Source organism: Mytilus californianus, unplaced genomic scaffold, assembly GCF_021869535.1.
Source record: "Mytilus californianus isolate M0D057914Y unplaced genomic scaffold, xbMytCali1.0.p SCAF_8, whole genome shotgun sequence".
NCBI lineage: Eukaryota > Metazoa > Mollusca > Bivalvia > Mytilida > Mytilidae > Mytilus > Mytilus californianus.
The window spans coordinates 14462235-14606413 of record NW_026262734.1 but is presented as its reverse complement, the minus strand read 5'-3'; the positions used below and the strand labels follow the sequence as shown (position 1 = coordinate 14606413).

Genomic DNA, 144179 nt, shown 5'->3' with positions numbered 1-144179 from the left:
ATCGTAATTGCTTAGAAGATGCACACACGAAAGTTAAAATGAAATACTGTGAACTAATACTGTTTAATACATCAAGTTTTACTTGTTTACATTGTCATTTTGGTAGTTGACCATACACACTGGCACATTCTTTAGGAGCAAAGGTGGTGCTATTGCAGTACTGGTCCAAGAGTGCAACTTGAAAAGTCGGCCATGGGTCTGCCTACTGCGTGATGTCAAATCCATATTTGATGCTATATCAATCCTAAACCAATATAATTTTCGGAAGGATACTTCAATTTTAAAAAAACTAAAGTACTCTGTTTAAATATATGATAAAGTGTTTAATACATGACAAAAGCCGTATCACATGCTGTATCACCCTCGACCATTCTCAGTTCTCGGGCCTTTGATACTGATTTTATCATGTATTATTCTCTATTTATAAGATATACAAAATTGCTGTATTTAGTACTAAATATATCTGATAAAGATTGATATACTATCTTTTTCTTTCAAGGAAAACATGAACGAGTACTGATCCTTTCAATACCGCATTACAAACAAGAGTTCGCCCATGAAATGTGTTAAAGAGAACATGCAAACATTCTACACATACAAAATTCAACGTTTCATGTTAAATATCAACTAATACATGTATATATGTTATATTAAAATTTTGTACGGGCCTCCGCTCCATTATTTCCCAGGAATGGACAGTTATTTGGACTTTCTCTATAACGGATATTTGCATGGAAAACGGCAGTATGTCTATATTTAATATTTGCACATTTTATGGTAATATAAAAGAAAACATTTGTTTTTTTTCTCAGGTTCCAGGAACAGAAAAGCAAGAAGGATAACTAGTACAACATGTGGTAATTTTCTTTATAAGGATGATGATGTAACATTTGAGCAGATGATTTACCTGTTCACTAGTGGAGGTTATTCATACAGAGAGAATTGCAGTTGTAAAGTTAGTACAACACTTGGTAGAGATTTTTATTTTTGCATATTATATAAATAGCTATTTAGAAAGATCTCATTTGATAATTGTCACGGTTCTCATATTATGATTTGATGAATTGGTGCTCACTTGGCCTAGTAGACATATAACGGTCCTCTATTAATTGCGTTAATGACCTATTAAATATATATCATATGTAGCTCACTGACCCACGGGAACTGATTTCTACTGCTGGTACAGTGGTAAAATTTACAGTAAACTCATGATCTACTTTGATGCTGCTCTTTTACTGTGGAAACAATTTACAGACATGTTAACCTATGGAATGCATTTTCCGTAGTCACTTGAAATTACATTCAAAATTACAATATTACGGATTTAAATTCTTCATTTGGATTAAATCCGATTGGATAACCAGAAAGACCTTCATTTAATAATGAATATGCGCGTCTGGCGTATTAAATTTTAATCCGTGTATCTATTATTGTCTATGTCATTGCTGGTGGAGGTTTCTTCCCCGAGGGTAACACCCGCCTAGTAGTCAGCACTTCTGTGGTGACATTAATTATCATTAATATGGTCATAATGTTACATTTACTGTTTACAAAACTTTGACTTTTTCGAAATACTTAGAATTTTCTACCCCAGATATAGATTAAGTTAGCTGTATTTGGCAAAACCTTTTGGAATTTTGGGTCCTCAATGCTCTTCAACTTCTTAACTTATTTGGCCTTTTTAGCTTTAATTTTATACTCTGGTCGTCACCGATGAGTTTTGTTTTGGAGACAAAACGCGCATCTGGCGTTTTGAATTTTAATCCTGGTACCTATGATGCGTTTATCAATAAAATGTATTTCATAGCAAGGGTTTCACAACGCTTGTTTGCTTCAAATTACAATAGTATGTTTCTGCTAAAAATAAACATAATTCTCACTACAGAAGGTATTTAGTAACACCGTGAGGAAATAAAATAAATCTTGTCGTTATTCTTTATAAAAATGATTCAAAGAGCAATGATTAAGTTTGTCATTAATTCTTACAGTCTACTCTAATGCTTGGAATACAGTTTAAGTGTAATACAGAAACCATGCCTTTATGAATGTTATATTCGAGATAATGCTTTTTTCTTCACTTTTTTTTATCTTTTAGGAAATAATAAATCCTAGGCACGAACCTGGAGTATTTGACGAAAGTGAAGGATGCAAGCTTCCTGAAAAATTGAACGCTGACCTTGGCTGTTATGACAAAACAGGCTTGTGTAAGAGAGAAGGAGGGGTGTGTAAATGGAAAAATGTCGATTGTTAATAGGCATTGTTGGAAATAAATTAAATAATAAAAACGTGTGGATCCTCAATGCTAAAGCTACAGATTTTATGTTTAGTTGATGTGAATGTGTGACTGCACGTTTGGTTAATTGTTCTGGACAACATTTATTTGTCACCTGTTAAACTAAATGTGTCAGAACGACACGAATGGCCCCGCTCGCAAAAAAATCTTGAATCCATTTTTAGGAGTTGAATTTGAGAATGAAAGTCTTTATACTGTTATTTTCCAAAGCCCGTGATTTCGGCACAAATCAGCGGAGCGAAACAAAACGTAAACTAGATCTGTAACTCATCATATAAGTATCACATACTAAATATAAGCTCAATATCTGAAGGCGTTTAGAAAAAAAAATCCCATTAATTATTTGTTGCGGAATGACGGAATGACAGAATGACGAAATGACAGAATGACGGAATGACGGTATGACGAATAAGGGTAAAACTATATGGCCCCAATCATTTTGTGGCGGGGCCATAAAAAGTCCTCAGTCAACTTTGTTATTTTTGTATCCATTTATATGTTGTTTGTGTGCATGTTGTTATGGTGCTTAATATTTAGTCTCAATAACTTAGGTGTATCGGTTGAATTGTGAATAACAGATTAATGAAAGAGAGGCGGAAGATACCAAGTTGAAAGGGATATTCAATAATACTGTCCATAGTTTACGTGCTTGGTTCTTATTGAGGGACAACACCAAAGAAACTTAGTGTATCTGAAGAAAAAACATTTACTGCAGTAGGGATAGACCACGTTTCCTATAAAAATGTTGGACTTTTTCGTGGTAACTTTTCACTTCTTGCAACGTTACTGTTCATAAAAATGAATATCAACATTAATATTTTGACTGCAAAAAAATAAGCAGTTTGGACTAATGCTTGCAATAGTTTCATAGTCAATATTAATTTCACAGATGATTTTTATAAAGGTTTTCCCGAATGTGACCTACAGAATTAGACTTATTACCTGGATTGAACTTACAAGCGCAACACTTCGGGTGCTACATGCAGAGCAGAATTTGCTTACCCTTCTGGAGCACTTGAGATGACTCTCAGTTTTTGGTGGGATTCGTTTTGCTCAGGCTTTAGTTTTCTACGTTATGTTTTGTAAACTGTTGTTTGTCCTTTATTATGTTTTTTGCCATGGCGTTGTCCATTTATTTTCGACTTATGATTATGAGTTTGAATGTTCCTTACTATAGGTATATTTTATGGGTTTTTTTTCAAATTTATTTTTCAGCAAAAATTGAATTCTGAATATTTTTTTTATTTAAAGTTGAAAATCTTTAAAAGAAATTAAAAAAAACTTATTTCGATACTTAGAGACTTTGTTGCCGAGAATTAAATGTTCCCAAATTAATATTTCTATGCTGAAGTTAAATTAACACTATGGCACAATGGTTGACACGACTTCTGTAAGTCTCTACTGGCTCAATCTAAAAGCAAACACTAAAATTTTTTTTACATTTAATATATATATATAAACTGACGAGGAAAGGTAACATCAGGCCACAGAAAGCTTTATTATTATAGAGCCTAGGTGGTCGAGTGGTCTTGCGCGTCGGGCATAGTGCAAGGCGATTTGGTGCCACGATATCTCAGTAGCATGAGTTCGAATCCCGGCCATGGAAGAACAAAAAAAAAATTGCTAACGTAAATTTACATATCTAACATTGTTGGGCTGTTGTTTAGACGAATTATATATACAGAATGTATTTTCAGCCTTGTATCACCATCACTGATGGTGATCTGATGGATAAAATATGTGGTAGAGTCGTCACTGGTTCAGACGTACTTATATATATATGAACAAAAAATACAGATCTAACATTGTTGGGCTGTTATTTAGACGAATTATATATAGAGAATGTGTTTTCAGCCTTGTATCACCATCACTGGTGATTCGTTTGATAAAATCTGTTGTAGAGTCGTTACTGGTTCAGACGTACTTATATATATATATATGATTTCGATTGAAGTAATTTGATACTGGCAATTTTGCTTTTGTACCCATATTTGAATGCAACGTGCACGACCTTGCTCTACTGGCTAGTGGACTTAAGAAACAAATGTGATCTGATAGAAAAAAAATGTGTTCGAACAACTTGCATTTGTTTAATCTCCAATACCCCTTCCCTTCGATCTATGTAGAATCTTTAACAGACAACCGGATATTGAATCTGGTTTATATTGATTTGGTCTTATTTTGAATAAAATTTTAGAATTTTTCGAATTAATTAAGATTTTCTACCCCAGGATAAAGCTTATTACCTTATTTGTATTGGATAAAATCTTTCAGAATTCAAGGCCCTCAATGCTCTTCGACTTTGAATTGTATTCAGCCTTTTGTAAAAGTTTTGATAATAGCGTCAATTATGAGTCTTTTGGAGACGAAACGCGCGTCTGACGTTCAACTTTTTGATCCTGGTACTTATGATGAGTTTATGTATTTAGATCGACCTTTGTGTCCTACGACAAAGTGACCAAGAAAATATTTCCGAGTCCTATTACGTTAATCGAAACTATTCATTGACAGCTGTACTGTATATGATCTCATCGAACAATAAATATACAATGGTAAACCAATAAAAAAAACTATATCTTATCTATAATTCCTTTTAAATACTTTTAATAAACAAATAAAACATAGCATCAGCTGTGATTGGTGCATAATAATAAGCTTATAAAAATAATCCAACAATAGAACAAAAATTAATAAAGTATAACAACCATTAACGATTGACGAATCTCACTGTATAAACTCATCATAGATACTAGGATTAAGCATTTTGTACTCCAGACGCGTACTACAGACTCAATCAGTGACGCTCGAATAAAAAAAGTGAAAAAATGCAAAATAAAGTATATTGAGTTGAAGAGCTATTGAAAGTTTTAAATTATCTCAAGGTAAGACCAGTTCTGCATAAAATTATCAAAGACGACCAATGGCCAAGCACAAATACAAGCTTTTTCAATTGGTTACAGATTTCTAACCATTGGACTGGCACAAAATTAAGATGCGCATTAACTTTTAAAAAAAAATTACAAGTACTACAAATAACGACAAACACAAGTATTAATTTAAGGAGATGTGGTATGGTTTTCAATGAAACATCTTTTCCTAAATACCAAGCCTTTCGATTATCATACTCAGACTCAGAATTTAACAAATCAAAATACAGGATTTGGTGTTTCGAGCACAAATTTAGTACTCCGAGTACAGAGTAGGTTTTATGACCGGGTGTCATATCTGCAACAAAATTTCAGCGACGGCATTCAACAATTAACTAAAAATAATAGCGTATAGTTAGATATACAAGACCATGAAGGATAAAATGGGAGAAAACTAATGATTTCAATTATACTACAGCAATGCACGAAAAACAAATTTGGCAGACAGCAAACAACGACAACTATTGGGTTACTGTTCCTCTCTTCGGAAAGGCACATGAATAATATGGTGGGGTTTAACTTCTTTCTGGGAGCTCAATATTCTTAACTATGAATAATAGTTTTGTAACGACACAACATAACAATAAACTGTAAAAACCAATTGCAAAGCGCTTATCTTGTCATACCGGAACTTACTACCCACAAAAACAAATAGCAAAAAGACAAAGGACACATAATACCTTTTAAAGCATGATAGTGTGCCATGCCACAATATATGTAACTACTGGATATAGGACCCAGGATAGCAATACATATTCAGTCAGTTTTAATACTATTAAAAATAAAATCAATGTTTGAACAAAAAAAGACAAAATTCAAAGACGGTCCTCAATACAATGATGAATTGATAGCTTTATTCACAGGAACAACAATTTTCAAGAATCATATTTATTTTTGCCGGTTGTATAAACTGTATCGCCGTTAAAAGTAGGATTTGAAATCAAATTTGCTATAAGGTTTTAACCGGTACAACGCCCAATCCAAATTTGTGTATATGAAATAGATGCAATGCAAGATAGAAAAATCACATAATGCTTTCCATACACTCGGCATCTTCAAATATCCAGTATTTTAGTTGAAACCATTTTTAATATATATTTCTGTATATATGAAATGAAAACATTTCGATATACACGTAGTGGTTATCTCTTTTTTAATTTGAACAAGTATTTTCGTAAAAATCCTACGTGGACTATTTTGTACGGCATGCATCATTACCAATTCATCGACTTCAAACTGAAATTTTCCTTGGTATGGAAAATACGTTAAGGGGTAACTTTGAACCTCTGTGGTGGCCAGACGGGCCTGGATCCCAAAATAATATTCAAGTGGCGAATAGCCTCGGTCAACACCTTTAAAATGAGCTAAGTCTGGTTCGGAACTTTGCAGTAGGGAGTTGCCGAGGAGTACCGAAAGCATGTATGGTTAATATGAAAAGTACGTTTAAGGACAACTTTGAACCCCTGTGGTGGCCAGACGGGCCCGGATCCCAGAAAATATTTAAGCGGCGAATAGCCTAGGTCAATACCTTTGAAATGAGCTAGGTCCGGTTCGGAACTTTGCCGTAGGGATATGCCGAGGAGTACCGAATGTGTGTTTAATTTGAAAAATTCGCTAAGGGCCAACTTTGAACCTTTGTGGTTACCAGACGGTCCCAGATTTCAGAAAAATATTTAATCGTGATATAGCCTGGGTCAATACCTTTGAACTGAGCTAGGTCTGGTTAGGAACTTTGCCGTAGGGATATACCGAAGAGTACCGAATGTGTGGTTGGTATGGAAAATACGTTAAGGGGCAACTTTGAACCTCTGTGGTGGCCAGAGGGGCCCGGATCCCCAAAAAAATATTTAAGTGGCGAATAGCCTCGGTCAACACCTTTAAAGTGAGCTAGGTCTGGTTCGGAACTTTGCCGTAGGGAGTTGCCGAGGAGTACCGAAAGCATGGGTGGTTAATATGAAAAGTACGTTAAAGGACAACTTTGAACCCATGTGGTGGCCAGACGGGCCCGGATCCCAGAAAAATATTTAAGCGGGGAATAGCCTAGGTCAATACCTTTGAAATGAGCAAGGTCCGGCTCGGAATTTTGCCGTAGGGATATGCCGATGAGTACCGAATGTGTGGTTAATTTGGAAAATTCGGTAAGGGGCAACTTTGAACCTTTGTTGTGGCCAGACGGGCCCGGATCCGAGAAAAAAATTTAAGCGAGGAATAGCTTGGGTCAATACCTTTGAAATGAGCTAGGTCTGGTTCGGAACTTTGCCGTAGGGATATACCAAAGAGTACCGAATGTGTGGTTGGTATTGAAAATACGTTAAGGGCAACTTTGAACCTCTGTGGTGGCCAGACGGGCCCGGTTCCCAGAAAAAAATATTTAAGTGGCGAATAGCCTCAGTCAACACCTTTGAAATGAGCTAGGTCTGGTAAGGTTAGGGCTTGTAGTTGGTTAAATAAAGAAAAGAGAACGTTGGAAGGGTCGTTCATTAGAAATAATGGTTTAAAACGAAGTGATAAAACAAAACAAGAGTCTTTTTCCTACACACTAGTTATACAGTAAACTGAGTAGTAGTACGTGTCCTTGATTTTTTTTACATCTAATAAACACTAGATTTAAAAACAAGTACAAGTGGTAGTTAGGGGTGTAAAATTAAAAAAAAAAACAACCAAATAGACATGTGCGTGTAGGGTATTAAATGAACAATGGCATCAACAAACAAAAACACACCGTGTCCATCTGTATTGTCATTTACTACACGTATACCTCATGAAAGTGGTGGTGCTAGGTTTATAAAGGCAACACCAATGGATCAAGTAAAAACAACGGTAAAGCAATTACCTCAAATGGCAAAGGAATCAGGGTTAAAAGGGTATAGTAAAAAACCAAAAGACGTGTTGGTAAAGTTATTGAACTCAAAACGAATCAAGTGTTACCCCGTACAGAAGTGTTTACTAAGAAAGTATTAATGAACGTGGTATACCTTATACTTCTGGGTTAAGGAAAAACGACTTGTTACACCTAATACAACAAGACATAGTGGAGGAACCTGTTATTAAGCTGAAAGATGGTTGAAAAGTACTTAATGGTGTATTCGATTCAATGACCATTGAACCGTTAAAACCACAGGATGTTACTCCATTTTTTAAGGCAAGTCGAAGTGCTTTGATTAGTAAAATGTTAGAAGCACAAAAAGTGAAGAAGGCATTGAAGGTTCAATTAGTGCTTCGAGTGTAGCTGGTATAAACAAACCCTGCAACAGCTGACAGTACTTATGTGATTCCATTGTTTAGGTCAACTCAAGTTATTGTTACTCAATCAACCAACTTAGACACTGAACTAACAGTACTGATAGAAAAGGTAAAAGAAAGCATAGCAACTTACATGCGTGATGGAAGTGGGTGAACGTTTAGCCACATTGTAGAATTACATCTTTATACGGACAAATTTGTACCCATTAAGGGTAAGTCTTACATACGACTTGCAGTAAGACTTGCACAAAAGAAGGTCATTATTAACGTGAAAAACAAAGACATCCATTGTTTTCAATGGGCTGTGTTATCGAAATTACACATGAAGAGGTATATCAGAAAAGTAAACACCGAGTGAGTCAATACAAAAAATTAGAAAACGAGTTGAACATGGAGGGGTTAGTTTTTCCAGTGTCGTTGAAACACATTGACAAACTTGAAAGGCTAAATACTACTGAAATAAACAACAACGATGAAGAAAAAATAGAAGTGTACCCGTTAAGAATTTCAAAGAACATAGAAACGGTCAATATCCCACATAGACTTGTTGTATTTAACCAATGCTTCTAAACAACATTACTGTTGGAATAAAAGTTTATCACATTTGTTAAGTGCCCAAGTGTCATCCCACAATGGTAAAGTGTGTTTTTGTCGAAGGTGTATGAATCACTTTTCAAGAGAAGACATTTTAGATGAACATTTAGAATATTGTAATCAGAAGGATGCAGTGAAATTCAAGATGCCAGAAGAAGATACCTTTATTAGTTTTTACAACTACAAACGTAAAATGCGAATTCCTTATGTTATTTATGCTGACTTTGAATGTTACTTAAAACAGATAGGCACATGCTAACCTGACGAGTCAAAAGCTTACACGAATGCTTACCAACGACATACACCTTCAGGATTTTACTACCGTGTCAAGTATGCTCATGGGAGTACACAGAATCAAAAGTGTACTCAGGGGAAGACGTGGTTAAAACATTTGTGGCTTATATGGAAGAGGAGGTGAATGACATTCATACATGTACATGGATAAGAAAGACATGGTGATGACTGAAGAAGACCAGCAATGTTTTAAAGCTAGTTCACGTTGTCACATTTGCGATGATCAATTAGGGGAAGATTAAGTGCGTGATCACGACAGGTAAGTATCGTGGTGCAGCACACAAAAAAATGTAACTTAGACTTTAAACTTTCCATCTTTGTTCCCATTGTGTTTCGTAAATTAACGGGATATGACGCCCACTTGTTTGTAAAGGCATTGAGGTTTACCGAGGGTGAACTATATGTGCCGTTGCCACTAACGATATGACGTCGCGTATCTATGTAGAATAATGTAACTGTGTTTATGCTAATGTTTGAATAGAATATTGAACAGTTCAGTAGTATTTTCTTGAATCAATCTAACCTTATCACAACGCGAAGTACACAACTCGAAACCTAACAACGACTATCCCTTTTTACAAAAAAACATATGCTGCGTTCACACGTAATTCGAATTCAATTCGCATTAACTAATTCGAATTAGTTTAATTCGCATTCGAAACGTTTTACGTCCGAATGTAAATTTTAATACGAATTGCAATGCGCGTCAAATTCGCTTTACTGTCCGAACGACGTTAACTTTTAATTCGCTTTATCAATTAAATAATTATAATCTAATTCAAATTACAATTTAGAAAGTGTCCACACCACCGTTTAATTCGAATTAAAGCGAAGTAACTAATTTGCATTAACGAAAACGCATTTCTAATGCGAATTAGGCAATGCGAATTAGCCAATTCGAATTCGATTCGAATTAAAAAAAGAAGAGTGTGTTAACGCGATTAGCGAATTCGATTCGCATTCGATTCGAATTCAATTCGAATTAAATGTACATGTGAACGAGGCACAAAAAGTGAACAAGGTTCATAAGTTTGTACGGCATTTAAACAAACGTGTAAAGTACGTTCTTTATCATAGAAAATTGAAACAGTGTTGTTCCCATGGCTTGGTATTAACCAAAGTGCATAGTGTGTTAAACAATCACGTTGGCTTAAAACTTACATTGACCTGAACACTAACCTTAGAACGATAATCACCACCGAGTCTGAAAAGAATTTGTTTTTGAATTGATGAAAAAGAGAGGGGCGAAAGATACCAGAGGGCATTCAAACTCATAATTCGAAAAAAACTACTGACAACGCCATGGCTAACAAAGAAAAAGACATGTTAGTACAAACCCGGTAACAAGTCTAATTCGGTAGGTCACATTCGTGAAAAAGGAACGTGATTGTAGTTACGACATTAAGAACATATCCGCTATCATCTTTGAAACCGATATTCCATAACGGTCAACCAACTCGTGATTGCGTCCGTAAAATGTACGAAGGGATGATTTCAAATTCACCATTTCGAGCTCTTGGTTTAATAGCTTCTTTGTGAGCATTAACCCTCTATCAAGGAAATCATGATAGGACATACAAGCTCGGGAATATCGTATCAACTGGGAGATAATTATATACTAGTTATATACTAGATGTAAGTCAAGATATGAAGCAGACTTAACTGTATCTGTTGTATCCTTTATCTCATGTTCGATGGGATAGATGCGTTCAACATAGTCACCAAATTTTGAATTATTTAGAGAGAGAACATCATCTATATAGCGGAAAGTAAAGTTAAAGGATACTGCTAACTTCTTTTCTTTCTTCCTAAGAAGTACCTGTATGAAGTCAGCCTCATAAGAATAAAGGAACAAGTCAACAAGAAGAGGGGCACAGTTGGTCCCAACTCAGTGTTTGGAAAGACCATGGAAAACATACGTAAACGTGTGAATGTAAAATTAGTGACTACAGAGACGCAATCGTTGAAACTGATAGCTAAACCCAACTTTGACCGACGTGTGGTGTTTAACGAGTCCATGGTAGCAGTACACATGAAGAAAACCAAACTCAAGTTTGACAAGCCTGTATACTTGGGAGCATGCATGTTAGACATTTCAAAGATTTAATGTACGACTTTCACTATGACTTCGTGCGTAAAACCTATGGGACTAGGCTCGACTACTGTTTACCGACTCTGACAGTAAAGCCTATGAAATTCAAACCGATGACTTTTACAAGGACATGATACCTCACATTCAAAGCAAGTTTGACACATCAAACTACTGTAAGGACAACCCGTTTGGAATTCCAACCAACGCCAACAAAAAAGTGATTGGTATGTTTAAGGATGAATGTGGTAGTGAAATGATGGCTGAGTTTGTAGGGCTTTGTGCAAATATGTACTCATATCGAATGGATGGTGGTCAACACACCAAGAAAGCCAAAGGAATGAAGAAACAAGTCATTCGACAGAACATTACGTTTAACGCTCATTAGACGTGTTTGATAACCCAGCAAAGTTGTCATAGAAAAATGAATGTCATTCGCAGTTACCTTCACAACGTGGTGACTGAAGAAATTAACAAAGTTGCCCTGTCAGCACAAGCTGACAAACGTTACATTTTACCAGATGGAATCAGTACTCTGGCCATTACAAAATTGAAAAATTACCTTAAAGACGTGTGGTGGTAGAAGTAACAATGCCTGGATTAATCAAACCTTGTAAAAATTTATTATATAAAGAACAACAACAATTTATCATATGTAAACAGACGATGGATGATATTGAAAGACGATTGCAACTTCGCGCCCGTTTGGAGGCTAGAAAACTTAAAATAAATCATACGAGTACACAACATTCTACTTCCCAACAAGCCCCTATCAAACGGAGAGTTGGAGAAAGCAGTTAAAACTTTTAAGATACCTCATTTTAGAGGTGTATTCATGCGGGATACCGTACCTTCCCTACCACATCATGAAGAGTGTGGTATTTTAAACCATGATACCGTTATGAGACCTGGATCCAATTGGACGTAATGGTATGAGACGACAACTAGCAACATGTATTTTGATTCTTACGGACTTCCACCCCCGACGAAATGGTAAATTAAAACCTAAGATCTACTACAACACCGAGGAACAGTCGTCTGTTGACACTTTTGTTCGTATGTGTTGAAATTGTTGTCGGAAGGTCAACCTTTTGATGAAGTTGTATTTTCCATTCGATGCTACAAATAAATGACAGACACATTTGGATTTTATCGAAAGAGAGAATGAACTACAATCGTATCACTAACCTAAAATCTCCGAGTCATGGTACGGACGCTGCAACAAAGCGATGGGTCATGCGGCAAACGAAAGACAATACGAAACGATTAGAATTACAATTACAATCCGAGTGTAACCAGATGATAACGGATATAAAACGACTAGAGAAAGGATATGATACAACAATTAAAGAACTCGATAAAAAAGTAGACGAGTCTAAAACTTCTCTGCAACAAGAACTCGAGGTAAAAGTAAATAAGATTAAAAACTCCACACAACAAAAAATCGATGCACTCGTGAAACGTTTGTTGTCAATGGAAGAGCAAAATAAGGAAGATCTGGAGAGTCTAAGGATGTTTGTTCAATTGAAACATGCTGATGGGAGATCAAAAATAGTTAGTGGTTCAGTATCTGGTAAAGACAGAGCTCAGATGTTTAAGCCTTTACTCCCATAATTCACATAAGGAAAGTAACCTTTATACTCTTGGGCAAATTGGCAAAGACTATAAAGCTTGCTAAAAGGTTGTTACTGCATGTCTGATTGTTTGATCCAAGAATTAAAGGTACCCATTCCAAAAACAAAGAACTCTTTCACACCACCCTTGGATCGTTTTCGCAAGACCTTTACAATGCGGTACACATCTTGATCCGTCTTTTGAAGTTCAGGCTCATAAAAGGAACCTTGTACTTCCTCGTCATTAAAATCCTTTATACGATACGTTTGGGGTTGAGTGTTTTACCCATGGGACACCGCAAAGGCTTCTACCTAGGGTGTATCCCTTTTCAAACACGCCTTTTTTAATAATTCGAACTATAAACCCTACCTTAAATTTACCCTGTTTTAATGGAAGAAGGTAACCATACAAGTTCCAGTACACTTTATTTTCGTATTCTTTTGAACTAGCAGCTACAGCAGTCATCTTAATGGATCTATGTTTGGACGTGTTGTTCTGATGAACGAAATCATTCAACACATCGATGTAAGTGCGCGTAGAATTATCTGAAAAGTGCTTAAACATTTTTTCTGTCATGGTACGGTTCCAACGTTCAACGACACTTAATTTTTCTTCATTCTTGACAGAGTACAGTTCATTGTTGTGCTTTCGAAGTAACTTTTTAACCTCTTTGTTGTAAAATTCAGTACCTTATCTGTCCATAACTTTTAAGAAAGTCGTGATGATGATGTGAAGACTGCTTGGAAGGCATATTTGACCGTGTAACCTTTCTTGTTTTTGAGAGGTTAAAAATTGCTACGAAACGTACTTTCCTTACCAATCAGACATTAGGTACTCCTCGGCAACTCCCTAGGGTAAAGATCCGAACCAGACCTAGCTCATTTCAAAAGTGTTGATCGAAGCTATTTGCCACTTAAATATTTTTCTGGAATCCGGGCCCGTCTGGCCACCACATGGGTTCAAAGTTGTCCTTTAACGTACTTTTCATATTAACCACCCATGCTTTGGGTACTCCTCGGCAACTCCCTACGGCAAAGTTCCGAACCAGACCTAACTCATTTTAAAGGTGTAGACTGAGGCTATTTGCCACTTAAATATTTTTCTAGGATCCGGGCCCGTCTGGCCACCACAGAGGTTCAAAGTTGCCCTTTAACGTATTTTTTCCATACCAAGGAACATTTCAGTTTTAAATCGATGAATTGGTAATGATGCATGCCGTACAAAATAGTCCACTTAGGATTTTTTATGAAAATACTTGTTCACATTAGAAAAGAGATAGCCATTACATGTATATGGAAATGTTTTAATTTCATATATACAGAAATAGATATTAAAAATTGTTTCAACTAAAATACTGGATATTTGAGGATGCCGAGTGTATGGAAAGCATGTATATGATTTTTCTATCTTGCATTGCATCTATTTAATTCAGTCCAAATTGGTTGGAATTATATATATAACACGATTCCTCAGAAGTAACTTAAATCTATTATTAACAATGGTAATTGTACTTTGATTTTTTCTATTCCTATATTTTTATGTACCTTCTTATCATAACCAGAAACGATAAAAAAAAAACACGAAAAAAACTATTATCAATTGTACATTGTACAATTTTTTATTAAACAAACGGTGTCCTCCGAAAAAGGTGGCTGCTATCATTATTGGTATTTAAAATGGACTGAAATCCTTTGAGAATCACAACAAGCAGTGAAATTGTCGAATTCCGCTGTTAACTTATATTTAACTAAGATTTTGAGATTTTTGGAATGTTTGAGTCTTATACAGTTTTTTTGGTTTTGAGGCATATCATGAAAATTGGCTGCTGGAAAAAAGTGGCTGCTATCTTGATTGGCTACTAAAAGTGGCTGCCAGCTTGAGTCTGGTAAGAACTGAGTAAAGATCTTGCGTTATTTATGTTGAACCGAGACCATTTATCTAATATTTTTTTATTTTAATGATTGACCCGTACTACATAAACTATGGTTATTGAAATGTAAAACGTTACTACAGACACGAACACAGGAAACTAGTTTTTTTTTAATCAAGCTCTAAGAACTTAACCTGTTTAGAATAATATCATTATGTCAAATGCATTTTGATATCAGTCGCTAGAATCCTAGCTATAGGTAGATTGATAGTAAAGTTTTGCCTGGATACTTTGTGTACGGATCAGACTGTTCATATTCTTACATTCATTTTACGTCCGTGTACATTCACGCCAACCATTTTTCATTTTAAGATGAAAAATAGATTTTGCAAATTGTTCTGCAACTTTTAAAGGTAGTTGGTTTGAAAAATGTAACAAAAATCTATGGAAGTCACTTTCGAAAAACCATTTTCTCTATGAGATTTGAAAATTGTTTTTTCATGAAATTATATTTTTGATTTCACGAAGATATTGAAACAAATATCAATAAGTTTGTGTTAAAAATAATTTTATTTTGTCAAAAGTTTAAATATATTAAAACATTTGTATTTGCTTGTTTTAGAAAACAAAACATATTTCAATCTCATTCTTAAAAGCAAATATTAAAAATGCTGACATTTAGCATTTTTCAATTTCACTTACAATATTGAAAAATGAAAAATGCTCTAACGTGGACCATTTTTTCAATTCAATTTACAATATTGAAAAATGAAAAATGCTCTAGTGTGGAGCATTTTTCAATTTGACTTCAAATATTGAAAAATGAAAAATGCTCCAACGTGGAGCATTTTTTCAATTTGAAGTTTGATATTGAAAAATGAAAAATGCTCCAATTTTTCATTTTTCATTTTGCTGTGCAATATTCAAATTTGAAAAAATTTCATTATTTAAATGTCTAATAATGAGAACGAAATGTAATTTGTTTCAATATAGGCGTTTTAAATGTTTAAATTGTTGACACTTTTTATTAAATGTTTTGCTATTTCCGTTTTCTTTTTTCTTGTTTTAAGCGCAATATCTTGAAGATCTTTTTAAGGTGTGTGTGTGTGTGTGTGAACTATGTGTGGTATCAACAAATTCCGAACAAGAATGGTACACTGACAAGTACGATAATGACCACAAAAAATCATTCTTTCTTTTTATCAATATATCTAGCTGTCTTTGTAGCTACATGTTTATATCTATCTTTCGATCTATCAATCTGTCATTCATTGTTTCTATCTATCTGTCTATCTATCTGACTTTTGCTTATCTTTGTCTTTTCTTTCTTTGAATTGTCGGGGTTGAAATCTTTTATTTAGTTCTCTCTTAGTGAAGAAGTCACTTGTTTACATACATGTACATGTTGTAAGAATGGAAGAACTTTAAGACCATCGATGTTTGATTCAACAAATGATACTTGACGGAAGAACACACCAAGACATTTCTCAACACTTGACTTCTTTAGGAATCAAGCATGTATCAGCGCGAACAATAAGCCGTTTTTGTTCTGAAAATGAAATTACTAGGCGATGCGGAGTAGACGAAGGAGCATTAAACCATATCGTGGCTGAATGTGCAAAACATGTTAGAAAAGAAGGGAAAATATTAGAATATAAGATATTGTCAATGTCAGTTTCTGTACATGTTCAAGGAGGAGGGTTCGCGGGTGGAGTGTGGTGGGGAGGGATGGGTGTACTGTTTAAATGTTATATTATTCTGATCACTGCGCTAGTATTTGTTTTCAAATTTGTATTTTTCTGCATTGTACAGCATATCCTAATTTTGAATCTGTTTAATGCAAACTTGTTTTCCAAAGCTTATAATATTCACAATTCTCTGTCGCAGAATATCAAATAAGCATCATCTTATAAAAGAAAATATGAAAGTAACTTGCATGCATGTATGTGTGGTTAATGTATATTTCGAAGGATGAATGACTTCTTATTTTTGTTTTTACCGAAAAAAAAATGTAGCAAAGAATATATCGTAATTATGTGAATAGTATTTCAACAAACATAAAACAGTTCCCATGAAGTTCTGTTTTATGTACATTCTATTACCTTTTATTCAATATGATTTTACATCTTTAATATGTGAAAGCAAAACGAGTATTATAGGACAAATATGTCGACACAAAAAATGGGTCTCAGTCAGTGACAATTTTCTTTTGAAATAATAAAAAAAGTGAAAAAAAAAAAAAACAGATCGACACAGATCGATACAAACGTATTCCGAACCATATACATCATGTACATGGAACATATACTAGTAGTTACATTTAAAATATGATGTGCGCATAGTGTGTGTTATTTTTCAGTTTGACTTAAGTTTGTGATGATTCAAACCTCTGATGTGCGCATAGTGTGTGTTATTTTTCAGTTTGACTTAAGTTTGTGATGATTCAAACCTCTTGTTCCTTCTTCTCTGATGGTTAAGTGATGAAACTCTGGCGTTCGTAACACTCTCCAAATCACACAATATTTTTTAGATGTAACATGTAAACCAATACAATACAATACAATACAATACAATACGATGCAATACAGTACAATACAAAGTTTTTTTATTGCTAATTATGACGCCCAATAATTTGAGCAGTACAATTAAGTGATTACATATTGATTACATTGATTATTTAAAAATTAAACAAAATCAAGTCTTTTTTCACCAGAATAATTTCTACAGGAATAATATACATGATATATATTGTTTTACAATATAATATACTAGTAGATGGACAAACTACCGGTGACTAAACTGTATCTAGAATTACATTTCTCTCTTTGAATAAAGTACACAATAATATACTTACTTTTTTAATTATAACATTATCCTCAGATGACATTAACCATATTAATAATGATTTATTTGGGGGCTTTAAAAGTTATTTATATATTCAGATCTTTTATTTTCTAAAACTGGACACTGAAGAAGAAAATGAATTTTATCTTCAACTTCAGTGCTGCATAATTTACATAATCTATCCTCTACTCGAAGCCCCTGATTTCAGATTTATTGATTTGTTTTATTTTACTTCCTCATTTATTCCTTTTAAATTGAAATATGAATACTACCTTTTATAGTTTTATTAGGACATTCATCTACATGTAGGTCACCAACGGAAATACATAGTGTTTCAACTTCTGCAATGATGACAGCGTATTATGCACATCATCGAAGTTTTCACAAAGCCAAGAAGTAAGGGACGACATCAAAAGTTCAATGTAGGATAAAAAACTTAATTCACATAGTTTTTTCACTGACACCCCACCCCCTTTTCTTAACTTAATTTATGAAAAAAATGATTGTAAAATATGGATATATGTAAAATCGATTTTGGATAAACAAACCTCGCAGCAATTTTACACCCCCTCCCCCTCTCCCACCCCAAACTATTTGATTGAAGTTTTTCATCCTGCATTCCTTCTGCTTTCGTGACTGTTACCATGATCGGTCATGGATTTTGCGTTTTATTAGGGACATAAAACATCTCTTTTGAATAGCCTTAATTTTTGTTTGCTAGTCAAAAGAAAGGTAAATAAAAAGTTGATATTTTAAAAATAGATAAATCTTTTGTCATTGTACAAGTTTCGTGTGTGTGTGTGTGTGTGTGTGTGTGTGTGTAAAAATCGTCTTCTAGTGAGTCATGTCGCTTTTTTCTTATATATCATTATCTTGGTATCGTTCTTTACTACTCCCAAATGGCATGACAGAGACTTGAACCCTACAAACATTCTAAAACAGTAACTTTCTTTTTCTGTACCTGTCTACTAGTATCCCAAGCTATTAATTTGTATGAATGTATTACAGTTGTGGTTCTTATTCAATTTGCTGTCAGTCATAACTTATTTTTTCATCGTTTTATTAAAATCTTGACCGTGTTTTTTCCCGTTTCTTTTATTGTTTCGATTTTTGGGTTTCCTATAATAATGATGATAACAAACTAAAAGTTATAATTAGTTTATTTCGCTTCCTCTACCTAGTATTTTTTTAGCAACCAACAATCAATCAATCCAGCTCTTAATTATTTGTAACAAACGTATATACACGGCCGTCACTCGGCTAACCGAGAGATTGGTCGGTTAATCTATATTGAGTATGCGGCTATATCGGCGGTTGGTCTGTTAATTGGGTTGGCTAAAGTCTGTTAATCAGGTGTTATCGAGAAAATACTTGCAAGTTCAGTATGTTTCATTGTATAACTTTTTAAATATAGTTTTTATCATAAAAATTATTCATGTCTGACAAAACAATTCAATGTACTGAATGCAGTGGTATAATTATTTTTTTTCTAGTTCGATAAACAATCAATAAAATGAAAAGGCGGGTTACTCATCAATAAATTTAAGCACATTTTACACACAAAATGTACACAAAATGACAACTTGGCTGAAGTTTCTTGCATGCAATATTTTGAACATCGAAAAAAGACAGGCATTAGGTTTGTTAACCATATTTATATCATTGTGTGAAAAATCTACACGAAAAACTGTATTTTGGCGATATTAATCAATTTTTATTAAAAACCTGGTCTGTTAATGGGTCGGATGTATAAAACCCGGTCTGTTATTTGGTCTGTTAAGAGTTATGAATGGCAATGAACATATAATTTTATTGCTTTATGGGGAGTTCTCGGATCAAATGGGTAGGCTCAAGACGAGTGGCTAAAATATACGGAAACAACACATGAACAATGAAACATAAATTTAGACAATGGAAATTGGAAATTGATAAAAATGGTTTCAAAAATTGTAATATTAAAGTAATATTAATTTCATTCAAGAATGGTCGCATATATCATGTGAATTCTGTTTCGTTGTTATGAATGACACCAATTTGTCATCTACATTGGTCAGTATATACATCATTTTTATAGTTCGTTCTTATGTTGTACTGTTATACCACTGTGCCAGGTTAGGGGAGGGTTGGGATCCCGCTAACATGTTTAACCCCGCCACATTATGTATGTATGTGCCTGTCCCAAGTCAGGAGCCTGTAAATCAGTGGTTGTCGTTTGTTTATGTGTTACATATTTGTTTTTCGTTCATTTTTTTGTATATATAAATAAGTCCGTTAGTTTTCTCGTTTTAATTGTTTTCCATTGTCATTTCGGGGCCTTTTATTGCTGACTATGCGGTATGGGCTTTGCTCATTGTTGAAGGCCGTACGGTGACCTATAGTTGTTAATTTCTGTGTCATTTTGGTCTCTTGTGGAGAGTTGTCTCATTGGCAATCATACCACATCTGCTTTTTTATATAAGAGATAAACGTCGTAATGTAACTAAACATCAGTAAGTAAAATATATTGGGATGCTAAAATATAAAGAATAGAGAAAGAATAATGAGAAAAATAAATAAAATGTAGAGAAAAGTGACATAACAATTTAAAGAATACAGAAATAAACAACACCCCCAATCCGGACCCTCATGGTATACACGAGAATCTGGATGGAGACGCAGAATATAGAAGAATAGATAAGGACAGTATAGAGAGTGATGCATTGCTAAAAAAAAGAGAAAAATAACAATTGTTTAAGAATACAGACATGAAACACCCCTTTTTACTATTTAGACCCTCCAAGATGATTGTTAAAACAATTTTGGCATTTATTCCACATCTCCTTATTTTTAAATTAATAGTATAGACAACGATATCTATATAGATGCTTTGCAATTTTTTTACTGTATATCACTTTATGTTATTTGAGACTGGAGTCCGATAAACATCGGCCTCCTGTCAACCGCTGAATCTGATAGCTCAGTAAATATTGTAAAGTGCAAACAAAACAAAATTTCAGGGGGAGGGGGTGGTTGAAACAGTAACGGATTGCGATGTACTCAAATTGGTGACAAATGCTAGAATTTTACAAGCGCACAACTGCAGTTCTCCTCTGCACTTATGTAGAAAGGAACTAAACGGAATAAAATGAATTAAAACTTAAGATAATCAAATGTAGCTGCATTCGCTTCTTTCCATTTACTTCTTTAGAATGTTTTGTAAACAACATATGATTAAGTAATAGAACAAAAGAACCAATTGGATGATGCTGACGAATTAGGGTTTAACGTCCAGTGGCAAATATCATGTCCATATGAGAACGACAACACGTTATATGTACCCGGTGTTGTATAAGACAGACACTTTCAGTCGGAATTTTGAACGTGCTTCTTTGAACAGACACAAAAATCAAGGCTGATTGAAAACGTTAATAATAAATTCATGCATATTCCAGCGGCCAATCCATATCACGCTATATTGCAGTGACACACCTTTCAATAAAATGCAAAGAAAGTCAAAATAAAAATGCTCTTACTACAAGGATACTGTAGCACCTTATTGTCATTTTTTTTTTACTCAAGTACATCTCATTCTTAACTTTTTTAATGGGAAATTATAAAGGTAGCAAAACTATTGTCGTGGCTAAATAACTCTTAACTGACACAATTTTAATTGTCCAACCCATTAACAGATTTCATTCCCCTAATAGTCACTAAAACGTGGTATTACTCACGTTATATTACAATTATGAAATATTTACTAATGTCAATTTATTTTTTACAACCAAAGTACTATTTTGTGTCCTTTAAATGATATCTAAAATTGTTTGTTTCGCCTTTTATTAAAAAAATTGCTATGCGTATAAGCATAAATACCACATACTTGCGCGACGCCTTTTAGTTTTACTGAAGTTTGCGCAGACTATGAAATGTTTTTACAGGTGGAAAATGTTCTATGATAGATATCATTTTGTCAGACACTTTTCTTTTTTTTATTTGGTTCTTATAATATGCCAAAAATCTGTATATTTAACAGATTTGAACATTTAAAGTGTGCATTTTACCCTTAACAGACGTATAACCGACCCGATTAACAGACCAACCGCCCATATAGCATACTCAATATAGATTAACCGACCAATCTCTCGGTTAGCCGAGTGTCGGCCGTGATATACTGGTCCTTTTTTTATAATTACTATTTCTCTGCAGGGAACGATGTTTTGGAATATTGTTTCATATCATTTTGTAATACGCTTACGGAAATATAATTGTGCAAGGTTTAACTTAATGTAAATGGCAGAAAGTTCATATACTTGGTAGCATAGCAGTCATTAGTCTCCTTTTTATGTGACAATATTTAAGAGTTATGGAACTTTAACCACTGTAGGGTAAAATCAACTGTTTCATACTAATTACTTTCCCCCTGAATTATAAATAAAAATCAAACTTTCCTTTCTGTTGTCAGAATAGGAACGAGAATTGGACAAAGAGACAACAACCCGACCAAAAAGCAAAAACAGCCCAAGGCCACTAGTGGGTCTTCAATACAGCGAGAAAATCCGGAAGTCGTGCTCCAGTTGGACCCTTTACACAAATGTGTACTAGTTCATCGAAAATGGACGTCACATTAAATTCCGAAACATATTAATAAACGTAAATAAAAAAAAATATATACAAAACGAACTAAGGCTACCAGCTTCTTCTTGTTTATTCTCTTATAGTACGTAACTTATTTATAAGTAGTTTGTGCAAGCGAATGTACTTCCAGTGTGACTTTCAAAAATAACTTGATAGTTGCTTAAGGTATATATTACTTTTCAAACGATTCGGAAGTTGACATAATATATGTATAGAGACACCTGTCTTCTGTTGAATACAATATAAGTGCTTCGCAAGAGACTTTTGGTTATGTGTTTAGTTGGGTTGTTATTTCGCTGCCGTGTAAGCGACATCTTTTTCTGTTCATATCAGTATATATCAAATCGTCGTGTTGCGATGTAATAGATAAAAGGTATGAAGAGAATTATAAAGCCATAGTTTTAATAGAGATTCTGCTGATAATACTAACTTACAGAAAAAAATTGATAAAAAAATTAACTGTCGATATATTTGATACATAATTGATTTATAATCGTAACAGGTGTCGATGATAAAATTACAGTAATTTTTTTTGTCAAAATCCATTGCAATTGTACTGACTGATTTTGTAGTCACAGACACATGATGGTTTATAGGTTGTTATTCGCTTTGAACTAACTATCACAAACTTCGAGCACGCTTGTATCTGTACTATGTGTTTAGCCTTTTTTATAACTTGTTTCTTGGTTTTTAGACGCCAGTCTAAGACGGGAAATATTATGGTATACCGTTGTCCGTCCGTCCGTCCGTCGTCCACCCTTCGGACAATTAATAAAAAACGCTTCCACTAACTTTTATGAAACTTTGTTGAATTGTTTATATCTATTGACGTAATCTCCTTTTCGATTTTTATAAATTTCAAATTTTTCGTTTCCATGTTACGAAATTCTATCCTTAAAAAAGGGGGGATTTTCCAGTTTTAGGACAATAATTCAAAAATGCTTCCATCAACTTTAATGAAACTTTGGTGAATTGTCTATATCTATTGACGTATGCTCCCTTTCGATTTTTATAAATTTCAGATTTTACGTTTCCGTGTCATGAATTTTTATGCTTAAAAAAGGGGGATTTTCCAGTTTTCGGACAATCACTCATAAACACTTCCACAAAATTTTATGAAACTTTGGTGAATTGTTTATATCTGTTGACTTAAGCTACCTTTCAATTTTTATAAATTTCAGATTTTCAGTTATGCATTTTTATATTGAAAAAAGGGGAATTTTTCCAGTTTTTGGACAATAACTCAAAAACACTTTTACTAACTTTTATGAAACATTTATATTTTGGGAGTTATGCAGTCTTATTCATAAAAAAATGAGGCTTTTTTCAGTTTTTCGGATAATAAATCAAAAATGATTTCAGCAGTTTATGATGAAACTATGGTGACTAGTTTATATCTATTAAACTAAGTACCCTTTTGTTTTTTATATAATTTCTTATTTGATGTTGTACAGTTGTGGAATTTTTTCTTCTTACGCTAATCACGTTTTCATAACGACAATACATGCACGATTTATCCGATTGCAACACGATCTTAAAACGCTTCTTCTGCGATTATAGAACGCTCTTACATCGATCAGTCTACGACCTTTCCACTTTCATACCGTGATCTAACTACGCTCTCATCAATAACGTCAACATCATGTTCCATATAAATACTGTTCCATTCCTTCTAATTGTCATTAATACGTAGAATTCTCGAAAACAACACAGGCATACCACCAAAATATACCAGAACTAATGGCCATGATAGTAGGAATAGAGGTAGAATCAGAGGAGACTCTGATACGAATACTGATCCAGTAGACATGTCGGATCAACCAATCTAAACTGAGTCACAACGCGTTGGCTGATCCATCGAGATCAAATGACGATATTTTATTGAACAATAGAGGAAATGGTATAGATGTGTCAAGCATGGTTGTGCTCATCAGACTTTGACCAAATTTCATGGTTCCGTGGTCAAAGTTAAGTTTTTGATATTTGGTCTTTTTTTCTAACACTATATGCAATATGTCATCTTTATTTGGTGTATGGAAATATTTAATAATGTGCATGTCAGTCTGGAAGGTTTTATTTGGCCTTGACCTCATTTTCACTGTTCATTGCTCAGTGTTCTTAGTTTTGGTCTGATTTTCTTAAACTATAAGCAATAGGTTACCTATATTTGCTGTATGGAAGAATTGTTAGCTGTACACTTCTGCCTGCCATTGTTCAGATCCTTGACCTTAATTTTATGGTTCATTAGTCAGTGTTTAGTTTTCTCGGTTAAGTCTGTTTCTTAGAAACTATTAGCAATAGGTCAACTATACTTAGTGATTTATTGTAAGGTGTACATGTATTTCTTTTTTTTATATGACCTTGACCTCATTTTCTTGGACCATGTTAAGTTTATGTGATAGTTGTAGTAAAACTTTATATTTAGGACTATCAACATAGAGGGTGGGCAGGACCTTTTTCGGGACGTCGGGATCGGGTGTTTTTAAGCTCGGGATTTCGGGATTGACCCTTTCGGGATCCGGGATTTCTTTTTTCAAATTCCAGGATGTCGGGATTTAATTTTTATACGCCCGTCAAAATTTTAACGGGACGTATTATGGTATACAAATGTCCGGCGTCCGTCCGTCCGTCCGTTCGTCTGTCCGTCCGTCCGTCCGTTCGTCTGTCCGTCCGTCCGTCCGTTCGTCTGTCCGTCCGTCCGTCTGTCCGTCTGTCCGGCGTAAACATGTCGCACCGTAACTTGAGAACGACTCATCCAAATTTCATGAAACTTAATACATTTGTTCCTTATCAAACGATCTGTATACTTTTTGGTGAAAATAAGATTAAAACTTTTTGAGTTACAGGACTTTGTAACTAAAACAGGGGTGTGTTTTTTTCACATGTCGCGCCGTATCTCAAAAACGATTTATGATACTTGCTTAAAACTTCACACATTTCTTAGTTATATTAATCTTAAGATCTATATAATTTTTGGTGACGATTCAAACATTTTATTTTTGAGTTATTGAGTATTTTGTAAAAAATGGGGATGGGGTTTTTAACATGTCTCGCCATATCTCAAAATCGATTTATGATTATTGCTTAAAACTTTACACACTTATTAGTTATATTAATCTTAATATCTGTATACTTTTTGGTTTTTATTCAAAATTTTATTTTAGGAATATTGAGTTTTTTGTAAAAAAAAAAAAGGGGGGGGGGGGCTTTCACATGTCACGCTGTTCATTGCTCAGTGTTCAGTTTTTTAGTTTTGGTCTGATTTTCTTAAACTATAAGCAATAGGTTAACTATATTTGCTGTATGGAAGAATTGTTAGCTGTACACCTCTGCCTGCCATGGTTCAGATCCTTGACCTTAATTTTATGGTTCATTAGTCAGTGTTTAGTTTTCTCGGTTAAGTCTGTTTCTTAGAAACTATTAGCAATAGGTCAACTATACTTAGTGATTTATTGTAAGGTGTACATGTATTTCTTTTTTTTTATATGGCCTTGACCTCATTTTCTTGGACCATGTTAAGTTTATGTGATAGTTGTAGTAAAACTTTATATTTAGGACTATCAACATAGAGGGTGGGCAGGACCTTTTTCGGGACGTCGGGATCGGGTGTTTTTAAGCTCGGGATTTCGGGATTGACCCTTTCGGGATCCGGGATTTCTTTTTTCAAATTCCAGGATGTCGGGATTTAATTTTTATACGCCCGTCAAAATTTTAACGGGACGTATTATGGTATACAAATGTCCGGCGTCCGTCCGTCCGTCCGTTCGTCTGTCCGTCCGTCCGTCCGTTCGTCTGTCCGTCCGTCCGTCTGTCCGTCTGTCCGGCGTAAACATGTCGCACCGTAACTTGAGAACGACTCATCCAAATTTCATGAAACTTAATACATTTGTTCCTTATCAAACGATCTGTATACTTTTTGGTGAAAATAAGATTAAAACTTTTTGAGTTACAGGACTTTGTAACTAAAACAGGGGTGTGTTTTTTTCACATGTCGCGCCGTATCTCAAAAACGATTTATGATACTTGCTTAAAACTTCACACATTTCTTAGTTATATTAATCTTAAGATCTATATAATTTTTGGTGACGATTCAAACATTTTATTTTTGAGTTATTGAGTATTTTGTAAAAAATGGGGATGGGGTTTTTAACATGTCTGGCCATATCTCAAAATCGATTTATGATTATTGCTTAAAACTTTACACACTTATTAGTTATATTAATCTTAATATCTGTATACTTTTTGGTTTTTATTCAAAATTTTATTTTAGGAATATTGAGTTTTTTGTAAAAAAAAAAAAAGGGGGGGGGGGGGGCTTTCACATGTCACGCTGTTCATTGCTCAGTGTTCAGTTTTTTAGTTTTGGTCTGATTTTCTTAAACTATAAGCAATAGGTTAACTATATTTGCTGTATGGAAGAATTGTTAGCTGTACACCTCTGCCTGCCATGGTTCAGATCCTTGACCTTAATTTTATGGTTCATTAGTCAGTGTTTAGTTTTCTCGGTTAAGTCTGTTTCTTAGAAACTATTAGCAATAGGTCAACTATACTTAGTGATTTATTGTAAGGTGTACATGTATTTCTTTTTTTTTATATGGCCTTGACCTCATTTTCTTGGACCATGTTAAGTTTATGTGATAGTTGTAGTAAAACTTTATATTTAGGACTATCAACATAGAGGGTGGGCAGGACCTTTTTCGGGACGTCGGGATCGGGTGTTTTTAAGCTCGGGATTTCGGGATTGACCCTTTCGGGATCCGGGATTTCTTTTTTCAAATTCCAGGATGTCGGGATTTAATTTTTATACGCCCGTCAAAATTTTAACGGGACGTATTATGGTATACAAATGTCCGGCGTCCGTCCGTCCGTCCGTCCGTCCGTTCGTCTGTCCGTCCGTCCGTCTGTCCGTCTGTCCGGCGTAAACATGTCGCACCGTAACTTGAGAACGACTCATCCAAATTTCATGAAACTTAATACATTTGTTCCTTATCAAACGATCTGTATACTTTTTGGTGAAAATAAGATTAAAACTTTTTGAGTTACAGGACTTTGTAACTAAAACAGGGGTGTGTTTTTTTCACATGTCGCGCCGTATCTCAAAAACGATTTATGATACTTGCTTAAAACTTCACACATTTCTTAGTTATATTAATCTTAAGATCTATATAATTTTTGGTGACGATTCAAACATTTTATTTTTGAGTTATTGAGTATTTTGTAAAAAATAGGGATGGGGTTTTTAACATGTCTCGCCATATCTCAAAATCGATTTATGATTATTGCTTAAAACTTTACACACTTATTAGTTATATTAATCTTAATATCTGTATACTTTTTGGTTTTTATTCAAAATTTTATTTTAGGAATATTGAGTTTTTTGTAAAAAAAAAAAAAGGGGGGGGGGGGGGGCTTTCACATGTCACGCTGTTCATTGCTCAGTGTTCAGTTTTTTAGTTTTGGTCTGATTTTCTTAAACTATAAGCAATAGGTTAACTATATTTGCTGTTTCATACTAATTACTTTCCCCCTGAATTATAAATAAAAATCAAACTTTCCTTTCTGTTGTCAGAATAGGAACGAGAATTGGACAAAGAGACAACAACCCGACCAAAAAGCAAAAACAGCCCAAGGCCACTAGTGGGTCTTCAATACAGCGAGAAAATCCGGAAGTCGTGCTCCAGTTGGACCCTTTACACAAATGTGTACTAGTTCATCGAAAATGGACGTCACATTAAATTCCGAAACATATTAATAAACGTAAATAAAAAAAAATATATACAAAACGAACTAAGGCTACCAGCTTCTTCTTGTTTATTCTCTTATAGTACGTAACTTATTTATAAGTAGTTTGTGCAAGCGAATGTACTTCCAGTGTGACTTTCAAAAATAACTTGATAGTTGCTTAAGGTATATATTACTTTTCAAACGATTCGGAAGTTGACATAATATATGTATAGAGACACCTGTCTTCTGTTGAATACAATATAAGTGCTTCGCAAGAGACTTTTGGTTATGTGTTTAGTTGGGTTGTTATTTCGCTGCCGTGTAAGCGACATCTTTTTCTGTTCATATCAGTATATATCAAATCGTCGTGTTGCGATGTAATAGATAAAAGGTATGAAGAGAATTATAAAGCCATAGTTTTAATAGAGATTCTGCTGATAATACTAACTTACAGAAAAAAATTGATAAAAAAATTAACTGTCGATATATTTGATACATAATTGATTTATAATCGTAACAGGTGTCGATGATAAAATTACAGTAATTTTTTTTGTCAAAATCCATTGCAATTGTACTGACTGATTTTGTAGTCACAGACACATGATGGTTTATAGGTTGTTATTCGCTTTGAACTAACTATCACAAACTTCGAGCACGCTTGTATCTGTACTATGTGTTTAGCCTTTTTTATAACTTGTTTCTTGGTTTTTAGACGCCAGTCTAAGACGGGAAATATTATGGTATACCGTTGTCCGTCCGTCCGTCCGTCGTCCACCCTTCGGACAATTAATAAAAAACGCTTCCACTAACTTTTATGAAACTTTGTTGAATTGTTTATATCTATTGACGTAATCTCCTTTTCGATTTTTATAAATTTCAAATTTTTCGTTTCCATGTTACGAAATTCTATCCTTAAAAAAGGGGGGATTTTCCAGTTTTAGGACAATAATTCAAAAATGCTTCCATCAACTTTAATGAAACTTTGGTGAATTGTCTATATCTATTGACGTATGCTCCCTTTCGATTTTTATAAATTTCAGATTTTACGTTTCCGTGTCATGAATTTTTATGCTTAAAAAAGGGGGATTTTCCAGTTTTCGGACAATCACTCATAAACACTTCCACAAAATTTTATGAAACTTTGGTGAATTGTTTATATCTGTTGACTTAAGCTACCTTTCAATTTTTATAAATTTCAGATTTTCAGTTATGCATTTTTATATTGAAAAAAGGGGAATTTTTCCAGTTTTTGGACAATAACTCAAAAACACTTTTACCAACTTTTATGAAACATTTATATTTTGGGAGTTATGCAGTCTTATTCATAAAAAAATGAGGCTTTTTTCAGTTTTTCGGATAATAAATCAAAAATGATTTCAGCAGTTTATGATGAAACTATGGTGACTAGTTTATATCTATTAAACTAAGTACCCTTTTGTTTTTTATATAATTTCTTATTTGATGTTGTACAGTTGTGGAATTTTTTCTTCTTACGCTAATCACGTTTTCATAACGACAATACATGCACGATTTATCCGATTGCAACACGATCTTAAAACGCTTCTTCTGCGATTATAGAACGCTCTTACATCGATCAGTCTACGACCTTTCCACTTTCATACCGTGATCTAACTACGCTCTCATCAATAACGTCAACATCATGTTCCATATAAATACTGTTCCATTCCTTCTAATTGTCATTAATACGTAGAATTCTCGAAAACAACACAGGCATACCACCAAAATATACCAGAACTAATGGCCATGATAGTAGGAATAGAGGTAGAATCAGAGGAGACTCTGATACGAATACTGATCCAGTAGACATGTCGGATCAACCAATCTAAACTGAGTCACAACGCGTTGGCTGATCCATCGAGATCAAATGACGATATTTTATTGAACAATAGAGGAAATGGTATAGATGTGTCAAGCATGGTTGTGCTCATCAGACTTTGACCAAATTTCATGGTTCCGTGGTCAAAGTTAAGTTTTTGATATTTGGTCTTTTTTTCTAACACTATATGCAATATGTCATCTTTATTTGGTGTATGGAAATATTTAATAATGTGCATGTCAGTCTGGAAGGTTTTATTTGGCCTTGACCTCATTTTCACTGTTCATTGCTCAGTGTTCTTAGTTTTGGTCTGATTTTCTTAAACTATAAGCAATAGGTTACCTATATTTGCTGTATGGAAGAATTGTTAGCTGTACACTTCTGCCTGCCATTGTTCAGATCCTTGACCTTAATTTTATGGTTCATTAGTCAGTGTTTAGTTTTCTCGGTTAAGTCTGTTTCTTAGAAACTATTAGCAATAGGTCAACTATACTTAGTGATTTATTGTAAGGTGTACATGTATTTCTTTTTTTTATATGACCTTGACCTCATTTTCTTGGACCATGTTAAGTTTATGTGATAGTTGTAGTAAAACTTTATATTTAGGACTATCAACATAGAGGGTGGGCAGGACCTTTTTCGGGACGTCGGGATCGGGTGTTTTTAAGCTCGGGATTTCGGGATTGACCCTTTCGGGATCCGGGATTTCTTTTTTCAAATTCCAGGATGTCGGGATTTAATTTTTATACGCCCGTCAAAATTTTAACGGGACGTATTATGGTATACAAATGTCCGGCGTCCGTCCATCCGTCCGTTCGTCTGTCCGTCCGTCCGTCTGTCCGTCTGTCCGTCGTAAACATGTCGCACCGTAACTTGAGAACGACTCATCCAAATTTCATGAAACTTAATACATTTGTTCCTTATCAAACGATCTGTATACTTTTTGGTGAAAATAAGATTAAAACTTTTTGAGTTACAGGACTTTGTAACTAAAACAGGGGTGTGTTTTTTTCACATGTCGCGCCGTATCTCAAAAACGATTTATGATACTTGCTTAAAACTTCACACATTTCTTAGTTATATTAATCTTAAGATCTATATAATTTTTGGTGACGATTCAAACATTTTATTTTTGAGTTATTGAGTATTTTGTAAAAAATGGGGATGGGGTTTTTAACATGTCTCGCCATATCTCAAAATCGATTTATGATTATTGCTTAAAACTTTACACACTTATTAGTTATATTAATCTTAATATCTGTATACTTTTTGGTTTTTATTCAAAATTTTATTTTAGGAATATTGAGTTTTTTGTAAAAAAAAAAAAAGGGGGGGGGGGGGGGCTTTCACATGTCACGCTGTTCATTGCTCAGTGTTCAGTTTTTTAGTTTTGGTCTGATTTTCTTAAACTATAAGCAATAGGTTAACTATATTTGCTGTATGGAAGAATTGTTAGCTGTACACCTCTGCCTGCCATGGTTCAGATCCTTGACCTTAATTTTATGGTTCATTAGTCAGTGTTTAGTTTTCTCGGTTAAGTCTGTTTCTTAGAAACTATTAGCAATAGGTCAACTATACTTAGTGATTTATTGTAAGGTGTACATGTATTTCTTTTTTTTTATATGGCCTTGACCTCATTTTCTTGGACCATGTTAAGTTTATGTGATAGTTGTAGTAAAACTTTATATTTAGGACTATCAACATAGAGGGTGGGCAGGACCTTTTTCGGGACGTCGGGATCGGGTGTTTTTAAGCTCGGGATTTCGGGATTGACCCTTTCGGGATCCGGGATTTCTTTTTTCAAATTCCAGGATGTCGGGATTTAATTTTTATACGCCCGTCAAAATTTTAACGGGACGTATTATGGTATACAAATGTCCGGCGTCCGTCCGTCCGTCCGTTCGTCTGTCCGTCCGTCCGTCTGTCCGTCTGTCCGGCGTAAACATGTCGCACCGTAACTTAAGAACGACTCATCCAAATTTCATGAAACTTAATACATTTGTTCCTTATCAAACGATCTGTATACTTTTTGGTGAAAATAAGATTAAAACTTTTTGAGTTACAGGACTTTGTAACTAAAACAGGGGTGTGTTTTTTTCACATGTCGCGCCGTATCTCAAAAACGATTTATGATACTTGCTTAAAACTTCACACATTTCTTAGTTATATTAATCTTAAGATCTATATAATTTTTGGTGACGATTCAAACATTTTATTTTTGAGTTATTGAGTATTTTGTAAAAAATGGGGATGGGGTTTTTAACATGTCTCGCCATATCTCAAAATCGATTTATGATTATTGCTTAAAACTTTACACACTTATTAGTTATATTAATCTTAATATCTGTATACTTTTTGGTTTTTATTCAAAATTTTATTTTAGGAATATTGAGTTTTTTGTAAAAAAAAAAAAAGGGGGGGGGGGGGCTTTCACATGTCACGCTGTTCATTGCTCAGTGTTCAGTTTTTTAGTTTTGGTCTGATTTTCTTAAACTATAAGCAATAGGTTAACTATATTTGCTGTATGGAAGAATTATTAGCTGTACACCTCTGCCTGCCATGGTTCAGATCCTTGACCTTAATTTTATGGTTCATTAGTCAGTGTTTAGTTTTCTCGGTTAAGTCTGTTTCTTAGAAACTATTAGCAATAGGTCAACTATACTTAGTGATTTATTGTAAGGTGTACATGTATTTCTTTTTTTTTATATGGCCTTGACCTCATTTTCTTGGACCATGTTAAGTTTATGTGATAGTTGTAGTAAAACTTTATATTTAGGACTATCAACATAGAGGGTGGGCAGGACCTTTTTCGGGACGTCGGGATCGGGTGTTTTTAAGCTCGGGATTTCGGGATTGACCCTTTCGGGATCCGGGATTTCGTTTTTCAAATTCCAGGATGTCGGGATTTAATTTTTATACGCCCGTCAAAATTTTAACGGGACGTATTATGGTATACAAATGTCCGGCGTCCGTCCGTCCGTTCGTCTGTCCGTCCGTCCGTCTGTCCGTCTGTCCGGCGTAAACATGTCGCACTGTAACTTGAGAACGACTCATCCAAATTTCATGAAACTTAATACATTTGTTCCTTATCAAACGATCTGTATACTTTTTGGTGAAAATAAGATTAAAACTTTTTGAGTTACAGGACTTTGTAACTAAAACAGGGGTGTGTTTTTTTCACATGTCGCGCCGTATCTCAAAAACGATTTATGATACTTGCTTAAAACTTCACACATTTCTTAGTTATATTAATCTTAAGATCTATATAATTTTTGGTGACGATTCAAACATTTTATTTTTGAGTTATTGAGTATTTTGTAAAAAATGGGGATGGGGTTTTTAACATGTCTGGCCATATCTCAAAATCGATTTATGATTATTGCTTAAAACTTTACACACTTATTAGTTATATTAATCTTAATATCTGTATACTTTTTGGTTTTTATTCAAAATTTTATTTTAGGAATATTGAGTTTTTTGTAAAAAAAAAAAAAGGGGGGGGGGGGGCTTTCACATGTCACGCTGTCCATTGCTCAGTGTTCAGTTTTTTAGATTGGTCTGATTTTCTTAAACTATAAGCAATAGGTTAACTATATTTGCTGTATGGAAGAATTGTTAGCTGTACACCTCTGCCTGCCATGGTTCAGATCCTTGACCTTAATTTTATGGTTCATTAGTCAGTGTTTAGTTTTCTCGGTTAAGTCTGTTTCTTAGAAACTATTAGCAATAGGTCAACTATACTTAGTGATTTATTGTAAAGTGTACATGTATTTCTTTTTTTTTTATATGGCCTTGACCTCATTTTCTTGGACCATGTTAAGTTTATGTGATAGTTGTAGTAAAACTTTATATTTAGGACTATCAACATAGAGGGTGGGCAGGACCTTTTTCGGGACGTCGGGATCGGGTGTTTTTAAGCTCGGGATTTCGGGATTGACCCTTTCGGGATCCGGGATTTCTTTTTTCAAAATCCAGGATGTCGGGATTTAATTTTTATACGCCCGTCAAAATTTTAACGGGACGTATTATGGTATACAAATGTCCGGCGTCCGTCCGTCCGTCCGTTCGTCTGTCCGTCCGTCCGTCTATCCGTCTGTCCGGCGTAAACATGTCGCACTGTAACTTGAGAACGACTCATCCAAATTTCATGAAACTTAATACATTTGTTCCTTATCAAACGATCTGTATACTTTTTGGTGAAAATAAGATTAAAACTTTTTGAGTTACAGGACTTTGTAACTAAAACAGGGGTGTGTTTTTTTCACATGTCGCGCCGTATCTCAAAAACGATTTATGATACTTGCTTAAAACTTCACACATTTCTTAGTTATATTAATCTCAAGATCTATATAATTTTTGGTGATGATTCAAAATTTTATTTTTGAGTTATTGAGTATTTTGTAAAAAAGGGGGATGGGGTTTTTAACATGTCTCGCCTTATCTCAAAATCGATTTATGATTATTGCTTAAAACTTTACACACTTATTAGTTATATTAATCTTAATATCTGTATACTTTTTGGTTTTTATTCAAAATTTTATTTTAGGAATATTGAGTTTTTTGTAAAAAAAAAAGGGGGGGGGGGCTTTCACATGTCACGCTGTTTCTCAAAAACGATTTATGATAATTGCTTAAAACTTTACACACTTCTTAGTTATATTAATCTCAAGAACTGTACAATTTTTGGTGATGATTCATAATTTTATTTTTGAGTTATTGAGTATTTTGTAAAAAAGGGGGATGGGGTTTTTAACATGTCTCGCCATATCTCAAAATCGATTTATGATTATTGCTTAAAACTTTCCACATTTATTAGTTATATTAATCTTAATATCTGTATACTTTTTGGTTTTGATTCAAAATTTTGTTTTAGAAATATTAAGGTTTTTTTTTTAAATAAAAGGGGGGGGGGGCTTTCACATGTCACGCTGTATCTCCAAAACAATTTATGATTATTGCTTAAGACTTTACACCCTTCTAAGTTATATTTATCTTAATATCTGTATACTTTTTGGTTTTTATTCAAAATTTTATTTTAGGAATATTGAGTTTTTTGTAAAAAAAAAAAGGGGGGGGGGGCTTTCACATGTCACGCTGTTTCTCAAAAACGATTTATGATAATTGCTTAAAACTTTACACACTTCTTAGTTATATTAATCTCAAGAACTGTACAATTTTTGGTGATGATTCATAATTTTATTTTTGAGTTATTGAGTATTTTGTAAAAAAGGGGGGTGGTGTTTTTAACATGTCTCGCCATATCTCAAAATCGATTTATGATTATTGCTTAAAACTTTACACACTTATTAGTTATATTAATCTTAATATCTGTATACTTTTTGGTTTTTATTCAAAATTTTATTTTAGGAATATTGAGTTTTTTGTAAAAAAAAAAGGGGGGGGGGGGGGCTTTCACATGTCACGCTGTTTCTCAAAAACGATTTATGATAATTGCTTAAAACTTTACACACTTCTTAGTTATATTAATCTCAAGAACTGTACAATTTTTGGTGATGATTCATAATTTTATTTTTGAGTTTTTGAGTATTTTGTAAAAAAGGGGGATGGGGTTTTTAACATGTCTCGCCATATCTCAAAATCGATTTATGATTATTGCTTAAAACTTTCCACACTTATTAGTTATATTAATCTTAATATCTGTATACTTTTTGGTGATGATTCAAAATTTTGTTTTAGAGTTATTATTGAGTTTTTTGTTAAAAAAAGGTGGGTTTTCATATGTCACGCTGTATCTCAGAAACTGTTTATGATTATAACACACACGACGAAGGGCGTATCATGCGCTCATGGCGCAGCTGTTTATTTTTTAATTCGGGACCTCGGGATTTCATGTTTATAAGCCCGGGATTTCGGGATCAGGACCCATCCGACCCCCTCAACATAATATCAATGATAAGTAAAGAAGGCGAGACATTTCAGCGTGCGCACTCTTGTCGTAATTTGAGAAATTTTAAATAATTTGATTAAAACAAAAATCGATATTGCCTCTTTGTTGATACTATTATATTTTTTGTAGCTCGTCCGCTCCCGTTTTATATTCGTTATGTAAACAGAAAGTCACAACTGTTTTGTTTTTTTAACAGGTATCACGAAACTTTAATCCTGTTCCATATCAGGCTGATAATTTTGGGCATAAAATTCATCTTGATCAAAATAAATCTTGCAAGTAGCCCTCGAAGTGGGATATAGAGAGGGGGTGATGTTGAGGTTACAAAAAGGGGATGTTGGATATAGGATTATAAAAATTGGGGTAATGAAATCAAGGGGACAACAAAGGTGGGATCTGGAGAAAAAAAAAGAGAAATTTAGGAAAAGGCAAACACCGAGTCACTTCGACCTCATTCACGTTAATGAAATAAAATTCCATCTGTAATGTCGGAATAAGATTTAAGTGTTGTTCAGACATAATTATTTTGTACCTTCTAATTTTTTAAACAGACAATACCCTTTTCTAAAATTGACAATGGAAATGGGGAATGTGTCAAAGAGACAACAACCCAACCATAGAACAGACAACAGCAGAAGGTCACCAATAGGTCTTCAATGAAGCGAGAAACTCCCGCACCCGGAGGCGTCCTTCAGCTTGCCCCTAAACGAATATATATATACTAGTTCAGTGATAATGGACGTCATACTAAACAAATTAAACACAAAAAAACTAAAATTAAAAATAATACAAGACTAATAAAGGCCAGAGGCTCCTGACTTGGGACAGGCGCAAACATGCGGTGGGGTTAAACATGTTTTTTGAGATCTCAACCCTCCCCCTATACCTCTAGCCAATGTAGAAAAGTAAACGCATAACAATACGCACAGTAAAATTCAGTTCAAGAGAAGTCCGAGTCCGATGTCAGAAGAGGTAACAAAAGAAAATAAACAAAATGGCAATGATACATAAATAACAACAGACTACTAGCAGTTACTGACATGCCAGCTCCAGACCTCAATTAAACTGATTGAAAGATTATGTCTTCATCATAGGAATATCAGGCAACTCCCGGTAAGGGTTCAGTATTATACAATCATAAAATATTTAAGAGAAGAACATAACCCGTGTCATGCCAACAACTGGTTTTTAAATAAATGTGTTTAATTCCGATGTAAAGACCCTTTAAGTGAATCAATATTAAAGCCAAAATATGCAATCTTTAATGACCTGACAACAGTATCGTAACTATATCCCTTCTTAATAAGTCTGTTTAAAGGTTTTGTTATCTTCTAATGTTCTTTGTTGTCATTTTTTGATGTGGTTCATAAGTGTTTCTCGTTCTGTATATAGATTAGACCGTTGTTTTTTCCCGTTTGAATAGTTTTACACTAGTCATTTTGGGGACACTTTATAGCTTACTGTTCGGTGTGAACCAAGACTGTGTTGAAGACCGTACTTTGACCTATAATGGTTTTGATTTTAAAAATTGTGACTTAGAAGGCGAACTGTCTCATTGGCACTCATACCACATCTTCTTATATCTAGAGAAACGTAAACTAGCTTCACATTTGAAGTTCATTTTTAACTGAAATGCCACCTCACATTCATTCCAAATAATAGAAAATCTGTCTCAAAATGAACAAAGTAATCAGCAATATCAGTGTTGACAACATCAAACCTATTATGACTATACATTTGCCAAATAAACCATACTATAAAAATAAAAGACCACAGGAACAATTATACACCTAAATCATCAAAACTTGTCTCCTAAAGACAGTCGTATCTAATTCCACCAAGCACTGACTCAAATGTCTGCTTCATTCCTGATTAGTTTTCCCAAAATTATGTATTTCAGTTAAAAACAGAAAAATTGCTGTAAAATTCAACATCCAACTCGCGGGACCAAAATGTAGCATGAGTAATTTTGATTGAGATTCGGAGATGTGGACCACAGCTTGTTCTAGTTGTAAACAGAGACGATGGATGCCAAATGTTAAAACACTATTGGTATCTAAATAGCTAAGTAAATAAAAACCAAAAACAGTGAAAACTATATCATTTTATCTAGTTAAGAAATGGAGCATTCAATGACTTCCAAAATAAGCCGTATTTAGATGGAATATGGCATATTCATCAACCTTATACAGGGAGACTGGGAAAAGAACAGCTTTCCTATGTGTTGTTTTTATCTTTACACCTTTTCTAGGTTGTCACCGAGGGTATCACCAAACCCGTAGCCAGTGCATGAAAGTACGAAATTCTATGTTAATAAAATTTCCTGTTTCAATATTTTTTATTTACTTTACATTCAGGTCAACTCTCTCGGCTTCGGGTAAACTATTTAGTCGTTGAGGGCTTAAGGCACATTATTATTGCTTTCAACTATGCATAATCCTTTGGATAGCCACAACAAATACGTGTATTTAAGAGCAGTCATAGTTATGCTTAAATCTACACACAGGCAAATTGCTCAGATCTTATATTCAATGTACATTAACATTTAAAAGAAGTTTACAAATGTTTTGCAACGATGCAAATACTAAACTTGGGAGAAAAATAAATATCTTTATCAATGAATTCAACATACCAATATCTATTTGATTTAACAGATATATAGAGAATATTTAATTAACCTGAATGTAAATAACAAAATAGGGAATTATAAAATTCATGGTTTTAAACAAGGGAAATAACAATTGCATAATAATCCTGCGCCACATCAAATAATTTTGCTGGTGCGTTGTTGTTCTATCTTTTCGGGGTAAGGTAATAAATGTGTATATACGGGTTCACACATACACACATGTGTATTATATTTAAAGCATAAAAACAAAACTTCGAAAGTGTTAACAATGAATGAAAAAATAATTTGATTATCTATTTTTCAATATCTTTGATAAATTTGAAAAATGAAAAATGCTCCTCTTTGGAGCATTTTTCATTTTGTCAAACGATTACAAAAATTGAAAAATGCTCCACACAAAAACATTTTCATTTTTGAGAAAATTTTCTAAAGACGAACATTCAACCAATACGGGACATTTTTCATTTTTCAATATTTAAAGGCAAATTGAAAAATGCTCCACGTTGGAGCATTTTTCATTTTTCAATTTTTAAAGGCAAATTGAAAAATGCTTAAGGTTAGCAATTTCAATATTTTGTTCTTTAGAAGGAGATTGAAATTTGTTTTTTTCTAAAACAATCAAATTCGAATGTTTTAATTTATTCAAACTGTTGATAAGATGAAATCTTTTTAAGACAAACTTATTATTACTTTTTATATTATCCTCGTGAAATCAAATAATGTAATCTCATGAAAATTACAAATTTCAAATCTCATAACGAAAATGATTTTTCAGAAGTGACTTCAACAGATTTTTGTTACATTTATCAAACCAATTAACTTTAAAATTTGTAGCGTATTTTGCAAAATCTATTTTTTCAGCTTAAAATGAAAAATGTTTGGCGTAAATATACACGGTCTATTTTACGCGGACTTATTCTTTTTGTAATTTTAAATCGACGTCAATAAATTTAACCCAAAATTATAAAGTCTCCTTTGCTATCTTATTGTCTTCAAAAATGCTCAGACCTTAAATGTTGAAATAAACCTGAGAATAAGTAGACAATAATCTATAACACAAACTGAATTACAAAAAGACAGTAAATTTCGTCTTAGTTAAACAAATTTAGACAAGAAGTCCTCGTTGAGCATAAAAATTTGTCCTCATTAAACAAGGGAAAATAATTATCACGTTCATGTATATATATAATAACTAAATTCAAATGAAGGGTTGAAATTTTGTTATCTTCTTTTTCTGTACAGTAGAACGTAGCATACATAGACTATCATGAACGGCACATTTTTATAAATCAAAATTTCTCATGCTAGTACCAATCGTTTTTGTCGTATGGTATTCCATGTGTTATAGGTAAGCAATTGCACTTAAAAATGTGAAAAATAAGAACATAATATTACACAGCAGTACTAGTTTTTTTATAAGAATTTTTAAGAACGAATTTTGTATCTAGTTATGAACCAAGAATTTCTTATATTTGGAGAAGTATTCTTTCAACAAAATGGATTTCATATGGCTCCTGTTGTATTATACAATGCATGTTTTCCATGCCACAAGCACTTGACAACGCGTGAAAAAATCTGCAAAAAAAAATTTCTCTTTTTAAAATGAACTACATTATTTTCAACAAGTATACTGCCTAAGGTACTTCTTTTAACTTAAAAGTAACCAGGGAGTACAAGATATACTTTAAGATTCAAAGCTAACTGATTAAATAATACAAAAATTTATGTAAAAGTTAACACGGGATGCATTCAACTTTGCACTACATGATTTTAACCTATTCAATCGTGTGTACGTTTATGTTTAATAACATATGTTTCGAATGAAACTTCCAAAGTGTTCCAGCATTATCTTTGTCTAATTCATTTATGTATGAACACGTTTATCATGCTTTGATCACGAAAAATTTAACAAGGTTAGTGTCATATGACAAACGTTTAAATGTTATATAATGTTTTTGTTGTATATGTTCTATTCTTGACAGTGTACTGATTGATATTTTAATCTGGGAAATATGATTTTGATTATTAGTTATAATTGGCTTTGAACTAGTCAAACCTGTTTTCAAGTGATTTTCATAGTTTAATCTTATATTGTGCTGTTAAATAACTGTCCCAGGTTATGTGAAGGTTGAGCGTTGATACTTTTTAAACATGTTTATTTCCTCAACATTCTGTGTACGCTTGTTAAACATCAGGAGTCAGTAATACAGTGGTTGTTGTTGATCTCTGTCTGTTATATTTGTTTTATTCGCTTAATGGTTTGTTCATATGTCAGGATGGTTTTCTCGTCTGAATTGTTTTACATTTTGTCATGTTAGAACCTTATATAGCTGACTATATGGTATGGGTTTGCTCATGATTGCAGGACTTACTATACCCTATAGTTACACACATTTATTTTACTTGGTCTGGCGGAAAGTTGTCTCATTAGCAGTCATCTCACATAAAAAATACCAAATTATTTTCATACTGTCTGTTGAAGTCTGTTTTCAATTAAATATTCATTGTAGGTTTCTAACATATCATTTGATTAATTATACATGTTTAAACAATGAAAATTTGTTGTGATAACAAACGGAATTGTCTGTTTGTGCGTTCTTCAATATTTTATCGTTCTAATCTAACAATACGGAAACGAATAGCACAAAAACATTTAAATCTTTATTAGTACCTTTGGTATTCCAAATGGCTATTTAGCTGGATTATTGTGAAGCACATTTTCACCATTTGCATTTAAGAATGATCTAAATAAAATGAAATAAGACTTAATCTACACCTACAACATTCAATGCTTACTTTTAACATGATATTCATGTTTCCTAAAGATTTTTACAAACATATAAACCACATTGCAAACTGTTATTAGGAAACGAAATCACGGCTCTATACAAGTAAAAAATAGTCCTGCGTCGGGAGCCTGTTGTTCAGTGGTTGTCGTTTGTTGGTGTGGTTCATAAGTGTTTCTCGTTTTTCGTTTTTTATATAGATTTAAACGTTGGTTTTCCTGTTTGGATTGTTTTACACTGTCTTTTGGGGGCCCTTTATAGCTTGCTGTTCGGTGTGAGCCAAGTTTTCGTATTGAAGGCCGTACTTTGACCTATAATTGGTTACTTTTTACACATTGTGACCTTGGATGGATAGCTGTCTCATTGGCATTCATACCACTTCTTCTTATTTATATATATCAATTACAGTTGTAATCAAAATTTAAGACGCGTTAACATGATGTGTGATATAAAAATCTGGTTGATTGTTGACTAATGTGCAATTAAACCATATTTCGTTATCTGTTTTATATAAAAATGTTTTTCCGCAACATAAAATGTATAAAAAGAGTTTAAACATTAGTTTCACTAACCACTGGAAACACGGGTCACTCAGACACTAACATACAATAGGCATCAGTGCCCTGTAACCTCGTTTCATGTTTTAAGTTCAGAATATATGGTTGTGTATTATATTTCAAATTAGTATTTGTTAATGAGTTAATATAATTGGTAACAGATCTTTCATATAAATTCGTTTAAAACGTTTTCTTGACAAACGAAAATTTAAAGGTCAACTTATCGCATTTCTTTGGTTTTATATTTGTCGATAGGGAATATGTTTTTTTGTTTAATTTATACAAACATCGCCTTGTAAATGAATATATTTGATCAAAGGCATTTCGAAGTTTATAAATCAAATTTATGTTTTGTACTTTTTGTACGTTAATTTGAAACAACGTTTGGTCGCATTCTACCTGGTGTTTTTAACGAAGAAAGGATTCAAATTATGTTTTTTTTTCTCATTGCAATACACATATCGTGGGTTTAAGGACACCGTTGTTGCTGATATCGCAACAAATCTCAGATAGAAACATATAACAAATAAAGAGAAGATATTTAAAGAAGGATATTTTTTTCATTTACAAGTTTACTAACTCTAACAGAAAATCGTAGATACAAACATTTATAACTGGAAAGTCATAAATATGAATACATTTTTTATAGCGATGACTCTTGCACCATAATGTATTTGAAGGCAGTTTTGACACTGCGACTTAACTTGAATGCTAGTCATTTAGAATTTAAAGCTATTGAGAAACATTAATAACATTTTTTCAACTGACTTGCTGAATCCAATTAACGGCCCTGTGATTACTAAGGTAGATCACGTCATCCTAGTATGTTGGAATGAAAAAAATATGAGTACGAAAACAACATCAATAAATTACTGATTGAATGCTTTATTTTTATGACACTGATGCCAGTACACTTATGACCCCTATCCCAAAAGAAATAAATAAATAAAACGAATGCCTTTATTCGTATGCTAAAGTTATATTTTGTTTAAATTGTAGAATTTTCTAGCTTAATACATTTATACGGTTGACAAAAATTAAATAGTTACATGAAATTCTTTCATGACAAAATATGAACTTTCTTTGTTATCTTGGCAGACCTGACCAACATTGAAATATATACTAGTATATGAAATTAATTTTTCAGTATTCTTCGTTTTACGATACTATCATTAACGGTACCAATTTTTCTGCATAAGATGCTCATTTCGACAATAAATGTCTCTTCAGTGATGCTCGAGTCATAAATATTTGAGATTCCAAAATATGTAGATGAAAAAATATTAAAAAATGAGGATATTGTACATAGAGAATTTAATAAATTATTATAATTGAAAAAAAAAGATAACTTACAATATAATTGATAAACACATGAACAAATTATGTTGACTTATATATTAGCAGTCAACATAATCATACAGTTTGTGGTATATTTGTATTTCATTTAATAAATTAAGATACCAGTACCCCATGTTTTGTTTGAGATTATTTCATACGTATACTCTTTTTGCGCACGGCAGTGACTTTTTACTGTAGGGTAGACTTTTATGTCTGATTCAGCATGCCGTTCTACAATGTATCCGCGGATAAAAGGTATGCGACAGCGAACTTATTACCAATGCCATGGACTACGCCCTGCCTTAATATATTTCGCAAACTTCTATGTTTATAGTATTCCATGAAGAACTTAACCTAACGTCAGCCTGCAATTAGGCCTAGGTAATTTACTTAAGTGCATGATCTCTAGATCATGTCAAAGTTTATGACAGTTAAATGACAAGTTTGGTGAGTGTGTGTATTTGGGGTGGTTCGTATTGCTCAGACTTTTGTTTTTATGTCGTATTTTGTGGAGTTGTTTGTTTTTACGTTGCCGGTCGTTTTTTTTTGGCCTAGGCGTTGTCAGTTTCCAATCGAATTAAGAGTTTGAATATCTCTTCCGGCTCTTTTTTTAAAGTCCTTGCAATTGAATGAAACTGTACGACCTTTCTCGTGCAATGCACTATTTCAGATATGTTGATTGTTTAATTGTTACTAGTTAAACTCAAGTGGCATACATCTCAAGCATATTTAGAATGAGAACGAATTAACAATACAAACAGTAGATCCGTGTGACCGTTTTTTTCCCCAGGAATATATCATCTTATATTAGCTGTATTTGCCAAAACTTTTTGAATTTAGGGTTTTCAATGATCTTTAACTTCGAACGTTTTTGACCTTTTAAACCTTTTTGATTCGATTGTCACTGCTAATTCTTTTGTAGACGAAATGCGCGTCTGGCGTACAAAAAATTATTCCTTGTATCTATTGCAAGTTCATTAAATTTGAGTAGAATATTATCCTTCCAACAAGTCACATTCGGCTCCTCAGGAAATTGTTGCAAACTTTCATTAACGTAAAGAGAGAGATAGAAAGTGGCACGTCCTACTCGGAACATAGATATAACGTCCCCATTTCGTCCGGACATTTTTCTTGGGAAGACATTCACCAGTGTAAAAAAAAAAACAAAAAAACTATGTTCATGTTAAATATAATCGAAATATGAATATCATCCTGCTTTGCATGAGACTACCATTATTCACTTATTGCGGACCTGTTTTTGTATTGTTATGAGTTACAATTTATGACTAAAATCAGCAAAGACCCGTCGAAACAACATCTGATACAAAAATTTAACAATACATTTAGATATTTGGATGATATATTGGCTCTCAATATAATGACAACTTCAGTATGTATACTAAAGAAATTTATCCTGTTGAACTAACTTTAAATAAAGCTAATACTAACAATGACCACTGTCCTTTCCTTTCCTCGATCTTGATATCTATATCATTAACGGGAAGCTTAATACAAAAATTTATGATAAAAGAGATGATTTTTCATTTCCTATCGTTAATTATCCATTTTGAGATGGTGACGTTCCCTTGTCACCATCTTATGGTGTTTATATATCTCAACTTGTACGATTCGCTCGTGTATGTAACAACGTATTAGATTTTAGCGAGAGAAATTTATATATTACTGAAAAATTATTACACCAGGGTTTTCGATATCATAAACTAGTCAAAACATTTACAAAATTTTATCATCGGTATAAGGACATCATTCGTAAATATAACTCAACATGCAGACATCTTATACGTTCGGGTATTTCACATCCAATCTTTTATGGTAATATTCTTTACAAAGCACAAAAATGTCAGTATTCACCTCAAAAGCTAACAAAACCTTTAAACAGACTTATTAAGAAGGGATATAGTTACGATACTGTTGTCAGGTCATTAAAGATTGCATATTTTGGCTTTAATATTGATTCATTTATAGGGTCTTTGCATCGGAATTAAACATATTTATTTTAAAACCAGTTGTTGGCATGTTCTTTTCATATATTTTATGACGGTATAATACTAAACCCTTAACAGGAGGGATTGTGCCTGATATTCATATGATGAAGACATAATCTTTCAATCAGATTAATTGAAGTCTGGAGCTGGCATGTCAGTAACTGCTAGTAGTCTGTTGTTATTTATGTATTATTGTCATTTTGTTTATTTTCTTTTGTTTCATATTCTGACATCGGACTCGGACTTCTTTTAAACTGAGTTTTACTGTGCGTACTGTTGTACGTTTGTTTTTTCTACATTGGCTAGAGGTATAGGGGGATATTGAGATCTCAAAAAACATGTTTAACCCCGCCGCAATTTTGCGCCTGTCCCAAGTCAGGAGCCTCTGGCCTTTGTTAGTCTTGTATCATTTTTAATTTTAGTTTCTTGTGTATAATTTGGAGTTTAATATGACGTCAATTATCACTGAACTAGTATACATATTTGTTTAGGGGCCAGCTGAAGGACGCCTCCGGGTGCGGGAGTTTCTCGCTGCATTGAAGACCCATTGGTGGCCTTCGGCTGTTGTCTGCTCTATGGTCGGGTTGTTGTCTCTTTGACACATTCCCCATTTCCATTCTCAATTTTACCACGTTGAGTTTGATACCAAAAGGACATTCAAACTCATTAGTCAAAAATAAACTGTCAATGTCATGGCAAAACGGAAAAAGACCAATAACAAACAACAGTTTACAAAATACAACGTAGAAAACCAAAGACATACTTCTTCTAGACAATCAGTCTTCATTTGCATTCATAAATATCGCTTGACTAGAAGAAAAAAAGTATGAAGTTATGCTGTTAATTTGTGCTGATAGTGCCTACAATCCCTTTTTATATATTTTTTTGGCTTTGGAGAATGCCATCTTACAATTGTGTATTAGATGTTTCAAAAGTATTCCACAACTTTGATTGTTAGACAACAATCACGTGTAAATTGTTAGGGACTGCACGCCATTTGAACGTTTCAACATGGTGTTTCCTTATTCCATTTCATTTGAGGTAAAAAGAAGACAAAATAAATACGCTCACTTACCCTACGTTTTTGGTGTACAAAACAGGTGTTCAAAACAGATGAGAGCGTCGGTTACGTCGTTTATAGGATTTTAATCATCAAAGGATTAGCTCGAGCAATATTTTTCCATTCGATAAATAGGATAGAAAAAAAAATACATTAACAAAGATTATATATGGAAAATGGAACCAGATGATGCAAAAGTCAAATATGTTTTTTTAGTAAAAACACAGATAAAATAAGTTTGGCATAACCATTAACAAATATTTAGACTTAATTACACAGAAACAAGATGAGCAGATAAAATTACTTTATCACAAATACTAACTTAGATATTGACATTTAAACAAATTAATTGAAAATCATCATGGTTTGAAGAATGTTAACAAAAAGTAAGGAAAATGCAATTAACTGTGTTTTGTACAAAAATTAACAAGTATTAGAATGAGATTTAAAAGTAATGATTATACAACAAAATGCGGATATTTCAAAATAATTTCTGCTATAAGCATAAGCATAAGCATTAAGAAGCTACTCAAATCTATTTTAAAACCAATATTTGCAATATTATGATACTTTATATATATAACAGATTCAATTTGATCCAATTTAATTACATGTATAACATAAAATATTTCAATATTACTTTTATCTCTTGGTTGTTTTTGTTTTGAGTGATATGAACAACTATACGGTTCTTAGTTAATTTCAAAAACTTTTGTAATGTAAAATTCCTTCAACTATATACTTGATATATATTTACTGCAAACATAATTTAGATTTCGAATGCGATCATTCAAAATGTTGACTTGTTTTATTATCTATACACGTACCACAAAGAGTGTATGACAGATATTTGAAGTCAAACATATCAGTACAACAAGCACTGTCACACAGTCTATTATCAAATGATAGTCCTTCACAACATGTTCCTCCATCACGTGGAAGTGGATTATTACAATCACGTGATCTACGTTGAAGACCACCTCCACATGTGGTTGTGCAAGTAGTCCATTCTGTCCAGATACTCCATCCACCATTGATTGGTGCTAAAAAAGACACATTCAAAAAGATAATTCGCTGCTATCTTTAAATATTTATTCAGTTAAAAAATGTAAGATGAAATTCTTCAGTACAGTTTTTTTAAAACCACCTTTTTTAATGTTTTTATTGAATTGATTTTTAGATAACTTATCCTAGGATGCACTCCCATTTGGTCAAAGATTTGAGACCAAGTATTATTTAAATTTGATGATATTAAAGGTACCACTTTACTGCACCAAATTCGCATTACGACAAAGCAAAGTCGCTTCAGTGATGCTCGAGACCAAATATTTAAAAATCTAAAACCAATTACAAACGTTGAAGAGCTGATAGTACCAAAATATACCTCAAGTATAGTCAAATTATCACAAGGAATCAGAGCATTACATGAAGGAGATGTAATCCTTGAATGATTTCACAAATTTATTAACAGCAAATTTCATTACAAGAAATATCCGTAGTTTTATTATAATTGCTTTTAAATCATGAAATCAATGATTGGTTATATCGTTGAGCTTTTTTACATTAAAACAAAAACCCTTTATTGACAAGTGATATATGCCATTGCAATTTTTACTTCTAATTACATGATTTATTCAAATGCAAATTCCGAGGGTAACCAACTAAAAACATTTGCACGACATTGTGTATAACATTATCATGATTATGTGTTACGTGTTGTTGTTAGCAAAGTGTATGTAGTAATAATGTATACTTACAATGACAACAATCATTATTGCAAACGCGACTTTGTTTTGGGGTTCCTGTGCAGTATGCTGGAGGAGATCTATTGTTACATTCGCGTGATCTGCTTTGTAATCCCCCTTCACATGTTGCACTGCAATCTGTCCAAAACGTCCATGTTCCCCAATTCCCTGACAAATCTGAACATATAAATAACAAGACTATTACAATAACTATTAAACAACTTTAAGAATTAAAAGATATTCAGAGTTTACGTCAATGAAACCAGCAATCAAACTACACAAAACCAAAAGGAAATCAGTGCAGAAATGCCAATATATATAAAATTGAAAGAACTAATCACACCTACAACAATGTAGTTGTTTCAATCTGTTAATTAGATAAGGGAATGACACCTATCCAAAATAATGTCAGACGCAATGATCACGTACAACATTATAACTATAACCTTTATCAAAACGTCTATGAACCACTTAGCTTTACAACTAATGGTACTATAACAAGGTGTGTTTGAAACATAACATGTTATGAATATTGTTGAGGTGGAACACCGATTCTTCTATAAATCCTATATTGTGATACGATTTAGTAATATGTGTATGATACCTTTATCCCAAATGTAAATATTTTTTTTGTAATGAATATTTTTGTAATGAATATTTTTGAAAATGCAGGTATATGTCGAACAAAGTAAAAGTGTAAAAGCCATAGAAATGCGACATCGAACTGTGTCCATAAAATGGAAGAGGATACCAAAATGATAAAAATAAAAAAGCATTAGTTAACAAGAGACAGACAAGACCATGACAAATAGATTACAAAATGAAAAAACAAACAACAGAGGAAGCTCATTATAAAGCGAGTGTTCTGAAAGTAAAATCTGTTCTGCACCCACTAATGACAATCGTAATTTGTGAGGTTCTAATGTCAGTATGTTGTTTAAATATTATGTGAAAAAGTATATGAGTTAATATAAACTTAATATAGTACAATTTTCTATATAAACAACAGTTTATGTATATCCAAATGTGTTCTAAGATGAATACAAATTATACCGATTCAAAATATAAATCACTAAATAAAACAATTAATATTTACATTTTAATTATATTTTGTGCATAAAATATAACATCCGAACAGTTATTAACTTGTTTTATCACACACATTTCGAAAAAGAGGAAGAAAAGTTATTAACTTGTTCTAGCACACACATTTCGAAAAAGAGGAAGAAATATAATTACTTACCATAACTGTTTTCATATGACCTAAAGCAATGTACTCCTACATCTTCATCATGAATGCAATTATGAGTTCCCCATAAACTATGTGGGCACTTTGTCATGTTGCTCTCCGTTCCAGTACATTCTATGTCGTCTAGCCAAATTTTGCCATTACCATGTTTTACAGAATTTCCCAAAGACAATCCTGTCCTGTTTGCCGATATAAAGAATGATAATGTGTCTACTTTATAAAAATAATGTTTAAAGAATTTCAAATATATAATCTTTCCTTGTTTCCATCCGGTTTTGTGTGTTTTAACTCGCATTTTATCTTTCAAATATAGGTAAGAAGATATCCGCGGATTTTACGGTGAATAAATTTCCTATTACTAATAAGTTCGAATTTTCCAAAATGTCAAGAAAATTGACATGACTAATAATTAGGATTAATCTATTTTAAATAAAAGAAAAAAAAATAACATGTGCTACATAATCAAACATGTTTTGGGTTTACATAAACCTAGATGTATGTCCGTATCTAATGTGCATGGCATTCCTCGTCAGTGAAAATTGCATTTGTTTAACAAAGCCGAATGGAATTTAAAGTGTCTGTGTATATATGAAAAAGTATTTTAACTGCTTACCATTTAGAGCACTTGATTTCACCCACGGGCTTTGGTGTTGTTTGTAGTTTTCTATTTAGGGTTTTCTGAACAAGTGTGTGTTTTGTCACATTATTTCTTCCTTTGATTTATAGTGTTTATTGTTGTATTGTAATGATTTTGTATTGCCCCTCCCCCTTGCCTGGCATAATCTTCTGCTTTTTGTAAAAAAAGGGAACAATTAGAATGGTCGACAAATATTGTTACTTGTTGAAAGTCTGGTGAGTGGTAATTATTTTATGCATATTCATATAACGAGAACACATTTACAATTAATACAATAGGCAAATGATAGGTTGTAAAATAGACCGACCGGGGAAAAAAGGAACATAATAGGACTGCCACTGGAAATGAAGAACTCTTTTGGATAAGAACAGTACTTTTGCCTTTCATCAGTCCATATACTGACCACTTAGAGAGTGTTTGCGATGGTTCATTACCGCAAAAGCGTTACACAGGGGGTATTTTGCCCGGAAGAAGGTGGCCAAATTTAATATCCCGCAAAAATTAACGTACCCCTCTCTTTAAAAAAAAAGGTGTACTGCTGAAATGGGAGGAGTCCCATACTTTATCCAAGTCAACCATTAGGATGAAAAAATAACAAGTAACCTCAACCCTACAATTTGCTGTTCATTACAATCATGACAATTTTGCTTATAAATATATATATATTTTATATATATATATATATATAATTTTATTTTGTTCGGAAATTGTACACAACATAGTATTAGATACCTACATTTAAATTGATTTATACAGCTTTAATTTGGTTGTACGATATAGATATTAACATTTTGATTTGATTTATTTAAAAATGACCCTGTTGATGTGTTATTCAATATAATTTGTCCCCATCTCTTATTCAGAGAAAAACTTCGTCAATTGTGCCAGGGATTACAGTCATTAAACTTTCGAGACTTTTATCGTACTCGGTAAAAAAAGCCCGGTACTCTTTAAATTTACAATAAATTAAGTTCAAGCAGAAAATTATACAAAATAAGGTGTGGGGTCTGAGATAGCAACCTGACATCAAAATAAAATAAAAGGCACATGGATGTCAATAAGTAATCATACCGTATATTCAAACTCTAACTTGGCGACCAGTTATCATGGTTATGCAAATTGTAAATTTTATACATTAAATATATGCCATGAAATAAAGACAAATTGCTTTACATTGACCTTATGCTCGACATGAGTTACTATTTGTTATAAATCAAAAACATACTGAATCATGTCCTTATCTGATTAGAGAAATGAGATCGAAAGATTCAATGTTATTTTTGTGAACAATCTTATATCCGAAGATCGAAATTATGCTTTAATAAGTCAACTAAAACGAAATTCGTTTACAAAACTCGTTTATTCTCTGCAATATTTTTGTAAGATTGGAGATTATCATGAATGGTGGACATGACTGCAATATAACAACTTGAATGATTATATATATTTCATGCACATGTGCTAATGATAAGTTACAGTAGTTTTTGAATTCCTAAATTTTATTTTTGTATATAAAACATGTAAAAGTAAAAACATTTGTGGCTAAAAATATTTTACTCAATATGCTACAAATGTTTGTCAATCATTAACACTTAATTCATTTAACTGTAAATAAGGCATGATGTCTGTACTCGAAAACTTTATGCCACTGTGCGTTTCGTGATTCTTTTTGTCAAATAAAATGCAGTATGGGTAAAGAATGTATAGTGCAAGACACGGATCACGTCAACTTTTGTTTCATATGCTACAAAAGTACGCACAGTATTACTTGACTCTGTAGTTAACAACCCTCAATTCGATACGCAGCAAAGTATGAAATAATCTATACGGCGGTTATATCCCGTGTCAAAATATATGTGGAAATACAGATGCTTGACTTCAAACTTATTAAGATCGTTGATATGCATAAAAAAATTGATAGGTAAAGCAGTTTTAATTTTTTACAAGTTGATAGATGTTAAAATTGTAGATCTTTGAACATTATTGTTGAGTTAATGAGTTCGTTTAAATTTGCAATATCTCAATATTTTTGTAGATTAATGGAAGATAAAAAGTGTTATTTTTCTATTTTTGTTTTTTCAAATAATATGTTCTGTTGTCAACTTACTACTGCACATAACTTTTAGTAGTTTTAGTTGCAAACAGATATAAAAACATACATTGAGAATCAGATTAGGGACGTGAATGGTGCATATACATAGACTTTTCCATATAGGCCTTTATCCATATCAGAACAACGACTTGCATATAGGGCTGACATTTAAGTTTCATCGAGATATCATTGCCAATATGAACAGACTATTAGTTTGTATTTCTACATCAGCTGTATTTCATAAAAACAAAATGAAATTCCTAGCTATAGGTAGTGCTAAATTGTCCTTGGTAACATCGACAGAATTATGGATACAATTTTAAGATTGAATGCCTGTGTATAATGGAACGACTTTGGGTAATTGTTGTTGGAATTAGGCTAGTTATGTCTTAAAGAATAATAAAATACAAAATACATTGCCAGACGTTCACAAGTCGTTAGCAAAAATAGCAGAGTAGAGGAAAATCACACATTGTTCTAAGCTAAAGGGGCTACTTCTGTATAAAAGAATCCGTTGGTTTCCCTGCATAGTATAATATTGGCCTCGATGCTTTTTTTATTTTGGTTAAGTATACATTATTGTTTTGCAGTAAGTGTGTCATGCTTGTACTAAATAACTGTATTTATTTAACCTGTAACCAAGTTCTCGACAAACTACCATAGCAGCAGCACAGTCGAAATGATCATCACAAACAGTTCCCCAAACGCCAGCGTTATAAATTTCTAACCGTCCTTCATATGAATTAGACCCATCAACTAAACGTAATCTACCTGTAAAAAACAAAAAATATAATCCTTTTGCGAAAAAAAAAAAGAAAAAAAGGTGCTACAAAACTTCACGTTGGTATAGATATAGATGAATGATATGGGGTTTATCTGTTTTTAATTGATTAATTACAAAGAAGATATCAAGGTTTTCTGTCTGAGAGGTAAAACTACTCCTTTAGATATGCCCGTTTGGCTTTTAGGAATGTATGTTTAAAAGTTGTACTGTGCAGAAATGTATATATAACTGATAACTGGGGTCTGTAGTCAGTCTAGATCTGTTGTATGCAAACTTTTCTTCACTATCCGACATTGCCTCATTGTCAAGCGGTTGTCACTTTATATATAAATTGTATGCATCCATAGCGCTTTCTGGATTTACCTTCATCAGGAACGTTTAAAGCCGAATATTTGACAACCAAAGATGTTTGAGAAACGAAACGGTGAATAGCTATATGACCAAGAAAGACCTAAAAATAATAGCCAAATTTACCAAAGGCCATCTTTTCCCTCCGGAGTTGAAACTTTAGTTTCTTAATAATATCTAAATTTATAAACGGACAATTTCAGAAAATTTTGTTATTTATCATGTCAGTACCAAAGTTGATGAAACCCTCAAAATATCACACCCTTTATATCCAAGTCAACTTACTTTCCTAAGTCTACCTTTATTTTAATTTGTTCCTGTCCTGGATATGACATATGTGCATCTGAACAATACATGTACACAAACACGAATCTTCAATAGAAATAGTGTCGTTTTAAATCAAAGGAATCGAAAGAACACTGGATAGATATACGATTTTCATGACTTGGTATCTTATCTATGTACTAAGCACAAGTTAATTGTATAAAGTAAAGTTTATTGCATGGTTTTCAGTGGTTAACCAAACAGAGAATTCAGATACATGTATGTACCATGAGATCGGATGTAAAAGAAGACCAAAAAAAATTGGAAAACAAATTAAAAAACGAACACAAACCTCAAAAGAAATAGAAAATAACAACGATAGCCACTAAATAGTTAAATACTGGCTTTTTAAATCTAAAAAACGCCAAGCGAAATAAACAAGAACATCAAAAGTTTTAATTTTAAAGATTACATTTATCCAAACATGCGTATTGCTTATTGTTGGAAGGTCTTTCGGTGACCTATAGTTGAATTTTTATGGATAGTTGTCACATTCACATTGGCAACCATACCACATATCCTTATTTTTATATTGATAACATCTCTTTAATGTCTGTAAAAAATCGTAAGGACGTTGAAGCATGACATGAGTTTTTCAGTTATCATGCGTCAGTATGTTTTGTTTTAATTATCTATAGTCCATCCCTGTCGTTACAACGCTCAGTACAGGCCTTCAATACATATGTTCATTATACATGTTATACATTATATAAAAACATTACGTTACCTGTTGAAGTGCAGTTGACATCAGCCCTACAATTGTAGATTGTGTTTGATATTTACTGTTTACGATTTTGTTGGGATTTTTGCATTTTTGTTAATTAAGAGAGTCAAATTTTTTATTTTTGTAAGTTTTCGACAACAATTTTGTTATAACTTAGCTATGTTTTAAAAAAACAAAATTATTACATATGAAATGTTTTAAAGAAAGGGTTTGGTACCAATCTTGAATTTCATTAATATTTATCTGTTATACGCAATGAAAAATGCAAATGTGAATTTTCTGCGTAAAAATCTAGTATATTAAAGTATGAATTTAACTATACAAATAAACATATATCCGTATCCTTTTTTAAACTGAATTGAGACCGGAACATCATCATAGAGAACAAATCCTGCTTGTTTCTCGGAAATAAAATACAAGTTTTAAATTTGATTAATATAAATGTTTAAAAAAAAAAACAAATCCCAACGAAACCGTTCAAATAAAAATTAGACTAGTGCTGGATGCAGAGGTAACTTTGCAACGTACAATCTAAACGCCACTAGTGATATGAGGAACCACATTATGCTGAAAAATAAAAAAGGAGCATTCAAAAAATTATACTTTTTTTCTTCAAAAGTCTGCAATATTTACAGCATTTTTTTAAACCAGTTTTATTCAAATATAGAGAAAATGTAGATTACGGAACAATCAATATTGACAATTTGTAATTCAAATAATAATTAAATACTAATCGTTTAGAGAACAATTGAAGGTCTTTAAATCCTAAATGCACATATTTAGATAAAAAATATTAACTCCGGTTTACAATGTCATTTCTGGTGTCAGATATAAGCTTACTTTACGTTGATTCCAAAATATATGATAAGTTGCTACTTCCGGTTTGAAAAATGTCATTTCTGGTTTTATATGATAAGCTTACTTGACACTGATCCCAAAAATGTATGGTCTATATACTTTTACATTAAAATAGTGCTAAACATTGCTACATCTGGTTTATACAAGGTTACTCTTGTTTGACGTTTCAAGGTCATATGTCTTACAGCCGAATGCAAAAGACCCTATGGCTTTATCATGTATCAATATGAATTTAAAACAAAGTTCAAAATCTAGACCGTCAAATTATCACATGACCTTGACCTCAATCTCAAGGTAATTAGACAAGGACCTCACATCAAAAGATCTGAGGTTTTTATTGTGTATGGTAAATGATTTTTATCACCATACATCTTATTTTAAAATTTAAAGAGAAAACCCAAATGAAATGACAACGTATGTTTTTTTAATTACGACAAATCGTAGCTAACAATATAATAAAAATATTTTGCAGATATTCATTATAGTTTCTGAGGAGTAGCAATAACTATGGGAGAAAAACATAAACTATGACCTTAACATTTGCCCTTGACTTCATTTTCTTTTTTATGGTCGAAGAACATCAAATCAAAAGACTATATCACTTATATATGGAGTCTCCGGATTTCTTCGATAAAAGATTTTTGCAACATCCTGGGGATGTAACGAGCAATTTGGGAAAACAATTCGGTCGTGATCTTTAACGGTTGCGAAAGAGTGTTGCAAACAAGAAACAGTGTTTGGGGAGATGACTCTTTCAAGACTAAGGGAAAGTGTTCGGTTTAGCAGTGTTAGTTTCAAAAACTATAGACTGTTAGATATCATATACAAAATATCTGAGCTACATCTTTTGAAACAATACAGCGCAAGAAAAAAAGCAGGCAAAGTGGAAAAAACATAATAATGTCTGTGAAGTTTGCGGCCGGTTCGTTGTTCATTATTCGATATTCAAGATCCAACCGACTGCTAGCAGTCTTTTGAAATATATCTTTAATATCAACTTGGCACTTTCTACCCTTCAAGAAGACCTAAAGTTTCCACATATTCCTCTTTATAGTATTTGTTTTTGTACATATCGACTTACTCTGTGCTAAATTTTATGACGATTGAACGATCAGGAAGTTTGCAATATATTTTGAATAATAAATTTAAGCGCTTTGAGAATGTTCAACATGGTTTTCCGTAGGTAGATATTTTTTCCAACGTTATATAGATATAAGAAGATGTGGTATGAGTGCCAATGAGACAACTCTCCATCCAAGTCAAAATTTATAAAAGTAAACCATTATAGGTCACAGTACGGTCTTCAACACGGAGCCTTGGCTCACACCGAACAGTAAGCTATAAAGGGCCCCAAAAAATTACTAGTGTAAAACCATTCAAACGGGAAAACCAACGGTCTAATCTATATTAAAAACGAGAAACGAGAAACACGTATGGACCACATCAACAAACGACAACTACTGAACATCAGATTCCTGACTTAGGACAGGTGCAAACAAATGCAGCGGGTTTAAACGTTTTAATGGTACCAAACCTTCACCCTTTTTCTGAAACAATAGTGTAACATCACAACATAGAAAGACACACTATAAAATATCAACTGAAATAGCTTAACTCAATCAAATGACATATTAACACCATTGAACATACACTGAACAAATAAATTTGACCTATGACACAATGTAAATACAAAATAAATAAACTAAGGGAAGAATAATAAAAGTAACATGTTATATCGGTAAGAAATGTTAAACAATTAAAGGAAAACAATATGCTCGAACAAAAATACCATCCATTTGCAATAACTTTAAACACAGGAAAATGAAAATAATTTAGTTGTTAGGTATACGTGTACAGTACCAATAAAGAAAGGAAATATTATTACAAAATAAATAATTTTGATGTTCATAGTACGAAGTGAAAATTTATAGTTATACCAAACACTTATCAAAGCTGGTATATAGACCAGATATAACCCTGAATAACATTAAATAACAAAAAAGCAATACAATTAGTATCAACAGGTCAAATAAACAGGAAAGTACGATTTGAGAGTACTCGCAGTTACTGACAGCATATACATTGTTTGTGTTTTCATCTATGTCATAAAATAATATTATTTAATCATTAAGATTGTTAAACTACAAATATTAAATCGTGTTCTATGTAAATTATTAGATTTGACAAACGAGAAAATACAATTAATTGATGGAGTCAGAATTAGATATTTATCGTTTTTCTTTTCGTAATATGTACTTTTATTAACATGTTATCATTTTAAGAATTTTTTAAATATCCAGCTATTATCATTTTTTACTGAAAAAATTTGAATATCGAACTAGATGGTGGGGGCCTGTTGGATGTTCGATGAATATCAAATAACGAATAACAAAGTCGTCGCTAACTTCACATACATATCAAAATATATCCGAGAACATTGGAAGCACTATCATATTTATTTCTAATATGAAACTATTTTTCTAATTATCAAATTAAACAGAACGAAATGTTCAACAGCTGGTGAGTACACATAAAAACGAAAAGGTTCACGAATTGGTCCTTAGATTTTTATGTTTTTTTTAATCAGGCCAAAATACTTTAAATTTCACATATAAATAGTTTTGATATTACTATTTATACAAAATAACTTCTTCTTGGCAGTTCACATTAAAACTTAGGAATTTGCGATCCTTAATTGTGCCTAATTATGTTGTACTGTCAGTTTTAGTCCATGCACTCCATAATTTATGACATTTTTTTGCATAATTTACTTTGGCCGCTGGCCCTGACCCAAAATAACATTTCATGTCTTGGGATTCAATATCGACCTTGGCACCTTTTAGTTACAGAACATTTTGGAAAATAGGTTGCGGCCAATTTTTTTCCGAAAGCTTTAAGGTCCGAAATCAGCTTATCTTGACAATAACTTCAAAAAGGGCTCACTTTGGGGCATATTACAGCCCTTGGATGGTGTAAACTTCCCAAAAAAACGTGTATGGTGTAATGGTGTATGGCATATGGTGCAATGGTAGAAGGTGTATGGTGCTATGGTGTATGGTGTAAGGGGAATGGTGTAATGGTGTAACGTGCGATCGATACATTAATTTACAATATTGTGATCAAAATTCGTTATTTAAAATGAATAAATAATTTTGTAGTCGCACGCTTTCTTTGAAATTAAATTGCATTATGGTGTAATGTGTAAGGTGTATGGTGCAAAGGTGTGACGTGTATGGTGTAATGGCACAGGGTGTATGGTGTAATGGTGTATGGTGAATGGTGTAATGGTGTATGGTGTTAGTGGGAAGTTTACACCATCCAAGGACTGTATGTACTATTGTGAAGAGATTGTTTTTAACTAGCATTAAGGCCTATGAAATAGACCAATTTAAGAACCAAATTCTGCTCTTTTTTATAGTTTGTGATAAAGTTGAAATTTAAGCCAAAAGTGAACCTTGTCCTTTGCCACGCATGAAACAATAAACTCATAATAGATACCTGTCTTATGATTTTGTACACAAGACGCGCATTCCGTCTACAAAATACTCATCAGAGACGCTCGAAATAAAAAAAGTTAAAAGGCAAAATAAAGTACGAAGTTGAAGAGCATTGAGGACCCAAATAGCTAATATTGTTCACAGTGATACAACATGTTGCTAAAGTATTATCATAAGAGGAGTGACAAATCAAGAAACGGTTGCTTATTCTAAGAGTGTAATGAACAGAATAACCACACGGCTGATTATCCAAAGAGAGACAGATTAAACATTATACTAACATGTTAGCCCTGTCGTAAACTTTTCCTATTGTGCACATTTTTTTTAATTCATCGCTATAAAGTGGGACTTTCCGATTTTTTTGTTTTTCATGACATTAGAACAGTTATAATAAATTCCCAAATGATAATTTCAACAATATTTTGCTGTAAAGTGTTTCAAAGTGTATTGAATATCTTTCATATTACTAAATTGCATCCGTAGTCGATTATGACAAAATATAACAGAACAACGTATGCTCTTAAGTTTTTATATACAAAAGTTTGACAGAACATACAAATTTAACTATTGCCAGCTTTTTGAAGTACTCATCATATCTTAATTTAACTTTTTATTTTCCATCTAGATAATTCATGTTGGGTTCCCTTCTCCTATTATCCCCGACTGGGTAATGTTATTGATATGCATTACGTTTAAATTTGCTCACTCAGTGACAAAAATAGTATAATCAAATGTAATTATGCATTATTACTAAATAGGTATTGCTTACAATTTGTCAAAGGCAACATAAAAGAGGAATGTACACTTTTTGGGCAATAAATGTGCAATACGATAGTGTTCATTTGCGTGTTTATGACAAATTTGATTCGAGATCACTTCAAGGCCATGTATCATTTAGCATGCTTTGCCAATAACATACAACACCCAGGGGAAGGAATCTGCTCCTGATGCTACGCATGATGCAACTTTTCAAAGGCTAACGAAAAGTTAATACGCTGATTTGTTTGTGAAAAGCCAGCATGATCGATGTCGTTCTTGCTAGATACGTTTGTTACTTTCTTTCAGAATAAATTGAAAGCAGGTATACAACTGCTTAACTGCAAGTGCAAACTAAAATATCCTTATTGGGATTACATTGTGGTTCAGATTTAAATTAAAGTCAATGAGAATCAATTTAGACTTTCTGTGCTATCCCCTTTGGGTTTTCCGAAAGCTGATTTAAAATTTCCCGAAAAAGGAGAAATTTATTTTAACAATTCCACACATCAAAATAATCAGATCCTTCGTACTGTTTTGAGAAGTAGTTAACAATCTTCAGACTTTGAATGTCCCCTTGATTATCTTTCGCCTTCTTTTTTTCCCGAAATTTCAAACTATTACAATCCATCTCAATCTGCAATTGTTACTCCTACAGCTTTACAATGTATTCCTACCCCTAAGACTAATTTGTCTTGCTTGGTTAGAAATTGCATTGTTTTCATTTGGAAAAATTATTACAAGGAACTCTTAGGTTTTTCATTGCAAGACATGGACCAAATATTCTTATTTGGGTGTTTCCTTTTTCTTTGTGCCGGGATTATCATTGACTGTACTCGGTTATGTAGTACACAGGAAGAGGCAAGCACAAAACTTATGCGGCAGAGTTTGTTTGCAAAGGAACTGATTTTTTTTAAAATTATAATTCATCAGACGCTTATGATTTATAACTTTGTGTATAACATTTTCCTTATATGTCAAACGTCGTGGTCCCAGTATTGCTGCATTTTTCAAACCAAAGACTTCGACGGTTTAAACCCGTATACATAATTTAAACAATGTTTTTAGGTTCAGTATTACCAAAAAGGGTAGTTTATTAGGCATTGACACAAAACCCATACAGGGTTCAACATTTATAAAATCTAGCTGGTTGACACGTATGTGTGAAGATAATTAATTCATCGCTTGTCTGAATGGCACAAAGGCAAAGTCAAAACCGTCCATCTTAATTTCATGAGTGAAGTTGGGGTTATCAAAAGTTGCTTCTTTAGTGAAACGACCTCCATTGTAAGCATCATTAAGACCACACATTCTTTGAGTTAGTTTGCTGTAAGAATGCCTATATGTTCAATCCACCACCCAGATAACCTTCGCAGTATGGACGAAGAACTATCATCCTCTAATTTTTTATTGGACCTTATTTGAACATCCAAAGGCAAAACAGTTTTTGTAGAATATTTTGGGTGTGCAACGGACGCAATATGTCATGTACAAACATATGTTGTTCTCGTGTCGATAATGATTGTAGAAACAGATAAATTATCATACTGTTTTTGAAAATTGCAACGATAGGGATAGTGATTGATACACTTTAGTATCAATTCTGAATATTTTTTAATTGTTAATGCCAGTGTCCTCGACTTGACATACTTGACACTGATAGGTTTGAGCTCTCTCTCTCTGATAAATATTATCAATTGATTAGATAACCATGATTCCATTGAACTTTTATAAGTTATCATCAGAGATTTCCGAAAAAAAAATTTAAAATGTAAAACATTTGTGATTTTTGAAAGTCTCCCCTTCTGACATTTGATCACAATTTCGAAATTTGGCACCACTGTAGCACTCTACTACAAGCTTTAAACAAATGAAATTAGATTTATCTTCAAAATCAGACCAAAATCAGCCGTGAGGCATGTCGGTGTATTATTTCTTTTAATGTACCCTTCTTGTCATCGTACAACATGTAATTTACTTGTCAATTGCTAACTTGCAAGAAACAGGAAATGATAAGATAGTAATCACATTGGCAATCATACCAAATCACCTAATTTGATATGCATGTTGCATATACAAAATTAAACCCGGAACTACATCAAGAAGTGTCAGTCATAGATATTAAAAAATTGCTGAGCTGTGTTGTCTAATATTAAAAAAGAAAGCATTTTACATGTCTTGTGTGATTTTTGAGTTGCCTCATTGATGTACATGTGTGTCTTTCATTTCTGTTTCATATGTAGTCGTTAGCAAATGAAATTTAACAATGTTTATCCGTTTGATCACGATGAACCTAAACTTTGCATCGAATATAGGTCATCAAGTTAGAAATTGTCACTGAGAAAAGACAATACTATATGAGATAAATGCAGTGATAACATTACAATATTTGTCAGAAAATGGGCTTGATTCCAGAAAGTTTACTTTCATTCTGTATGTCACTCGGGTATAAAAGGACTACTAAAAGAGACGAAGTCGAAGAGAAACCGAGAACAAAATGGCAAAAGTATAAAAACGACGAGAAGACTAGAAACATTTTACACGACATAGAAAACTAGAGATCAATCAGCACGAACCGAATCAAAAACCGGAGATGAGCTCAGGTTCTCCGAAAGGGTAAGCCAATCAATATTGGTAAAAAGTATGATGATGGCAGTATTCATAATTGTTCATTTCTATAACACATGTTACGGTCGTTCTACAGCACATGAAGACTTTAATTGTAAAAACATTGATGTATATCCAAACTTTATTTTAATATTACATAAAAAGGTATATGTACATAAACATGTTGTAGTAAGACAATTCTTGTATATACAATACATAGATATTATCAAGTATATTTCAAAGTAAATAACCACACTATTGTAAAATGACACGTAAAACAGAATTGTAACATCACAGAAAGGAAAATGTTTAATTAAGTTCGACATGTGGTTTATAACTTTTTCAAAAAATCTAAGTACGAAAGTTTAAGTAGCGTATCAGTTCTGTTATAACTTTCTTTGTGAATTATATGTTATGACTTTGTTTTATCCTACGACTGTCAAACATGAAGAACGTCATTCCGTCTTTAATACGATTCAGAACATCATTTTATTCTTTTTGTATATTAAGTAGTTTGCTTAAATAAACAGAAGAGCAATGTGTTGCTACAAAAACAAATTATTCAAAAAACTGATTTTATCCATAGAAATGTATGGCATACTTACAGTTGGACTGCGCTTCAGATTTTGACACCAGGAAACTATTTTGTCATTTAGTTATCTAATCGACTGTTTGACAATTTTAAGATAAATCATATACAATTACTTAACTACCAAAATATCATCTGTATTTAGTTATGACAAAACAATTACATAAATCAATATTTCCAAGAATCATGTTAATATGAATAACTTCCTTAGTCGGGAGAAAAAGATAGTTACGAAGGAATACGTTAAGTACTTTTTGTATATAAGGGTCAATCAATATAAGTGATTATTGAGACATTAAAATATTAGCATATAATCCAATCTCTTAATGGACAGTAGAAATCGATTACTTATAAATACAATATTTTGCATAAAATCTAGTCCGTAATTGCAAATCTCATTTAGTATAATTTCCCCAATTGCACAACAAAGTTAAATATGAGGAAAATATATCTTCATGAGGAAATGCCTGTTCTCAAGCAGGAATATGACAGTTGTTTTCCATTCGTTTGTTGAGATTTAGCTTTTGATTTTGCCATTTGATCAAGAACTTTCCGTTTTGCATTTTTCTTGGAGTTCGGTATCTTTGTTATTTTACTTTTTTTCTGCGTAAGGAAAAGGTTCGTAATAGAGTATAAACAAAGTATTAACAAAGAACGTCGAATATCTGTTGCTCAACATTATTTCTATTTTATTTTGAATTGATTAGCGATTTGTTGGTTGACAGAAACATTTTTGTCCGGGTTTATTGCAATTAACAGTCGGTATTTCAGTGGGTACTTCTTCTGACTGGCTTGTGTTTTGAGTATTGATATGACACATAATTCATACAAAATCGTCCCAAAGACAAACAGACAATGAGAGTTCTTTCATTTTTCTTCAGATATATTGAAAATGCCCTCTCACTTCAATAATCCATATTTCAACGAGCGCTTGTATCTCATATATCCCAGTGATTTTTACTGCCGAAACTAGAAAGTTTGCCCCATATCTTGACTTATTATTTGATATTGACATAGATAGATAACTCCAAACTAGAATCTATTCCAAATATGATGATTTCAGCTTTCTTACTGTCAACCTCTCTTTTCCTAGCAGTAACAGATTCTCTGCACAATCGTATGATTTTTTATATTTCAGATGAAATGTAACGCTAATATATATATATACAGGTTTATATTATAGTGACTGGATAAACATATGTGTACTCCTGATGAAACAAACTCAACAAGCAAAAATGTTATGAGGTAGAACGACTAACACCGACACTTCATACCCTCTACGGCCAGCATCGCAAATTGGTTTATCGAAACGATCCTCCATTTTTTAACGACATGCGTTTGTAGTCTTAGGTCTTTAGATTTCAGAGAAAGTGTTGGAAACTTACCGATTTGTTTTATTCTCGGACTGTGACATTTTGACTGAGTGGCGATTCGTTTAGCGATTGGTGCATACATAGCATAAGAAGCGTACCCTATCGACTCACCCGGTCTTGCACCTTTTGTAGTTCCGAGGTTCCTTCCGTTTTTGTGTTTAACCTTGATATGCCTTCTTAATCGATTAATGAGATACAACTGTTGCCTACCCTAACACTTTATTCAGCCATACTTAACGGAAAACTTTTATATTTTGTTACGCTTCCTTATTGTTTACATCTCTCCTGCGATCATATTAGAGGTGGTATCGAACGAATTAAACATGATGTAAGGCTCAAATGTAGTCAGATCTTATGATCGTTACAAATTAAAACTATGATGAATACGTTAACCTTTGTGATTGATTGTGAAATCTGCAGCATCATCACTAATAGCTTTCTCCGACTGTCTTTCAAACCGACTCTCGTAAAATTGAATAATGTTATTTTTCTGTTTATCTAATGCGTTGCTTCAGACAATTGAAAAAAAAGAGAAACTGCGTCATTTTAGACTTTTTGATTTTAGTGCCATCATATTACTGTATCTTTATCTTATGTCTGCATCTGCGTTCAACATACATGTAATGCACACGGAAAATACACGGCGAACTGTAGTAGGTAGCACTTTCAACTAACCGAAAGCCTGAGAATGTCTATGTATAGTATAACAGAACCCAACCCTTGAAACAGCCAAGGAATTTCACGTTTATATATTACTTACATTTTTAATTCCAAAATGTCATGACACTATTTTACAACTGCTCTAATCAGTTTTCAACATTATACTAGCATAACGTAACTATAACACAGAGGGAATGTGATCGTCGTGAATACTTTGTGGCTATACATACTGCTGTGCCATCACAGTGAATCAAATTATCATTGCACATGATAAATTTAACAGTTCATTTTTGGTTTTTATTTGAAGATCTCTGAAACAGGTTAAGTCGATTTTGGTTTGACATTTCAACTTTTTTTTAGAACGCTGATATTATTACTGCTAACATTATTCACAAACAATGTTCTTCCGATAAAAGGGGAAAATTCAAGCAATGTAAAGCCAGGTCGAAATATTTCTCAAGAAAATCTTTTATCGATAAAGGCTTATGGGCTGCTGTCCAAATGTTTAAATTCGCCGCTGTCTACTACAAAATGTACTGTATTCCATTTATTCGTACAGGTTATTCAGTGCCGGTTCGTAGGAACGCGTATCTAATATAATAGATGGGCCTTGCAATCTTTTTTGAGATAAATGCTCCACATTGTCGCCGAAATAATCATCCCAATACACTGTCTGTATTTTAATTCCAGTGACCGTTCATCATATTTCATATATAATTGATAACATGCAGGTCGTAACTTGAACCATTGGGGAGTCATATATTTTTGATGGCAGATCTGTGGTTGCTAAATGGTCTCCTATCGTTTCTTTGATTTTATATTCTTCGTACATTTTAAAATGACGAAAGAGCAAATTTGACAAAAACACAGACAAAATGAAAAAAAAACTGGTATGTACAAATACAGAAACAGAAAAGGCATTTTATTTTGTGTTTATTGTAATCCATATGCTTCGCATTTCATTACAGTAGATACCAAGACTTTCTGTAGAAGCAAATCATTGCATGGGGATACTGTTACAAGTTGTTAGATTTGTATTGTTCAAAATAAGATATTCATCTATTTCAGAAACGTATAAAAATTAAAATGTCTAATTCAACTTTTATTAGAGAAGGTATTATGAGTGACCATACAAGAGACAAAGGCATCGAATATAATGAAGAACTACCTTTAATAGATGTTCTTCAATTTAACAATTGCTGTTAGTTTAAACAGTATTTATTATTGAAACATCAGTATAAAAGTACAATTTTACATAGCAGTCAAATATGAGATTCGAAAACAAGTCTGGAAAATATTTTATCAATCCGTCTCCCGAAAAAAAATTATATAACAAACAATATGACGTACCAAAAGTATTTACAGCTAAAGGTAACATATAATAAATGTCAATAAATACAAAAAAAACTAAAACAAAAATAAAATCAATCAACAAAACAGTTAACTTTTATTTTCCTGATGGAGTCACTGAATCCACCATCATGACCGATAAATGTAGATTACGCGCAGTCCACTCGATTTGGCATCAATATATAAAGTAATAAGAACATTTACAATATGTACAAGGTCAAATTTCAAAACGTTTTGTTTTATTTACATATTCAGAAACCTTATGAAATATTAGCTTATTGTCCTTTTCTGACATTTAATTGTCACCGTATACTATAATCTTAGGGTTAATACAAGAGACTGTCTCGATACATGTAGTATCCCTTCGAGTTTCATTATATTTTGGACTTTTGAGGAAGTAATGAAAGTTTTTTTCGTCGTGCCCACAGGAAGACAATGCGCTGTGGGTCAGATTTGTTTTTTGTAAAGATGGTCCTTTTGAACACAATTCTGGAGTCGTAGTCTTACAAAACATATGTGTTCTCTTCTAGAACCTATGTGAAAAATCAAAGGGATTTTAATAATATTTTGAAAGAGATAGTCTTAAAACCAGGTTTTGATTGATTGATACGAATTTCGTCTGGAATATCATTCCAAAAGTTTATAACTGCTGGTAGAAATGACTTCGGATAATAACTTGTTCTGTATAATATATTTTGTAAATTGGAAGACCCCCTAGTCATATAGGCATGTAGATATGGCCTCTGATTTGGGACTAATGCAGACAATTTAACAATTAATGTTTATTACGCCGCGACTGGAGTTTCCTAACCTGATTTGTCGTACAGCAACTGTCTTGGTGTTATGTTGGTACCACCTGTGACAAATTTTGCTGCTTCTGGTTGCATGTTTTCTAAAGATGTTTTAGAATAGTCAGGGATATTTTTCCAGAAAATATAACAATAATCTAAGACTAGATGCATAAACGATACTCAAATGGTTTCTTTTTTCTTCCTTTTTAATTTGAACTTCAGGATTCGGAATAAGATTAATAGTGAAAGAGCATTATTAATAATCATTTTCCCATAACTATTCCAGTTTCAGTCTTCATTTATAATAGCCCCTAAATGATTGTGCGACTATACATCTCTGATATTATTATTTATATAAATTGATGGTTGATGAGGTTATGGTGCTCTTTTGATATAGTCATTATTTCTGTTTTGTTTTGGTTGAAATTAACAAGCCTTTGATTGAACCAAATATGTATCTCCTCAATATCTTTATTTAACTTTTCTGCTGCTCCATATTCGTTATGAACCACTATATAAATTGATGTGCCGTCATCAAAAAGTGAAATGTCACTTTCTATATCATTATCTATGTCATTTATGTATGTATGTACACCGGTATACTACTGTTGCCGTTATCTATGCCAATTAAGTTATGTCTATATACTCTAGAAAGTTTTTAAACAAATCAATTACAAATGGTCAAAAACTACACCGTCTTAAACAGTGAGCAGTAAGGCGAGGTTTTTTTTTGCTCCGTGTTGAAGACCTCACTTTGAGATGAAGAACAGCAATAAAGACGCTGTTCCTTTGCTTTTTGTGTGTTTTTTGCTGTGCTTGTACTGATTTTGTGTCATGGATGGATACCCTATATCATTTGTTTTTCTATTACATGTAAGGTGTCGTTCAATTATATAAACTTTTTGACGATTTTGACTGTTTGCTACATTTTGCTTTTGTCACGAGCGTACCTGTTCCGGATTATCATGAGAGTTATTCTTTTTACATGCATATGGATTATAATTAGCCTAGCACGGGGCGCTTTGTATATGACAAGATGATTTGAAGGAAATTTGACATCGGAAATTATTTCCAACTAAGGATTCCAACCAAAATGTTTAATAAATCTCTACTTTAAACTGAAAAACCGTTAGCAGAGGTAACGAATTCACCGCTTCACAATGTGTATGGCTATGACAAAGTCCATATTTTGCACCCTTATTATCCTGTTAGAAAAATATAATAGATGTACAATTGTATTACGTAAAAGAAAGGCGAAACATACCAAAGTGACATTCAACCTCATAAGTCTAGAACAAACCAACAACGTCATGGGGGAAAACACCAAGGATAACAAAGACGCCAACAAAAAAGTGTTGTAGCTGACAAAGATGCAAAAAAAAAGGTGTTGTAGCTGACGAAGACGCCAACAAAAACTTTTTGATGTTGATAGTAATTTTATTGACAAAGACGCTGATAGAAAGTTTTTGTAGTTCTTAGTACATAACTTATATAGTATACACTTTCTTGATAAAGTACAAATCAAGTAAAATATAAAAACAAAGGTACACAAAATGGAAATAACACTGTAAAACAAACTCTAGCGTCCGATTTGAGGACACAAGATTAGGAGATGGTTCACATTGTTTCGTGTAAAATAAAGAAAACGGTGGAACTCAAAACTGGCATTTCATTAAATATTATTGCATATTTTTTATGACTTCATATTTATCAAGTTATAGAACATTGAAATATCTGTATAAAGCAAATGTAGATGGCGCCTGTCAGTATCAGAAAATATAAGATTTTATTAACACAGCAATATTAGATTTTTATATCAACATTTTTAAGACTATTTTTTTTATCCAGTTGTAAACCCAGTGTTTCTTATCTTCGGAGAAGTATCCTTTCAATAAAATGGACTTCATATGGCTCCTCTTGCATTCTTTGTGACATGTGTTCTCTACCACATGCACTTGACAAAATCTGTCAACAAAATATCAACCAATGTACACTTCATGAAATGCACCACTATATTTTTAGCAAATATGTTGCCCAATGTACGTGTTTAAACTGAAAAGGTTCTAAGGAGTAAACAAAACTCTTTATTGATAGTGACACTCGATTAAAAAAATTAAAAAGGACAAATAAAATACGTGAAGAGGTTATCTATTCCTGTGATATTTAAGATTTAAGGCAGACAAACCAAATTATATACAGATTACTCACGAAAATTCATCTAGAGTTCAATACAGGCTCATTAAACGTTGAACTACGTGAATTTAAATGTTGTCATTTTGTGCTGTTTTACGTTTCAGTTGTTTTGAACCCAACTTCTAGTCATGGTCTTATTCACACATTTATTAAAATGTTTATCATGCTTTGATCGCAAACAGTGTAACAAAGTTATTGTCATACTAAGAACTTGTTTTTCATTGTTTTATATTTTGATATCTTTGTTCTGTTCTAGATATTGTACTATGATATTTTAGTCTTGGAAGCATGATTTATTTATTAGTGTTTTTGTGTCTGAAGTCAGTTTCGTAGGATTATATTTTTTTTTGTCTGCTTTGTGTCGATCGCATTAATAGCATTTTTCAACGGCTTTTTCGGTTTGTTCAGGTCGTTTGATTTCTCTTACTTCTCATCATGTCGGGCCGTACGATCACGTATAGCTGCTCACATCTTTTCGGCAATTATACTGCATATAAAATACTAAATTATTTTTATACTGTCTGTTGTTGGTTATCACTTAGTAATTCATAAGCGCTTTCTAACATTTTATGTGATTACAAGAAGAATTTGTGTGTTTGTGTGCATTCATCAATATCGTATGGTTCTAATTTACATTGTGTAAATGTATGGAAACGGAAACTAGTAACCCAAAACATTAAATTCTGATTACCTTTTAAATGTCGAATAGCCATCTTCTAGGATAATACTGAAGCACCTTTCGAACATATGCATCAAGGTCGATCTGCAAAAAGAAAAGGGAACAAAATATTAAACTTAGCTCTACACCTTCAAAGTTGAGTGCTTACTATTATACTAAAATTAATGATTCCTAAAATTGTTTACAAATATATAAATCACATACCAACTGTTATTAGTAAACCAAATCAAAGACTTTCCATGCATCAAAAAGGGACTTAACAATTAAAGATGCTGATAAGGAGATGTTAGATCTGGTAAATAGTTGTCTAAATATATACAATATCTCCTTATTTTTGAATATAAGTGCAAAATAAAAATTAAGTAAGAGTTAACATTTAAAGTCTACTGTCCTCGATGTCATATGCCAAATATCTTATAGACATGTAGCTAAACATGTAGCTTAACAAATGCGACATTTCAGAAACAAAAGGTGGAAGAAGAAAAAAAAACAATCAGAACAAAATCAAAAGGTTTTTTCAAGGAAATATGGAAAGCGAAATGTGAAAAGACCGAAAAAATAATATAGAGTAAAAAAGCACGAACTAATTTTGGCCTGTTTAATTTTATCAGTCAAAATTGTATTTCACTAGTTGGTATATGTGTATTTACAGATATACCATGTTTTGTACGAGAATATTTCAGATGTATTCCCTATTTGCGCATGACAGTTAACTTTGACTTTAAGGTAGGATTCTACTTTTCGGTTTACAATGTACCCGCGGTTACAATTGTACTACAGCGAACGTATCAGTGACACAATCGTCCACACAATGACTTGATTTCAAAAACTATTTAGTACATAATATTCCAGTTCGAATGCTGTATAAGTGTCTTGATGGGGTATTCATAGTACAGAACAAAAAACGGCAAAAAGGGCAGAATAAAAGGCCAAAAATATAAAGAATAGAGAAAATACAGGTAAAAAAAATAACGAAAAGACAATAATAGGCAAAATAGATAAAGCAATGAAAAAATGGTCAACAAATCAAAAAATGAAAAATGAAGGATCCTTCATCCAGACTTTCCTATAATATGCCTCGGTACTAAACTGATATGCATTTTCTCTTAAACATGGCAAAATTATGACAACTAATGATCTTTTTTGATAATATTGTGGTTGATTTTTTTGTGGTTCATATTGCTCAAATTTTGGTTTTCCATTTTCTGCTTTTGTTTACTTGATTATCTTTCCGTTGTCTTTCGGTTTTTATTTTTCAATGGCGATGTCGACTTTTGAGTTGTCAATGTCTCCAGGTATCTTTTGCCTTTATTCAAAGTCCTTGCAATTGAATTGAGAAGTAAGTTCACGAGCACTGTGTATATGTTAACACTCGTTGAATAACTGCATTAGCTTTCGCGGACAATGCAAAAATTAAATAACAAAAATACCAAATTCCAAGGAAAATTCAAAACAGAAAGTCTGATATCAATGCCAAAATCAAAAGCTCAAACAAATCAAACGAATGGGAAACAACTGTCATATTAAAGACTTGGTACAGACATTTTCTTATGTAGAAAATGGTGGATTAAACCTGGTTTTATGGCTAGCTAAACCTCTCACTTGTATGAAAGTCGCATAGAATTCCATTGTATTGACAACAATGTGTGAACAAAACAAACAGACATAATAAAATGTTTTCTGCTCTTTGGTCGGGTTGTTGTCTCCTTGACACATTCCCCATTTCCATTCTCAGTTGTATAATAGGTAAAAATGTCGAAAATTGGGGTATTTCACCCTCTATTGATTGTTTAATTGTTACTTGCTAAACGTCTAGTGGCAAATATTTCGAGGTTTTTCAAAATGAGCAATGTACAAATATTACATGTTCTGCTAGGTAAGGCAACCGAAATGGAATGGCTTGATATTCAAAATGCCACTGGGAAATAAGATTCTGTTGGATAGAGGAAGATTTATTTCATTTAAACAGGACACAATTGTGCACCTCTGAAAATTGTTGTAACATTTCTTTAATATAGGTTAAAGAAATATGGTGGTCTTCGATTGCCCAGCAGTGAAGCCCTAGCTTGTTAAAGTGGGGCTTCCGTTTGTCTGCACATTACAGAACCGTCCTATTGTATTGTGTTCTGAATTTTTTGCTCGTCTTAAATATGCTTGCATTATGTACTACTGACCTGTAAGCCAGCAACAATCAATTAATTAATAGTATATCTGGAAAAACATTCTTCAACGTAAATTGACCGTAGCACTGGTCCTACTCGGAATATCGGACTAAACGTCACCATTTCGGCCTGATATTATATTTGAGAAAAATGTTCACCAGTGTCACAAAAACATACATAATTATGTTCAAGTTGCATATAATTGATATATGAATATCACCCCAACCCTGATTTGCATTAGACTGCCACGTTAATCCTACTTTCAGCATGCTTGTTTACGGTCCGATGGAATGCATTATTATTATTCCGAGCCGACCAGTCCTCATTTTTACTCAAATGCCGCATGTCTAGTTGATAAGCAGTAAATATCAGTTTTAAAATCTCATCAAGAAATCAAATTCACCATTCGGACACTCGAAACGAACATTTTGTTTTAGGACCATTGAAGTTGTTTCGCATATATGAGTCCAATACACCGCTGTCAATTTGTGCTGGTTTTGCTGAACTCAATTTTTAATGGCTTTTGCAGAAAGGCATATTACAATGAGTTATCTTTTTGCATTACATACAAGTGTGTTGATAAGGATTCAACAATTTCATGGTTAGTCAATAATCGCGTATTTTGTTTTATGTGACTGCACGATATCTCCATGTCTACGTTTTTACATTGTTATTCAGTAATTGTAAAATAAAGACAAAATATATAGGACACTCACTCAGCGTTTCTGGTATTCCAAACGAAATGAGAGGCGGTTCCATTTTATTCAACAAAGTGTAACATTTATCTCGCCCAATAGCAGTCCATTCGATGTAAAACAAGATAAAAAGAAAATGCATTTACAATTTGTAATGTTTTGATATGGAATATGGAACCAAATGATGCAAGTCAAGTGTATTCTGTTAGTAAGGTAAACATATGAAATATGTTTGGCACAAACATTAACAAATACTAAGATTTGAGTATGTAGACTAATGGTGAGCACAGAAAATAATTTTATCACAAATACTCACATAATTATTGACATGTAAACAAAGTAATACAAAATCATTATCATTTTGAAATAAGTATTAGCCAACTAATTTTATTTAGTACAAAATAATATATATATATCTTAATAAAAGTTTTGAACAAAACTATTACATTAAGCATAAGCATAAGCATACCAATATTATATTGATACATTATATATTACAGATTCATTAGAATTACACGTATAACATAATTAAGTTCAGTAGATCAGTGACATTATATTATCTGTGTGTCTTAGGTGTGTTTGTTTTGAATTATGGAAATACATTTAAAGGCTTTTAGTTAACTGTAAAACCGTTTGTATTGTGAGCGCCTCGTAAATATATACTTGATACGTATGTACTTATAATAAAAATCAGATTGAAATAAAAATAGTTCAAATGTTATAACTCACTGCAATAATAATCTTGATTTCCACGTGATTATTTAAAATTCTTAGAAGTTACATTGTCTTAACGAAAAGAATAAATCACAGCTCTGGTTGAAGTAAAACTTACCAGTACAACAAGCGCTGTCACATAGTTTCTTATCCAATGATGTTCCATCGCAATATTTCCTGTAGAAATGCGATTCTGAAACATATATTTGTAATAATAAAGAATGTCAATGAAATTTAATAATTTTGATACCATTACAAATCACAAAAGGTACGTTGGTTACATCAAATGTAACAAGCCACCAAGCAACACAAAACTGCAGAGCCCTTATGGTCTCATACAGAACAAGAGTTGTCCTTTTAAGTCAACCGCTTGAGATGTTAAGTCTAGAGCTGTAAATGTTTAGTCAAGCGCTGGATGAACAGCTCTAGACTTTACATATCCAGGTCTTAACTTAAAAACCACAAGTATTTATGTGACCAACAAGGCCCTGTACACAACAAAAAGGAAATGGCATTAATTCAACATAAAACAAGACAAAGTGATTAAGGACAACAGTATAAATATAACCTATACCAAGAAGATAATAACACACACATACGCAAGGTGCATGGTATCTCATTTGTTATTAAGTGTGTTTCTATGTATGCTGGCGTTTGTGTTTGTTGCAGTTCAGTGTTTCTGTTGTTCCATTGTTTTCCACTTATAGTTGATGTGTTTCCCTCGGTTTTAGTTTGTAACGCGGATTTGTTTTCGCTTAATCGATTTATGACTATTGAACACCGGTATACTACTGTTGCCTTTATATGCAAGCAAAAAGATGTGAGGGATAATCCATCGATTTGTTAGCTTTAAACATAGTATCATTATAAAAAGGTGCTAAAGCTTTTTCTTGTAATGGATATCTCATTTGTTATCAAAAATAAGTAAGGTGCATATCAAACAGAAAAAAAGGTTTAAAAGCAATTGAAATCCATATTTAAAAAGGAGGAATATACATGTACCAGGGGATCAGAATAACAAAAAGCACAATTCGAAAAGAGAAACCCAAGACCGTGACAAAAACAAATGAAAATTCAAACAACCCGTGTTTTCCTAAAGGATTAACACTTTCTCACCCACTTGTGACAATTACAATTTGCAAGGTTTCATTTAACACAATGTTTTGTACAAATAATATTTCTAAACGCAGTCGACTTAACAAAACAGCGATAAAATTTCAGTTTTCAGCATTAATAAAGATATACGTCCAAAGGTTAAGTTGTATCCAAATGTCCCCCGAGACGAATACAAATTATGTTGATACAAAATTGACTATTACTGAGTAAGAAATAGTAATATTATTACGGCCAACAACTACCTTTAATTGTAAACAACAGAGGACAAAAAAATCAATAATAAATTCATCAAGATTTATTTTACCATTTTACCAGAAATATTATACAAATTGAAATGTCAACTTAACTGTTAAAATATCTGAATACCCGATCATATTCTTTTCCGTATCCGGAATTGTTCTCCCAACTGTTGCGGAATCCAAACGGAATATTATGTCCAATAAGTTCACAAACTAGTATGATGCTGTAGAATTTATCAATACACAACTACAGAGATCCTTTGAGAATACTTGTATATTTCTGAAAAGTCTAATGTCTAGAACACTGTAGAAGGAAAACTTCTAAAACACTGTAGAAGTTTGAATTACGCATCGTAAATTATGATAATTTTGGAATTATTATGCAAGTCAAATAGAAAGTAATCATTCCAGCAGTATACATGATTGTTCCAGTGATTGCTAAAAATTATTTTGCAAACGATTATAAATAGGTCACAACCCATTTATGTAAGCATCTTATAAGGCAACACAAAACAAATTAAGCCGAAATAAATTATCATAATAATTACAATCTCATAACACCCCCCCCCCCCCCCCCTCCCTTAATAAAAGTTTGAGTGTAACGAGAACTTTTCATTACAATATATACAAAAATATGATACAAAAATATGATACATATATATATACAGTGTAATCAATAAGATCTGCTAATACATTATCTTTACCCTTAATGTGTTTTATAATAACATAATAGTCCTGTAACAATAAACAATAAACTCCATTTAGTCAACCTCTGGTTCTTGTTTCTCATTTTTTGTATGAAGGTGAGAAGATTATGATCAGTATAAACAAGAATAGGATGCATAGTGGGATTTAAATGTACATCAAAATGTTGAAGTGCAGAAAAAAGTGTCAAACACTCTTTTTCAATAGTTGAATAATTTTTCTGATAATCTTCTAATTTCTTGAAAAAATATGAAATGAGTTTCTCAACATTATCATCTGTCTCTTGATATAAAACAACTCCAACTCCTACATCATTTACGTCAACGGCAAGTTTGAATTGTTTTTCAAGGTCTGGAGTGATCAAAACAAGAGTGTTCATAAAAAGTGATTTGCTATTTTCAAAAGCGTTTTGACAATTATCACTTCAGATGAATTTAGAATCTTTCCGTAAAAGATGAGTCAATGGTTGACCAACATTATCAAATTTTAACAGAATTTTTCTGTAAAATCCAGTCTTGCCTAAATATCTCAGACGTTGTTTCTTATTTGTAGGAGGAGGAAATTTAGTAATTGTATCCACTTTAGCCACACTTGACCTTTTGTATGCCCAAAAAAATCAACAGTAGCCTGACAAAAATTCACCTAGACCAAGATTAACAGTCAAATTTGATTATGATCATCTACCATAAGTATCATATATATGTGTTAAATGCTCTTCCCAGCTATCACTACATAAAATAAAATCATCAATATAAGCATAACAACATGTACAGTCTAAATCTTTTATATTATTATTAATCATTCTTTGAAATGTAGCTGGAGCACTTTTCATACCATACGCCATTACAGTATATTGAAATAAACCGTCTGATTTGACAAAAGCTGATTTTTCACGAGCTCTCAGTGTCAAGGGCACCTGCCAGTAACCTTTCAATAAATCAAATTTGTTCACAAATTTTGCTTGCCCAATATTATCAATGCAGTCGTCTATCCTTGGAATCGGATAGGAATCAGATTTTGAAACAGAATTAACTTTTCTGAAATCAGTTATGAAACGAAAGGTTTATTTGGTTTGGGCACAAGGAGATAAGGAGAGCTCCAATCACTGTTACTCGGCTCAATAATATCATTTTCAAGCATATATTTAATTTCTTGTCTCACAAGTTCAAGTTTTAGTGGATTGAGCCGATAAGGGTGTTGCTTAGTTGGAGAAGCATCACCTACATCGACATCATGACATACGGCAGTGGTTTTGTTTGACACATCTGGAAAAAGATTTGTAAAAGAAAATGCCAAAGTTCTCAATTTTTCTCTGCGATCAAAAGTCAGAGGTGCAAGTTTTGAGTCTAAATTTGACAAAATTTCTGAATTTTGATTTATCTAACTGTTTGTTTCATAGTCTAAGAATCAAAAGGTGGTTCAATTATATCTGGTATGCTATGATCGTTCTCTTATTTAACCATGGGCCAAGTGGCAACTGGTTTGCTTTCACCTTCATTAGCAGGTTCAAAATATGGTTTTAACATATTAATGTGACACACTTTAATTTGTTTTCGCCGACCTGGAATTTTTACAATATAATTCAAATCATTGATTTTAGTCTCAATGGCATAAGAAACATAGTAGTGCCCCTGTGAAAGATGGCCAGGGACTGGCAAAACAAGTACTTTATCAACTGGCTTAAAAAATCATTGTCATACTATATTTTCATCTTATTCTGAACATTTTTTTTTATTTTTTCTGAGCAATTTGACAAGCAGTTTACAACTTTTCTTTGAATCTAGATACATAGTCTAGAAGATTCAAGTCAGTGTGTTCAGGAAATCATTTTTCCTTTTCCAATTTCAAAGGTCCCCTTACAGTATGCCCAAATACCAACTCAAAGAGGCTAAAGCCAAGGGATTCTTGAACAGCATATCGGACCTCAAAAAGTAGAAGGTGAACACCATCATCTCAGTCCCTGTCAAATTGAAGACAAAAAATTCTAATCATGTTCTTCAATGTTTGATGAAAACGCTCTAAGGCACCTTGAGATTTTGGATGATAAGCACTTGACTTATATACTGAGCAATCCCTAACTGGTAAACGACCCGCTGAAATAAACCTGACATGAAATTTAAACCCTGATCGGACTGTATAGTCTTAGGAAGTCCTACTAACGTAAACAATTTGATGAGAGCTTTGACAATAGCTGGTATCTTAATATTCCTTAAAGTAATAGCCTCAAGAAAGCGAGTGGATGTACACATGATCGTCAATAAATACGCAATTTCTAGTCTTGGTCTTTTGTAAAGGTCCGACGCAATCAATTAATACTCGGCTGAAAGGTTCTTCAAAGGCTGGAATTGGCAGAAGTGGTGCTGGCGGTATTTTCTGGTTTGGCTTACCAACAATATTGCATATATGGCATGATTTGCAGTATTGTGTGGCATGATTTGCAGTATTGTGTGACATCATCCTTAAGTCTGGGCCAGTATAAATGCTGAAAGATCTTAAGACAAGTCTTCCTTATACCTAAATGTCCGGCCAAGGGGTTGTCATGGTCAAGACCAATAAAGTCTTGCCTATAGACTTTAGGCACCACCACTTGGTATACCACTCTCCATTCCTCCTCTGGGATAGATTTCATGGGGTTTCCATTTCCTCATTAAAATGCCGTCTTGAAGGTAGTAACATTCGCCCACTTTGTCTGCTTCCTAAACTTCTGAGCTACAAAAACCTCAATGTCGGCAAGGAAAGTGTCAGAAAGGTCCATATAATCATCCTGGTTATCTAGTAAATCTTCATTTTGTTGTTTTCTTGTCATCGCCCTAGTAACAACTCAAGCTGGATACAGTTCAGCTTCATCTTTAGGAGATTCAACATCCTCCATCGATTCCCTGGTAACAATTGTTTCAGCAACCACTTTGTTCCTAGCTAAATCATTCCCTAGCAATAATGAAACACCCTCAACAGGGAGGTTATGACGAACACCCACAACAACTGGTCCAGGAGTTAAATCTGACCTCAAATAAATACGATGGAATGAAATATTAATACAACTTAACTCCACACCCTGTAACAAAACGGAGGCACCAACAGTAGTCTCCTCGGACAAAGGCAACACACCCTCTAACAACAAAGTGTGAGAAGCTCCAGTGTCCCGTAAAATCTTAATGGGCTGAGGAGTAGTATTGTCAACAGTAGAAACAAACCCATCAGACATAAAGGTTTATAATCCTCTATGTAATCACAAAAACTGGACTCGCAGGACATTCTAACTTATTGCTACCAAGGGTTGTCGTACAAGCACTTGACTTTTGTTCAACATCTTTTTCATTCTTTTTACGGAGTCTAAATCAATTAGCAATCAGATGACAATTGTTCTTACAATATGCACAAGTCAGTGACTTCCTCTCGAAAGGATCAAATTTTTTGACTAGACATGGTATAACTACACTGAGTCTTATTCTGTGTAACAGGCTTATTATCAGTACTTTGATTTTTGTTTTTTTCCACTCGAAGTACTAAAATTGTTACCTTTGAAACCTCTTTTATGTGAAAGGGTATTATTATCGGAAATAACAGCTGCAGCTTGCAATGTCTCAACAGTTTTGTCATCTAAAAGTGTTTTTAAGTCTATTTGAACACACTGCTTGAACTTTTCTTAAAACATTAATTTTCTTATTTTATCAAAATTGTTATTTATTTTCTTTGACGTAGGCCATTTATCAAATAGATCTTCTTTTTCCCTAGCAAATTCAACATAGGTTTGTAATTCAAACTTTTTATAAGACCTAAATTTCTGTCTTTATGCTTCTCGCACTAGCTCACAAGCTGTCAAAACTTCCTGTTTTTTTCTGAAGAAAGATCTGAGTAAATTTCAGCGGCCTTGCCCTCAAAAACACTTTGCAGCATATTAGTCCAATAAGGCTTTTGTCATTTCAAATTTTGAGCAATTTTCTCAAACTGTGGAAAATATTGTTCAACTGTGTTTTTTTTCAAAAAATCTGGGAACCAAACGTAATGTTTTTTGCTGCCTCAAAATGTTCTGATTTTGACTCAGTTTTAGTGTTGCTTTTTACTTTGACAATTTCTTTTTTTACTTTCTCCATCTCTAACATTTTCCTCATTTCAAGTTCTGCCTGTTTTAATTTAAATTCATCTTCTTTATATTTTCTTTTCTCCATCTCTAACCTATCTTTCGTCTTTTTACAATTGTTATAATTCAACTTCGTTTCCCAATTGTTTTATTCTAAATTCATCTTCCTTTTCTAATTGTTTTAATTTAAATTCATGTTTTATTGAAGCTGTATTAATTTGATAGCATCAACATTTTCTGCCTTAAGTTCAAGAGCCTCTTCAACAAAAATTTTTGCGTCAACTTATTTGTCTTTTTCCATTTTTTTTTATAATTTGTTTTCTCATAGATACTCTAAAATCTATTTATAGATGTTTAGCAAACAACCCGTATTCCTCTGTCTTTAATTTATCCAACCCCTCCGGGTCTGGAGTTTTTAAAAATTTTCTTGCATCAAATGCAATCTTGTTAAATTTTGATGGCTAATTCTAGTTCAATAAAATACTCTGAAATTTTTAATCTTATATTTACGTCCTTCGGACGAGCCCCCAATTTTCTGTTACGGCCATAAATTACCTTCAATTGTAGCCAACAAAAGACAAAAATCAATAATAAATTCAACAAGATTTATTATACAAATTAATAATAAATATTATACAAATTGAAATGTCATCTTGTTGAAATAGCTGATCCTAGTCTTTTCTTTATCCGGAATTCTTCTCTTAACTGTTGCGGAATCCAAACGGAATATTATGTCCAATAAGTTCAAAAATTAGTATGATGTTGTAGAATTTATCAATAAACAACTCCAGTGATTCTTTGAGAATACTTGCATATTTCTGATAAGTCTAATTTCTGTGTCTGTATGTATAGTTGTCATGGAAACGTCTAGAACACTTAAGAAGGGAACCTTCTAGAACATTGTAGAAGTTTAAATTATGCAACATAGATTATGATAGTTCTGGAATTACTATGCAAGTCAAATAGAAAGTTCTAACTTTGATTTCTAAACATTATTTTGTAAACAACTATAAATAGGTTACAACCTAATTATGTAAACATCTTATAAGGCCACACAAAACAAATTGGACCAAAATAAATATTTATAATAATTACAATCACATAACAATATTTACATTTTTTAAATATTTGTACATTTACTACTATTTCCGAATAATTATTAAGTAATATTTGTTGTAAAATCACACAAATTTAAAAAAAAAGGGCTAAGGTTATTTTCACTTACCATAACTGTTATCATATGAGCTAAAGCAATACACTCCTACATCTTCATGATGACCGCAGTCATGAACCTTCCAATAATTATGTGGGCATATTGATATGCTGCTCTCCGTCCCACTACAATGTACGTTGTCCAACCAAATTGTACCATTACCATCTTTTACAAAATTTCCCAAGGAAAACCCTATCCTGTTTAATAATACAAAATATGATAATTTGTCTACTAAGTTGAAATAATTTATAGAACAAATATAATATGTGTCTGATAATCAAACATTTAATGATTTTGCATAAAACGGAAATGTACATTGTGTGTGCGTATTTAATGTGAATGGCATACATCGTCTGTGTAAAGAGGATTTCTACATTTCACTGCATTTATTTTGTTTATCTATAATTTACTTATTAATACAGGCAAGTGTAATACATTTAAAAGTATGACAAATTTCAACTGCTAACAATTTTGGAAATTTGAGTTCACTATCGTTTTTCCATGGTTTCCGTAGTTTTTTGTTGTTAGAGTTTTCTGATCTGCTATTGTCTTGTCACCGTATTTCTTCTTTTGAATTTCTAAATTGTTGTGAATTTTTATTGCCCCATTCTCTAATTGACATATTCCTTCTATTTGTTACCGATTGATCGTTTTATTGTGAATTGTTTGCGGCAATTATCTAATGCATATTCGTATTACGAAAACACATTACCAATTAATACAATAAGTGACAAGACAATCAGACCGAGATGAAAAGCGAGAACACGTTCGGATTGCCACTTGAAAAGAGTATATGTTGGGAGGAACAGACAGATTTCCTTTCAACCGACCATATACTGACCCCTAAGGGAGTTGTTGTGGTGGTGAATTATCACAGATAGCACTGCACTCTCTCTCTCTACACGAGGCATTCCGACCGGACGTTGGTGCGAATTTATATAGCTGGCATTGCCAAACGTACGCCTCTCTTCAGAAAAGGTTTTACTGTTGGAATGGTAGAATTCTTATGATATATCCCAGACAACCCTTAGGGTGAAACAAATAATAATAAACATCAACCCTACAATTTGCTGTTCATTGTAATTCGGATTCAACTGTTTTATGTGTATCTTGTTTGGAATTTCCTCAACAATTACTTGACAAAAGAATGATTTATACTTTAGATATCTCAAAGAAATGATAATTAACAGTTAACAAATGATCAGAGGGCTCATTATTATTAAGATAAAAACATAGATAGTTTTCAGTTTTTAAATAACAATCATTTCTTGTTTGGTAAATTTTGTATTAATAATCACCATTAAGGTAGCACTACAGTCTAACAATGATTTTTTGAAGGTATTTTTTTTATCACATAATTTTGAAGTAAGTATTATTCTGCACAGTTTGTAAAAATCCCAAAGTCATTATCATATCACAACAGGGAGTAAATTGATAATGAACGTATGTAAATAAAAGCACATGTAATTAATCTAAATATATAGGCATTTGGGAGGGCTAATATGTCAATCATCTGTTGATACCAGTGTCCAGCTGTTAATACCTGACCACAAGATAAATATCTCATTGCATTGCAACAAAACTAATTTATAAAACATGGAAGTTTAGAACAGAGAAAAGGAAAAAGATATGAATAGGAAAAAAATCAAAGGGAAAAAATCTACCAAAATGAAAAAAAACTATGGAAAAGAGTGTGAAAGTATCTTTGAAAGCCTCTGACTGCCTGTATAAATTTCTCGTCTTTGGTCTTCTACATTTAAAAATAATTTTAGGCATTTTAATTAATTTTAAGTTTATGTGAAATTTTTTAATTCCATGAAACTCATAAATCATGTTGGACAGTCTATCTTCAAGAAGGGGATGGTCTTGATCTTTTTATGGACATGTATTTTAATTTTAATATTTTAGCTAATTTCCGTCATCATGGTCATATTATATTTCTTTTTAAAATTCAAATGAAAATTATTCTTTATAGTGAGAATAATGATGTTAAATATCAATTATGATGCAGCTGGCCAATCCTGTTATTCTCTTATCTTAGACTGTCTGGACAGAGGCGGAGCTTTGTCTTTATTTAATTACTACATCACAGATGTTGGTCAAATCTGTGACGTCAAACTCCCGCCAAATGCCAAGTTAGTGTTACAATGTATACAGTGCACACAAAATGCAAAGTGTACAGCATTAGAGCATCAAAGACACAATGTGTGTGGTTCTATTGATAAAGTAATGGTGTCAGAACACTCCTGGGGTGTTCCCAGTGGAATTTTTGTATTTATGTGGCATTTATAGGGGTTCTTAAGAGGAAATTCAGTTTTAAGGTCATTTCTCAGAACAATTTTTCATGAGAATTGTAAGGAAAAAATGAAAATAGAAACTTTATGGGTACCCCCTTTGGCTTGACTTTGATATATGTGATTGAAGGGAGTATTTTCTACAATACCGTGTCCCAGTTTTTGGATAATTTGTTTCTAAATGAATTTATAGGTCTCCAAAGATGAAAGGTGAAATGAGGTTTGGCATCCAGCAGTAAAAATTATATATCTTATTACTGGAAGCATATATCAAAAATCTGAGACACGGTTTTGTAGATTGTGAATGGTTGATTAAAGGGATGAAAACAAATTTTTACTACCATTTGACCTGAATGTGCCATTTTCATCCAAGTTGGAAGACCACTTTTTTGGCAATTAATGAGCTATATTTTGAGATTAATCATACCAAAAATAAATTTATCTATAGATTAAGAAAAAGTTATATTTCAGCTTTAAAATGAGTTAAAGATTTTTAAAATCCATTGAGTAGTTTTGGAGAAATTAATCTTTAAAGACTGTTGGTTGGAGTCAGAAAATTCTGACTGTAGTGCTACCTTAAACGAAGAATCTCATAACATGCATAATTAGACAAAAGTAAAAAAAAAAAAGAAAAATTGCAAACTCCAAAGAAAATTCATAATGGAAAGTCTCTGATCAAATGGCAAAATCAAAAGATCAAACACACCAAACAAATGGAAAACAGCTCTCATATTCCTGACTTGGTACATGGATTTCCTTATGTAGAAAATGGTGGATTAAACCTGGTTTTATACCTAGCTAAACCTCGTAATTGTGTGTTAGTGGCATAACATTCCATTATATTGACAACAATGTGTGAGAAAAACAAACAGACATAATATTCGTTTTTAACCGAGCCCGATTTGGTGGTAATACATCTTACAAAGTCTATCCAATCATTTAAGAAGAATTCCGCTCAAAACGGTGCTAGAGGCCGTTTTTAAACTCGCAGTGAGGTGAGAGTTTTTATTCTTTATTGTTGCTCCTTGTTGAAGACTTCATTGTGACTTTAAGATGATGAACAGTAATAAAAGCGCTGTTCCTTTGCTTTTGTTGTCAATATAATGGAGTTCTATGCAACTGTCATACAAGTGAGAGTTTTAGCTAGCTATGACACCAGGTCTAATACACCTTTTTCTTGCCAGTACCTAGAACGGAATATGGCAGTTGTTTTTCACTTTTTCTGTTGATTGATAGCGCTTGATTTTGCCAATTTTTTTTCCCTTTTTGAATTTGCCTTAGAGTTTTTTTTTATTATTATATTTTTTTGACATTCCGTTTAATATGATTGAACATTTTTAATGAATGTATATTTACCATGTTTATAGAACATTGATTTACATAAGGAAATATCTGTACCAAGTCAGGAAAATGACATTTGTTTTCCATTCATTTGATGTGTTTGAGCTTTTGATTTTGCCATTTGATAAGAGACTTTCCGTTTTAAATTTTCCTTACAGTTCGGTATTTTTTTTTTATTTTAATTTTTAAAGCCTTTTCCCACCATTATTGTGAAAGAGAAGAAACATGTCCTTAATTAATAAAAGGTGAATAAAAATCTTTAGCAAACAATTTACGGCATTTTTTGTATTCTCATGCTTAAAAACAAAACCAAATGAGTTGCTGCTTTAACATGTGTTGCTGTATTAACAACTCATTCCAGTCACGTCTACAATGTCTACAAAATTAACATTAAGTTTATATTTTAGATTGATTGCGTCATGAGACAAAAATTCACCATTGTCATCTAAAATAACATTGATGAACCTTATGCCTTCCATGTACCAAGATCTGTCAACTTTGATAAAAGGGTTGAACCAAATAAATTTTTTATTCTCATGAAATGCTTTTAACGGGTTAAAAGTTCCCTTGATACGTTTTCAAAGGAGAGACGAAATATATCAAATGGACATTCAAACTCATAAGTCGAAAATAACTGTCAACGCCATGTCAAAAAAAGAAAAAAAGACCAACAGACAAACACTATTACACAAAACACAAAATAGAACACTAAAGGCTTAGCAGTACGAACTCCACCAAAACCCATGGGGATCTCAGGTGCTTCAAAACGGTATGCAGGTCATGCTCCACATGTGGCATCCGTCGAGTTGCTTACAAAAAAAAGACCAAACAGATAATACTTCTGTATACAAAATTGGTGTTTTTAAATTTAAAAACCCATATTCACATCGGCTCATTAATACATTCTATAAAAAGAATAAAGAGAAGAATGCTTTTGAAACATTCTCTATTTGCAGTCATGCTCTGACAGAAATTTTGTCTCTCACATAATTCGAAGGCATTTTAGCGATATTTTTTAACATTGCCATATAAGCGAGAGGTTTGGCAAATCAGCATATGTGTTGAAACTGGAGAATTGTTGTTTTTGGACAAATTTCTTTAAACACTTGAATTTGCAGCTGGCCGACTCCGAGTATGAAAAGGTAATTGGGAACGTTTTGTTAAACAACTTGCAAATGCAATGTCACATTCCGCTCGGTTATACATAGCTCCCTCAAGATATTGTAGATATAACCCTTTGATATAAATTTCATAAATTGCCTGGATCCTTATATAGGAATTTATGGTGAATATACACAGTCGTTTCCATATTTGCCCTGACAAATCATCCGTCGACCCATATCAGGAACCGGATAGTGTGTAGGGCTGATATTTGATGTCTTAAATTAAATATATGGGTCGATATTAATCTTTATCATATATTTAGTAGTTAATACAGTAGTTTTGAATATTTGATAAATAGCCTGCTGATTAATCCGTATCGCCCAACTTTGATGCGCACCCTTTTATATCTCACCCCTTTATCACACCCCTACCCTTAATCACACCACTTTATCACACCCCTTCCCTTTATTACACCCCTACTAAAATTTCTCATTTATGACAGTAGTGATTCCGACTAAATTTACACGAAGTCAATGTTTTAATTTATGCAAGCTTCTGTAGAAAATTTTTTCCTCAATGGGTCCTAAATGAAACGGTCATTATGGCGTGACGTCATTTATTGAATGACGTCATTGTTTTGCATGTGACGTCGCAGACGTCGAGATTTCATATTTTCTGGCACACGATATGCAACTATTAAAAAAGACTCAATGGAATACCACACAAAACATAAAAAAATACAATAAACAAAATATTTCTATGAACAACAGGACGCAAATTGTAAGGTAACCCAGGTGCTTCAGATGAATAATTAATCAGTTCTTTTAAAGCTTTTAAAACAAGACAAAAGTAAATCTGAAGGTATCCCAGGTGCTAGGGATCAGAAAGCAGTTCATATATACTCTCCTGTTTAAATATATGATAAAGCGTATAAAACATGGCAAAATCCGTATCACATGCCGTATTACCCTCGACCAATATCATCCATCGGGCCTAAAGGCCATCGGGCTGATATTGGTATCTCGGGATGATACGACATATGATACGGATTTTGCAAATTATTATTCTCTATGTATTTTTACAACAGATGGTATTCCACCGTGTAGAACGCCACATGCGGGGTGTTGGCTATGTTTGACATTGGGTGGCGGTTTTGAAGCGGAGAAAAAACGACCAAGGTAAATAAAAGTATCAAAATTTCTTTATTGAGTATGTTTAGCACCAAATATTGTATTGCACGGAAGGAACCGAACCATAATCTATTTCCAGCAAGCAGAAGCAGACGTTTCCAGTGCTCCGTTTTCTCAAACACCTCTCCCCAGCTTTCCGTGTTGACGATTTTGAGACTTCATATGGGGCAATATGCGTAATAGATTTTACAGAGGCGGTAATGGTAACGTTTTCCTCTGTAGCACAGTCCATATTGAAAACTTAGATGTGCATGATCGCTCTTTTTGAAGCTGAGACATTTTCACATATTTGGTTAAATTTTCGGGGTGCGAAGTGTGATTCATTTTTCCGTAAATTAGCACACCCCGAAAATCCTTTCGTGATGCGGCTCCTGGTGGTAAAAAATCCTTTTTTTCACACGATAAGTTCTTCGAAAATTTAATACTTTGCATACATTTAATAACTGCACAGTTTTTACACATTTATTCTATGGTCCTCTACTTTTAAAATCAACACAAATGGTTAAGCTCAGTCACTTGTTAAAAATAGAAACATGTCTAATATCACTACATAGAGATTTTTTGTTTACGCACAACTTTTGTCGCATTAGGGATATTGAACCATATGCAAGTTTCAGGATAAAAAACTACTTTTGGCGATTTTTTTTCGTATAATTTATATAGAAATGAATACCTATCACAGATGTCAACCAAATACCAGCTTCTTTGTCAAATTTACTGGTTGTAAAGTTAATTCTTCAACGAAATGTAATGTGTCGCTCGGGGTGTCATATTTTTATCAAAAAGGATAGATTTGCCTATGATTCGGTCTTTATTTGATAGTTTGTAATCCAAACACACCTACTCTGTTATGATGAGTCATTACAAACTTAAGGTTTTTCATTTGGCCCATATTTTACTTTATTAAGTAATGTAAATGTTTAATGTAAGAAATAGAGACAAAGCCTCCAAGTATTTTTTTTTTTTGTACCTTAACATGATTTGTGTTCCTTTTCAGTTACTGCCATGGTCAGGAAGAAGTCACGGTTGTGGCTTAATGCACCAAAACATGGAGCAAAAACACAGAGCATACCTTCATATAAGATAACCCGAAACCACAACCCCTAAACTTCATTAAATTTCTTTACCAGTTTCCTCTATAAAGCACACATGCATGCCGCAAAAAGGACTTACTCCGAAACTATAAAAAATGACTGTGACAAGTTTTCTAAAACCTTTTTGTAGTTTCCCAATACCACATTTCAGATGTTATCCTCTAAGACATAGATCTGATTGTCTTCGGAAATGAAAAATATAAATATTGTCTAATGGAAAAACAATCTGTTTTACCATCAGTCGCCATTTGGATGAATGAAAGAAAATCAGTAGCCAGGTTATGTACTTCTACATTTTTAAATCTTTTAAAATTGATGTGTCATCATCTTGGGGTATTCTTGAAGATTTATTATTATTTGTAACTTTAGATGGCGGCGAGTATTTCTGTGGAGGGAGTAAGCGTATTCGTTTCGGAGTTAGTCCTTTTTGAGGCGTGCACGTGTGCTTTGTAGAGGAAATTGGTGAAGGAATTTGATGAAGTTTAGGTGTTGGTGGTTTCGGACAATCTTATACGGAGGTCTGCTCTGTGATTTTGCTCCATGTATTGGTGTATCAAGCTACAGCTGTGACTTCTTCCTGACCATGGTAGTAACTGAAAAGGAAAACAAATCATGTTCAGGAACAAAACAAAATACTTTGAGGCATTTTTCCCTATTTCTAACATTAAAAATGCACATTACTTTAAAAAGTAAAATATGGGCCAAATGAAATACATTAAGTTTGTAATGACTCATCAAGGAATCGATGGGTCACTGTGAAAACTGTCCAAATAAGAAAAAATAAAGGGTGGCAGGTAAGTGGAACTTACATAAAAAACTTAAAAAATGAACAAACTGAGGCCCGATTTATATGGATCCAAGGCCGTCAGTCGGCACCAGAAGTAACAAAGCGGCGCATCCATTTTGGACGGGCAAATATCCACTTTTTGATATGGGACGAGCTCTGACGTCCCACGGCCCCAGCTTGTCTGGCAAAACAGCCGTTGAACGTCAGAGTAATCTCGAACTAATAAAGACCGAATCATAGGCAAACCTATCCCTTTTTTTAATAAATGCCTCGTCCCCTTGAGACGATAAATTTGAAACCCCGCGCGACACATTATATATCGATGAAAAATTCACTTTCAAACCAATAAATTTTGACAAAGAAGCTGGCATTTGGTTAAAATCTGTGATAGGTATTCATTTCTATATAAATCATAAGGGAAAAAATCGCCAAAAGTAGTTTTTTATCCTAGATGAAACTTGCATATGAAGTCTCAAAATCGTCAACACGGAAAACTGTGTAAAACGGAGCACTGGAAACGTCTGCTTCTGCTTGTTGGAAATAGATTATGGTTCTGTTCCTTCCGTGCAATACATTATTTGGTGCTAACCGTTCTCAAAAAATATATTTTGATACTTTTTCTTTACTTGATTGCCTTTTCTCCGCTTCAAAACCGCCATCCCGTGTCAAACATAGCATGTGGCGTTCTACACGGTGTATTCATTACAACAAAATGAAATTCCTAGGTTGTGTTAAATTGTCATTGGTAACAGAGACAGCCTAATCGAAAAATGTAAAGGCTGAATGGAAGTCGTTGGCAAAAAAGGCAAAGTGAAGCAAAAACCTATTATTGTTCATAGTGGTTAGTGTTAATGAATAAAATTGTTTTTCTGAATAGTATAACAATATAGGTTATATTGGCATAGGTGGTCTATTTTTATTAAACATACAATTATTGATTTGAAGCAAGTGTATTATGCTTATAATAAGTAACTGTATTTATTTAACCTGTAGCCAAGTTGTCGACAAACTACCATAGCAGCAGCACAGTCGAAATGATCATCACACACAGTACCCCAAGTGCCATTGTGATAAATTTCCAATCTTCCTTCATCTGAATTAGATCCATCAACTAAACGTATACTACCTGTAAAACACCGGTACACAAATACAATCCTTAAAAAAAAAAAAAAAAAAAAACTATACTACAAAAACTCACACTGATACACATGTAGAGGAACGATAGGGGCTTAGCTGTTTACAACTGATTCATTCCCAAGAAGATACAAAGGTTCTTCGTCTGAAAGGTCAGACTTCACATAAAGGGCGCCTGTTAGGCTTTGTATAATGTATTTGAAAATGTATAAATCTGCATGCAACAATTGTTATAATGTCCGTAGGTCGTCTAGATCTGTTGCATGTAAACGTTTTTACACTCTTCGACATGCCTTCATGTTCAACCAGTTGTCAAAATTTCACGCCATCTTCCTAGTTAACCTACTTTATGAGTCTATATAAAAATAAGGAGGCGTGGTATGATTGCCAATGAGACAACTATCCATCAACTTTCAAACGTATTGAATATAAGCAAGTATAGGCAACCGTACGGCCTTCAACAATGAGAAACACCCGTACCGTATAGTCGGCTATAAAAGGCCCCGACATGAAAAATATGAAGCAATTCAATTGAGAAAACTAATGGCCTTATCCATAACAAAACAATTTACGAAAAACAAAAATAACCGACTTGATCCAACGACAACCGCTGAACTACAGGCTCCTGACTTGTGACAGGTACATATAGAATGTGGCGGGGTTAAACATATCTACTCTATACTTATTTTTAATTTGTTCTTGCCCTGATATGTATGGCTTATATGTCTCAGATCGATACGCAAACAATGGTGTATATCGATATTAAAGGAATTGAAAGAACACTAGATAGATATACAATCTTATGAATAGTTGTCTCATTGGTCAATGCTGGTTGCCATATCGCATGTCCTCATTTTTATATCAATATTATTATCTTGATTTACTTTCATTCTTCACAATTAAGAAACACCAAATCCTACAATATCATTGGTCGAGAGCACTTTGCTATATTCTAAATGATATATCTCAGGTAAAATATATGTGTTTGTCAATATAATTACTGTGATAATGACAAGAAAAATTAAAAGATAGAATAAAAACATAAAAATAAAAATAGTTGAACATATGGCTTAGTAATATTTCATGACCTCAGTTGTTATATGTAGCTTATACTCCCATGACTGTTTGTTTTGCTGTTATACCTTATAAACAATTCTCTAAATTTAAGTTATTTCTTACATAGATATAGGAAGATGTGGTATGAGTGCCAATGAGACAACTCTCCATCCAAGTTACAATTTATAAAAGTAAACCATTATAGGTCAAGGTACGGCCTTCAACACGGAGCATTGGCTCACACCGAACAACAAGCTATAAGGGGCCCAAAAACAATTACTAGTGTAAAACCATTCAAACGGAAAAACCAACGGTCTAATCTATATAAAAACGAGAAACGAGAAACACGTATGAACCACATAAACAGACGACAACTATTGTAATCAGATTCCTGACTTAGGACAGGTGCAAACATTTGCAGCGGGATTAAACGTTTTAATGGTACCAAACCTTCTCCCTTTTCTGAAACAATAGTATAACATCACAACATAGAAAAACACACTTTAAAATATCAATTGGAAGGCTTAACTCAATCAAAAAACGTAAATAAACACACAATGCAATGAACAAATAAATTTGACCTGTGACACCTGAATGCAAATTCACAGTTAATAAAAAATTACAAGGGATAAATAATTAAAGTCAAAAGTAAATAAACAGGTTTAAACAAAGTTAAAGTATGATATCACTGTGAAATGTCAAATAATTTTTAGAAAATCATCACTTTTGAAGAAACCTGCGTCATATTATACAGAGGTAAATGAAAATAATTTTGTTGTTAAGTATACTTCTTCTTCTGTGTGTATAAAATCTTCCGTTTAGGAATACCAAGAAATTTCTTTAATATCAATAAAACTAATCTAACACTTGGTACATATGGGGTGAATATCAACAATAAAACTATACAATTAGTGCTAGATAAAACTTCCTGTACTGGTCCAAGAACAGCATCTAAGGAAAAATGAAATCATGTTGATCTTCATAGTACGAAGAAGTGAAAATTTGTAGTGATACCAAATAATCAAAGCTGGTATAAAGACAAGATCTAGGTTAACATTAAATAACAAAAAAGCATTACAAATAGTATCAACAGGTCAAATTAAAAAGAAAGTACGATTTGAGAGTACTCGCAGTTACTGACAGCTAGTTAAAAGCCAAAACAATTAATAATAAAAAAATCATGCATCAGAGACTAAAATCAACTAAAATACATTCCAGGGATTTAGTATTTTAACGTCATGAACAGTCAAAGAATACATGACTTGTGCAATGCCAAAAATAAATGTATCGACAGGTAGTAGGATAGTTAAGAGTGACTTCTTTATAGATAAAAATAAACGTGTGTGTGTCTCTATATATCCCGTTTGAAAAGAAAATACAAATTTAGTTATGTTTTAATTTGCTAATGACAAAATCGATATTAGTGCCAATGTAAACTATATTCAGAGATCTAATAACAACATTGGTACGATAACCCTTACTAATAAGTTTGTTTAAAGGTTCGATTATTTTACACGGATTACATGTATATTTTTGGCAAATGAAGAATAAATAAATCTCATCTTCTAATATATTGCAAACTTGCAGAGTCTCCAATTTCTATGGATCTTATATTTTCTGCCTTTTTCTATTAAAAATGTGTTTCTCAAATTATTTTTTTAAAATCAAAATTGTTAAGATTTAGAGATACTGATATCCCTTCAACATTGATAAACAAATGTTTAAGATTATCTTTAGGACTTTATTTATACAAAATTAAGGCAATTCGTTTTTTCTCTATTGGATTTACCAAGTAATTTTTATACCCCCCACAACAAAGTAAATAAGTATAATGTTATTGACCCGTCAGTCCGTTTGTCCATCAGTCCTGTTCTTTTCATTGCAACTCCTCCGAAACCATACAACAGATCTTCATGAAACTTTGTAGATAATTAGAACATATTATGTAGATGTTCGTATCCACAAGAAGTTTTATCAGTTGACTTTTGTGGGAGTTATGAGTCTGTGAAGCATGCTCATAAAGGTTCTTTTATAGACATCATTTTCATACTGGTCTATTTTTTTTTAAACTTTGACCTAGCCTTGGAGAAACATTTTAAATTTGAAGAAAAATATAAAATAACACAGAAGTGTACTTTCTAGCTCTTCTAGCCCCAAGCGTCATGCCGGGTATTGTCATTACTTAAAACCATAAGTTATCTTCTAAGACACAATTTCGACATTTAAACAATATCTTTTACTACTGATACTGGGAAGATCCGTAACTAATTTACAGTTTTTTGTGGACAAAACCAAGTAAGAAATGACCACCACAAAGGAACATAAATAGAACCATACAAATAATGGTTCTCAGATACCATCTCCCATATTAAAATCATATCATGCAGAAATGCACCTAATGTGTAACTGTCCTAATTTTGAGTTTTTGCTACTATCCAAAATCAAAGTTTTGGAACATATTTTTCAGAATCATTTGGTAATCCATGCAATTAGTGTCTCCTCCATGACAGTCTTGAACAGTAAAACTAAATAATAAATAAACGACACTGCTAATTTTGAGTGTTTGGTACAGGTTGGCTGTCACTGTGCAATACAGTTTTACATAGAACCCTATTGGAAAACAGAGAACTATATTTGTAAGAAAACACTGTCAAACATTCAAACATACTATCCACACTGATCTGTGTCCACACTTGTACATTATACAATATATTACTTTACCTGTTGGAGTACAGGCGACACCAGCCCTACAATAGTAGATGTCAGATTTAATATTTACTGTAAACGATTTTATTGGGATTTTTTGCATTTTTATACATTTAAAGTTTTCAATTGTATGTTTTAATTTCATTTATTAGATATAAGAATATGTGGTATGAGTGCCAATGAGACAACTCTCCATCCAAGTCACAATTTGTAAAAGTAAACCATTATAGGTCATTTGTTTGTTTTCCACAACGAATTCGTTATTACTTAGCTATGAAATACAAGTGTATAAAATATTATTAATATATATGTATGCCAAAAAAAATCCCAATGAAACCATTACAAATAGAAATTAAACTCATGATGGATGCAGAGGTTTCTTTACAACGTACAATCTAAACGCCACTAGTGATATTAGGAACCACATGGTGCTGAAAAGTAAAATAAAACCATACTATTGCATAATTTGTAATTCAAATAATACATTCGTGAACATTAGAAGCACTGTCATATTTATTTCTAAAATGATGATAGAACGAAACGTGCAAAAGCCGTTGAGTACGACTAAAAAAACAACGCATGGTGCAAATTGATTTTTCGTTCACCGTGATCGATACAATATGTTGCTGAAGTATTAGCATGTAGTTATTCTATTAAATACATTTGTTGACTGCTAACGTGCAAGAATCTAGAAATGTACTCTGTTAGATAGTTATCTTATTGGCAATCATACTACATGTTCTTATTTTATATACATGCATGTTGTAAATACAAAATTAAACCCAGAACTCCATCAAGAAATGCAAGTCATATATCAAACTGTTGCTAAGCTGTGTTGTTTATTATGGAGTCTTGTGTGGTTTTATAGTTTCTTATTGGTGTAATCAACCTATGCCAACATTCGAAAAATATATATTTAACATATGCCTACAAACAACATACAATTTGGTGTTGTTAAAACAATTAATCATTAATTACAGGTAAAATACAGTCAGTATTTTAAACCGTTAAAATTACTCCGTTAGAATACGAAACAAGTTAAATATTTGCAAACTTATGTTGCAGTAAATATTAAATTTTAAAATACAATGTAATACACAATAATACACTTCTGTATGGTAAATTGCAACGTTTGGTTGTTCTAAACATGCTAAATATGAAATAAAAAAAACAATACAAGCATGAAAAAAAAAAATTAAAGTAAAGAAAAGGCCAAATATGTACTTTCTAGAATATATGATATTCGTAACAAGTAACATACTCATTTATCATACCATTTAAGCTATATGTATATGTACAGTAGTTTTATGTTATATATACATGTACCAAATTTCAATATTGAAGTACACAGTAATATTTTTCTTCTCTAAAAATTAACACGTTTCTTACAGTATGAATACAGAGATGTATACACATACATGTATATTTATAAATGTCTCTAGTATGATGTATTAGTGAACATTGCGAAATTGGTATACATATTTATGTTTATAAACAAAAATCCTTAATTTTCATATTTTATAATGTTATTTCCGAATACAAAAAAGATTAGCAAATTTTATACATAAATTTCAAAATGTTGGCATGGGTTGAATGAACCGTCTCATTGATGTGCATGCATATCCTACATTTATTTTCTCAACAATATTGGTAAACAATATGATGATTGCAATAGTCATATTGTTTTAGCAAAAAACATTCATTCAAAATTGTTCTAAGGTCGTTCTACACCACAATAAAAATCTTTAATTGTAAAATTCATTGATGAATTACCAAGCGATTAAAGACATTTCTTAAAATAAACAGATTATTATGATCAGGAAGTAGAAACACAAAAAAAGTGTATGGACATAAAAATGTCGTATTAAGACCGTTCCTATTTATGCAATGGATATATTTTAAAGCTCACATATAAACACACGTTTTTAAAAGAATATTTGATACGTATAGATTATTACATGGCATTTTTCATATCAGACCCTTTATTGGCCCTAGGTCATGATATCAGCCCAAGAGCCGCAGGCTCGAAGGCTGATATCATAAATAAATGATAAATATTTTATACAAGTATATGATAAAGGATTGTATAATCTTTAAACGTACAAATATTGATAAAATTCAGTATACGGTTTACTACTTGTTAATCAAAGTACGAAAGTTTAAGTTACGTATCGGTTTTAATATAACGATCTTATTAGCAAACTTTATGTTATGACTTTGTTTTCTCAAAAAAAAAAAAAAAATACCAAAAATATCAAACTCCAAGGAAAATTAAAACCGGAAAGTCCCTTATCAAATGGCAAAATCAAAAGCTCAAACACACCAAACGCATGGAAAACATCAGTCATACTCCCGACTTGGTACAGGCATTTCTTTGTGTAGAATATGGTGGATTAAACCTGGTTTCGTAGCTAACTAAACCTCTCACTAGTATGACAGTCGCAAAGAATTCCATTATATTGACAACCATGTATGAGCAAAACAAACAGACATAACAGGTAAAAATGTTAAAAGTTTTGGTACAGCAGTCAACATTTTGTTATAATCTTATTCACTATAACATGTATAAATACAAACAACTATGCAAACAAAGAAAAACAACATGGCATATAGACACTTTATAGACAAAGCACATAAGCAAAAATGAAAGAAAACAACAAAAAAAAGATGGCCATAGCACAATAACACAATGGCGGGATGTATAAATACCGAGCCATTATCAAATGAGTTAAACGGCTGTAAAGATATGATGAACTTCGTTCCGTCTTAAAGAAAACATCATTAAATTCTCCTTGACTAAGTATTTTCCTTAATAAAACAATTTGTTGCTACAAAAAACAAATTATAAAAAAAACGTATTTTAACCACTGAAAAGTATGACGTACTTACAGTTAGACTGCACTTCAGATTTTGGATTTTGACACAAGGAAACTATTTCTTTATTCCGTTTATCTTATCGTATGTTTCATAATTTTTAAAGAAGTCATACACAATTACACTTGTATCAATTGATGCATTATATTTAAAAAAAAAAAAAACTTCGGTAGTAAAGAAAGGAATGTGAGAAAAATGCGCATCGTTTATGATTTAAGGGACGTTAATTCAATGGTGTGTTCACGTTTCTCTTAACATTTAAGATTTTTGTATACAGGTAAACTACTTATTGTTGGAAAAACGTTATTATTATGTAACAAGGATAAAGGATTTTACCTGTAATTAGAGTTATAGTGAATCTAGTGTAAATCAAACAAATAATCGGACAGAAGAAAAATGTCAAGCTGATTTTAAGAACACATATAATCATTTTATCAAAAAGCACTGACATACACCACCATTGATTTACAACAAAAGAAAGAAGGAGTACGTAATATCATACCTATGTACTACACAGCTTACCCGAGCATTATCAAGTTTGAAGGTTTACTGTCTTATTGTAATACTGAACTATACAAAAAGCTATCCTTGTTCATCAGAAAAGTTAATGTATTTCTTTGATATATGTCATTTCGATCCATATGTGTTGTATATCTTTCTGCATAATCATTCACACTGTTTGTGTTATTTACATATATTGTATTATATATTTGACCTCATGTTACACGTTTAAATGTGTCTGAGTGTTTTCTAATAAATCGTTTTAAATCGTTAAAAATTAGGAGTCTACCAGAATGACAAACATTTGAAACCACTAATGACAAAATGCATGATAAAATCATGAAATTAAACAGAAATAAATATTCATAAAAACAAGATAGAATTATACTGAACAATTTAATATGCAATGGAATAGTTTTCTAAGAACATGCTCTGTAACAGTTTTATAAAATAAAAAAAAGTCAATGGTATTCATTAATACTTTCAGACAAGTATACATTTAAATATCGTTCGAAAAAGAAGAAATAAATCAAGGTAACAAACCAAAACCAAAGGAATAACTTTGTTATATTAAAACAAAATAAAGTTGTACCAAATTTTATATTGGAAACAGGAAAATTTGGATTATAAGTCTTTTGACTTTTATGTTAATATACATTTTGCATCTGTGCAATGGCTATTTTTTGGGGAACACAGTAACTGATAGATATTGGTGTACCGGTCTTCCAGGTGGATGGTGACGCGGAGTCATTAGGTCAAGTAGTGGTTCCAGTAAAACCGGTATCCTTCAATCCAAAACTCTGTCACGAAATCGGTAACAGTTTGTAATCGGGTACATTGTCAGCTTCGCTAGTGTCTTCCAGATTGAAGCCAGAAAAAAGCTAGCTTTGATTCAGAATACTGTTAACATTATATCAACTATAAAGTTACTGAACAGCTGGATTTATTTGTTAGACATTATTGTTTTATTCTATATTTGAATTTCAGAAAGAAATAATTACTCAATTTTAAAATACATAAGGTGAATAAATAAAAGAAACTGTAAATGGCTCTTGGTGGTACACCACTGTGCACGGTTACGGGACGGTTGAGCGCTCACAAACATGTTTAACCCCAACCATTCTTTATATGTCTCCACATGTGCATGTGGTTCAGTTGTTTTCGTTGGTTTATGTCTGTCACATTTGTTTTTCGGATTTGATTTTAACTTTGATAAGGCCGTTAGTTTTCTCGTTTGAATTGTTAAACATTTTTCATGTCGGGGCCTTTTATAGCCGACTATATGGTATGGGTTTCTCTCATTGTTGAAGGCCGAACGATTAACTATAATTGCTAACATCTACTTCATTGGAACTCGGATGGATAGTTATCATTCGCAATCATACCACACCTCCTTATTTTTATACTTATTGTGTATTTTTGAGTTTCCTTATTTTGCTATTTAAATCCAGGTAAAGAAGTATTAAAAAAACCTCTGTTTCTTAATAATTTCGTATCTATGATGAGTTTATTCATAATTTATTAAAGAAGAACTTTAGAAAAGAAATGTAATATATCATGTCAGTACTGATTCACTGACTACCGAACGCATGATAACCTCGGGGGTTAACAGTCCATCAGCAGATGTATCGACCCAGTGCTAGTAAATGAGACAAAAAAACAAATTATTTGATATGTGAGTTCAAAGCGCTTTTCTGGATTGACCTTGATTAGAAACGCTTAAACTTAAATATTTGAAAGCAAGGGATATATGCGAAAAAATGAAGATATGTCTGTAGTAGTTTATGCACGGGGGTCTCTTCCTATATAAAGGTATGATAAACAGACGTACCGCTGGTATTGGTAACTTTTTGGGAAAACTATGTTCTGATCTTTTCATCTCCTAATATGAATCACGGATCCCATGTGGTGAGCATCTCATTGAAATTAGATGTCATGATAGCTGGGAAATATATATAATGTGGTTGGGATTTTCTTATGAAACATATATGTGAGTAGGCATTAATCAATATATGAATGGGGGTGTTTTTTAAACCCCAACTCGACTTCTGTACCCAAATGTGTAGGTTGGGCCCCACCCCCTCCCCCTGGGGAGTTTATGTGAGCACTTCCGATGACTTGACAGCCAAAACAATGTCTTCATATTGTATAACAGAACTCGACCCTACATGTATCAAGCACCAAAGCAGTTCACGTGCATATCTCAATAGATACAATACGATCGTGCATGTTGTTCATACTATAGAGAATTCATTAGCAGGGGTATGCTCATCCCTTAAGAAAACATGTTCAAACAGAGTTACGAAGAAGATCGACCCCGATCGACACTTCATACATTTTACGGTAACCATCACGAGTTGGTTGGCCGTTGTGATATAACTGTTTCTCAAAACACTACCGACACTTTCTCTTACATCTTTAGATACCGGAATAGTCGTATCATTCATCATTTTACTGATTGTGTCCTGTTCTCGATTGTGACATTTTGACTGACTGTGGATTTGCCTGGTAGATGATTCATGCATAACAGGAGAAGTTTACTCTGTCGACTCGTCCGGCCCCGACACGTTTGGGATTCATACGATTCCCTCATTTTTGTTTGTTATCTTTATCTGTTTTCTTAATCGATTTATGACATACTTAGTTAGTTTTTTCTCAATTGAATTGTTTCATATTTTTCATTTTCGAAGCCTTTTATAGCCGACTATACGGTATTGGTTTTTATCATTTTTGAAGGCCATACAGTTGCCTATATTTGCTTACATCCAATTCATTTGAACTTTGGTGGATAGTTGTTTATTTGGCAATCATACCACATCTCCTTATTTTTTTTTATATTATATATTAACCCGTATATATGAATCCAAAATGAAAAAAAAAAAATAAACCTGTTTTACAACAGGTCTAACTAGTTTTTAAGATATGAATAGCATAACTATAACACAGAAAATCTCCCAAGTTCCAACGAAAAGAAATAAATTCAAATTCTCTCTCGCCAAGCTCGTCCGAATTTAAAGTATTTTTTTGTATTTCCAAAAATTGAGGCATATACATGCCATACATACCATATAATACAGGTAAGACCAAAAAAATCATAATTAGAAATACATTGTAGCTGGAAATATTTGACATATCAAAGCATTTCTTAACTAAAGTCCTTTTTGTAGAAATAATACAAACTAAAAAAAAAACAACAAAAAATATTTGGTTGTTCGCAGTAACTCGGCAAAATATAGGAGTAGATACAAACATGAGATTTCAAAATAGACGCCCTAAATGATCCCTATTATCAGTCAGAGGATTATCAAAGGACCCATGTGCTACCGGTATATCCAGCGATTGTTAACGGCAATCTTTAATATTGTGTTACGCTTCTGTTAAAATTCTGTAGTAGCAACACCAGTAGCTTTCTTGAAGATCGACCCTTAAAATGTTGAATAATGTTATTTGTCTGCTGCTCTAAAGCATTCCTAAAACGGTTGAAAAAAAAATAATCGTGTTCATCACATTCTACAGTATCCTAGAATAGTCGCATCTGTACTGCGTAAAAAAAAACAAACGATGAACTGTCTGTTACTTTGAGCACCTTCGATGAACCGACAATCCGAACCTTCAAACAGCCAAAGAACTTCAAGTACACATAGTACATATATATTTAAATCAAAACTGACATGAATCGATTTAAAACTGCTCTAACCTTTTCACGGCCGTCACTCGGCTAACCGAGATATTGGTCGGTTAATCTATATTGAGTATGCGGCTATATGGGCGGTTGGTCTGTTAATCGAGTCGGTTATACGTCTGTTAAGAGTAAAACGCACAATTAAATGTTAAACTCTGTTAAATATACAGATTGTTGGCATATTATAAGAACCAAATAAAAAAAAAAGAAAAGTGTCTGACAAAAGGCTATCTATGAAAGAACATTTTCCACCAGTAAAAACATTTCATAGCCTGCGCAGTTTTCAGTAAAACTAAAAGGCGTCGCGCAAGTATGTGGTATTTATGCTTATACGCATAGCAATTTTTTGGATAAAAGGCGATTTTTTTTAGATATCATTTAAAGGACACAAAATAGTACTTTGGTTCTAAAAAATAAATTGACATCAGTAATTATTTCATAATTTTAATATAACTTGAGTAATACCACATTTTAGTAAATATTACGGGAATAAAGTCTGTTAATGGGTTGGACAATTTAAATTGTGTCAGTTAAGAGTAATTAAGCCACGACAATAGTTTTGCTACCTTTATATTTTCCCATTGAAAAAGTTAAGAATGAGATGTACTTGTGTAGAAAAAATGACAAAACAGCGCAACAGTATCCTTTTAGCATTTTTATTTTGACTTTCTTTGCATTTTATTGAAGGGTGTGTCACTTCAATATAGCGTGATATGGATTGGCCGCTGGAATATGCATGAATTAATTATTTACGTTACCAATCAGCCTTATTTTGTGTGTCTGTTCAAAATCTGCAACATCTATGAGTCTGTCATGTGTTGCAATGCAGCTGGTTAAATTCCATGCGTTTTCCGATATGCATTGTCATTTTCTGTCTTAGGAAATGTCTGTACCAAGTAAGGAATATGACCGTTGTTTTCCATTCGTTAGTAAGACATGGTTCTAAACAATAAATTGACATTAGTAAGTTTTTATTCTATCTATATTTGTGTTGAGTTGGGTGCTGATTAACTTTAATTTGTAACAAAAAGAATAAAATTGAGAATGGAAATGGGGAATGTGTCAAAGAGACAACAACCCGACCACAGAACAGACAACAGCAGAAGGCCACCAACAGGTCTTCAATGCAGCGAGAAATTCCCGCACCCGGAGGCGTCCTTCAGCTGGCCCCTAAACAAATATATATACTAGTTCAGTGATAATGAACGTCATACTAAACTCCAAATTGTACACAAGAAACTAAAATTAAAAATAATACAAGACTAACAAAGGCTAGAGGCTCCTGACTTGGGACAGGCGCAAAAATGCGGCGGGGTTAAACATGTTTATGAGATCTCAACCCTCCCCCTATACCTCTAGCCAATGTAGAAAAGTAAACGCATAACAATACGCACATTAAAATTCAGTTCAAGAGAAGTCCGAGTCTGATGTCAGAAGATGTAACCAAAGAAAATAAACAAAATGACAATAATACATAAATAACAACAGACTACTAGCAGTTAACTGACATGCCAGCTCCAGAATTCAATTAAACTGATTGAAAGATTATGTCTTCATCATATGAATATCAGGCACAATCCTTCCCGTTAGGGGTTTAGTATCATACCATCATAACATATATGAGAAGAACATAACCCGTGTCATGCCAACAACTGGTTTTTAAATAAATGTGTTTAGTGCAGATGCAAAGACCTTATAAGTGAATCAATATCAACGCCAAAATATGCAATCTTTAATGACCTGACAACAGTATCGTAACTATATCCCTTCTTAATAAGTCTATTTAAAGGTTTTGTTAGTTTCAGAGGTGAATACTGACATTTTTGTGCTTTATAAAGAATATTTCCATAAAAAATTGGATGTGAAATACCTGAACGTATAAGAAGTCTGCATGTTGAGCTATATTTACGAATGATGTCCTTATACCGATGATAAAATTTAGTAAATGTTTTGACTAGTTTGTGATATCGAAAACCCTGGTGTAATAATTTTTCAGTAATACATATGTATAATACAATGTTTTCTTTTCCTGGAAATCACAACAAACGCATAATAATAATTTTATTTTTTGAGTAATGATGTATTCCATTGTAAGTTATTTAGCCGACTAGCAGTCCGCAAACGTGCTTGTTTTTGTAGAGTGACCTTCAAGGTGGTGTAGAGAAAGGTTGATGTTGAAAGGTTTGTTTATATTTGTATGCAATTATAAACATGTTTCAGTCCATTTGAAAAAAAAATGTTTAAAAGTGAAGACTAAATTTTGTATATGTTACACATGATATTATAATTTTAAATGTTTAATTTGAATTTGCCGCGTGTTAATCACTACAAAGTAACTATCATTGGTTTCTCTTCATGCTAAAATTTAAAAAAAAACAACATTTTACTTACTGATGTTTTGTTACATTACGAAGTTTATCTCTGATTTATATACTGGTTACCAATGCAGATGACAAATTGATATCATAATCATTCATGACAATAAAACAGAATCCACATGATATATGCGACCATTCTTGAATGAAATTAATATTACTTAAATATTACACTTTTCGAAACCATTTTTATCAGTTTACAATTTCCATTGTCTAAATTTGTGTTTCATTATTCATGTGTTGTTTCCGTATATTTTAGCCACTCGTATTGGGCCTACCCATTTGTTCCGATAACACCCCATATAGCAATCAAATTATAATTTTATGGCCATTCATAACTCTTAACAGACCAATTAACAAACCGGGATTTATACACCCGACCCATTAACAGACCAGGTTTTTAATAAACATTGATTTATGTCACCAAACTACAGATTTTCGTGTAGATTTTTCACATAATGATATCAATATGGTTAACTAACATAATGCATGTCTTTTTTCGATGTTCAAAATATTGCATGCAAGTAAATGCAATCAACTTGTCATTTTGTGTACATTTTGTGTGTGTAAAATGTGTATACATTTATTGATGAGTAACCCGCCTTTTCATTTTATAGATCGTTTATCGAAGCTAGAAAAAAATAATTACATCGCTGGATTCAGTACACTGAATTGTTTTGCCAGACATGAATAGTTTTTATGATACAAATATATTTAAAAAGTTAAACAGTGAAACATACTGACCTGGCAATTATTTTCTCGATAACACCTGATTAACAGACTTTAGCCAACCCGATTAACAGACCAACCGCCCATATAGTCGGATACTCAATATAGATTAACAGACCAATCTCTCGGTTAGCCGAGTGACGGCCGTGCTATTTTGAACATATTAAAAGTATAACATTACTATTATACAGCGGAAACGTGATAGTCGTGGATATTTTGTGGTTATACATACTGCTTGGTCATCACAGCATGGTAAACTTAATTGGTACATTTTTATTTTCATTTGTCGATTTTTGAAACGTATCTAGACAGTCGTTTTTCGTTGGGCATTTTTACTATAGTTATTGTTTATGAACACTTTTCATCTTATGCTAAAGGAAAAACGTTAAGCGATGTAATGGCGGGTGAAAAAATTCTCATGAGGTAAGGTCAAAAATAGCATAACTATAACACAGGGAAATCTCCCAAAATTTAACGAAAAGGCATTTCCGTTAAAAAAAAATGTTATATTTATAAAGGCCTACAAACTGTTCTTCACATGTTTAAATTCACCTTTGTATACCACACGTTTGATTGTATTCCATTTATTTGTACAGTTTTTTCTAGGGCAGTGGCCTAAGGAATGCATATCCAATTGATGGTCCATGCAATCATTATATTGAGATAAACGCTACAAACTGTCGCAGAAATTACCATCCCGATACCCACTTCTGGTAAAATAACATTCATATGTTTGTATTTTAATTCGAGGTAAACTTCATCATTCTGGAGGATAACATTATAATGGTGCAATTCTGTCAATTTGACAAATGAGAATACGGACGCTTTAAACTATCGTTATGTTTCAGTAGTGTTTCTTCCTCTTCTACATCTAATTTTCTCAAACAACCCTGTCCGCTTTATAATATTTATTTTTATCTTTTAACACTAGCTTATGATATTTACATAATACATGTATTACCACAGAATGATGTGTTCCATATCATCGTGACATTCATGTGACCTTGACTTTTGACCTCAATGACCGCTACCTGATCAACACTATTAAAACATAATGTCTCCCTCCGTCGAATGGGAGACATAATAAATGACAATTTATTACATGTATTTCAATTAGTGGATGGAACAGTCCTGTGTATCCTTTATTTCCAGTTATTTAATGTTTCACATATCATATATGTATACGAAATCATATAGGTTTTATTTTTATTTTGTGAGTTTCGGTCAAATTCGCCCTTTCGCCATTTTAAAATGTGTATAGAGAGTTGTCTCATTGGCACTCATACCACATCTTCTTATATCTATAGAAACCGTTTTTTGCAACCAACGATTTGCCATCATAATTATATAACTCCGCAAAATGTCAAATTACTCCCTGCATGATATCCACACCTGTCATCTTATCTCGATTAGAGCATACACAGTTTAATATGACGAAAGGGCGAATTTGACCGAAATTCAAACAATGAAAAAACTAAGATTTCGTAATGCAGATCTGTAGGTAAAAGTTTTGTTTAATATTGTAACCCATCCGCATGCAATCTGTAGATTCCTTGACGTTCTTTTGCTTAGCAAATATAATGTAGTTACAATGTTTCAGTTTTGTATTGTTCATAATGAAATACTAGTATGATCATCCATGTGAAAAATGTATAAAAGTTTAAATGATTACACAAAGATTGAAAAAGAAGGTTATATGAGACAGCAATCTTATGAAACAGATATTTGAAAGAACTACGCTTTAGAGTCATATGAAACGATTTTCATTGTAATTTTAATGTTATAAAAAATAAATAATTAAACCAATGCATTCAAATATACCAAACTAAGTCCTGTATGCACGTTTTTTCTATATTTATTACGAATCTATGACGTATTATCGACAACAAATATTTCACTTTTCCTCACCAGTTGTTAAATGATTTGTTGTATTAAATTTGTTCTTTAAGAATCCGTTAAATTACTATTTACAGTCCTGTCCACGTTTGTTTACATTCTTTCATCACAGATTTCCCCTCGTACTTGCGTTATGCAGTGACAGAAATTTTAATGAGAGGTCTGGTAGTAAAGGTCACTGCATACGGGGAAATATCGGCGAATTAGTGTACGGTAAGACAATAATTCAATAGCAGTACATTGATGAAGATTTTGATAATATAAAGGATTTCTTTTACAAAACAGTTCACGTACACTAGTTTATATAGTGTAAAACTTCGCCATTCAAGTATGTAAAACGTATTCAACTTTAATAAAAATTTGAAGTTTCATATAACTTAAAATGCTGTTCTTCATGTTAAGAATTGCTGTAGGTGTTCGACGATTAGCATTTTAAGAATTTAAAAGACCATCTGTTGTTTTGTCAGCGTCTGCATTGCGTACTCTTATAAATTCGTCGATTCCCCTTAGTTTTAAGACATAGCATAAATAAAATCCCCAGTAAACTATTTTAAACTCATTGCATTCTGTATCAGCAAATCCTCTAAACATTTGTCAAATACTGCAATATTTCGTATCAATTATATATGGTCATTGACGTTGCAGCTTGCTCAAGTGTATACAACTATCCTTTTGTATTATTATGAGACAATCACGGGGACACTTTATATCAGACGATCTGAGGAAAACATATTCAGAACAAGAACAAATTAACAATTAATACAACAGCTAAGTTCTATTAGGTGAGTTGATCGGAATTAACGGTGGGAAATTTAGAATGTGACTAAAGGCATCGGATTTAACGTCTCCATTCTGACTAGACGTGGCTGCGTATTTCTACATCCTGCACTTATTGCCGATAAAAAGACGTGCAAATGAACAGATAAACGAACTGACACAGCAATTACTATGTACCATTGCTTCCGTAAACGGTGGTATTTTTGCGTTAGTTTAGATAGGATTCATGTAAACTTATCGATCCTTTGATTAAACTTATTCTATGAGATTATATGCAATTTACTACTGTAATACGATTTTGAATATTGCTTTTATCTGTACAAACATTGATTTTGTTATCAAACAATTAAAACCAAACAAAATTTGGATGTATAAATACACAGCCACGTCCGGTCTGATTGGAGACGTTTAATCCATGGCTCGTGTGGGAAGAATGTCATGCTTTGTTCTAAAGATGATTTAAATATTTGTCACTTGACGTTAAGCAAACAACAACAATTCACGCTTTCTTTCTGCCGAAAACCTTTGGAACAAATCGTTGAGGGGTCTGTAGATGGCCAATTGCAAGGCAAATTATTTGCCCCTATCTATTAACATACCTTCATTGTCCAGTGACGGTCTAAATTCGCACCCATCATCTCGTCAACACAAATCGCATAACCTACCTTATGTATGTTTTGTATTTTTTTATCGTCCTGAAAAAGCTTTAAATTGTGCAACTGAATGTCAAGCAAGCAAGAAGCAATCAGTCAATCAAAAGGATGGTATACCTCGATGCAGGTCAGATTTATACCATTTAGTGTTAAGCCATTGAACAAACTAAATCCTTTTGTGAAAAATTCGTCGTCGATAAACCAGATTATATCTAAACTGGATAAAATGTAAGATGTAAAATGACCCCTCCCCCTTCACCCCCCCCCCCCCCCCAATATTTTGATAATATTATAATAATAATATTAATCCAGTTGTATTCATTGTCGGTTGCGAAACGAAGAAAGTAATTTAAATTTCGCTTGTTTTATGGTTTATGTTTATAGACGATCATTTTTTTTTCTAACTTCAACCTTCTTCTATGTCTTTTTTTTTTGGGGGGGGGGGGGTCGGTAGATAGCCTTTTGCATGGCAATGTTTCAGTCCTTCTCAGACAAAACCTCATTTTTTGTTTTTAATCAATCAATCATTTGAAGGAAATTTTTTAAGTCTTTTTGTTTTTAATGAGCACTGTCCTAAAAAATACTTATGAATGGTTTTAATGTAAATTATTCGGCTTGAAAGTTTTCTTGTTGTCAGTTTGACGACTTCCTAACGGACAGAATTATTTTAAGAGTTAAGAAACAGTATCAGTTACAGAGATAAAAAAAATATCAGTAATGGACATCAGCCTGATTTTATTAAAAGAGAGACGAAAGACACCAAACAGACATTCAAACTCATAAGTCGAAAAATAAACTGACAACACCATGGCAAAACAAAGAAAAAGACCAAAAGATAAACAACAGTATACAAAACACAACATATTAACGGAAAATATCTTTTTTTAAAACACTATGGATATTTATAAAAACTTCAAAGTTACATTGAATTTCGTTGCTGTCGTTTAGAAACCAATGTCCCCACTCTTTAGCACGCGCTATTTTGTTATCATTGCCTATTATCCAATTGTTATGAATGACATATGGTTTCCAAGATTTCCGTTTAGATTCCGGTACGGAGTACCATTTTCCGTCAGGGAAATCTGTATGCGGTAAAATTAAAGCTTTTAATCCGCCATAGCGTTTCGAGAATAATCTGTTTAAATACACTTGATCATTTTCCCCTTCGGATACCTTTTTCTCTGGTGGCCATGTTTTTATTCTATTTGCTAACTTCTGCATTCTGCTATACAACTCTTGAAATAGTTTAACAGTAGTGTTAGTAGGAAACATGTAGAAAAATCCACCATTTACTGAATTTGTTACCATGCTATGCTTATTGCTATTGTGTACAAACAACATGTCATATTTACCGGAGTATGATTTAAATAACGAGAGCGGACTCCGTAGCCACAGAAAGTCAAATTCAAACAGGAATGTTTCTATACGATGCTCCAGTAATGCTAACAGTATTTCGGTTCTACGAACTAAAAGTCTGATGTAACCCACGTGACTGTAATTTTGATCTTTCTGGAGATATTTGTCGACGGTTAGCACAACTACCTTGATATCAGGTGATACAGACAAAAGTTTCTCCTTTGCTGCTTGATTCGTGGCAATCACTAATACCTACAAAACAAGGTAAATCGTGTACAAACAACAAAGTTTACACCAATCAAGCTACTGAATCAAGACACACACGCACACACACCTACCTTCCGGTCGATCATATTTTCGGTTCCGACTTATTTGAATCTTTTTTTTTGTCGTTCTGGTCTTCAATATGCATGAATGTAATATTTGTTCCTTCAAGTCTATAACGGAATTTCATCATCATTAAATGAGAAAAAGATCTGTTTTTTAGAAATCTTAGTAGAGATTTAGCACGATCATTATTTATGTTTTTTAATTGTTTTGTGTATTTTCTTTTTCCTTTTTTTATTTTTTATTTCTTTTTATTCTATTATTTTTATTATTATATTATAATGTATGTGTAGTATTGCCTATTATAATACCATTATCACTAAATCAAGCGCGTATGCCTTTGGGTTGTTTTAACGACTGGATCATTTGCATACTTTTAACCCACCACGTGTATAGTCTCGTTTCAAGTCAAGAATCTCATTACCAATTGCTGCAATATTATCGCTATGTTACCTCACGACCTTTTTTATACATGTTATTTAAGGAATGACTGTAATATTTATTCTGTTTATGAAGAAGTAACATAAAAAATGTGGCACCACATTTTGAGGTTTTTCGAATAGACAGAAAAAATATTACAGTCTTCCTTATGATTTAATTCTAAATTCCCTTTTTAAGGAGTAAATCATGAAAAAAACGTCGATGACGTCACGGTCACATGACAAAATTATGTCTATGAGTAGATAGACAAAAACATTCATTCAATCAGAAGACGTGTTACATCCAAAATTGAATTATACGAGTATGTCAATCGAAAGCAAACTGTTTACGAAAATATAAAAAATCAATTAGAATACATTTACAAATCTAAATATACTGACCTGATGATGAACTCCCATATGTTTTGTATTACATAACCAATTATATGCTAGTGGTAAATATCCGTCATTTATCACTGTAACAAGTACGGTCTCCTTTGACATGGCTTTAGCTATTGTTAGGATTTTTTCCAAGTCTGTCTGCGGTTGTGTTAAGTTTTTATCGTTTCCAGATAGAAATACCAATGGGTCCGTTTCTGTTTCATTTTTCTTTCTGTGATTTTCACTCGGACGTGGGTATGAACAGTTCCTTGATACAATTGTTTGTACTGCCTGTATATGTAAGGAGTCGTTTTCTACAGATTTGTATTCAACTAGGCAAAATAATATCATAAATGTCATAAAAATTGCGAAAACAAAGTCTTTTCTGTTCATGACTCTCCTAGTAAATTGCACTGTTATACGTGCGATTTAACTATATATTGCTAAAATAGACTCCGAAACTAACTCTGCAATAAAAAATACAACATATAAAGTAAATCGCAGAGTTGAATAAAAGATTAAGAACCAATCTGAAATCTTGTGTCTTCTGTTGTCCCAACATTTTCAAAGAACTATCCGAATTTTAATGGTGTTAGAAGCGGCAAATTCTTTTCATAAAGATTTGTATAAAAATGATTAGAAAATAGTGAAATCGTACATGCCGACAGCATGACATTTTTACCTATTGTGTCTGTTTGTTTTGTTCACGCATCGTTGTCAATATAATGGAATTTGATGCGATTGTCATACAAGTGAGAGGTTTAGCTAGCTATAAAACCAGGTTCAATCCACCATTTTCTGCATAAGAAAATGCCTGTACCAAGTCAGGAATATGACAGTTGTTATCCTTTCGTTTGATGTGTTTGAACTTTTGATTTTGCCATTTGATTGGAGACTTTCCTTTTTGAATTTTCCTCGGAGTTCAGTATTTTTGTGATTTTACTTTTTTCATAAATACATTAAATATACCACTCAATATAATTCATATCTATATTAACTCGCGCGTGCTCGTACATATATGTAGGATAACGAAATCAGAGAACTATATTTTAATTAGATTGATATACCACTGTTCATAGTATAAAAGTACAACCATTTACACTGGCGTGTAATCCTTTCATTTAGGCTTCCAGATGCAGTCGTTATAATTTACTTGAATATCGGACATTTATAATAAATGACGGAGCATGATTTACATAAGAGTTCTTTGTAGTTCAGTTGGGTTTTTTTTTCTGGTAAAGGGGAGATCACTCAAATTTTATGGCCGATACCTATGTTTTAATTTTCAGTTACGTAAATTTTAATTTCCTTTCGTCGGATGCCAAAAGAATGTTGCCCATGACGTTAAGATTCAAATATTTGACTTAAATGGACAAACACGTTTGATTTACAACTCAGTCATGATGATGATGATGATGATGATGATGATGATGGCTGCTTAACGTCCAGCGGCGCCACATTAATATGCATATTCAGGACGAAAACATATTTAATGTAATATGAATATTTACGATGATGATGATGATGATGATGATGATGATGATGATGATGATGATGATGATGATGATGATGGCTGCTTAACGTCCAGCGGAGGCAAATTAATATGCATATTCAGGACGAAAACATATTTAATGTAATATGAATATTTACCCTGCTTTGTACTAGACCGACATGCTAAGCCGGATTTTTAACATGCTAGTTCACAAGCAACAGTCCGCAGGAAAGACATGTCCCCTTACACGGACACATTATTCTGACTCCGAGCCGACCAGTCTTTACTGTTACTCCTGAATGCCGCGTGCTTAGCGGAAAAGCAGCAAATACCAATTTTAAAGTCTTTGGTTTGACTCGTCCGGGGTTCGAACCCACGAATAATAACAATAAACAAATATATCCGTCAACATTATCACTGTCAACCCTAAACAAATATATCCGTCAACATTATCACTGTCAACCCTAAACAAATATATCCGTCAACATTATCACTGTCAACCCTAAACAAATATATCCGTCAACATTATCACTGTCAACAATAAACATATATATATATCCGTCAACATTATCACTGTCAACAATAAACAAATATATACGTCAACATTATCACTGTCAACAATAAACATATATCCGTCAACATTATCACTGTCAACAATAAACAAATATATCCGTCAACATTATCACTGTCAACAAAAAACATATATATCCGTCAACATTATCACTGTCAACAAAAAAACATATATCCGTCAGAATTATCACTCTCTCAAAAAAAAAAACCGATTACGAATAAAAGGCATGCACATACGTCAATGTTACAACGGCCCAACAATACAACATATAAAAAAGAAGCGTGGACGTCAATATATGGTTTTAAAAAAAATAACCGAAATTTGATTGTTTCAAAACTACTTTATACATGTATATAGTTGAGACCGTATTGTTTAATTAAATACTATGGCATTTTACCTCCATTTCATTGATTTTATGATAATAATAAAACTTATATTTTTAAGCAAGGCTTTTATTCTTTAATTTATCATACCCGAATCTTACCTTCTTTCGGGTTTTAGTGCGGTACGTTTAGCTCTATGTTTTTCCTCGACTTCTGGTTTTTGTTTGTTCTTTAGGTTCATCTTCCTTTTATTCATTTGTAATTTTTATTTTATTAGTAAAAAAATATAGGAAATAGCGCACTAAGATAAATGACCCAGCTTCAACAATTGAAGTCCAAGATACAATTGATAAGGAAGCTGCGTAAACAAACAGTAAAAGATCTCAACAAACAGAGAACGTTTACAACTAATTATTTTGCTATACCACTTTGAAGCTTTGAACCCTTGTGAGTCTTTTGATATACCACGTTAAAGCTCTCAGCTGCTCTGAGTTTTTTTTTACTATATCATGTTGAAGCTCCAAACTGCTCTGAATCTATTGGTTATGCTACGTTAAAGTTTTAAACTGTTCTGAGTCTTTTTGGATATACCACGTTAACAATACCATTTGTTTCCGCACCAGACACGCGTTTCGACAAATAGTGTCTCTTCAGTGATGCTCAAGGCAAACATATATAAAAATCCAAAACTTGTTAAACATATTTTATCAATATATAAGTTTTTGACTGCTCTCGAGTTTTTGGCTGTATCACGTTAAATCTCAAAATTGCTCTGAGGCTTGTGAAGAAATTTACGTTTTGTGTCTGTGTTGTAACAGAAAATTCTTTGGGATATTATATGTTAAAAGCTCTCTAAACTGCACTGAGTCCTCCGAAGAAATGTTTGTGTTGGGCTGGTTTATATAAAGATGATCCCAATGATAATTTTCTAAATTAACAAATAAAATAATATAATCAGAGAAATTAATTTTTGTAAGGGTTTACTGTATTAGTACAGAGTAATGTCCGACGTTACCTTCTTTATTAATTTTAAACATGACTGGTTCAGTGAAAAACCATTAATTTTGTCTGTTAAGAATAAATTTCCGCTGTCGCAGAGATGTCCCCGAGTAGTTCCTCATAACAAGACTTAGAAATAAGAAGATGTGTTATGATTGCCAATGAAACAACTCTACACCAGAGACCAAATGACAATCATAGGTCACCGTACGGCCTCCAACAATGAACAAATCCCATACCGCATAGTCAGCTATAAAAGGCCCCGAAATGACAAATGTAAAACAATTCAAACGAGAAAACTAACGGCCTGATTTATGTATAAAACAATGAACGAACAGAAATATGAGATACAGCAACAAACATCAACCACTGACTTGCAGGCTCCTAACTTGGGACAGGCACATACAGAATGTGGTTGGGTTAAGCATGTTGGCGCCCCCTAAACCTTGGACAGTACATATAAAACTTGTGGCATCAACTGAGTTTACGTAAATTCGCAATGTGATGTTATATTACCCTGCATACAGTGTATCCGTTCACTATCAAAGTGTAGAGATGCACATTTTGTGGTGTATTAAACTTAGTCTGTAATTGGTGCAATCTTCGCTTTTTAACGTACTAATAAACGCTCAAAATTGTGCTACATCCACAAAAAATACTTGTCAGTTTGGTGTTACTTGACTTCCTAGCTTGACTCTTTTTTTTTACTACATGTCAAAAGTTGGAAGTAGATTATAGATATAAAGTTTTTACATGTCCTGAAGAAAAGGCCATTGTGAATAATAAACCATGACTAAATTAATTATATAATCATATACTAAAGTACAAGTATGCAAGTTATATATTTTTTCTTCATTTCAGTGATCCATAGACAGGACTCATGACATGTTACTATTGTAGAATGATCCATAGACAGGACTCATGACATGTTACTATTATAGAATGATCCATAGACAGGACTCATGACATGTCACTATTGTAGAATGATCCACAGACAGGACTCATGACATGTTACTATTGTAGAATGATCCATAGACAGGACTCATGACATGTTACTATTGTAGAATGATCCATAGACAGCACTTTTGACATGTTACTATTGTAGAATGATCCATAAACAGGACTTATGACATGTTACTATTGTAGAATGATCTATAGACAGGACTCATATCATGTTACCTTTGTAGAATGATCCATAGACAAGACTCATGACATGTTACTATTGTAGAATGATCCATAGACAGGACTCATGACATGTTACTATTGTAGAATGATCCATGGACAGGACTCATGACATGTTACTATTGTAGAATGATCCATAGACAGGACTCATGACATGTTACTATTGTAGAATGATCCATAGACAGGACTCATGACATGTAACTATTGTTGAATGATCCATAGACAGGACTCATGATATGTTACTATTGTAGATAGATCCATAGACAGGACTCATGACATGTAACTATTGTTGAATGATCCATAGACAGGACTCATGACATGTTACTATTGTAGAATCATCCATAGACAGCACTCATGACATGTTACTATTGTAGAATGATCCATAGACATGACTCATGACATGTTACTATTGTAGAATGATCCATAGACAGCACTCATGACATGTTACTATTGTAGAATGATCCATAGACAGGACTCATGACATGTTACTATTGTAGAATGATCCATAGACAGGACTCATGACATGTTACTATTGTAGAAGGAAAGTGGATCTTTAGACTCATGAATGTCATAATATTGAAGAGAGATATACACGTGGTTCAAGTAAAGAATTGATGTCGAAATTAAAACTACTACAAAGACTAATGAAATTGAAAGTGATAGAATTGACAGTCAAAAAGAGAGAAAATATTCATCAGCTGTAAAGTACCTTCTCCAGAGAGAAATTCAGACAATGGTCAACCGAATGTTAATCAAGATGGAATATCTTCCCGAAAACAATCTTGATCACCCGAAATAAGTTTCATTTCTCACAGCCTATAAATATTTAGACCCGTCAGTGACTATTGAAGATAGTGTTACATTGTAATCAGGGAATAAATATAGTTCTAAGTGCTAGTGCTGAATTGTCAGAAGAACACAGATATTGGTGCGCCTGTCACGACTTGTAGTGTCAAACTGAGTTTTAATTTAGTGTAACCTTATTTTTAAGGTACCCACAAACGCTAAAAATGGTGCTACAACAACGACAACTACTTGTAGATTTTATTGTTAGTTTACTCCTTAATTTGAGCAACCCAGCTGCCACCGGTTTTCGTGTTAAGTTACGCTAGGAAACTTAACACCACAAATGGTAGCAACCCAGCTGCCACCAGTATTTGTGTAACGTTACACTATGAAACTTAACACCTTAAACGGTGGCAACTAGGTTACGCTACTTTCTTTACAGTACTCTGTACAAAAAGTATTTGGCAATAGTCAATACCACAAATAATTTGAAAATTTGCCTCTGTATGTACTCTTAGTCCCTATGGAAATATATATTTGCATCGTTAATTGTCCTTCAACGAATGTCGAAATCATAATTTATCTTTTTCACATTACCTCTTACTCCTTGTCTTTAATACAATAAACTATTTTGCTTTGGAGTTTAAATATTTATCCGTTAATGGGCTTACCATTTTCAACACTCTTCATCGCTCAGTTTCAGCGTGTATTTGTCGAATTCCGAGTTGTCTGTCGATCACAGCGCAGAAATGGCTAAGGAACAAACCAATTTAAACTACTGGGCTTATAGCAATCTTACCATCTTTTGGAAAATAATGTATATTAAAATCTCGACAGAATATAGCTTTGAACAAAATAATTCCAATCAAGTGTACGACACAAAATGACTCGAACATAATTCTGTTCAAACTAATCTTGCCCTTTCCTTACCCAGAATCAAATGATCGCGTCCTTCAGAGAAAATACAAAATTTAGTGAAATATTACTCGGTTTTGATTTTACAAAAATGGTTCTCATCGAGCACGGTTCACGATATCAAATCCGAAATAATCGTGTAGCCACACCGAATGTTTTAGAATGGATCATATGACGTTTACCTGTTTTTAATCTTACACGGAAAGCAAGTTGTACCTCGGTAAATCAACACTTTTAAATGGTGTGAAATTATACGGTAAAGTAACACTTTTAAATGTTATGTTGGTGTATAATTACACTTGAGTGATGTATAAGGCGTGTTATGGTGTAAAGCTATGAAACATTCCAATTCTCTGGAATATTTGTTTAAATATGGTGTAAACCTTGGTGTAACGTTTCGACCGTTTCTGAAATTATACATCTTACACGGAGGTTACACTAATTCGAGTAGCAAGTTGCACCCAATCCATACTTTTAAGTGTAAACGTAGGGTGAAATCACACCTACGTGATACCTAACACGATTTATGGTGTAAAACAATCAAACACGCCGATTATTGGAATAGATATCCTAATTATGGTGTAAAGTTTGGTGTAAGATTACATCTTATTTCTACTGTGTATATCTTAAACGGAGGTAACACTAATTTGAGTAGAACTTCGCACGAAACCAACACTATTAAGTGTTATGTTAGTGTGAAATCACACCCAAGCGATACATAGCACGATTTTTGGTGTTAAGCACTCAAACACACTGATTTTCTGGAATAGTTTAATATGGTGTAACTTTTAGTGAAACATTACATCCTTTGTTTACAGTGTGGTGTAACAGCCGACACATGAACAAACTATAAAAAATCATTTGAAAAGGCTCAACTCATCAGATCGATACAAATCAGAAAAACAAGTTACAAAAACACTGACCGGAAGTTGCAGGGCATTTATATACATCCTTACAACAAAAAAGTACAGATCTGTGGTTACACGCAGTTACTGACAGCTAGTTTAAAGCCAATAACAACTAATAAAAAATCATTTATCGAAGACTACAGTATAGTTCCCAGTCAGATATTTTGTGAGCTATTTGAAACTAGTAACAAAAAAATGAATACAATATCACTGGAAGGGCCCGTATTTAAAGTTTACCTTTAAATTTAAATATATTTAAATGTCGATTACCTATCCCAATTTAACGCCAAATTAAGTGTAATCGTGGGAACTACAAATGTAAACAAATCTGAACAAGAGGATTAGTATGACGAGGAAATCCACTTATTATAATGCCGTCTGATTTTGGATATAATAATAATCATCGTATCTCTTATTTTTAAGCTTTCGGTTATTTGTATTATATTTCAATTTTTATTAGAAGTAGGACGTAAACAACGTTACATTTTGAAAAATGAAACAGAAAAAAAATGAAATTTTTAAACAATGCATGCTAGCATTGTTTGCTAGCATGCAGAAAAAATAATTTTGAATTCATAAAGGAAAGAGATTGTTCGCTTTAATTTTGACATTTTGTGTATTCCTGAATTCATATGTTTTTTTTTCCAGAATAGCTGTTCCAAATTATATGGGAAGGATCAAGGTATCCTGTATGATTTCAACTTTTTATATATTGAACGAAAATTTTAATAAAATATAATTTTCATTTAAATCAGTAATGATGTACACAGTGAACACAGGATACTTTGTAAAAAGACAACTTAATCAATATCCATGAAATATGCATAACTCATTGTCCAGTGGCAAATATTTCATTATGTATATACGTAAATATTAATCTCCTATAATACACTGAAAACACGTGTGTGCTGATATACCACAAAGTCGTCATTATAAACTTAATCTTAATACCCTGCTCAAAGATGTGTTTGCAAAGCGCTGTCTTTAGCAAATCATAAAATCGACCACTTTGACTGTCTGTGATATTTTAATTAAGTGTTTTGTATTTTTTAATTCAAAAATGATAAACACTAGTACGAGGATCATGGTTAACTCTATCCGGGTCATGGTTTAATGATTTGTCAAAATATGAATTTTGAAGTAAAATGTAGTAAATACACAAAGATATACCATAGAAAGACCTCTCTTGTTTATGAAAATGAAAATTTGATATGGAGTTTTCAAACCCTTGTTTTGTTTTTGGTTGACAGGTTTCGGATTATTTCTTAATATGGAACATATATCTCCCAGTTGATACGATATTCCTGAGCTTGCATGTTCTATCATGATTTCCTTGATAGAGGATTGCAACCTCCAATGAAGCTATTGAACCAAGAATTCCAAGTGGTGAAGTTGAAATCATCCCTTTGAATTATTTTCGGACGCCATCACGAGTTGGTTGACCGTTATGGAATATCTGTTTCACAGATGACGACGGATATGTTCCAATTGTCGTAACTACAATCCCGTCCTCCTTTTCACCGAATGTGACTTACCAAATTAGACTTAACACCGGGTTTTGTTCTTACAAGAGCAACACGACGGGTGCCACTTGGTGAGCAGGATCTACTCACCCTTTCGGGGCACCTTAGATCACCCCCAGATTTTGGTTGGGTTCGTATTGCTCAGTCTTTAGTTTTCTATGTTGTGTTTTGTGTACTGTTGTTTGTCTTTTCGTCGGTTTTTCTTTTTTACCATGACATTATCAGTTTGTTTTCGACTTATTAGTTTGAATATTCCTTTGGTATTGTCGCCTCTCTTTTACATGTGTCAAACTTGATAATAAAATATAATAAGACCTGAACAATGGCAATTTTTTTTCTTGCAGTTAATATAATTCGGTTCAAGCGGTAACCCGAATATGACATGAGCATGAGTATAATATATAAAAATCATCTTAACCTTAATACAAAACTAATTAATATCACAACATAGTCCTGTCTCATTAAAAAAAACGGTTCATTTCCCACCGTTTCATCGGTTCCTTTTAGCTTGCACACACTGCATACAAACGCTTCTTCATTATTTTCTAAATTCAATGTTGTAAAATAAAATTGTCATAATATTAAAACTTTTGTCTGGTAATTCTTAATTTTACTATAAAAACAGATTACAAAAAATACCACGTTTATATGCATTGCATTTGTACCGTTTTTTTTTTTCGTAAATTCATTGAAAGATTATTTATTAATTTTATTTTTGGCAGTGTAATTTTATGAACATGTACATACCCGAGTTATTGTGTATCAGTGGTAATTAAAAACTATATCCACATTCTACAATGCATCTGGACACTATCTGACTGAATTATTGTAGAAAACGGGCCATATACAGGTAAATACAACTGATCGTTACACAGTGTCAGTAGGATACTTTTGACCACTGACCATCTATAAAGTAGAGTTTGTATAAAGCGATGGTAGAAAATCAATGAACCGTTTCTTATTATATTGTTATCTCTTGTCTAACGACCTTAAATACTTACATTTTATATCCAAAGGTTGGTTCAATTATAAAAACTACTGAAACCCTATATTTCGTAACATAAAGATGGCTGTTACATCTAATGTGTTTCCATTTGTTTTACTTTAAATTAAATATCCTATTCTTTGTTGTTTTTTTTTTTATGCAGTAAGTTGTCAGAAGTTCAACAATTGCCAATTATTTTCTATGCTGAAGTAAACGTCTCCGAAGCCAGGCTCAAATTTCCTATACGGTCGAAAGATTCAAGGTTGTTTTTCTTAGAGAAAACAGTATTCTCTTGTTTCCTGCCTCCTCATAGAAAAATGGTAAGCGTAGGTAGTTAAATTTTTTTTTTTTTTTTTTTTAAATATTTTAGGTTTTTGTTTGTTACCTTGATTTGTCTCTTTTTAATCGATTTACGTGGTTACACATGTAACTACTGTCGCCTTAATTTTACAAACTAGACTTTATAGGAAAACGTTCTCGACTTAAACGGTGCTTAACCAAAAATATGCATACATATACATTAAGAGCAGGGAGGGAGTCGGGGAACCGAATATATATTATGTTGTTGCTTTATTAACAGTTTCAAGAGATTTTTCCATTATAACAGTGTAAAACACCTAGTTTAACCCTGCTACATTCTCATGTGCCTGTCTCTAATCAGGAAGTTCGCCAGTACATGTAGTCGTCAAATATTATAACGCACTGGTCATTTTGTGTCATTATTTAGATCCTGTGCAGGGGCCTCGGTAGCCGAGTGTTCTTAGTAGTCCAACTACTGTATCACTAGCCTGTCAACACTGAGGTTGTGAGTTCGAATCTCGCATGTAGCAGTGCGTTCGACTCTAATCTTAATTGACTAAGAATGTCGGTGGTACTGTCTGGGCACTCTGGCTTCCTCCACCATTAACACTGACCGCCACGAAATAGCACAATAGTACGCTGAAAGTGGCGTGAAATACCAGCCAAATCAGTCAATTAATTGAACATTTGCTGTTAATGACTCAATATTTTAAAGTCTATGTTCAGATGAAACACAGATAACTCCATGACCTAAGTGAAAAAGTAAGACAGACAAACTACAGTCCTCAAAACACTACATCGAAATGTACGAACACTTATTTGTCTACCTGAACCGGTGGTGATCGCAGTTGCTTAGTAAGGGTATTCAATCTTCTACAATATCAATAAGTCGTCATATTTGATAAAAATAATAATACAGTATGTAATAATGTGCTTACATAAACAGAAAATAGCCGCATTTAATGATTGAAAAGCGCGTGGTTCAAACAGTATACATACATTTGTATAACCCCTTTTAAATATGATAAATTATTAACCAACTTACTACAATATGTAGAGAAATTAGGGGCCAGCTGAAGGACGCCTCCGGGCGCGGGAATTTCTCGCTGCGTTGAAGACCTGTTGGTGACCTTCTGCTGTTGTTTGTTCTGTGGTCGGGTTGTTGTCTCTTTGACACATTCCCCATTTCCATTCTCAATTTTATGCTTTATAAAAGGAAAATTTCGACAACTGGTCATTATGAACGGAGAAACTGCTACAGCCATGCATTACGAAATCTCAGTCATGCATTACGAAATCACACCCGTGCATTACGAAATCACAGCCATGCATTATGAACAGACGAAACGGGATATCGATTAAATCAAAATGTCGTTTATTTCTTCAAATAAGTGACAACTTTTTTCAATTTTTTTTAACTTAGTATCATAATAAAAAAAGTTTAAATGATGTTCAGTGTTTTGTAACGACTTGAAACGGAAATATTACACAGCCTTTGTTGTTGTTGTTCTGTATCTTTCCTCCACTTTTTCGAGTACGACTTTCGATTATTATCACTGTTTCATTTCCGTTGATCAATTATCAGAACGCAGACTTCTCCGAGTAAGAATAGTTAAACTGTCTGATTTATTCTTCCCAGCTACTTTATATTTGCTAGAAATGAATTGTAATAGCATAAAATAAAGTACTTGGATGAGAAATCAGAAATTACATCTGACAATGTTGAACAAAAATCCATCGTGAATGCGATAAGACAAGTTCAGCTATGTCTATGAATTCCTGTATCTTCTTCACGGTAAGATTCTTACTCTTTGTTTAATCGAAGAATTAAAACCATTTACGGTAATAAAAGTGTTATGAACTGGCTTTTTTTTTGTATTGGTCCTGTTATAGATTCGTGGTTAGCTGTATTTGGATCCGAAACTCGAAGACTGTTCTTGAATGAAGTTGCTTTAGTTGGTTAATAAAAGTATCAATATATGGACTTTTTCATATTGGCCCTGTAACATGGCCTTGGTATTAATAATGGCCTCGGAAAGTTGTAATGGCCCTCGGCGCTGCCTCGGGGCCATTACAACCATCCTTGGTCATTATTAATACCTCGGGCATGTTACAGGGCCAATATGAAAAAGTCCATACAAAATACTATAATATTCATTTTCTAATATTGACAAGGTATTATACATAAAGAGGAGAATATCAAAGGGGACAAAAACAAACACAAAATTTTGCAGGACACAATATATCACAAATATTTCTTTTAAACTCTACATGTTAAAGCTAAATTCACTTTAAAAAGCATCGATAGCTGCTGACTTGTTTAAAATGGCATGTACTATTAAGGTTGTGAAACGTATATGTTTCCAATATACCATATTTAAAAAAGTGTTAAGAAAACCTTTTTGTTTTACGGAATGTATTATAAAGCGATAATCATGTTAGTCACATTAAAGTTTACCAAAGTCGTGCAAACGGGTCTTAGCTCTTTCTTGAATAAATTTCTTTTTAATAATTTTATCTAACCATTGATATTCAATATATGCTATTCACTAACTATTTCAATCCTGAATTTAAGCACCATTATACATGTATAAACGGTATTGAACATCATACACCACACATACACGTATCGGTGATAACTTGTATAAAATGGACCAGTGGCCCAAGTAACCAAATATAAAAATTTGTTGTTTACTCTTTAAATAATTATTGTTGACCATTCGGAAATCTTAATATCATAATTCAATTAAGCCTTAAATATCTCAAACTATTAGCTTAAAATATGAGACCTTTCGTTGTCGCTCTTTCAACACTTTTGTAGTTTAAAAGGCGTAATAATCTAATGACAAATTAATAATGCATAATAGTAGTATGACAAATAATAATCTGATGTTAATTTTAAAAACCAGTTCTGGAGAAATTTATCAAAAATTGGCTGCTCAGATGGTATTTGCAGTCTATTTAAGTCGTGGTCACAAGTAAAATCGGCGCACTACTCAACTCGCCTTTAAGTTATATCAACAAAAATCGCAATCTTTGTCAAATTACCATCAACGGAAAAATATACATCCAACTTACGTAAATCGTTGATACTTAATTTTACAAGACATTAAATATTTCATACTTCTACATTTGATACAGACATTTTTCGGCGTGTGTTTTTTTTTATAAGCAAGCATTTACTTTTTTTAACCAAGACTCTAAGCTTTGATAGTAAGTCTAGTTATATTACTAAACACTTGATACATAGAAGCAATACAAAATAGTCGTGCAACAAATGTATCTTTACAGAAAGCCAGAGTGAACAGTTGAATATCATTTTAGTTCTTTTCCGAAATGTGAATTGAATGGTAATGCATCAAACTATGTCAGGGTTTATTCATTGAATGAAACTGTTGCAATATATGATAGATTTATTTTAATAAAATCAAAACAATGAACGTCAGTTCACTAAACTTTCTGTGGCTTGCTATTTACTAATGACTGTACCTTAAGTTCAATTGATCGTTTCAAGGGATGCAATTCTAAAACGACAATATAGCTTAACCAAGAGAAACTCTTTACTAAATGTTAACATTGTTTTAACAACTCGATTTTCTGAGGCCTTTTGAGCTCTTATTTTACCCGTATTCAGCGTCAGTTAATTGCTTATTGCTTAAATATATTGTTGCTTTTATACATGTCCTATATCTTTGTTTGATATATCACAGTACTATGCATTCCACTTGTTTGTTTCAATTATATATAAGAATCCCATACCTTTTCACTTTTAATGTCATTCTTTAATACTTTGTTTAAAATTGATAGCTTTTTATTCTTCCAATTATCCATCTTTTTTACATATTTTCATAAAATTTTTGAATACTAGTATACAAGTGAGACTTTATTTTTTTTTTATGTTATAAGTATTATTGATTTTTACTTTTCAATATTTACCAATATTGAATATATTATTACGACATTTTATCTATGCATGTCTACAAGGAGTATTCTTTACCCTCTTAACTTCTTAAATGTTATTTTACGGTTTATAATGACCCCTCCTCTTTCAAGTTGTTTAGTCATATTATCTAAGCAAATAACTCGAGTATTTTTGTCATATTTGTTAAGGTGGTGATTTACTGTTCAACGTTTCACTTTGTCGTATACTCCTTAATAGTTTGACTGCAGAAATAAGTTTAGACTGAGGCCTGCAACAGTTTTCATAGTTAATATTAATTTCACGGATTATTTTTATAAAGTTTTCCGCGAATGTGACCTTCAGAATGAGACTTGTCACCTGGATTGTACTTACACGAGCAACACGACGGGTGCTACATGTGGAGCAGAATTTGCTTGTTTTTTTTTTCAAATTTATTTTTCAGCAAAAATTCAAATCTGAATATTTTTTTTTATTTTAATTTGAAAATCCTTAAAAGAAATGTGAAAAATTATTTCGATATTTAGAGCAAACACTAAAAAAAAGTGTTTACATTCAATATATATGTATATGATTTCGATTGAAGTAATTTGAAACTGGTAATTTTGTCTTTGTACCCATATTTGAATGCAACGTGCCAACCTTGCTCTACTGGCCAGTGGACTTAAGAAAAAAAGTGATCTGATAGAAAAAATGTATTCGAACAACTTGCATTTGTTTAAACTCCAATACACCTTCCCTTTGATCTAGGTAGAATCCGTTAGCAGACAACCGGATATTGATTTGGTCTTATTTTAGATAAAATGTTTACAAAACTTTGAATTTTTCGAAATAAGAAAGATTTTCTACCCCAGGATAAGGTTGATTACCTTAGCTGTATTGGGCAAAATCTTTCAGAATTATGGGTCCTCAATGGTCTTCAATTTTGCACTGTATTCAGCCTTTTTTTTTAAAGTTTGGAGTAGAGAGTCAATGATGAGTCTTTTGGAGACGAAACGCGCGTCTGACGTTCAACTTTTTGATCCTGGTACTTATGATGAGTGTATGTATTTAAATCGACATTTTTTTTCCTACAACAACGTGACCGCGAAAATATATCAGAGTCCTATTACGTTAATCGAAAGTATTTATTGACAGTTGTGCTGTATATGAGCTAATCGAACATTAAATAATTATACAACGATAAACCAATAAGTTCAAAAAACGAAAACAATATCTAATAAATAATTCCTTTTAAATACTTTTGATAAACAAATAAAACATAGCATCAGCTGTGATTGGTGCATATCAATAAGCTTATAAAAATAATCCAACACTAGAACAGAAATCGATTAAGGTTAACAACCATTAACGATTGACGAATCTCACTAACATATAAACTCATCATAGATACCATGAATAAACATTTTGTACGCCAGATGCGTACTACAGACTCATCAGTGACGCTCGAATAATAAACTGTTAACACAGAGATATGTCTCTCTTTTTTGCAATTTTGATAATGCAAATGTTGAAATTAAAATAGCAATACTTTAACATGTAAGTTATGCAAATATTCAAAGTCAATGAACCATGACTGAAGGTACATGGATAAACAATATCCATGGAAATGAGATGAGACAATGCTAATATAACTGCATACCAAATACCATTGACTTATCATAAGTCGTTTCCTTTAAACAAACCTAAACACAAACATTAACATTAAACTCTGTAAAAGTTTTTGAACCATGATGAGGAGGTTGGGCTAAATAATCTCCATGGAAACGAGACTTGCAAATGCCAATAAATTTGCATACCAAATATCTTTGACTTATAATAACATTAGCGTTTCATCTTAAACTGATCTAATCACAAACTAATACATGTAAACAAAGTAAAAGTTTCAAAGTCAAAAGACGATGACTGAGATGGCGCGGGGCCAAATATTCTCCATGGAAATGAGATATGCTAATACTTATACAACATTGGCCTACCACTAACGGCTCTCCTTGATCTGACTAATCACAAACTAATACATGTAAACTTAGCAAAAGTTTCAAAGTCAATAGACCATGACTGAGGGGGCGGAGCCAAATAACCTATATGGAAATGAGATATGCCAATGTTTATACAACTGCATACCAAATATCATTGACCTACCACTAGTGATTCACCATAAACTAGACCTAATAACAAACTAATACATTGTCTCTCTTTTTGACTCCGTCAAGGGGAGACAAAAATGCAAAATAAAGTATACTGAGTTGAAGAGCTATTGGAAGTTTTAAATGATCTTAAGGTAAGACCAATTCTGCATAAAATTATCAACGACGACCAATGGCCAAGTACAAATACAAGCTTTTTCAATTGTTTACAGATTTGGCACAAAATTAAGATGCGCATTAACCTCTAAATAAAAACAAACAAAAACAAGTACTACAAATAACGACAAACACAAGTATTTATTCAAGGAGATGTGGTATCGTTTTCAATCTTTCCTCAAATACCAAGTTTTGCGATTATACTCAGATTCAGAATTTAACCAATCAAAATACGGGATTTGGTGTTTCGAGCACAAATTTCGTACTCCCGAGTACAGAGTTAAGTTTTATGACCGTAGGCCCGGGTGTCAAATCTGCAACAATTAGAGTTCAGCGACGGCTTTCAACAATTAACAATAACAACACCAATACCGTATAGTTAGATATACAAGGCCATGGAGGATAAAATGGGAGAAAACTAATGATTTCAATTATACTACAGCAATGCACGAAAAACAAATATGGCAGACAGCAAACAACGACAACTATTGGGTTACTGGTTCCTCTCTTCGGAAAGGCACATGAACAATATGGTGGGGTTTAACTTCTTTCTTAGAGCTCAATATTCTTAACTATGAATAGTAATGTAACGACACAACATAATAATAATAAAAAAACAATTGCAAAGCGCTTATCTTGTCATACCGTAACTAACTACCCACAAAAAACAAATAGCAAAACGACAAAGGACAACGGACACATACTACCGATTTGAAAGTTCTCGTAGTTAATGAAAGCTAATTCAAAACTCTATTCCAACTAATAAATAAACCATGTTCTCGAAGACAAACATGAAATAGTATACTCCTAACAAACCGTGTTAAGACTTCAGACTTCATAAGCACTCTGAGAAAAACATGATATTGTGCCATGCCACAATATATGTATCTGCTGGATATAGGACCCAGGATACCAATCTATTTTCAATGATTTTTAATACTATTAAGATAAAATCAATGTTTGTATAAATAAAGACAACATTCAAATCCTCGATACAATGATGAATTGATTGCTTTATTCATAGGAACAATAAGTTTCTAGAATCATATTTAAATTTGCAAGGTGTATAAACTGTATTGCCGTTTAAAGTAGGATTTGATATCAAAATTGCTAAAAGGTTTCAACCGGTCCAACGCCCAATCCACATTTGTGTATATATGAAAGAATTAAGTAAAGATTTTGAGTTATCTATGTTGAATCGAGACGACTTATCTAATATTTTAATGATTGACCAGTACTACATAAACTACGGTTAATGAAATGTAAAACGTTACTACAGACTTGGACACAGGAAACTAGTTTGTTTTTTTTTTAAATCAAGTTCTAAGAACTTAACTTGTTTAGAATTAAATCGTTACGTCAAAACCATTTCAATACCAGTCGCTACATTCCAAGCTATAGGTAGATTGAATAGTATAGTTTTACCTGGCTACCTTTTGTATGGATCAGACTGTTCATATTCTTAAATTCATTTTACGCGGACTTATTTCTTTTTTAATTTCAAACCTACGTCAATAAATGTAACCCAAAATTATTAAGTCTCCTCTGCTATCTAATTGTCTTCATAAATGCTCAGACCTTAAATGTTGAAATTAACCTGAGAATAAGTAGAAAATAAGCTTTAAAACAAACCGAATTACAAAAAGGCAGGAAATTTCGTCTTAGTTAAACAAAGTTAGACAAAAAGTCCTCGATAGACATAAATATTTGTCCTCATTAAACAAGGGAAAATAGTTTTCACAGTCATGTATATATAACAACTTAATTCAAATGAAGGATTGACATTTTGTTATCTTCTTTTTATGTACAGTAGAACGTAGCATACATAGATTATCATTAACGGCACATTTTTATAAATCAAAATTTCTCATACTAGTACCAAACGTTATTGTCGTATGTTATTCCATGTGTTATAGGTAATCAATTGCATTTCAAAATGTGAAAAATAAGAACATAACATTACACAGCAGTACTAGCTTTTGTATATAAGCATTTTTAAGAACGAATTTTGTATCTAGTTGTAAACCAAACATTTCTTATATTTGGAGAAGTATTCTTTCAACAAAATGGATTTCATATGGCTCCTGTTGTATTCTACAATACATGTTTTCCATGCCACAGGCACTTTAAAACGCGTGACAAAATCTGTAAAAAAAAAACAAAGTTCTCTTTAAAAAATGCACTACATTATTTTCAACAAGCAAAAGCCTAAGGTACTTCGTTTAACTTAAAAGTAACCAAAGAGTACAAGATATACTTTAAGATTCAAAGCTAACTTAAATAAATTTAATAATACACCAATTTATCTAAAAGTTAACACAGGCTCATTCAACGTTGCACTACAGTAATTTAACATATTCAATCGTGTGTACGTTTATGTTTAATTACATATGTTTCGAATGCAACTTCCAAACTGTTCCAGCACTATCTTTGTCTAATTCATTCATGTATGAACACGTTTATCATGCTTTGATCACGAAAAATTTAACAAGGTTAGTGTCATATGACGAACGTTTAAATTTTATATAATGTTTTTGTTGTATATGGTCTGTTCTTGACAGTGTACTGACTGATATTTTAATCTGGGAAACATGATTTGATTATTAGTTATAATTGGCTTTGAACTAGCTTTTGATAAATGCGAGTGTTCTTAGATTATTACTTTGTTTTATTAGTCTGTTTGCTTATTTTGTATGTGCTTTTTGTCGATCTGAAAAGTCAAACCTGTTTTCAAGTGATTTGCTTAGCTTGTTCTTATATTGTGCTGTTAAATAACTGTCCCAGGTTATGTGAAGGTTGAGCGTTGATACTTTTTAAACATATTCATTTCCTCAACATTCTATGTATGCTTATAAATTCTTCTACATTCAGGTCCGTACGCTCCACAGAGAGTCAAATTGTAAACAAGCATATCACTGCCACTACCCAGCTTAAAGCCTCTTCCGAACATTTGAAAGTCCCTACTATGTACTGGTTACCTAAATTGCACAAAAAAACATTTAAATTTCGTTTCATCTCCGCATCTAGTAAGTGTTCTACTACCAATCTATCAGTGCTTCTAACTACTTCCCTTACTACTATCAAAGAACTTGTTATTAACTTTTGTAATAAAGCTTATGAAAATAATGGTATTAATTATTTTTGGAGTGTTAAAAATTCTTTAGAGGTTTTAGATAAAATACATGCTTTTGATGGTCCTTTTAATTCTGTTGACAGTTATGATTTTTCTACTCTCTATACTACACTTCCACACAATCTTATCAAGAAAAAGTTTTCATATTTGATTAAATGGTCTTTTGAAAAATCTCATTGTAAATTTATTTGCTGTAACTCGTTTAAAGCATGCTAGAAAGTATGCTAGATACACTTACTGGAAATGTGAAGATACGATTGAAGCTTTAAATTTTCTCCTGGACAACATATATGTACGTTTCGGCGATAAAGTGTATCGACAAGTAGTAGGTATTCCTATGGGCACTAACTGCGCCCCTTTGATAACAGATTTATTCCTGTATTGCTATGATTCTCAGTTTATGACCAAACTCAGTAAAGACACGTCATTGATACATTTGGTTGATACATACCTTCCGTTATCTGGATGATATTTTTTCGTTAAATAATCCAGAGTTCTCTAAATATACTACCGAAATTTACCCAAAAGAACTTACTTTAACTAAATCTAACATAAACAGCAGTAGTTGTCTTTTTCTAGATTTTGACATTTCAATCTCTAAAGGAAAACTCCATACTAAAATTTACGACAAAAGAGACGACTTTTCATTCCCTATTGTTTATTTTCCTTTTTTAGACGGCGATGTTCCTTTGGCTCCATCATACGGTGTATATATATCCCAACTGGTTCGTTATGCCCGTGTGTGTAGTGATGTCATAGATTTTAACGAACGTAATCAATGAATCACTGGTAAATTATTAAGTCAGGGATTTTATTACCATAATTTACGTAAAACTTTTACTAAATTCTTTCATAGATACAAAGATTTGATTAGTAAATTTGGCTGTACCTGTAGAAAACTGATAAAAAACGGTACTTCACATCCTAAATTTTACGGTAATATTGTACTTAAAGCGCGGAAATCACTATGTGATCCGTGTAAACTCATCGAACCTTTAAACAAACTTATTAGTAATGGTTATCTTACCAATGTTGTAAATAGATCTTTGAATATAGTATACATTGGCACTAATATCGATCCTTTCATCAGCAAATTAAAACATAACTAAATTTGTGTTCTTTTTAAACGGGATGTATAAAGACACACCCACGTTCATTTTGATCTATAAAGAGATTAACTCCTAACTATCCTACTGCCTGTCGATACATTTATTTTTGGCATTGCACAAGTCATGTCTTCTTTGACTGTCCATGACGTTAAAATACTAAATCCCTGGGATGTGTTTTAGTTGATTTTAGTCTCTGATGCATGATTTTTTTATTATTAATTGTTTTTGGCTTTTAACTAGCTGTCAGTAACTGCGAGTACTCTCAAATCGTATTTTCTTGTTTATTTGACCTATTATACTAATTGTAATGCTTTTTTGTTATTTAATGTTTACTCATTCAGGGTTATATCTGGTCTATATACCAGCTTCGATAAGTGTTTGGTATTACTATATATTTCCACTTCTTCGTACTATGAACATAAAAATTATTTATTTTGTAAAAATATTTCCTTTCTCCATTTGAACTGTACACGTATACCTAACAACAAAATGTTCATTTACCTGTGTTTATAGTAATTGCAAATGGCTGATATTTTTGTTCAAGCATATTGTTTTTCTTAAATTGTTTAACATTTCACAGCGGTATAACTTGTTACTTTAATTATTCTTCCCTTAGTTTATTAATTTTGTATTAACATTGTATCATAGATCAAATTTATTTGTTCAGTGTATGGTCACTGGTTTTAATATGTCTTTTGATTGAGTTAAGCCATTTCAATTGATAATTTATAGTGTGTCTTTCTATGTCGTGATGTTACACTATTGTTTCAGATAAGGGTGAAGGTTTGGTACCATTAAAACGTTTAAACCCGCTGCAATTATTTGCACCTGTCCTAAGTCAGGAATCTGATGTTCAGTAGTTGTCGTTTGTTGACGTGGTTCATAAGTGTTTCTCGTTTCTCGTTTTTTATATAGATTAGACCGTTGGTTTTCCCGTTTGAATGGTTTTACACTAATAATTTTTTTTGGGGCCCTTTATAGCTTGCTGTTCGGTGTGAGCCAAGGCTCCGTGTTGATGACCGTACTTTGACCTATAACGGTTTACTTTTATAAATTTTGACTTGGATGGAGAGTTGTCTCATTGGCACTCATACCACATCTTCTTATATCTATTGTTAGACGTCAGGCGTCAGTAATACAGTGGTTGTCGTTGGTCTCTGTCTGTTATATATGTTTTATTCGTTTATTGGTTTGTTCATAAGTAGGGATGGTTTTTCTCGTTTGAATTGTTTTACATTTTGTTATGTCGGAACCTTATTTAGCTGACTATATGGTATGGGGTTTGCTCATTATTGAAAGACGTACTATACCCTATAGTTACACACATTTATATCACTTGGTCTGGCGGAATTTTGCCTCATTGGCAATCATTACACACAATAAAAAATACCAAATTCATATTGCCTGTTGAAGTCTGTTTTCAATTAATTATTCATTGCAGGTTTCTAACATATCATTTGATTAATTATACATGTAATAACAATGAAAATAGTTTTTGTGATAAGAAACAGAATTTTCTATTTGTGCATTCTTCAATATTTTATCGTTCTAATCTAACAATAAGGAAACGAATAACACAAACACATTTAAATCTTTATTAGTACCTTTGGTATTCCAAATGGCTATTTAGCTGGATTATTGTGAAGCACGTTTTCAACACTTGCATTAAGAACGATCTAAATAAAATGAAATAAGACTTAATCTACATCTACAACATTTAATGCTTACTTTTAACATAATATTCATGTGTTCTAAAGATTTTTACAAACATATAAACCACATTGCAAACTTTTATTAGGAAACGAAATCACAGCTCTCCACGTAATCAAAATTTAAGATGCTTTAACAGGATATGGGATATAAAAATCTTGTGGATTGTTGACTAATTTGCAATCATACCGTATCTCGTCATTTCTTTGATATAAAAATGTTTTTCCGCAACATAAAATATATAAAAAGAGTTTAAACTTTAGTTCCACTAACCACTGGAAACACGGGTCACTCAGACACTAACATACTATAGATGTCAGTGCATTGTAACCTCGCCACATGTTCTAAGTCCAAAACCTAGTATATGGTTGTGTTTGTTTTATTTCAAATAAGTATTTGTTAATGAGATAATATAATTGGTAACTGATCTTTCATATAATTCATTTAAAACATTTTCAAGACTAGCAGCAATGAGAGCTCAATTTAGTGTATAGACACCTTTCGATTGTTGAAAACTTTATTTAAATAATCTCCCATTTCTTTGGTTTTATATTTGTCGTTTGGTATATATTTTTTTTTATTCATACCCCACATCTCCTTGTAAATGTTCTCAGTTCATAAATCTACGTTTTGAACTTTTTTGTACGTATATTTGAACCAAATTTGGGTTACCTTTTAAGAGCTACCCATATGATTATCTGGGATTTGGGTTATGTTTTTTTCTCATAGCAATAAAAAACATCGTGAGTTAAAGGACATCGTTGTTGCTGACAACGCAAATATCAGATAGAAACATATCAAAATAAAAGAACAGAGTTCAAATGTCCGCCGCGTTGCATATATTTTATTTGTTCATGGTCAATAACTTAAACATTTTTGTTTTTTGTTTTTTAAAACTTTTTAAAATTATCTTAGAGAGTTGGAGACTTAAGAGCAATTTCTGGTATATTTAATATTTTCAAGGGGCATAACTCATTAAAAATATTTGATCGGCAATTATTTTCGAAATTGTCCGTAACATTACTGATATTATTAAACCTGATATGAATTTGATAAAAATCTGCCAAAAATTGTACATGTGAGAGCGCTTATAAAGCAAATTTCCATATACTTAATATTTCTAAGGAGCATAACTCTTTTAAAAATAATTGATCGGCACTGATTTTAGAAATCGTCCGAAGAATCGCTGATATAAACATATAATATATGTTTCATAAACATCTGGCAAGAATTGTACACATGAGAGCGCTAACAATGCAATTTTTCATATTATCAATATTTCGAAGGGCCATAACTCTTTTAAAATAATTGATCGGCACTGATTTTCGAGTCCTAGACATTGCTGATACAAACCTACAATATAAGTTTCATAAAAGTCTGACAAGAATTGTACACATGAGAGCGCTAACAATGCAATTTTCCATTTAATTAATGTTTCCAAGCGGCATAACTCTTTAAAAAATTATTGATCGGCGCTGATGTTCGAACTCGTGCGAGACATAGCTTATATATACCTACAATATAAGTTTCATAAAAATCTGGCAAGAATTGCACACATGATTGCGTTAATGATGCAATTTTTCATCTTATTAATGTTTCCAAGTGGCATAACTCTCTAAAGGATTATTGATCGGCACTGATTTTCAAACTCGTCCGACACATTGTTGATATAAACTTATGATGTAAGTTTTATAATATTCTGACAAGAATTGTACATGTGAGAACTCGAACAAGACCGGATGGACGGATGGACGGACGCCCGGTATTTCTATGTCCCCCGCAACGCGTTGCGCGGGGGACAATAAAGAATAGATAAATATAGAAAACTTTTTTTTTCGTTTTCAAGTTTACAGATTCTTTTTTTATTCGTTAACACTAAATCGTAGATACAAACTTTCGTAAATGGAAAATCAAAAATACGAATCCATCTTTTAAAGCTATAACACATACGCGATAATGTATTTTAAAGCAGTTTTGACACCGCGACTAAATTTGAATGTTTGCAATTTAGAATTTAAATTTTTGAGAATCACTTACATACATTTTGCAACTGACTCGCTGTCTCCAATTTACGATCAAGTGATTACTAAAGTGGAATATGGTGTCCTACTTTGAAATGGAAAAATAAAAGTAATGCCAACAATATGAAATAATTTTCCGATCAAGTGCTTTATTTTTATGATACCGATGACCCCCATCCAAAAATAAATATAAATAAATAAATAAATAAATACATTAATATATAAAACGAGTTCTTATTTGAGATTCGTATTCAAAAGTTATATTTTGTTTCAATTGTAGCATTTTCTAATCAATTAATCATTAAACAGACTCAAGACATTAAGACGATTTACCAAAATTAACTGAAAACAAGTAATTCGATCACGACCTAATGAAAAATGGAATACCTATCCGACATTAGAATATATAATATCAATTTCTTAGTGTTCGTCATTAAACGATAAAATGCAGATAGATAGTTTACATAGAGAATTTATTAAATTATTATAATATTAATATGTAGATAGATAACAGTATAAATTAAATAGACACGAACAAGTTTCTGCTAGCTTTAGCAGTCAACATAATTATATCGTTTGCGGTATAGCGGTATATTTGTATTTACATTTACTAAATTGAGATAACAGCAACCCATGTTTTGAGTGACATTATTTCGTACGTATACCCTATTAGAGATAAGGTAGAATTTCGTGTATGATTTTGCATGTCGACTAACAATGTAATCGCGGTTTTAAAAATGTGCTACAGCGAACATATTTACAATGCAATGTTAACCTTGATATATTTCGAAACCTTCTATGTATATAGTATTCCATGTAGAACTTAACCACAAGTTAACTTTTAATATGCCTTGCTAATTTACTTAAGTGCATGATCCCTAGATCACGCAAAGTGTATGACAGTTAATAATCATTTAAGGTGAATGTGTATATTTGGTGTGGTTCGTACTGCCCAGTCTTTAGTTTTCTATGTCGTGTCTGTTGCACTTTCTCATTTGGTCGTCGTTGATCTTTTGCCAAGACGTTGACAGTTGGACTAATAGATTTTGAAAATGTCCCTTTGCATCTTACGTCTTATTTAAAGACCTTGCAATCTTATGAAGCAGTAATTTCACGAATACAGAAGATAAGTTATCTCTCGTAGAATTACTGCACTACCTTTCTCATACAAAAGAATAGCTAGTTCTAGATTGACTGTTTAATTGTTACTTCCTAAACATCCAGCGGCAAATATGTCAAGACATTAAGAATGAGAAGGCTACGATATTAGACTGCCGCTAGGAAATGAGGTTCTGTCGGATAGGGGCAGAATTTTACCATTCCTACAAGTTACATTCGGGCTCCTCGGAAAGTTGTACGATTTCTTTAACGTAGAGAGAGAGTTGCACGTCCTACTGAGAACATCGAATCTAATGTCCCCTTTTTGGCCGGACGTTTTACTCGTGAAAACATTCACCAGAAAAAAAAACATGCATATTTATGTTCATTTTACATTATATAATTGAGATATAAATATCATCCTGCCTTGCATAAGATCGCACCATTGAGCCTGACTTCAACATGCTTGTTCACGGTCCGAATGGAAACATTATTTTGCTCTGAGCCTACAGTCTTCATTTTTTACTAATAAAGGCCGCATGACTAGCTGATAAACAGAAAATAGCAGTTTTAAAGTCCAAGGCAGAAATCAAATTCACTACATCGACACTCAAAATTAACATTTTGGTATAGAACCATTGAAGTTGTTTGCGCTAATACGAGTCAAATAACCTATTATTATGAAAAAAAAGTATGAAAAGACGACAACAACCCTGTGTTCTGGTTGTGCTTAACTCCTATTTTATGGCTTTTGCAGAACAGCCTTTTAAAATCGATCATTTAATTGCTTTACATACTAGATGTTTCGTAATGATTCGTCCATTTTGATTGTCAAGCAATAATCGCGCTTTGTTTTTATTTTTTTGTTTTTAATTGCACGCTGTCTCCATGCTTACGTTTGAACATATGTTTTTCTGCTATATGGATTCGTTTAAGGTCATTATATAAACAATTGTAAACAGAGGTCAAAATATATAAGCTCACTTACACAGCGTTTCTGGTAATCCAGACCAAATGTGAGGAAGTTCTGTCGGTTATGGAAATTTAATCAGTATATTATTACATGCATCTCGCCCAATAAAGGTCCATTTGATGTAAAACAAGATAAAAAGAAAATACATTTACAAATGAATAATGTTTGTTTATGAAAAATGGAACCAAATGATGCATAATTCAAATGTGTTATCTTTGTAAGGAAAACATATACAATAACATATGAGTATGTAGCCATAGACAAATGGTGAGCATAGAAAATTAATTGAACACAAATACTAACTTAGTTATTGACATTTAAACAAATTAAAACAAGATGGTCCTCAGTTGAACAAAATTTCAGCGCAACAACTTTGTTTGGTAAAAATAATAACAAGTATTAAAATAAACTTTTAAAAGTAACTGTTAAATTAAGCATAAGCATTAGCATAACAATATTATATTGATACATTTTATATACTACGTATTCAATTTGATTCAATACAATTACACGTATATTTTTCAGAAGATTGGTTAAATTATATTATATGTGTCTTTTAAGTGTGTTTGTTTTAAATTATTGGACAACTTAAAAAGAGTAAATTACAGCTCTTGTTGATGTAAAACTTACCATTACAACAAGCACTGTCACACAGTTTATTATCCAATGATATTCCGTTGCAATATTTCATATGAAAATATAAATCTGAAACATATGTTTGTATTAATATAAAATATCAATGAAATGTAATTAAACTTTATGAATTGAGACAAGCGATCAAGCAACAAACCAAAAGGAAACATGCGAAATGTGTCCTAAATGATATCAGTTCAAAATAATACCAGACGCAATGATCAAGGACAAAAGTATTATGATAACCTTAATCAATGAGAGTATGAATCATACAAAAAACAAATTTGAAGATTAATTCCTTAATGTGAAGTCTGGATCCGTAGCCGCGTGGACACACCTCGGCCTGATAACCAAACGAGCCTGGTTCAAACCCCGCAAGGATGATGATGCAAGTTGAAATATTTATTTCCCATATGACCATATTAAAAGACTTTAATTGACTTTAATTGACTTTAATTTCAATTGCAAAAAGAAAAAATACATTGTCTGTAGTCAATTTCTTTTTCCCCATCTTTCGCCTTAGATCGTCGACAGTTGTTTACTTCATTCATTAACATCGGTTTCGCAGAAAAACGACATTAGCGAAATACGCAAAGTTATTGGGTTTCTATTATTTAGGTAATTTTAAGCATGAGAAATGTCGTGTGATTTTACTTATACAATTGAGCTATTTTGTCCGCCAGTCAACTCGAAAATGTCAAGTTTGACCAAAAGCACCGTATGACTAGATGGGTTTTTAAAATTAAGTTTTGCATATAACTATACCATCCACGCGTCCTACATGTAGTTGTTTAAAAGAACTACACCCTTTTGTCTTTCATAATTTTCTGACACTATTTCCTTGCCACATCTTCAAATAATCACTTAATCTTTATCAAACTTTTACAATTTTCGGCTATTTTATCGTGAGGCACGTGATATTTCACGACTGACGACTGACTGTAATAAAAAAAAACTGGTGTTTATAAAAAAAACGTTAGTTGATAAAACTATATCAAGTATTAAAAAAGTAACAAATGTTTAAAATTTGTTCATAACTTTTTGGGGAAAAATGCAAATCTGTGGCAAACGGTAAAGAGTTAAGGACAACTTTATGTACTATTGTAAGGGGTCAGCCAATGTTTTCTCTAATAATGTAATATTGATATTCTTAAAGATCTTGTATGCCGATCATTTTTGCTGTTAACAGTGTACACCTTTTTTTTCAAGATTAAAAGCAAATATGCGAAAATAAATAAATATTATTGTTTTTAAGGAAAATTTCTCTTATCAGAAGTGATACAATGTTTTCGAACACTTAAAATTTCTTTAGGTCTTGTATTGCTGATTATGTTTGTTGTTGACAGTTTCTACCTATATATTATAGTTTTCATGATATAAAGCAAAAACTTGAAAAGTAGTCAAAAATTGTCATTAAAGGGCAAAAACTCCTGAAAGTAGTCATCCAATGGTTTCAACCATTTAGCATTTTTGTAAATCTTGTATTGCTTTTCATTTTTGCTTTTTATAGTTTCTACCTTTCTATCATAGTTTTCAAAATAATAGGCAAAAACTCAAAAATTTGTGAACAATAGTCATTTAAGGGCAATAACTCCTAAAAGAAGTCAACCGATGGTTTCGGTCATATAAGGATGTTTGTAGATTTATATTAACTATTATGATTTCAAGATAAGAGACAATAACTCCTATAATGAGTCATCTGATAATTTTGGAGCAAAACGGAAGAAGGAAGATATTAACATTCTGAGCATTTTTGCCCCTATTAGATTTTTCTATCTAGTATCGTTTTTAAGATATAAGATACTTAATGCATTTACCAGAAATCTATTTTAGCCATGGCGGCCATGGGTTGAATGACTGCGAAAAAAAAGAAATATGTTATACTAGGTACTATACAGATCAATCACCCAAAAGTTTGGCTGAAATTGGTTCATCGGAAGATACCAAAACCTATTTATAAATATTCCGTATCAACTTCACAAATAATACATTATGGTCTTGAAGTATAGATTCTAGGTACTGACGTTGTTTATCATCTAAACTATGTATTCTAGTATTCTTTTATTTGTCTTTGTAAATCATTAACCTTTACTGTTTAGTCCATTTTTGATAATATCCTTTTGACGTGGCTCGGTACTTATGCATCCCGCTAATGTGTTGTTGTGCTGTGGTCATTTTTTGTATTCTTGTCTTTCATTTTGTCTTATGTGGTTTGTCTATATGCCATTTTGTTTTTTTCATTGTTGCAATATTTGTTTGTTTTTAAAGTTAGTAAGATTAAGACTGCTGTACCCCTAATATTGACATTTTACCTATTATGTCTGTTTGTTCAGTTCACACATTATTGTCAATATAATGGAATTTTATGCGACTGTAAATCAAGTGAGAGGTTTAGCTAGCTATAAAACCAGATTTTATCAACCATTTTCTGCATGAGGAAATGCCTGTACCAAGTCAGGAATATGACAGTTGTTTTCCATTAGTTTGATGCGTTTGAGCTTTTGATTTTCCAATTTGATAAGGGACTTTCCGATTTAAATTTTCCTTGGAGTTCGGTATTTTTGTTATTTTACTTTTTCAGTAGTATTAGAGGAGAAGATTTTTGACAAAGTTTACGACGACGATGGAGGGCGAGGATGCTGGAAACCAAGTGATGGCGATAGCCCTATGTGCAGGTGAACTAAAATGCCTGTGCAATACAAAATATTTAGGAATATGGTTGTAGTAAAGCGTTTATTATACCTGTATCTAAGAGTAACAGCTTTTTAGTAATGGATATCTTAAATATTATTGAAACGGAAATGTAATATGAGATGCAATCGATATCCATCTATAAAAAGGGAGACAATACCAAGAGGATCAGAATAATTGAAAGCATATTTCAAAAAATAACCCCAGGACCATTATAAAAACAAATTAAAACGCAAACAACAGTCGAACCCGAGAGTCCAAAAAATTAATAAACAGTTCTTCAACTTGTCTCAATTATAATTTGTAAGGTTTCGTTTGTCAGCATTTGTTTGTATAAATAATATTTCAAAATACAGACGACTTAAAATAAATTTTATCAGATAACAGTGTTCAGCATTAATAAAGATGTAGGTTCAAATGTTAAGTTGTATACAAATGTCCTCCCAGATTAATACAAATCATGCCGATACAAGCTGTATTATCATTGACTTAAATTCTCCCTCGCCATGCTTGTCTGAATTTAAAACATTTCTTTACTAAAATATTTGGTATGATAAATAAAACAAAACTCTAGGTATAGGTTTAGTTGCTTGCAGTAACTTTTCTCTTTTCTAGCAAACAATGTTTAATAACATTATAAACCAATATATTATAACAACAATATTCAAAATACAAACAAAATTATCCAATACATTTAAATCAAACTCAATATTGTAATCATAAATTAATATGCGACAATAAACGGCAAACTGACAGTCGTATTTACTGTGATCACCTTTCGATGAAATGACACCCCAATTTCTCTTTATATAATATAACGGAACCCCACCTTTTAAACCGCCAAAGTATTTCACGTGCATATATTACCCATATATATTTATATCTCAAAACAAGAACCCGCTATACAACTACTCTCACTTACCAGTTTTGAACATATAAATAGTATAAATATAACACAGGGAAAAACCCCAAGTCTCAACGAAAAGAAATTTAATTAATCGCCATGCTCCATGCTCGTCCGAATGTAAAACATTTCTTTACTAAAATCCTTGGTATGATAAATAAAACAAAACTCTAGGTATAGGTTAAGTTTCTCGCAGGAATTTCGACATATCAAAGGAATAAATGAAATATGAATTAAACGCCAAGATTCAAAGAAAATGCCATTTGTGATTGTATGTTGTCTTTAATGTAACCATTTTTAGATCTATCGGATGCCCAACGACCGTGAGCTTTACGTAATCTCTCTGAAATACAAAAATATTTGCCGCAGTAGAAGCTCCACCACTTCTTAAACTGTGTAGACTAAATTTACTCTTATCTAATCCTATAGATTCAAAAGCTTCAAGCAAAATCTCTCGTGCCCTTGTATATGAAAGTGGAGAATTTTTGCTGCATAACTTATGAATACCTCGTGTTTTTAAATAGCACAATGCACGGAAAATATACTGATCTGAATCCAGCTCAATATTAGCTAACTGTAAATATTTTAACAACCACTTAACGGGACAAAGATTGCCTCCTGTTTTAGAAATAATAATTGAACTACCTCGCCTATAAATATCGGTTTTACTCTTTTCTTAAAGAATAGACATATAACTGTCAAAATTAGTAATATTTTTCGCTTTGGTAGCAGTTTATTCACTGTACCTTAAGAAACCTGAAAAACATAATAAACATAACACACAAATTATCAAACTAGACAAATCATTATCTGTACCATATTTAGAAATAATCATTTGTAAAATCTCTGGTGTGATGGGTTCCTTTTATTTTTAGGCTTACTTAAAATTCTTGTACCACCCTCAAGAATCAAAGAAAGAAATTCATCTGAACAAGGAGTGTACCTAAAAGTTTTTATCATGAATCCAAAACAGACACACTAATTCCTTGTTAAATAAGTCCACCAATTTACAGCGAAATAGTAGTTGATGTAGCTGGTGAATACTGTAGACCGTACGAAACACACCATTTCCGAAATTTTTCAAAATAAATACGATATTTATTATAAGTAGTACTGGCTTGAGAAGATTCTATAATAGACGGCAAAACATTAATCACACTGGCTTAACTTTGATTATTGGCATAACCTTCAAAATGTTTCCATTGAGACTATAAATAGAAAAATAAAAGAAATGAAAATCAAAGTTTTATAGTAATATCTATATACATATATCCAATTATACAATATCTCATGTCGCACTGTGCGACCAAATACATCGCACCAAGCGATCTAATATTATAATGTCCATACATTACAACAGTTCAAACTCAACTGTTACTCAAGTCACCCTGCGTGACAATATCGTCGCACTGCGCGACCAAAAACATCGCTCCAAGCGATCAAATAAAATAATGTCCATACATCACAACAGTTCAAACTCAACTGTTACTCAAGGCACCCTGCGTGACCATAATCATCGCACTTCGCGAAGATTAATATATTTCATATGAAATAACATCAACTAAAATCAACTAACAGTACCAACACATGACTGTTAAAAAGGCTGTTTTGCAAAATGTTGTTTTCATGTGATCCGGCCAGAAAAAAGTTATTAGGATTTTTATATTCTCTAAAATCCTTAACAAAATTTGGTAATTGTCTGTAAAACGATCTACAATTCTAGGCCAAAAAATGGCAGACTTCCATTTTGGTACTACTAAGACACCTTTGGCCTTACACACCTGCATATGAATAATTACCCGATTAATTAAATTAACAGGAGGAACAACCCAATTATTAAATTTTGGCCACTCATATGCAAATGCGTCTACGCCTAATGTACCTGGAGTTAAAAAGTTTGAAAAAAAATACAGGTAATCTTTAATTTCTGTCATCTGCAAAAGTATCGTAAGTAAATGGACCCCATAAGGACTTAAAAAAATTTAAAATATTTTGTGAAACACTCCAGTCATAAAAATAAAATATTTTACTAAGCGCATCTGCGCAAGTATTTTCATTCCTGGGTATCCATTCTACCTCTAATACTATATTATTGTTTAAACAATTGTGAAAAATATCTAATGATATAACTTGCAAATCTAATTTCATGCGACTTTTCTGTACAATGTTTTCAACATTTTGATTGTCTGTATAAAGCTTAACAAGTTTTCCAGATAACATTAGTTGTAATGATTGTAATATATTTTTGACAGCTTTTAATTCTCTCCATGTAGAACTCTTAATTTAGGGGTTATACATTTAAAATGTAAGTTTTCACACTAAAAATACCAAAATCTGATCTCTTGTAAAATATCGTCATTAAAATATACATAAGAATTCCAATATATCCTAGTGTTAATCATCATATGCAAATGTCTAGTCATAGTTTGACAAATAGAACCTAATGCTGGTTTCATGGATATAATTTTACCACACACTTTAGCTCATTTTCTGCAAGTCGGATTCATCATACCTTCTAATAATGCAGAAATGCACAATTTCAAACCATAAAATTTTTTGTTAGGTATTTCTAAAGTACATTTTAACAAATTTCAAATAAATCCTAACCACTCAATGTTCTGTTGTGGTGTCCACACGCGTTTAATTTCATTAGCAACAAAACCGGATTTTTTCAAATCATTGCGAACCCGATTGGCCATTTTAGTACATGTATCAAAATCAACAGCTAAACCCAAACCATCGTCTAAATAAACTATGATAGGATAACCCATAGATCTCCAATGTTTTACTAAAACTCTAACTGTCTTAGTGAAAATGTGACCAGCTGATAATAGGCCAAACGGCAAAACAGTAAACGTAAAAAATCTGATTTTGTTGCCAAATTTCCATGAAAATCCTAAAAAAATTTTATCTTCATGTATATCAATATGATGATAACCTGACTTTAAATCAAATTTATACCCATATTCAGCATTAACAGCATAAATCAAACGTTCATAGACACTCTCAAATTTCACCTTTTGTTTGTCAACATTTTGATTAACATGACGTAAATTGAGTACTAATCTCATTTTACCTGAACTTTGTACAGATACCGTTAAAGGATTTACTACAAACGGTGGACATGTGACTTCTTTTATACAATGTGTGTCAAGTAACTCTGATATTGATTTTTCGACAAAAATCTAAATAATTTTATGTAATTGCAGACATATTATTCCGTAAAAAAAACAAATTCGGTTCCCTAACAAATGGTATTCTATATCCTAGATTTATAGTATTAATAATAAAATCATTTGCACATAAAATATTTTTCCAAAACTCAACATTTTTTCTTGAATTGCCTTTGACATTAATAAGTGTTTTTCCCGTTTCTGTTTCATAATTGTTAATAATATCAAAACTATACTCAACTTCATTAATAACTGATGACTGTGAAGAATTCACCTCATGTTGTTTTTGGAATCTGTTCTTTTGGTGAGCTGACGGTTGCAGATGGGACTCCTTTGAATGGGCAGACTCTTGCGAAGTGACCGGGCTGATTACAGTAGAAACACACTGCTGATTGGAAATTGCTGCTTGGTTTCCCACGGTTCCCGTCATTGACGTTGAAATGGCTAAAGCCACGAAAAAATCTTTTTTTTTAATTTAAAATTTCTTTATTTCCATCAGTTGCCTTGTTACATTGTCTTCAACAAGTCCACGCTCCTTGTGAAGAATACGTATAATTTTCAATTCTATTATATTAATAAATAAAACATCAATCTAATAAATGTTTTTTTTTTACATTAACTAAGAATTTATCTTCTTCTAACTTCTTTGTATAATACATTCTTTTTGTAAATTCTCTAATGAATAGACAAAATGCATCAAGTCCTTTCATTTTCTGATCAGATACATAGTAGGATTTATAAATTGAAAATCCAATAATAGTAATATGATAATTAAAGCCAAAGTAATATTAATCTGATATTTTATAAAACAATATCTGTTAATGTGATAGCTTTTTCTATATTTACTTTTTGCAATAAATTATGAATTTTTCTCCAAAATTTGGTCAAAAAAGAACATAATTACACAAAATAATGATGATAATCTACTTCAGTAAAGCATTTGTTACATAAATCATTGTCTATTACCGTCCATATCAACAATAACTTTTTAGTAGGTAATATACTTTGTAAAAGTTTCCATCGATACATCTTCAATTTCTTTTCTTCTAAATAGTAAAAAATAAAGTTGTACAATGGTTTCAAATGAAATTCTATCTGTAACGGTAATACATTTAACCATACATTTATACCAATCGGTTTCACAACTTTTTTCTTTACTAATCCTTTATATAATAACTTATTTGACAAAAAAGAAATGTCACTTATTGGCAAACATTGTCTTTTTACATTGACTCTACTTCTCGTGGAATTCTCTGATCTAAGACATTGTAACCAATCTTTTGGAATTGCGTTTTTTAGGGATGTTAACTCAGCTATCCAGTTGGATTTCGTTTTTATTTTTTGTAAAATTACATCTTGTGAAATTTCCCCATTTTCATCTAAAATATCATTTATATAAATCAAATTCCCGTTTATCCAATTTTTGAAAAATAGATTTTTGTTA

At 32.6% G+C, this 144179-nt stretch overlaps 2 protein-coding genes and 2 long non-coding RNA genes across 7 annotated transcripts; all 4 read right to left on the bottom strand.

The window, feature by feature from the left end:
- Positions 1-47013: 47013 nt before the first annotated feature.
- On the bottom strand, positions 47014-49741 carry LOC127711892 (A disintegrin and metalloproteinase with thrombospondin motifs adt-1-like). Its single transcript, XM_052218053.1, has 3 exons — positions 49216-49741; positions 47985-48149; positions 47014-47270 (listed from the first exon to the last, which is right to left on the bottom strand). The coding sequence occupies exons 1-3, from the start codon at positions 49514-49516 to the stop codon at positions 47014-47016; spliced, it is 723 nt and encodes a 240-aa protein (XP_052074013.1). The 5' UTR covers positions 49517-49741.
- Positions 49742-65390: 15649 nt separating this feature from the next.
- LOC127712651 (uncharacterized) lies at positions 65391-96259 on the bottom strand. 3 transcript variants are annotated; one of them, XR_007987226.1, is made up of 8 exons: positions 96004-96257; positions 93507-93545; positions 93130-93155; positions 89206-89344; positions 80421-80605; positions 72362-73247; positions 69496-69567; positions 65391-68576 (listed from the first exon to the last, which is right to left on the bottom strand). It is a non-coding gene; the product is annotated as an uncharacterized LOC127712651 (long non-coding RNA). The 3 variants fall into 3 exon arrangements; XR_007987225.1 differs by having other exon boundaries at positions 93130-93545; positions 96004-96259; XR_007987227.1 differs by lacking the exon at positions 93507-93545 and having other exon boundaries at positions 96004-96256.
- Positions 96260-107316: 11057 nt separating this feature from the next.
- LOC127712650 (uncharacterized) lies at positions 107317-109670 on the bottom strand. The gene is made up of 2 exons (XM_052219218.1): positions 109106-109670; positions 107317-108209 (listed from the first exon to the last, which is right to left on the bottom strand). The coding sequence occupies exons 1-2, from the start codon at positions 109475-109477 to the stop codon at positions 107466-107468; spliced, it is 1116 nt and encodes a 371-aa protein (XP_052075178.1). The 5' UTR covers positions 109478-109670; the 3' UTR covers positions 107317-107465.
- A 15742-nt stretch (positions 109671-125412) lies between these two features.
- On the bottom strand, positions 125413-135947 carry LOC127712652 (uncharacterized). 2 transcript variants are annotated; one of them, XR_007987229.1, is made up of 4 exons: positions 135350-135947; positions 133280-133351; positions 131137-131208; positions 125413-127435 (listed from the first exon to the last, which is right to left on the bottom strand). It is a non-coding gene; the product is annotated as an uncharacterized LOC127712652 (long non-coding RNA). The 2 variants fall into 2 exon arrangements; XR_007987228.1 differs by lacking the exon at positions 133280-133351.
- Positions 135948-144179: the final 8232 nt, after the last annotated feature.

Bases quoted from the DNA above. Each gene is read 5' to 3' on its own strand.
- LOC127711892 (XM_052218053.1), bottom strand. From the start codon at position 49,516: ATGCGAGTTAAAACACACAAAACCGGATGGAAACAAGGAAAGATTATA. The intron at 48,150-49,215 runs GTAAGTAATTAT...TTATATGTTCAG, and splicing joins GTCATATGAAAACAGTTATG to ATTTGTCAGGGAATTGGGGA. The intron at 47,271-47,984 runs GTAAGTATACAT...TGTCTTTTTTAG, and splicing joins CAATAATGATTGTTGTCATT to CACCAATCAATGGTGGATGG.
- LOC127712650 (XM_052219218.1), bottom strand. From the start codon at position 109,477: ATGAACAGAAAAGACTTTGTTTTCGCAATTTTTATGACATTTATGATA. The intron at 108,210-109,105 runs GTCAGTATATTT...CTTGTTTTGTAG, and splicing joins ATATGGGAGTTCATCATCAG to GTATTAGTGATTGCCACGAA.